The 144,179-nt window shown below is 41.9% G+C and overlaps 1 long non-coding RNA gene across 2 annotated transcripts; it reads right to left on the reverse strand.

Moving 5' to 3' along the window:
• Positions 1–9,304: 9,304 nt before the first annotated feature.
• On the reverse strand, positions 9,305–109,965 carry LOC140705465 (uncharacterized). 2 transcript variants are annotated; one of them, XR_013543772.1, is made up of 2 exons: positions 109,737–109,965; positions 9,305–9,443 (listed from the first exon to the last, which is right to left on the reverse strand). It is a non-coding gene; the product is annotated as an uncharacterized LOC140705465 (long non-coding RNA). The 2 variants fall into 2 exon arrangements; XR_013543771.1 differs by lacking the exon at positions 9,305–9,443 and adding an exon at positions 22,049–22,521.
• Between the last annotated feature and the right edge of the window lie 34,214 nt (positions 109,966–144,179).

The raw sequence follows: 144,179 nt of genomic DNA on the forward strand, positions 1-144,179 counted from the left end.
AATGATTAATGAACCAGAGAAGGTTAATCATCCAGAGTAAAGTGTTTTCAGAACTGTAATTGCAAGAACTAAAAAAGGTGGCAAAAGAAAAATCAACACAGAACAATGATCATAGTATGAAAGACAAATGGAGGGTAGACGTAGAGGCAAGAGGGGAAGAAAATGTATCAATAGAGGAACACCTTATGGAACAACCCAGAATTTGTGAGTTGACAGAATGGCAGACATCACTGATGGAAAAAATAGCAACCCATATTAACCTAAACACAGAAGGACAAAGGCTCCCCATTTTGCACCAATTACAAAATAAACCAGTAAATGATCTACTGACAAATATAAATGTAGTAATCAGAACAATCCCAAGCAAAACACTAAAGGAAATAAACCAGCTCATGTATAGCACATTATCGTTTAGTCATGTCCGATTCTTTGTTACCCCATGGACCAGAGCATGCCAGGCCTACCTATCTTCCACTGCCTCCCGGAGTTGTGTCAAATTCATGTTGGTTGCTTTGATGACACTGTCCAACCATCTCACCCTCTGTCGTCTCCTTCTCCTCTTGCCTTCACACTTTCCTAACATCAAGGTCTTTTCCAAGGAGTCTTCTCTTCTCATGAGATAGCCAAAATATTGGAGCCTCAGATTCAGGATCTATCCTTCCACTGAGCACTCAGGGTTGATTTCTTTTAGAATTGATAGGTTTGTTCTCCTTGCAGTCCAGGGGACTCTCAAAATCCTCCTCCAGAACCACAATTCAAAAGTATCAGTTCTTTGGCGGTCAGCTTTCTTTATGGTCCAGCTCTCACTTCCATACATCACAACAGGGAAAACCATAGCTTTGACTATACGGACTTTTGTTGGCAAGGTGATGGCTCTGCTTTTTAAGATGCTGTCAAGGTTTGTCATTGCTTTCCTCCCAAGAAGCAGGCATCTTTTAATTTCATGGCTGCTGTCTCCATCTGCAGTGATCATGGAGGCCAAGAAAGTAAAATCTGTCACTGCCTTCATATCTTCCCCTTCTATTTCCCAGGACATGATGGGACCAGTGGCGATGGTCTTAGGTTTTTGATGTTCAGCTTCAGGCCGTTTTTTGCACTCTCCTCTTTCACCCTCATTACAAGGTTCCTTAATTCCTCCTCACTTTCTGCCATCAGAGTGGTATCATCTGCATATCGGAGGTTGTTGATATTTCTTCCAGCAATCTTAATTCCGGTTTGGGATTCCTCCAGTCCAGCCTTTCGCATGATGTATTCTGCATATAAGTTGAATAAGCAGGGGGACAATATACAGCCTTATCATACTCCTTTCCCAGTTTTGAACCAATCAGTTGTTCCATATCCAGTTCTAACTGTTGCTTCCTGTCCCACATATAGGTTTCTCAGGAGATAGATAAGGTGGTCAGGCATTCCCATTTCTTTAAGGACTTGTCATAGTTTGCTGTGATCCACACAGTCAAAGGCTTTTGCATAGTCAATGAAGCAGAAATAGATGTTTTTCTGGAACTCTCTGGCTTTCTCTATAATCCAGCACATGTTAGCAATTTGGTCTCTAGTTCCTCTGTCACTTCGGAATCCAGCTTGTACTTCTGGGTGTTCTCAGTCCACATACTGCTGAAGCCTACCTAGTAGGATTTTGAGCATAACCTTGAGGCATGTGAAATGAGTGCAATTGTACGATAGTTGGAGCATTCTTTGGCACTGCCCTTCTTTGGGATTGGGATGTAGACTGATCTTTTCCAGTCCTCTGGCCACCATTGAGTTTTCCAAACTTGCTGGCATATTGAATGTAGCACCTTAACAGTGTCATCTTTTAAGATTTTAAATAGTTCAACTGGAATGCCATCATCTCCACTGGCCTTGTTGTTAGACAAGCTTTCTAAGGCCCACTTGACTTCACTATCCAGGATGTCTGGCTCAAGGTCAGCAACCACATTATCTGGGTTGTCTGGGATATCCAAATCTTTCTGGTATAATTCCTCTGTGTATTCTTGCCATCTCTTCTTATGTCTTCTGCTTCTTTTAGGTCCTTCCCATTTTTGTCCTTTATCATGTCCATCTTTGCACAAAATGTTCCTCTAATATCTCCAATTTTCTTGAACAGATCTCTGGTTTTCTCTTTTCTATTCTCTTTTCTATGCACTGTTCATTTAAGAAGGCCCTCTTGTCTCTCCTTGCTATTCTTTGGAAGTCTGCATTCAATTTTCTGTAACTTTCCCTATCTCCCTTGCATTTTGTTTACCTTCTCTTCTCTGCTATTTCTAAGGCCTCGTTGGACAGCCACTTTGCTTTCTTGCATTTCCTTTTCTTTGGAATGGTTTTTGTTGCTGCCTTCTGTACAAGGTTATGAACCTTCATCCATAGTTCTTCAGGCACTCTGTCCACCAAATCTAGTTCCTTAAATCTGTTCTTCACTTCCACTGTATATTCATAAGGGATTTGGTTTAGATTATACCCGACTAGCCCAGTGGTTTTTCCTACTTTCTTCAGTTTAAGCTTGAATTTTCCTATAAGAAGGTGATGATCAGAGCCACAATCAGCTCCAGGTCTTGTTTTTTTCAGTCTGTATAGAGCTTCTCCATCATTGGCTGCAGAGAATATAATCAATCTGATTACGGTATTGCCCATCTGGTAATTTCCATGTGTAGAGTTGCCTCTTGTGTTGTTGGAAAAGAGTGTTTGTGATGACCAGCTTGTTCTCTTGACAAAACTCTATTTGCCCTGCTTTGTTTTGAACTCCAAGGCCAAACTTATCTGTTCTTCCTTTTATCTCTTGACTCCCTACTTTAGTATTCCAATCTGCTATAATGAGGAGAACATTTTTCTTTGGTGTCAGTTCTAGAAGGTGTTGTAAATCTTAAAATTGGTCAGTTTCAGTTTCCTCAGCATTGGTGGTTGATGCATAAACTTGGATTATTGTGATGCTGAAAGGTCTGCCTTGGATTTGTATTGAAATCATTCTATCATTTTTGAGATTGTATCCCCGTTACAAATTTTCCCACTTTTTTGTTCACCATGAGAGCTACTCCATTTCTTCTATGGGATTCTTGCCCACAATCATCATAGGCATCCTTCAGTCTCGAGAGACTATGGTAACATGCTCTGAATCGAGGAGTGTCCTCTCCAGAGCATGAAGCCCGGGTAAGGTAATATGGAGGATAGGCTGTTACCCAAGCAGCAGATCCCCCCTCTCCACATTGCTGAAATGGTCCAATGGAAAGGCAAGAGCCAATACGACTGGTTCCAGCAACGTCGCAGGAGTTGGCAGAACGACACGAGCTGCCTTCGGGACTCCAGCTCCGGATTTTGCCTCGAGGTTAACTCCTGAAGCCTTTTCCATTGGTGGATATAGCCACAAGGCAGTGGAGGTTTGAAATCGGAGTTTTCCTTCTCCTAGATGGGCTGCCTTCCATGGCTGACGAGCCCCACTTACCCGGCCTGCTCTTTAATAGTGCAAAAGTATGATCTGATCCTTAAAACTTTCCTAACTCCCCGGCTTATGCAAATCTAATTGGCTTTCCTATTTACCATATTAATGGGATTCTTGCCCACAATAGTAGATATGATAATTATCTGAATTCAATTCGCCCATTCCTGTCCATCTTAGTTCACTGACGCCCAGAATGACGATATTTATTCCTTCCATCTCCTGTTTGACCACATCCAGTTTACCAGGGTTCATAGATCTTACATTCCAGGTTCCTAAGCAGTATTTTTCTTTGCTGCATCAGACTTTCCTTTCACTTCCTGGCATGTCTGCAGCTGAGCATCCTTTTGGCTTGGAAAACATTCCTTCATAGCTTATGCTTTCTTTTAAAAATTGTATATAATGAATGATATACTTCTGACATGCCATTTTATTAACAGCTGTGTTCCAAAACAAGCTGGTTGTTTTGGAAAGCAGTGAATTGCTTTGAAAACAATGAATTCAAGCCACGCTTTTACCTTACTTTCACTTTTAAGTACTTAAGTACTGTCCTGTTTTGGTGCAGAAGGGTTGATTTTCCATATCTGTATTGATCTGCTGCCCCCTCTTTACTGATGGAAGACCTCACTGGCAGATTGTCAGGGCTTCAATTTCTATTAAGTGCCAGTGACATGGTACCTCAGGCAGCAAATTGTTGATCCTGTGAATGAACTGCACACTGTTATGTTCTGACTTTGTTATTATTGTATGCATACTACCATGGAGTGGAATTCTTTAACTGAAATGCAGGTACAAAACCTACTCTATGTAAAGCTGATGATGTCATGAGCCATGAGATTTATCTGGAAACTATAAATTTCAGATTCCACCCCCAAAGGTTCTGAAGCTCCCTTGAGATACATTCCATTGCAGGGAAACCACTGGGAGCCATGAGATGGAGGGAAGTCTTTTATTTCTCAAAATCCCTGTCACTCGGATAACTTTACTAGCAGTAGTGATTTTTCAAAATTAAAGAAAATCAAATTCCCCCTCACCTTGCATCATTCAATGTCTTCCCCATGACAAAAAGAATTCCAAGTGAACCTGGAGACTTTAGTGGAGATTGGAAATTTTTAATTTCTGACAAACTGCTGTGACTGATGATGTCATTAGCCTTATACAGCATAAGTCACACTGCTGGATTCAGCCTCTTTCTCATATGCAATAATACCTTAACTTGTCTTAGGAATCATGCACTTTGATTTAGGTGGTAGAAGGATGCATTTTCTTCTCTGCTTTAAGTAGCAAAATTATTCAATCTCTTCCTGTCTTCATTTTTAGAGCTATGTTACAGCTTACATGATATCTGTCATGAGATTGAAGGAGAGTGGGACTTGTAGTCAATGAGCATGAAAGAAAATGGAGTCTGTTAGGTTTTAAAAGTGAAAGGAGTTGAAGACATAGGAATGTGAGAAAGGCAGAGAGGCTGTTTTTCTGAATTTACAGCCAGGCTGGTACAGCGTGAAACCTGATAAGGATGCAAGGACAAAGAGGCCCCAGCATGAAGATCCAACAAATTCCTTTCTAATTGGAATGGAGATAAACCACCTGCATCTCCATGAGAATTGGGGGTGGAGTGGACAGTTGTGCCTCTTTGAGTTAATTGGTTTACAGTCATGAAGAAGTAGGTCCAAGGAATGTAGAAAAATGGAAGATGGGTTATGTTGGAGAGAGTCCATTTTGTGGAAGAGAACTTTTGCCTGAGATAAGTTCTTGATGGTGGGTGTTACGTAGCTTGAAGGGAAAGAATGTAGGTAAGCAAGAAGGAGGTGGGGCTAGCCCACTTTAGCCCAGCTTTTAGTGTTTATTATTTTAATTGGAATTATTTGTTGTATTTAATTATAGTAATCCTTTGAACATGTCTTTATGCTAATGCTTGAGCAAAAACAAACTGTTTCTATGAAACTATATTTTCTTAATAAAAAATAATTATAAAAATCCTTACTGGGGATCAGCAGGGTTTGGCTAAATCCAGAGGAGTAGTAAAGGCCATTGACTAGCTGCCATAGAGAAGTCCTATTTAACTGAGCTGTTGTGAGTTCTAAGGCATCACAAAGCCCATGTTGCAGTACTTGTAAAGTGCTGAGTAAAAGTAAAGTGTTATTTAAAGTTCTGCTGGAGGTTGACGACTTGCCCCAGCATAAAGTGGTAGATTTGTGGCCTACAGAACTCCCTGCCCGAACGCCATATGCTCCTTAGGGAGATTTGGTCATCACAACCTCCACATTGGGGCTGAATCAGATGGTCAGTTGAAGATGCTCATTTTCCTTGTCCTTGTATATGACTAGGAGGAATCACAAGATTATTATCCTTGCCCTACAAGGGGGTGAGGCATTTTCTGGCACTTTCAGCAAGAAAGGAGAAAATAAGCTTTAACACAAATTATGCACAGTTACAACAGCTACGGATTCCTTGCATCAGAGGCTTGTTTGCATCTTTGTTTTAACAATCAGCCACTGGCTGTCTGCTTGCTTGTGCATGTGCTTTGTTTCTTGAAGGGAAGGGACATTAGTTTATGTCAGTTATGGATACTTTGCTAGAAAAAAAAATACCTGGCCTCACTCTCACCTGGAGGCGTTTATTCTTGCAGGAATTAAACATTTTTATTGAGATGTCCTGTTGTGTCAAGACAGCCTAATGGGCAAGAACAATTAATTTATTAACATTTTTTAAAATATCCTTAAAACAGATTTTGGGAATAAATTATCTGTAGTGGCTTGCATAGGGTTAAATAGTGCAGACCTGTTTTTTGAGGGCATATCAGAATTATTTTTTCACTTTTAAAAAGTTGAAATATTAAAGCAACGATGTTCTGAGAGTAAAAGATACAAAATATGAACAACTCTGCCAATAGAAATGTATTGATTTTCCTTTACTCACAGTTACTTCTAACATCCATTCTCACCTCAAGAAGACAAAATATATATTTCACTATCTATTTTCAGTGCTTGATCTGCCATAGTGAACTGTCCTCTCTCAGTTTCATTTTCATCACCACAGTAGCCTTTTTGCTCCTGGACAAGTCACTGTGCATGGCAGGTCATTAACACACTCAGCTTAATCTACACAAGGCCATAGCTGGCCTTATTTACACAAACAAATTGATTAGTTGCAGATGATGGCTGATGGCAATCAGTCAAACCAAATTAGTGCTGGAAAACAGCTTAACACCTGTTGGGGATATGATGGCCAAAAAGGGAAGCAAAAAAAAGGTGGGAGAGCTGATTTCAGCATCAGTAAAAAGTGTTTTTCAAAGAAGCTCATGCTGTTTGTGTATCTTTGGAAAATTACCTTCACTGAAAATAACTCAGAGAAAAAAAGAACCCCCAAACAGGTGCTGGAACAGGACAAAAGCCCCTATGTGCAACTTTAATGACTGTTTTCTTGAAATAGGCTTCTATCAGATTTCAAAGATGCTTTCAGCCCTCTGGTGTGGACAATGTGTTCAGAAACCTATGAAACTGGCTGACTGTGATGAAATCCAATGCATTTCAGAAATGCCTTCAGACTATTACAGTCCCCCACTTCTTCTTCTTCTTCTTCTTCTTCTTCTTCTTCTTCTTCTTCTTCTTCTTCTTCTTCTTCTTCTTCTTCTTCTTCTTCTTCTTCTTCTTCTTCTTCTTCAGAACAGCTACAGCTCAGTCTCTGCTTACGGTTCTGAAACATAGTTCATCTTTGGTAATCTGAGCTGCTATCATATCTGGCTTAAATCAGATCTGCACAACAGTGGTCCACTAACCTGACAGACTAAGGGGCTGTATTAAACTTAGAAGGTCTCTAGTTGCTCATAACTAGTTAGAAGAATGTTTGTGGCATGGCTTTAAACTCTGCTCCAAATATGCCAAAGGTTTAGGAGAAACTGCAAAATGTTTTAGAAATATTAACATAGCTTACCTCTTGACAAAAATGTCATACATTAGTTATATCCATCAAAAGTATTCTGATCCTGAATTTGAAAAGGTCTAGTTTACTCTATTAGTTTGATATATTATTATGTGGAAGGATTTGGAATTTTACAAACATCCTAAAGCTACAGATGGCATCATTTACAGATGATAAATGACAGGTGTTCCAATAGATTCCAGATTTCTTCTTCATGGTGAACCAATATAGCTCTGCAACAGCTACTGATGTGCTATGAATTCAACAGTTATTCAGAAAAGGAAGCAAAGTAAGGGTATCTGTCTGTTTCTAAGCCAATTTCAAGCAAAGCAAATGGCACAGAAGTGGCAATCAAATCAGATTAGGAGCTCTCCAAACTGGCAAACTTCACTTCACTGCTTCGGAGTTTTAAAATACTGAAAACTGGGGGAGCCGGAAGGGGAACCACTTGGTACCAGCATGTCTGTCTCAGAAAACAATAGTAATACAATGACACAACAAGGAAACCCAAAGCACAGGCAGATTGACTGCTCAAGCACTAAGGAAAGACCAAAATTTCCCTGGAAGCCCAAATCATGGACCACTGGGAGGGCTTAGATCAGTGATGGTGAACCTAAGGCACACATGCCACAGTTGGCACACAGAGCCCTCTCTGTTGGCACATGAGCCATAACTCGCCATAGAGAAATACTTACCTGCCCTCTGATCCCGGATTTTGGCACTCCCCTCTGCTGGTGCAGTGGTCCAGCAGAGGGGTGCAATGGTGACCATTATTATTTATTTATTTTATTTATTTATTGGACTTATATACCGCCCCATAGCGCTACAAGCACTCTCTGGGCGGTTTACAATTTTTAATTATACAGGCTACACATTGCCCCCCCAGCAAACTGGGTACTCATTTTACCGACCTCGGAAGGATGGAAGGCTGAGTCAACCTTGAGCCGGCTACCTGGGATTTGAACCCCAGGTCGTGAGCACAGTTTTAGCTTGCAGTACAGCGTTTTAACCACTGCGCCATTACCGCTCTAGCTCAATGGGAGATTGGAGAATCAGTAAGTATTTATTTGTTAATACCCCCATGGGGGGGGGGGGAAACAAACATTTAACCTTTGCAGTACGGGAGCAGTTGTTTTTTCTAAACTAAAACTTCAGCATTCAGGTTTTAATTGTATTGTCACTTTGAAATAAATAAGTTGATTTTGTGTTGCAGTTTGGGCACTTGGGCTCAAAAAAGGTTCACCATCACTGCACTAGGCACTCAGAGGCAGCCACTGCCCTCAAGCAGCAGATTTTGCAGTACCAGTGTAGTTTTGCCATCTATCCATGGCATGGATCCACATGAATTTTAATGTACACTCATCTCCAAATCATTGCCCATCTCCATTCCCTCGGTTGTGGCACTGGTGGTGAGAGGTTGGACTGGAAGCTTCTTTGAAGTGGCATATTTTCTCCCCACCTGTACTCTGCAAGGAGCTGTCAATGGAGTGCTCATGGTGTTGATGATGAAGATGAGGCTTGCCAGGTCTCAGAGAATGAGCTGCTGTACCAGGAAATGGCTCGGCTCCCCTGAATCTCCAGGCCAGGCAAACAAATGTGAGGAGCAGTGGTGGAAGGGAAGGAGTGAGTCTCGTTTATTGTTACGGGGTGGCCATAGTGTTTGGGTACCCAACTCAAACCCTCTCCGAATGGCACCAGGGCTCACTGGCTTCCTGTGTCTGTCCAACATGACACATAATATACTTGCTTAGGAGCTCAGACAGGGAACCCATGATGCCTAGCTCACTCCCTCACATATGCATGAAGAAATATTTTGTTCCCAATTCCTGTGACATCACAAGGCCCCACACCATGACTTCACAAAGACCCACCCCAGGCATTGGGCCCCAGATATAATGAGGGGATGGGGAAGATGCTCCCATGAAAGCCCCTGACAAACAAGACAACACTTCAAAACCATTCCGGAAAATTCTTTTATTGGTTTTGGAAAAGAGGCTAAACAGGTATCCTCAGCAGAGACAATGGCCTGGTTCAGCTCCAGCAGGACACCAGCCTTCTGATCCCTCACATCCCCCTGGGGAAGAGGACATTTCGGGCCCTATGAGAGAAAAAAAATAATAATGGGTGAGCTCGTCCACTGCCATCAACCAGCTTCAACCCAGGCGTATCCACCAACCAATGTTCTGGCAACTTCATCCCAAAGTTCTGCCTGCCAACATCCACTGGCTTCCACCAGGAATATCCACCCATTCATCTCTTCCACTCCGCTTCTGAAGCCAGCCTCTGCCAGCTCCCAAATGCTTGGGTCACACACACTCCCTGGTGACATCCCCATGGAATGCCAGCCAGCTCATTCACACACACATTCACACACACGCACACACACACCAGCCACCCCCCGACACACACACCGTCACTCCACCAGCCATTCACACATACGCCCGGGCTTCCATCCACTGATATCCACCAAGCTTCTGCCAGCTGGTTTCAGGAGGCTAACGTCCCCCGGCTTCATCCACCAACCTCTGCTTGCCTCCGCCTTTTGGCCTCAGCCAGCTTCCGCAGGGAGATTCCACCAGCTTCTGTCTGACAACATCCACTGACTTCCTCCGGTCCATTACCGACATGAGTCATCTTCAAGCCATGGAACTCTCCCAGCCTCGAGCTGTTAACTCACAAGCCCACTTAGCAAGTTCATCTGAGAACTTGCCTTGGGCAGAAGGGCTGGGTCCCCTGCAGCCACTGCTGCTCTCTCTGCTCGACTGCCCTCTGGCCACTGGCCTCCCTTCTGGTCTCCTGCCCTGCCCAACAAGCCCCTTTTATCTGCCAGCAGAGAGGTGGGGCTCTGTGAGGTCACAAAGACCCAGGAGAGTGGGGTTGGGTTCCCAAGGCAGCAGCAGCACCCTTGGGATTGGCTGAGTCCTGAAGATGATATCAACAGTCCCTCTGAACATGTGATCACCCACAAACACTTGCATTTTGCATGATTTTTTTAAATTTGTGGCCTATTAATGTATCCCCTATCACCAATCCTTCTGATTTTTAAATCTCCCCATATTGACCTTCTGACAGGATTCTAGGCTGATGCTCCAAAAAGTTATTTTCCAGCATTTGCACCAAAAGGAACTTTTCTAAGCCCTGAGCTAGGGGGAAAAAAATGAAAGTAATAAATTAATAAGGATGGGCGCAGTCACACAGTGAAACCTTTGACCCTTTTTTTGGCCTCTTTTTGGACATTTTTTTCTTGCCCTTGCCATGAAAAAGATATTATAAGGAGCCTGTTAAGAAAACAACCTAAGTGTTTGAAGCATATGAGTATTTTAACACCATCCCTGCACTATCAAAGATGCAGCTGTGTTTGAAAGACTCTCCCAGCCTTTGGAACTCCCTCCTACTGGAAGGCAGATTTGTCCCACCAGTAGGTATATAAACAAGCATTATAAATAAACAAGCATTTAACCCTTGCAGTGCAGGAGCAGTTGTTTTTTCTAAACTAAAACCTCAGCATTCAGGTTTTAATTGCAGTATTGGCACTTTGAAATAAATAAATTGATTTTGTGTTGCAGTTTGGGCACTTGGGCTCAAAAAGGTTCACCATCACTGGCTTAGATCAACAAAATAAATTCTCATGTCCTCATGATCATCAGCTAGTTCACTTCTTGGCAGGATGAGAGAAAATATTAGACTTTCACTTTCACTATGGTGATAGTATGTTGGGATTTCCCCTCCTTCTTTTAGTTGATCTCATTTTGCATTACCTTTCAGAATCATAGGACTTTTATATTTTACTATTTTTTAAATGTCTACTGCTGGCTTTATTTTTTGTAACAATTTCCTTTTTTTCCTTTTCTTTATCCATTATGCATTCTGGTATCTTAGACAGAATAGATAGTGAACATGACACACAGAGAAGCAAACTGCTATTTCTAAGACAAATAATTTAGATCAAATCAAAGTGGATGGTATTCATGGTATTCATCAACCCTTGGCTAAATCATTTGGTAACAGCAAAAGCACCTCTGTGAAAATATTGTCCTCACTCTCAGTTTGCTCAATTCCAATAAATATTAGTCAACATATTTTGGGTAAGTGCTAGCCTACAGTAAGGATGTGCACTTTTTATGCTGAAACACTAACCAAACCATGCCAATTTGTGGTGACTACAAGGCAGATGAAAGAGGACTGGAACACTCAGGATGGTGGAGCACTCTTCTATATCCCTTGTGTTAAATCTGGCATTTGTGGGCTAAAACTGCTAAAAGAAAAAAGGGTGAAAGGAAATCAAATATACCAATACCATATAAGGAAGACACAGCCAGCACTAAAGAAGTGAACAGCTTCATTCCCCACTGAAGCTCCAGTCATTAAGATACTAGGGAAGATCTTTGAGTAAAGTCACCAGATGTAGCAGCTGCACTTGGCAATTTTTGTAGGTTCATGGTAAAGTTTTTTAGGAGTCAAGTTCTTTCTACTCCCCACAACACTGATTTATTTTCTTGTTGGAAGGTTCATATCATTGCCAATATTCATGATAGCCATTTCTCTTTTTCTTGTATTCTGGGCTGGAGGTGGCAGAAAATTCTGCCAGAAATATATCTAATGGCTCTGGGTAGCCTTTCACATGAGGCCCAAGTCATAGTCATTTTCATTTCCCCATTCATGGGAATATGAATTTTCATGAAGATGCAGAAAGATATAGATTTTGGCACAGACAAAGGTTGGATTAAAGTATCTCTAAAAGGGCAGAAGGTAGATGAGGCCATGATTTGGGGTCTCTATTCTTTTTGGTTTTCCTCTTCCAGACCTACCGTATTTTTCGCTCCATAAGACGCACCTTTCCATAAGACGCACCAATTTTTTAGGAGAAGAAAACAGGAAAATATAATCTGTTTTCTTCGCTCCATAAGACGCACAGACTTTCCACCCCCCCGTTTTGTGGGAAAAAAGTGCGTCTTATGGTGCGAAAAATACGGTATTTTGTGTGGCAATTAAAATGGTGATAAAAGGCATTTATTTTTCAGTAACCACCATAAAACCTTTGAGTAACTATGCATAGTGATCAGGCTCCTGAGTTTGTGACTGAATATATGAAAGCAATGTGGGGGGGGGGGAAGGGCAGTGTAGAATACTTTTATCCCACCACAATATAGAATGTCATTTAGCCAATTGATCAGTTACAGATTTTTCCCTCTCCCAACCCAAAGTGCTTCTGGGACTTAATCTTGGAAATCAGTAGAAAATCCTAGACACAGTTAAGCCTCAGTTGCTCAAATATTTGGACATTTAATAGCAAAAAAAATAAAATAAATAAGTGCACATTTAGCCAGTGTGAAAATGCTAGGATGGAAGAAGCTCTGCCAGCTGAACTTCTGATTGTTAAATAGTTGCTATATTCATAGAAGAGTGAAAGGAGGGTGACAGGGCACAAGAGCAGTTCTGTCACTCAGAACCAGGGCATGTGTGGGAATGGCAGAACAGTGATAATGATGAACCACCACTTTTACAATGCAAATGTCAAAAAGCAGGAAGTTATTAAGAAAGTACAAAAGAGTCACCAGCTGTTCAAGAGGAACACATGTCACAAGATTCTTTTTACTGACACAGATTAACATGATTACCCCTCTGGAAATCTCTCCAAGAGATAATCTTCAAGCAGCAGACAAGACCAATAGACCAGGCAGCATGTATTTCATTTGAGACATTTCTTTATTTATACTTTTTGTTGTTGTTACAGAATGAATTAACACACTGAATTTCTCCATTACCAGAAAATAAAGCTTCTTTCTTCCACCACCACCCAATTTATTGATGTAGGTTTTTTAAATGTGTGACAGGCACACACAAAGGCTTCCAAATATGCAAAAGTTTCAGAGGCTGGAACTAGCAATGGAGGTTGTGAGAGATGGTGAGGGACTTTGCCAACCCAGCCACCATGCTGATGCCATCTGGACAGCCAATGAAATATTTTTGACACTGAGAAAGGGTAATTTTATTATGACATGCATTTAAATAAATTACTGTAGTCAAATAAGATAATACCAATTCCACAGAGAGAGGTGGTAATTCTGTCACCATCATCTTTCCTCATTTTAGACTGTTGCTCATGTGGAGATGATATGGGAATGATTAGGTAATGCATAGAGTCAATTGCCACAGGGCTTCAATTGACATTTTAAAGTCTGTGTATTGCCAGCATGCATGAAGAAAACATATTCTAACCAATCTTTTTGTGGAACTGTGAATGGTCAGAGTTATTTGCACTTTAACACATTTATTTTCTTCAACAACTTCTAACATAGTTCAGGTTGAATGAATTGTCTTGCCATCTTGCTTGCTTTGGGGGACAGGTGTGCTACGGAACACTCTACCTGATCTGAAGAATTAAGTAAATTTTGTGGAGTAATTTCAGTAATGCCTACAAAGACTTGTGTTTTAAGGAACCAAGGGGATACACATGCTGAGGAATTTATGAGAAAGAACACTTTGATGAAGCAACATGCTTTATGACCATATATAAGTACATCTAATTTGAAAATCAAATCCCCAGTATCTTGTGAATTGCCAATATCTTAACATATAAAAGTATAACAAGCTACTGATTGCATGAAGCAAAGTGCCTAGGATTGTTCTGACAATGATAATCACCCATACAGTAAAGGATATGTATAGTCAACATGAGTGGTAGAAGTTAGATGAAAAGTGTTGTAGCAATAAGACTTGCCCACTTTTCTCAGCCATGGCACTCAGCCATTCAGATCTCCACCATGCCTCCCATATAAACTCATACATGTGCTCACTTAAAATACAGAGGCAATGATGGGACTTCACTGGCTGTTTTTTACAAAGCATGAATATGCAAATGTGGCAACCAGTATTATGTGGTTCTTATGTGTGCAGCATGAATGGATTAATAATGGGTCAGCTGGAATGTAACCTTTCTCTACCTGTCCAAAATTCTTGTGCCTGTCCAAAACAAAGAGAGTCTGGTTAGGAGAATCAACTGGAAATCAATTATCTTCATTGAGTTATGCAAGTATTACTAGTTTGGGAAATATTTTTTTTATCAATGAGCCATATTAATTAGATTTCCGTGTATATCTGATTCTTAGTATTCATTTTCTGTTTGGTAATTTGCACTTAATTTCTAAACTCCACAACAACATGTTGAAATTAATATGGATGTATCACTGAAGCAGTGGCTGCTGAATAAAAATTACCAACCTCTGGAGTACTCAGCAACCATGCGGGCCATGTAATACATACACTTGTATGTGAATTTGATAGAAAACAAATTGGTGGTGTATTTTATTTAAATGTATTTTCTCTCTCTTTAACTCTGAGGGATAGAATTACTCAGGTGTACTTTGCATATATTTCTCTTTTGTTTTTTTAAAAAGGAATGTAATAAAATGGTCTGCAAATTTTTAGGAAAAATTTTTAAAAATACATTCTCTTGATATAATTTCATTTCATTACAAGGAGAAATGCAGAAGATCTGGCACTGCAAGGACACCATTATCCAAGATGAAAGATAAATAAGCAAGGCCTTACAAATTTCTGAGCTAATCCCAGTCACTTTGCAAGATGGAATGATGTAGAAATTCTGTCAGCAACCCATTCAAAACAGCTTACTAATTTGTTTCTGAGGACGTCTCTGAAAATGTCCTTCCTGTGGTAAATTAATGCTACCTCAGCCATAAAATGTAGAAGTACCTTCCACACAGAAATGGGAACCCAGCCTTACCTAGGCACTCCCATTGCTAGTGGTGTGACAGATCATGCTTAATGGAGTGAGGGGGAAGGAATGGTGGTGCTCACGTGGTACAGCTGGTAGCCTGGAGCACCCAGAAGATGTTCAAGGGATTCCCCACTCCACTGGCTCCTCATTGACCAGTGGGAAGCATGTGTCTCTTTGTTGACCAGCAAGGAATTCAAATGTAGAAGTCCTAGAGCTGGAAGACCAAGAGTGGGCAGTTTCCACCATGGTCCACCTACCCAGCATATATACAGGGCAATGGGTTTCTGATTGCCCAATTTGAAGTTGGCCACTATGAGAGTGACAACAGGGATCCTTGGTCATTTGGAATGGCAAAAGAATCCTACTGTATGGTCAGGTAGAGGGGCAGAGCCATAGTCTGAACCAGATAGAGGGTCCTTGGCTCAGCCCCACACTCAGACTTAGGAGAATTCTGGAGTGGCATATGCCCATGTGGTTTCCAGAGAAGTTTGCTATAATTGGGCTGAGGGGGCTCCCCATGGCCACTCCATCTGTCTGTTCATAGAATTCATTGCAAACTTCTACATGGAGCATTTTGAAAAACTGGCCCTGACTTCAGCACCCTTCGTACCCACAGTCTGGTTCTGATATGTAGATGACAACTTTGCAATTTGGAGCCACGGTGAAGAAAAATTGGAAGAATCTCTGAACTATCTCAACAGCATCCACCCAAATATATAATTCACCATGGAAAAAGAAATAGAGGGCCAATACCCGTTATTAGATGTCATGGTCATACGCAAAACTGACCTATTGGGACACAAAGTCTACAGAAACCCCACCCACACAGACTAGTACCTACACAAAAACTCCAACCACCACCCACAGCAAAAAAGAGGCATAATCAAAACACTGACAGACCGTGCAAATTGGAACTGTGAAGCTCAGTTTCTCAGCACCGAACTCAACCATCTGAATTGGGCCCTACAGGCAAATGGTTACTCCAGAAATGAAATCACAAGAGCCATCAAACCAAGAAAACAACAAAAAAACTGATGAAGAAAAACAGCCACCCACAAATAAAGTATTTCTGCCATACACCAAAGGGGTCACAGACTGCATGGGGAAACTTTTGAAAAAACACAACCTACAAACAGTATTCAAGCCCACCACAAAAATACAACAAAAATTTTACGGTCAGCAAAGGACAGAGGGGACCCCCTCACCACTACAGGAGTATACCGGATACTTTGCAGTTGTGGCCAGGTATATATTGGAATCACAACAAAGAATCCACACCAGAATCAAAGAACATGAGAGACACTGCAGACTAAAACAACCAGAAAAATCGGCAGTAGCTGAACATGCCCTAAAACAAGGTGGACATGAAATTCTATTTCAAAATACTGAAATACTGGACAATACCAGCAATCATTACGTCAGACTGCACAGGGAAGCCATTGAAATCCACAAACACCAACAGAACTTCAACAAAAAAGAGGAAAGTTTGTAACTCAACAAACCATGGCTCCCAGCTCTCAAAAATACAGCATGCAAAAGGTCAATGAACTCTACCCAGCCACAAGGACCAGGGATCACTACACACAAAGACCAGCTAAGGACACCATCAATCACAATGACAGATAATCTCTTCTCCTTATCACAACAATACACCCACAACAAAACACACTAATCACCCATCTCCTGAAAAGGACAAAAGCTGAACTCACAGCCATAAATACTCAACTCCCAAACAAACTGCACCAGAGCACAGAGTGCTGTCCTCTGAAAATGCCAGCCACAGAGACTGGCGAAATGTTAGGAAGAACAACCCCCAGAACATGGTCAAAGAGCCCAAAAAAACCCACAACAACCATTAGATCCCAGCCGTGAAAGCCTTCGCAAATACAATATCAAAGTTTGTTCAGATTCAATGTAGTTTTACTATTTATGTCGCAAGACACACTCTCCACCCTATCCTATGTACCTTATACAGTGGTGCCTCACTTGACGACGTTAATCCGTTCCAGCGAAATCGCTGTAGAATGAAATTGTCATCAAGCGAAAGTCAAAAGCCCATTGAAACGCATTGAAACCTGCTCAACGTGTTCCAATGGGTGAAATACCTCAGCATCCAGCGAAGATCCTCCATAGGGCGGCCATTTTCGGGTACCTGTAATGTGAGGAATCTGTCCTAAGCATAGCAGGGAGCCATTCTGAACAGCAGGTGGCCATTTTGAAACTCGACAATCAGCTGTTTTCTGATCATCGTAAAGCGAAAAATTGGTTCCCGAAGTAGGGAACCGATCAATGTGAAACGAAAATGCCCATTCAATTATCGTTTTGCGATCGCAATAGCGATAGCAAAAAAAACATCATGAAGCGATTTCATTGTTAAACAGGGTAATCGTTAAGCGGGGCACCACTTGTAATAATAATAATTAAAAATTTTGTTGTCGTAATTAGCCCAGTGATTACATCAGAGGATCCATAAACCTGACTCAAGGAGAGAGTGCTGGTTCAAACTGTGCTATTTTTGGCATATTCACTATGTGTGCTAAGATGCCCTGGATCCATTTCAGTCAGGCTTCAGGCCGCGCCACGGGACAGAAACGGCATTGGTCGCCCTGTGTGATGACCTACTGAGGGAGGCCGACAGGGGCAAAGTGTCTCTGCTGGTCCTCCTCGACACCTCAGCGGCCTTTGATACCATTGACCATGGTATCCTCCTGGGGAGGCTCTCCAAGTTGGGAATAGGTGGCTTGGCATTGGCCTGGCTCTGTTTCTTCTTGGGGGACCGCCCCCAGAGAGTACAGCTTGAGGAGAGGGTCTCGGCCCTGTGGTGCCTCAATTGCGGGATTCCACAGGGGTCGATTATCTACCCAATGCTGTTTAACATCTATATGAGGCCGCTAGGTGGGGTCATCAGGGGGTGTGGAGCCCGGTGTCACCAGTATGCTGATGACACTCAGCTCTACATCTCTTTTCCACCTACTGCAGGAGATGCCGTCCTGTCCCTTCAGCGCTGCCTGGGGACTGTACTGCAATGGATGCAGGAGAACGGGCTGAGGCTGAACCCGGACAAGACAGAGGTACTGAGGGTGGGCGCCCCCACAGTTGGGGGTTTGGGAAACCCCCTCACTTTTGGGGGGGTGACTCTTCCCGCCAAGGATGGGGTCCGCAGCTTGGGGATCCATCTGGACCCGGCGCTCACTATGGAATCCCAGGTGACGTCGGTGGTCCACACTGCCTTTTTTCATCTTAGGCGGATAGCCCAGCTGCAGTCCTACCTTGATGTGGGGGCGCTCACCACCGTGGTGCATGCGCTCGTAATCTCGAGATTAGACCACTGCAATGCACTCTACGTGGGGCTCCCTTTGAGGCTGCTGTGGAAATTACAGGTGGTGCAGAATGCGGCGGCCAGATTACTTAGTGGTGTGAAAAAATACCAACATATTTCACCCACTCTGGCCACATTGCATTGGCTGCCCATCCGATTCCTCATCGACTTCAAAGTGTTGACGCTTACCTATAAAGCCCTAAACGGTTTAGGGCCTCGATACTTGGCGGAACGCCTACTCCCACCAAGATCTACCCGTGTCACTCATGCGAGCCAGGAGGTGAGGCTGAGGAGCCTAACACCGAGGGAGGCCCGGAAGGAAAAGACAAGAAATCGGGCCTTCTCGGCGGTGGCTCCTCACCTCTGGAACAACCTACCTCCTGAGATTCGCGGGGCTCCCTCGCTGGGTACCTTTAAGAACCAATTAAAAACTTGGATGTTTCGGCAGGCCTTCCCATCACATAACTCATGACCTCTGTCTTTCTCCTTTACTGTGTTATGTTTTGTGTTTCTGCACTGTATTGTAGTGTTTTATGATTTAGAACTGTTATTTGCATTTTTATTGTACTATTTTAAGACTGTTAGCCGCCTAGAGTGGTCCTCGTTTGACCAGACAGGTGGGATATAACATAAATAAATAAATAAATAAATAAATAAATAAATAAATAAATAAATAAATAAATAAATAAATAAATAAATAAATAAATAAATAAGAAGCATGCTACTTTCTCCACCCCGTCTTCCACCCTGTCATTTAACAGAAAATGCGTTCTGTCTATATCTGACCACGCTTTTACCTTAAGCAATATTGGGACCAGATATTGAGTGTGGGGTTCAGAATAGTGAGGGCAATATAAACACATGTGTGCCAGTGACTCGATTCCTCCCAGTTCACAATAGCAGTTCCTCTTATTGTAAGGAACACCCTAAAAACTGTCAGATAATATTGCTGGAGGCATTACATTAAATCTGGCCAGGGAATAGGCTCTGTGTTTTTGAGGCTATTGTGATAGATGATCGTATAGGGCCCTCTGGCCCTGCCTAGCAGGAATCAGGTGGCTTTGGGGGAGAAGAGGTCTTATTGGCTGCACTTAGGAGATCTTGGAATTCGATATCTAACATCCTGCATTTAATCAGCTGAAATACTTCCTTGTGGGGCAGGGGGCCAAGTGATTCCACTGAAAGGCCTATTAGCGAGACTTTCTTTTCAATATAGGCAAGCTCTCTAGCGATGGTTGGTTCTCGGAAAATGTGGAGTAAAAAAGCTGCCCTCTTTGAAGTTACAATGGATCTTCAACCAATATTTGATTGATGTCAGCCAAGCCTGATTTGCTACCTTATTTTGGCCCGTCTCTAAACAGAGAGCTGCATATGACACAGAAGTTGGTACTTCCAGGATTTTCCACATGAACATAGATTGGATTTGCTCTAGGGAATGATCCCAGGCCTTTATCTATAAAGGTATGCTGTACAGCAACTGTGGAATAATCTTTGCATTAAACACTTTCAATGCAGGTGGTACATATCTTTTTTCTATATTATAAAAGAATCTATGGATTGACTGGGTGGTACCCTTGGCCTATTGTATTGTGGCTTTACAGTGTAGGACCCAGGTATATTTGAAATGAAATATAATGCCCAGATACCTAAGGTGTTTAACCTGCTCAATCTTTCTTCCCTCAAAAATCTACTTGTGCAATTTCCATGATTTGGTGAATACCATGATTTTAAACTTATCATAATTGAGTTACAAGTTACTCTTGACTCAAAACTCGAGGCATTTGAACATCAGACATTTTAAACCAAGTTCGGTATGAGATGAGATAACTGCATCATCTGCATACAAAAATAAAGGGATCTGCGTAGAGCCGATTTTAGGAGGGTGGCCCTCAGTTTCCAATAGGAAAGGGGCTAAGTCATGCAAAAACAAGTTGAACAGTGAAGGGGCTAATAAACAGCCCTGTTTGACCCCTCTGTTGGTGGATATCCAGTCAGTTAAGATCCCTGAGTTTGAACATTTGATTTGGCAGGAGGTTGTAGAATATAGTCTCTTAATAAGAAATATCAGCCTTCTGTCAATTGTGAGAAATGAGTAAGGATGGCAGCTGTCTTGCAATAGAGCTAGGGTTAAAAAGAAATTTGAACAAAAACATTCTAATATAAATGGTGAAGCCATCCCACTAGCCTTTTAGATAATTGTGTCCCACTCTCTACCTTTCTCAGGGTTGCTTGAAATTGAATTTCACTTCTCCAAGTTTCAACTAGAAACTAGTTCAGCAAAGACTTCCAGTTGATCTGTATTTGCAACCTACTAATATGACAATTGTTTGGAAGTTAACGCTTTGGCAGCAGTTGCTGCTATTTTCTATTTCATTGGCAAAAAAATAACTTGACCTCTGGGAAAGCGTTTTCACTATTCTTTCACAGATTTTAATTGAAAGGAAACAAGGGTTCTCATCCCATCTGTCATATTGTGGAATTCCTGATTTTCAACTCTCCTTTCATGGGGATCTGCCCAATATCACTGACCTGCCAAGCACTGTATCCTTGTTACTTTTCTTTCTATATCAGCAGTGTTTTTTTTCTTTCTCTTTTTCTATTTTCCCCCTTCCTGGTCGTGTCTCTGATTAAATTGACATCATTTTGGCTTTTGTGATTCCTGTATCATTTTCTGTTGACAGCATCAGGTAATGGTAACGAACCTGTGTCCTTGTGAAGGGGGCAGCCACCATTGATTGGCTGGCTGTATTAATGCAGGCCCTTTAAATGTCATGCAAGTATGGCTTTGTGCTAAGTGGCAGCTGAATGGGTGCCAGTAGGAACTGTTATAAATCACAGATAACAGGCAGAGAGCACCCTTTGTGTGCTGTCAATGTCACACTGCTCCATCTGGGGAACACTAAGAATCTGCTCAAGCCATTCACTTCCACCATTTCACAGAGGACGTTTGTTTAACACATACAGCAACTGATTGTATTACCTCAGTGCACATTACCTGATGGTGCCAAAGGGCCACACAGCTTCAAACTGAAACCTTTTTCTTTAATCTTACACAATGTTTCTAGTGTCTCAGAGGGACAATCACAGAGATTTTCTGGTGACATGCACAGTTAAATTATATTTATCATCCACATGAGCTTTATATTTTCCCTCTCCTAAAGAAAACAGATGATTAAAAATGGCCATAACAAGCACTGGGATTTACAACTCCAATATCTGTCACTCTGAAAAGAAAAGGCATATATTAAGTCTACAGCAACACAAACTGCAGTGGCAAATGCTGACACATCCCACAGGGAAAGTTTTAAGGTCACAGCAGCACTTGATGACAAATGCTACGAGGAAGTTGCGAATTAGGCTTGGTAAGCTTCTGCAACCATCATTTATTGATCAGCAGAGGAACTGGTGGTGATGTAAAACCCTAATGTCAGAACAGCCAAAATGAAAGACAGTGAAATGCAAAGGACATGGGGGGGGGGGGTTCAAAGACTCAGTCCAGGCAGTTAAATTCACAAGGTATGAGTATCAGGATAACATATTCAAGACAACTTTGTCCTCAGTATATATCTCTCAAAATATTTACTAAAATGTTATGAGAGTGAGTGGGGGAGAGAGAAGGAGGGTCAGAGAGAGAAGAGGCAAAGTATTGTGGCATTATAAAGACTAACAGATTTATTTCAGTGTCAGGTTTTGTGGATTTTGATACAAGTTGCATCTTTGGATATTCCTTATAGTGATTCTCAGACTTTTCCTTCTGCATTGGAAAATGGCTAGCAGTATACACACACATCCAGTTCTCAGATCTTTGCTTAATGGCTAAGTCCATCAGTTGACAGTTTAGCTGATTAAAATGTGACTTCATTTCTATTACAACATGATAATGAAAATTAATTCATCCTCCTTCTCACCCATCCTCCTTCATTATCTCACCTTTTTGTTGTTTAGTCGTTTAGTCGTGTCCGACTCTTCGTGACCCCATGGACCAGAGCACGCCAGGCCCTCCTGTCTTCCACTGCCTCCTGGAGTTGGGTTAAATTCATGTTGTTCGCTTCGATGACAGTGTCCGACCATCTCATCCTCTGTCGTCCCCTTCTCCTTCTCACTTTTATCTCACTTTTTCTAGACAACACAGAGGTTACAAATGGATCATATCCACTTAGCGACACATTATCTCCACTTCAGTTATGGAACTATGTCAGATCTCTAGGTCAATCCTATCTATTTTGCCAGAATTTAGCTCTTCTATATACCATGACTTGCAAAGAACTGGAGTTGTACTTTGGATCAAAGCTGAGTTCATTGGATCAAAGCTGAGTTCATTGTCATTAGATCCCTCTAAAATCACCAGAATTTACAGTAGAAAATGTGCAATTTTTCAAATTGTTTTTCATGGAATGAAAAAAATTGGGTTGATTATCTTAACCCACATATATCCCTAATGAATGTTTCTCAGATCTGCATTTTATTTATCTTTGTACCTTAAAGACACTGTCTTCAAGGTACAAAGTGGTACATGCTTGATTATTAACTCCTGTCTTGTGAAATAATTTGTCCACTGGCAAGCCATGCTCCCTGCAATGGCAGTAAATGAGTTCATGACAAAACATCCATCCACAGAGACAGGAAGAATTAGGAGTGCCAGATACCAGTAAAATTTGGAAGGAAAAACAAGCTACTACTCGGCAACCTTATGGTGTAACCAGAAGCTCAAGTGGAAAACCTCATTACCATACCTTCCCATTAAAATTTCCACGACTTACTCCCACACCTTCCATTTAAGAGGAATGATGTATTTTCCCCTTTCTTCAGTCCTGAATGGCTGGGGGATAAATCAGTCAGAAATGTCATCAAAATGTTAATGGCTTGTAGAGAAATATATTATTTTGGAGAGCTGTATCCAGCATCACTCAACTGTCATTAATGACCTCATGTGGCAAAGTAGAAACTACTCTTTATTATCAGATACATCCACCAAACACAGCATGACCTGAGTTTACCAAACAGTGCCAGTGCATGTCAACATCCACTGTGTGTATGGAATTATCTTGCAGAAAAAAGCAGCATGCATTAAGACAATACAACCACACCTACAGTCTAGCTGAGTACACTGACTGTATACAGGAGGATCAAATGTTCATATTGGTTGCATGTGTGTTAGAGAGATCATCTACTTCCTGGCTTCCTAGATTTCTTTCCATCTGCTTCTTGTAGTAGTTGATAATCTAGCACAGTGCAGAGTGCTGGAAGGAGGGGAGCTCACTAAGATGGGGAGAGGGTTTTTCCTAGGTACCAAGAACTATGGTGAGGAAAAATATGCTGAGATGGTTGTTGTAGGTGTTTTTGGGCTGTGTGGCCATGTTCTGGAGGTTTTTCTTCCTAATGTTTCACCAGTCTCTGGGGTCAGCATCTTCAGAGGACTGGTGAAACGTTAGGAAGAAAAATCTCCAGAACACGCCCAAAAAACCTACAACAACATTTGGATCCTGGCTGTGAAAGACTTCGAGAATACAAATATGATGAGGGTTTTTGTAGGTGCCTCCATATGGGCATATGTGTGTATATATCTGTGTTCAGTGCCCCCCCAACACCAAGTCCTTCAAGTCAAAAATATTCTGCAACTCCCCTCCCACACATGTTCATGGACTTTCCCAAAGGACAGAGACGATGTAATTAAATCTGAAGAAAGTAGACTTTTTCAGAACACAACAGGCCCATTCTCCTTCTTTCCACATTCATGGACCCAGTTAAAATGTGCTTGCATTCCTCAGGCATTTTAAACACAGTCTAACATTGCTAGAAGAAAGTTTGACTATCAGGTAACAGCAGCCTTCTTCTAGTACTCACCATTTCAATTGCTACTGATATTTTTGTTGATGTGTTCTCAACTGTTAGAAAAACAATGTTGTCTGTGTGGTGGTACCTAGGGTGCATTTTGATGCTATGAGTAAATTTCCAAATAATCTGCATTTAATTTCATTTTAAAAAAAAATATTATACAATGTTGGCCTCATTTTTGCCTTTTGGAGGAGGGAAGTTTTATGAAACTGGGAAAGCAAAGCAATCCAGAAATATTGTTTACCATACCAAAAAGCAGGGATGTGGCTCTTGGTGCTGAATGTTACACTCTTTTTAATGTCGTCAGACCTGTGCTGTGACCCACCTGCTACTTGTTAAGTGCAAGTAAGAAGCTGATTGTATTCAAATAGCATTTGTTATTATGGTTGCTGGATCTCCTCCACTGTTGTGGGCAGTAGAGGAATTCAGTGCCTTATCTGGTATCCATAGCAACCATCCTACAGGATGTATAAAGTCCTGATTTTCAGTTCTAAGCAACAGGGGTGCTGCTCATAGACCATAGGGTTAAGAGAAGGGCCTGTCCCCCCACCTTCCCCCTCTTGACTTCCCTTCTTTTCTTGTTCTCCTTTGCTCTACTGGAGCTTTGGCTTTGGCATGAAAGGACTCTGTAGGCAACATGCCTTTAGCATGTTTAGGCAGAAAAATAGGATCAATAATAGATCATAGTCTTAGATCATGCAGTGTCTTCGACAGTCAGGTGGTGGTGCTTCTTTGTAACAACAGCAACAGTTTTTGTGTAGAAAAGCTTCCTAATGAGTTAGATTTGATGAGCAAATAAGAAATAATGAACTTTAGTTCATTAGAGTTTTAACTTCTTGATAACCTTGTCCCAACCATAACACACCTCATTAAGGGTGGGCACCAGACCTATGTTCAGCTCCTCAAATGTATCCCACTTCAATAGAGAGTCCAATCAGACAGCCATTTGTCTTGCTTTTTAGTCTAGTTTGGGACAGGCTGGGTTTGCTTCTTTTCCTGGCAACCACATGATTTATGTGCCGTTGAAAACCAACCCACCTCTAAGCCTATCTGTATTTTGGGGGGACCCATTAAGGACTACTGTTTTAGGTGCTGGTAGGATCACTCTGGGAGGAAAGTGATGATAAACTTAGACAGCATCTGAAAAGGCAGAGACATCACCTTGCTGACAAAGCTCCACATAGTCAAAGCTATGGTTTTTCCAGTAGTAATATATGGAAGTGAGAGCTGGCCCATAAAGAAAACTCTTGAGAGTCCCCTGGACTGCAAGGAGAACAAATCTATCCATTCTAAAGGAAATCAACCCTGAGTGCTCACTGGAAGGACAGATCCTGAAGCTGAGGCTCCGATACTTTGGCCATCTCATGAGAAGAGAAGACTCCTTGGAAAAGACCCTGATGTTAGGAAAGTGTGAAGGCAAGAGGAGAAGGGGATGACAGGGGATGAGATGGTTGGACAGTGTCATTGAAGCTACCAACATGAATTTGACCCAACTCCGGGAGGCAGTGGGCCTGGCATGTCCATTGGGTCACGAAGAGTCGGACACGACTTAGCGACTAAATAACCACAATGATCACTCCATTTTGGTTTGGTTCCCTCATGTCTGGCTGGATGGCTGTCCCTTTGCAGAAACCACTTAAAAATCTTGAGAAAGGGAAACTGAGTTGGGATTTGCTCCCCAACTGCAGACAGAGGCTTCTCCCTTGACCAGGCCTAGAAAAAAAAGGTGAGCATTTGCCTGTTTTTTTTTTCCTTTTTCTCATTTTTTCTTCAATTCCAGTGTGTCTGTTTGAGGTGGTGAAGTCACACAAGAGCTACAATCTGATTTCAACATGCCTAAAAGTAGATGTTCGGCGAGTGTAAAAGTACAACATTTTGTTCAAGAGTTTGGGGAGTGGATTTTTCAGTAGAGATGGCGATGTTTTGTTTTGTAAATTGTATAAGTTAAGGTGGCAGCCCAAAATTATTTGAATATTCATACAATATTTTGATACCATGAAACATAAGAGTTGTTTAGCAGTATTTACCCTCACTGAGAACAAGCATTGTCTACTTCTTGAGAAAACATATTCAATTGCAGGTTCATCAAGTCCCCAATCAGAATTTTGTAATTCTACAATGATGGTTACTTCAAATATTCTGTTAAAGAAATTAGCTAGTGGTAGCTTCAGACATTTCTTGGAGAAGAGCACCAGTCACCCAATTCCAAATGAATCAACTCTAAAGAAAGACTACATCTCTGCCTGATGTATTTGTAAAAATAAGATCTGTTTTTGACAACAATAAGATACGGGTTTGGATAGTTTAAACAAATTATGTAAATAGAAGTTATGTACCTAATGTTATTATTAACATCCTGAAATGTGACAATCTTGGTGAAGTATTTTTTCTAGCATGTGAAACTCTACAAAAAGTAAACAGTTCCACTATTGCTATGCTCTTTGACAATCTTATGAAACTACTCTGGATGGATGGTATAAAAAGGGAAAATGCCCTCCTCTTTGTAACAGATACTACTCTATATAAGTTTAAAGCAGCCAAGGGGCTTAAACTCCTTTATCCTAAAATGATCCATATCACATGCCTTCCACATAGTTTACACAGATTGGCATAAGAGATCCAAAACAGCTATCCTGATGAAGATAACCTAATTTCAGATGGGGAAAAATGTCTATTAAAGCTCCACTTCAAGTACAAAACTTCAAAGAAGTTGCTCCTACCTTGACTCTCCCTCTCAGACGTGTTGTGATGCATTGGGGGACTTGGCTGGATGTGGTTATGTATTACTCCACAAATTATGATTCCTTTCAGTGGATAGTTAAAAAATTTGACTGTTGTGAATCTTCCTCCATCAAGATTGTGCAAGATTTCTTTTCTGAAACCTTGGCTGGAAACTTGGCATATAAAAAATCTAACTTCAGTGGACTATCAATAGCAATAATTTGCCTTGAAACTATAGGAACTTAGTGATGCACTGAAAATTCTGAAGCAAACTGAGGGTGATTTAAAGTGCACAAAGGGGAAAGTGGATGAAAAAATAGTGATAAACTGCAAAGGGTACTAAAATTTAATATGGATTATTCAACATTCTAACTGGACTTAGAGCAAAATTTCATGATGTATGTAAAGTAAGAATTTTCTCCAGATGAGTAAGCTTTTTTCACATTTGTTTCTATAACTTCTTGTGATGTAGAATCTAGTTTGTCCAGATACAAGAACATACTGCGCAACAACAGGAATTAGACTTTGATAACCTCAAGATGCAGGTAATTATCCAATGCAGTTCTGCTGATGATGAAAACTAATCCAGGTATGACTATTTCATTCTCAGGTTGTTCATTTGATTCCTTTAATACTAGCAATTCTGCACTGGAAGTGAAGTACAAAAAACACTTTTAATTTTTACATGTGTGTATGAGCACAAATTTTTAAAACTTGGGTGCTAATTTCAGAAAATTATAAGCTCATTTTTTGTTATTTAATGGGTTATGTTTAAACATTTTTAAGGTCATAAATGCATATTTCTGACATGTTAGGTCATAGAAATCCTCCCCGTAGAGATAAACTACTTGGTGGATCTGCATATTCATAATATAAGTCCACCAAATAATTTTCCTTGCTCTACTTAATCTTCTTCTCTTAACATTCTGATTCTCCCCCCTACCCCGCCTCATCAAAACTCAGTAGTAGAATTGCATGATATTTTACACTTTCCACCTACTTCATATTAAGGTCAATATTCATTCAGAAGTAGCATTCTTCAATATTTTAAAGAAGGAGATGAAGTGGAAGGAATGTTTGGGAGCACCAGCTATCTAATGGCTGTGCTTAGGGATTCACTGAGCCACATCACAGTCTGTGGAGATATAAGATGGCAACTTGAGAAATTACACTAAGGCAACAGTGCAGGTGTTTAGAACAGAGCTAAGTACACACAAATCTCTGTGCTGCGTATTCATTAACAATCACCAAAGTTATATGCAGGTTTCAGATATTCCAAGGGAAAATGTTAATATATATAGAGGGAGGGCATGCATGTGAAGGGCACACTTACAAAAATTGCTGCATGAAATATAGATGAGAGAAATATCATGATATATAGATGTTCCAGCAAAAGACAAGGTGAAGGTCCCGGGGTGATGCATTGCTGCAGCCAAATGTGAGACTGCATCCCAGATGTTTGGGCTGAGGTGTTAAAAAATAGGAAGAAAGAAAATTTAAGAACAGAAGTTATGTAAAGGAGATATTCAATCCCTGTGGACTGTTCAGATGTGAAAACCTGTGCCACAGCCTATATGCAATGGCTCTTATTCAAGGTTTCAGTCAATCAACCATATCGTTCTCCAGGATACTATTGTCTGCAGAGTTCAAGCAGGTCAGTTTGTCCTTCCACCTTTCCTACATCTCTGTTCCATGTTTCTTTGTCTCTGATACATTTCATAGTTCCTGGTGAACACTGTGACACTTACCCCGTGGCCCCTGCTTGTTTCAACAAACCCAAAGCTCATGAAGGTATCCCAACATGCCCTTTAACACGCTGCCACCAGTTGATCTCTTTATTAACCTATATTTCTTATGAGAGACTGAGGTCCATTCAGTACTGAACTTTTAAACAGAAACAAGTTTATTGATTACAAGTTGTTTTAGAACTAGTTCTTAAGCACATTCCTAAAGTTACACAAAGCTTCAGTATCTTACTTTAACCTCTTCTATCTTAATTAGTCCTTCACAGATTGCTGCCTTGTCATGGCAAAGGGGCTTGAGTAATTCAGAGAAGCTATGGGCTATGCTGTGCAGGGACACCCAAGATGGATAGGTCATAGTGGAGAGTTTTGATTAAACACGATCCCCCTGGAGCAGGAACTGGCAAGCCACTCCAGTATCTTTGCCAAAAAAACCCAAAAAAAAAACAAACAAACCATGGACAGAAAAAAAAGATATGACACTGGAAGATGAGCCCCTCAGGTCAGAAGGCATCTAAAATGCTACTGAGGTAGAGCGGAGGACAAGTATAAGTAGCTCCAGAGCTAATGAAGTGGTTGGGCCAAAGCTGAAAGGACGCTCAGTTGCAGACGCGCCTGGAAGTGAAAAGAAACTCTGATGCTGCAAAGAAAAACACTGTATAAGAACCTGGAATGTAAAATATATGAACCTTGGTAAGATAGATGTGGTCAAACAGGAGATGGCAAAAATAAACTTTGACATCCTGGTCGTCAGTGAACTAAAATGGATGGGAATGGGTGAATTCAATTCAGACAATTACCATATCTACTATTGTGGGCTAGAATCCCATAGAAGAAATGGAGTAGCCCTCATGGTGAACAAAAGAGAGGGAAAAGCTGTACTGGGATGCAATCTCAAAACTGACAGAATGATTTCAATACGAATCCAAGGCAGACCTTTCAACATCACAATAATCCAACTTTATGCACCAACCACTGATGCTGAAGAGGCTGAAATTGACCAACCGTATGAAGACTTACAGCACCTTCTAAAACTGACACCAAAGAAAGATGTTCTTCTCCTTAAAGGAGACTGGAATGCTAAAGTAGGGAGTCAAGAGATAAAAGGAACAAGAGGAAAGTTTGGCCTTGGAGTTCAGAACGAAGCAGGGCAAAGGCTAATAAAGTTTTGTCAAGAGAACAAGCGGGTCATCACAAACACTCTTTTCCAACAACACAAGAGGCGACTCTACACATGGAAATCACCAGATGGGCAATACCGAAATCAAATTGATTATATTCTCTGCAGTGAAAGATGGAGAAGCTCTATACAGTCAGCAAAAACAAGACCTGGAGCTGATTGTATGTCTGAACATCAGCTTCTTATAGGAAAATTCAAGCTTAAACTGAAGAAAGTAGGAAGAACCACTGGGCTAGTCAGGTATAATCTAAACCAAATCCCTTATGAATACACAGTGGAAGTGAAGAACAGTTTTACGGAACTAGATTTGGTGGACAGAGTGCCTGAAGAACTTTGGATGGAGGCCTGTAATATTGTACAGGAGGCAGAAACAAAAAACATCCCAAAGAAAAGGGAACGCAAGAAAGCAAAGTGGCTGTCCAACGAGGCTTTTCTAATAGCAGAGAAGAGAAGGGAAACAAAATGCAAGGGAGATAGGAAAAGTTACAGAAAATTGAATGCAGACTTCCAAAGAATAGCAAGGAGAGACAAGAGGGCCTTCTTAAATGAACAGTGCAAAGAAATAGAGGAAAAGAATAGAAAGGGAAAAACCAGAGATCTGTTCAAGAAAATTGGAGATATTAAAGGAACATTTTGTGGAAAGATGGACATGGTAAAGTACAAAAATGGTAGCGACCTAACAGAAGCAGAAGACATAAAGAAGAGGTGGCAAGAATACACAGGGGAATTATACCAGAAAGATTTGGATAGTATGGTTGCTGACCTTGAGCCAGACATCCTGGAGAGTGAAGTCAAGTGGGCCTTAGAAAGCTTAACTAACAAGGCCAGTGGAGGTAATGGCTTTCCAGCTGAATTATTTAAAATCCTAAAAGATGACGCTGTTAAGGTGCTACACTCAATATGCCAACAAATTTTGAAAACTCAGCAGTGGCCAGAGGATTGGAAAAGATCAGTCTACATCCCAATCCCAAAGAAGGGCAGTGCCAAAGAATGCTCCAACTATCGTACAATTGCACTTATTTCACACACTATCAAGGTTATGCTCACAATCCTACAAGGTAGGCTTCAGCAGTAGGTGGACCAAGGACTCAGAAGTACAAACTGGATTTTGAAGGGGCAGAGGAACTAGAGACCAAATTGCTAACATGTGCTGGATTATGGAGAAAACCAGAGAGTTCCAGAAAAACATCTGCTTCTGTTTCATTGACTATGCAGAAGCCTTTGACTGTGTGAACCACAACAAACTATAGCACGTTCTTAAAGAAATGGGAGTGCCTGATCACCTTATCTGTCTCCTGAGAAATCTATATGTGGGACAGGAAGCAACAGTTAGAACTGTATATGGAACAAGTGATTAGTTCAAAATTGGGAAAGGAGTACGACAAGGCTGTATATTGTCTCCTTGCTTATTTAACATATGCAGAATACATCATGCGAAAGGCAGGACTGGAGGAGTCCCAAACCAGAATTAAGATTGCTGGAAGAAATAGCAACAACCTCTAATATATAGATGATACCACTCTGATGGCAGAAAGTGAGGAGCAGTTAAAGGACCTCTTAATGAGAGTGAAATAGGAGAGTGGAAAAAATGGTCTGAAGCTCAACATCCAAAAAACTAAGATCATGGCCACTGGTCCTGTCATCTCCTGGCAAATAGAAGGGGAAGATATTCAGTGACAGATTTTACTTTCTTGGGCTCCATGATCACTGCAGATGGGGACAGCAGACATGAAATTAAAAGACACCTGTTTCTTGGGAGCAAAGCGATGACAAACCTAGACAGTATTTTAATCAGAGACATCACCTTGCCAACAAAGGTCTGCATAGTCAAAACTATGGTTTTTCCAGTAGTAATATATGGAAGTGAGAGCTGGACCATAAAGAAGGCTGACCATTGAAGAATTGATGCTTTTGGATTGTGGTGCTGGAGGAGACACTTGAGACCCCCCGGACTGCAAAGAGAACAAACTTATTCATTTTGAAGGAAATCAACTAAGAGTGCTCACTGGAAGGACAGATCCTGAAGTTGAGGCTCCAATACTTTGGCCATCTCATGAGAAGAGAAGACTCCCTAGATGTTAGGAAAGTGTGAAAGCAAGAGGAGAAGGGGACAACAGAAGACAAGATGGCTGGACAGAGTCACTGAAGCTACCAACATGAATTTGACCAAACTCCAGGAGGCAGTGGAAGACAGGAGGGCCTGGCATGCTCTGGTCCATGGGGTCATGAAGAGTTGGTCACGACTTAACAGCTAAACAACAACAAATCTTAATTAATACAGTCACACTCTGACTAATCACTCCTTACACACACTCTCTGCCTCAAACCCCCAAACTCTTTCTCTCCTCTCTGTCTCTGACTGGACTCTCACTCACTCCTTGCTTCTAATTTCTCTGGCTCCGCCTTCCAACAGCTCTCACTGGTACATTCCAATAATTTTCTACCTGAGCCAAAGCAGGGTGATCACTAGAAATACTGATTGTCCTTAGTTCTCAGTAGGCTATTTTAATACATGGTTGGGTCACTAGATCTTTTCTAAACTGTTTCTCTTCTGTAAAACATAATGTTTACTTAAACATGCTGATACCATTTTATTTCTTTGCATTCCTTTGGACTTGTTCCACCTGTATTATCATGAGGCTACTGAGTTTACTATTAGATAAGTGCTTTGGTCCAGAAGTTTTCAAGCAGTAATATATGAACCACTGGTGATAAACAAAAGTAGTCGAAGCTAAGTATATAGTTTTCATAACAGATGCTAAGACTCATTTTCTCACATTCCCAATGTCTTCCCACAAGTGTGATGTGCTGTCTCCTACTGAACTATCTGCACAAGTTATCTATTTGTAACTTTTTGATATACAAATATAACGCACAAGATTAGACATGCAGGATTTCTTTTAATCCCTACCGATCATTCTGTTGCCCATCGAATAATTAATTGCTGCACAATATTGAGCCTATCTTGCTACCAGGAAAAATGATGACAAGCTTTGTATAGCAAAGGGCAGCCTGGATGTTGACAACATCAGTGGCAACAATCATGATGGTCTACAGGACTCCCTCTTCTGTTCACTACCGTTCACAAACTGACACTACACAAGGGAAAATCCCAAAAGGTTACTCCTTTTTTTCCCATCAGGTAACCACTTCTCAGCCAAACACAAAACTATTGTCAGGGCTGTTTTTCAACAAGTGTGAATCGAAGTGAGCACAAGAGGGTAGAGAAGGACAATATTCCACATACATAAACCAGAGGAGCTTTTTTTAAGGAAAATTGGAATTTCCTAGCTTTTTCCTGGGAGTTTAAATATATATATACTACACACAAATCCCAACAGAACCTTCCCTCAGATGGGATTACCCAGTGCTAGAGGATCCCAGATGAGCATATGATCTGTACAATGGCTTCTGGGAGAGAACAGAAAAAAGTTAAATGGATTTAAATGGATTTCTGTTCTGGGTTGGTTGTGGATGCTATGTTTGTGTTTCCAGAATGGCAAAGCTGCATATTTATGTACATATAAAGGCAAGCCAGCAACATTTTTATTTAACACGGATGTTTCAGCTCTGTACCAAACAGTAATGCATGAATTTGTTGCCCCCAATGTGCCAAGGAACACACTGATGCATTTGCAGCCTATATTGGTGTATTCCCTCCATTCCTTTGTGCCTGTCCAATATATTCCATGTTTTGCTGTGGAAATGGGTAGCTGAAAACCAAAGGAACAGATGGTGATGATGGCAGGATGACAAGGATGCCTTCACATCTGCTTCTCATGCTGTTCTTCCAACCTGAACTATCAACATTCAAGTATATCTAGCAAGTCTATGTTTTATAACTGGCAGATGGCAGTTCCAGACATGTTTATTTGTGTTTGACCCAGTCCCCCAAATTGTATTTTCCCCCCAAAAGTGGATATCATATTTCCCTTAATTGTTATAAAAACACAGGGCATGGAGCAACTGAGCAGCTAATTTTAATCTCCAAAGGAATGCAAGAATTCACTGGAGTGGTAGCTAGAACTAGAATTTCTTCAATATTATTTTTATGTCATCCATCTCTGTCTGTCACAGAGGATTCTATCTCTGTTCCTGTGGTGAGGGAATAAGGGAGATACTGCGATTCCTGGAGAAGCACCATTGGGGGGTTTACTGCACACAGCTCCTTTGCCTGCATACAGTTTGTACATGCTGGGAATTGCTCCAGCCTCACAGCTTGTACACCTGGGTAGTCTGTCTCCAGAGTGTACATGGAGCTCTTGCTTCTCAGAGAGGCATAAATAGGCTATATTTAGTAACATTACATCTAGTTGGGCTTCTCCCCCACATCATACCTACATATTCTCACTTTTTCTACCAACTTTGTGACCTTTGCTAAGAAAAACCCAACCTTGCATCAGTCATGCTATGTGGAAACTTGGTGGGCCAACAGCTCAATTGTATGGCATGAGGCTTGTAGACAAATAACATCAGATTTAATTCTTACCTATTCAGTTAAGAAAGAGAGCCACTTGCATATGCTAACAAAGCCCTTACCATGGACCTAGAAGAACTGCTACCAATTAGTATGAATGGTACAGGGCTTAGTGAAAACATGCTCTGAAACCATTTTCTGTGCAGGGCAACAAAGTAATTCTTCTGAAATTCTTTACTGGTACCATAGCTGATCTGTTAGGGGATGAGTAGTTTTTAAAAACCCAGTTTTCACACAATTTGTTTTACAAAAGATCATCAGAATAGGAGCCAATTTTTAAATCTGCTGAAATGAGTGGCACAGCATTTCCTGAACAACACAATTGCAGTCTGTGTTTGAGGATGTGCCAGTCTGAAATAACTTCTGTCGAAATAATGCCCTTCAGCTGGGTAAGTAGTATGTCAAAGAAAAATGTTTGTTTTCTATGTGCAGTAATCATTTTCCTTCCTGCAGGAGCAAATGCAAATCCCATCTGATCCTAAAGATGCTTTCTTGCACCATAATTTTGCTAATCTCTTGACAGACATAATGACTTAGGAATTGTTATGTGCTGTCCTGTTACTTCAAATCTATAGCAATCCCATGAGTTAATGACTTCCAAAAAGTCTTATCATAAACAGCCTTGCTCAGTTCTTGCAAAGTGATGGCTTTGTCTTTCCTTACTGCTTTTAATTTTTCCAGACATTATTGTCTTTCCCAGTGTTATTGTCTCCCGATATGTCCCAAGTACGGAAGTCTCCATTTAGTCATTGCATTTTCTAGGGAGAGTGCAGGCTTAATTTGATTCAGAAACCATTTATGGCAGTAAGAGTCTTGGCCATTGTACATCATTAGGCTTAAGCATCTTTTCTGGTTTCCATGACCCTCCCAGTTGTCTTGTGATTTCTTGATTACAGTCTCCATTTTGATTGGTGTTTGAACCAGAGTTTAGAAGAACGTTAGCCATTTTGATTTTTCATTGCCCATGTTAAAGTTATGGAATTCTTCTTTAGCCATGATTTTATCGGCTTTACTGGTTGGCTTTAATCTCAGGTTGCAATTTTTTTTATCTTGAACAGGAGGTGTTTCAAGTCACTGTTGTTTTCTGTCAGTAAAATGGTGTTGCCTGTATAACTTCAATTATTATTGCTTCTTCAGCCTATTTTCACCTTCTATTTGAATCTAATCCAGGTTTTTTTTTTTTTTGCAAGATATATTCTGCACACAAATGGAACAGATGGGGAGATAAAATTCACAGCTTTGCCAATAGGAGAGCATTCCTTCTCTCTATACTCTGCCCTAACAGCAGCCTCTTAACCAGAACCTAGATTACATATCAGGACAAGTAAATTTTTTTAATGGTTCATGGTCTACACAATAAAAACCTTTGCTGAAATCTGTAAAGCACAAACTGATTTTCTTCTGAAATTCTTCAGGACATTCCAGCAGTCAATGTATTTATGCAATATAATAACTAGTGCTCTTCCTGTTATGAATCTGTTATCCTTGCAACTCTTCTATGTAAGTTTTCAAAACACTGGCTGAAATCCTACTGCTTAGCATAGTAAATTGCTCTAGAGTAGGCTCACTGACTCAGTGGTGATTTGATGAGTCAGCTCCTTCCTAAGTTCAATTGATTCAAATAGGCCTACTCTAGTTGCAACTTATGACAGCCATTGTTTCCATCTTTTTATTTTGTATTAATCATACACCACCTCCTTCTCTAGATCTTTCAGTTTCCTTAGTCCTGTATTTTCCCTTTGTTTAATAAATGTTAAAAAACATATATTTTGTTTTTAGTTTTTTGTTGTTGTTTTTCTTTGCAATGATTATTATAATACTTCTCTTTATCCTTATAAGTAAGTTGCTGAAAAGTTTCATTTAGAATTCTGGCCCTGTTTCTGTCATCTTTCACTTTTGCTTCTTATCTGTCATTACTTATTTCCAATTTATTACTCATCATCTGAGACTGCTTTTCTTTTGGCTACAGGAAGTCTTTTCACATGTTTTGCTTATCATATCTCTGATTTGAATTCACAATACTTTTGATTCACAGTCAGTTGTCAATTGAGTGTAGTAATGTAAATCTGTTCTTCATATGATCTTTAAATTCTTCAAGAATGTTATTCAAATTACATTTTGGCACCATAATTGTTTTTTCTTTTTCAACTTTACTCCAGTTTTTTTAGATTAATGGCCAGGCTCCACTTGGTACAAGTTAGACCATGCAGCTCTGATGATGTCATCAGCAGTGGACAGGTTGTAGCCATTTTGTGAAAATTAAAAGCTTCCTATTTCCTCCTCTCCCATGTTATGGGGATCCCTAGGGTTAAGGAACAATTTTAAACCAGAAAATATAGGACCAGGACCAGCAGCAATTATTTTCTGACTTTAAATAATTTTCTACTCCATTCCACATTTCTCAAAGGCTTCTGAGGATAAAGGGTACCCCTATGAATCCCTAGAATCTTGTGACGGGAAGCTTATAATTTCCTCAAAATGGTAATAGCATGACCCTCATTGATGTCAGAGTTGCACAACATAACCTACACAACATGATTTCAGGCATTATTTCAGGGTCTGTATCATGCCTGCTTCTATTATTGTTCACACATGAAGAATATAGTTTTTCAGTCTTCTACTTCCAATAGTGTAAATGGGTACAATAATCTCCTATATATCTAATAGAGGCAATGGTGAAACCTTTGTTTAAAAAGGTATGGGAGGCCTAAAGGAGGCAGTGGTGAGACCTTCCATGAACTACACAGTATTGGAATATTTTCAGCTAGTATCCCCTATTCTTAACACCAGAGCTTCCTCAATAAAGTGGATTATCTAGGTACATTCAATCAATCAATCTTTATTTGCAGTCTCCAACCCATTAAAATACATACATATAAAGTTTACCATAAGAGGAAGCAATTAAAACATTTCAAGACAGTTAAAACAGTATAAAGTAATAAGGTAAATTACCCATGCATAGTTTTTTAATATTAATATTATTTACAATCAGTCAATCTTAATTTTGCGGTCTCCAACCCATTAAAATACATACATGTAATATTTAAAATAGATGGAAGCAATTAAAACATTTCAAAACAGCTAAAACAATAAAATTGATAAAATAGATTACCCATATATTGGTTTTTTATTTTTGTTTCTATTTTTGTTTTTATAATAGGGTTACGCAGTGGTCAAGATTGTTTTTCGCATTCTTTGAGCAGAGAGAAGGAATTTGGCCATTGATTCGGTGGTTATCTTATTTGTGTCGCTTAATAAATATTTTGTATACCAAATCAGAGTCCTACCTAGGAGGGCATTCAATATGGTCTTGAGGAATTTGATACGCTCATTTCTGTAAAAATTAGACTCCAAAAGGATGTGCTTCAAAGTTTCAATTTCTCTATCCTTACAAGGGCACAATCCTTTTTCATAAGGGGTGCCAGAATATCGCCCATCTAGAATTGTGGATTGGAGACAGTTAAATCGGGCTCTTGAGAAGACATGCTTGTATTTTGGGATAATCAAATTCTCTAAATACCTAGCACTTTGGTACGAATTATAGTTCAGGCCAAGGTGCAAGATAGAGCACATTTTGCGGGCCATTTAAGTGGAATACTGGAAGTCAATGTCTCTGATCCGCTTTTGTAAGATAGAGTTGGCTGCCTTGGGTTCCTGGGCATAGAGAAAGTCCAAAGAGAGCCCTAATAGATGCAGTTTGGCTGGAAAAACTTTAAGCCATGAGCTGTTATGGACATCTTTCTGTAGAAGATCAAGATATCCCATAGATGGATCAGCATATATTACCTTGTTCCAAAATCTAAAAGCAGAGAACCACGCACTGCATTCTAGTGATATTAGGCCAGTCTCTAATTGTAAGGCAGCTGCAGAATGGATTGGCATTCCCGGAATGGATCTTAGAAAATTTGAAAGAATACTCTCTATACTTGTGTGAAATCCTAGGATCCAAGTTGGTATACCATATAACAGTCAGGGCAGAATCTTGAGCTTAAACACTTGGATAACAGCTGGTATAAATTGTCCCCCCCCCCCCTTAGTAAAGAAAAAAACACAGGATAGCTTTCTGCATATTCTGGGCTGCTTGGATTATGGTCCATCTATGGGCAGCCCAAGAAAGTTTATGGTGGAATGTAATACCTAGATACTTTGGCTACTTTACTTGCTGAATGCATGAACCGTTAATTGTCCGTTTTCTAGGTGTTACAGAATGAGTGAAAACCATAATCTTGGTTTTAACAAAATTTATAACCAATTGGTTGTTCTCACAGTAAGTCATAAATGTGTGGATCAGTCGTTTAAGTCCAATTTTCAATAGGGACAGAAGGACTGCATCATCTGTGTAAAGCAGTAGGGGGCATTTGGTTTCTGCTAATCTAGGAGGATGGAAGTCTGTTCTAAGACACCACCCAAGCAGATCATTTAAATACAGGTTTAATAGTGTGGGGACTAATATACAGCCCTGTTGAACCCCTTTATTAGCCTGAATAGGTTTTGTCAGGATTCCTTCTGTTCCACATCTAACATGGAGTGTGGTGCCCTGATAAAGACATTTAATAAAATACAGGAGTCTCTCATCTATAGAGGTTTTGTATAATTTTGACCCCAGAATGTCTCTTAGGACAGAATCAAAGGCTGATTTTAAGTCTATGAATGCAGTATAGAGCCCATTTCTGTGAGAGGACAAATATTTCTCCACAAGATGGCTCCAAATCATACAGTGATTGATTGCTGATTTACCCTTTCTAAATCTTGCCTGTTCCTCCTCTATCCACGTGAGTAGTCTTTGATTTAAGTGATTAGAGTACAATTTACCCAGCACAGAAAGTAGACTAATTGGTCTGTAGTTGGTTGGGTCTCCTCTTTCTCCTTTCTTAAAGATAGGTATTATTATGGCTTCGGACCAAGCAATGGGAAATTTACCTGAGTTGTTGATATAGGTAAACAAGTTTTCCAACAAAGGTGCCCACCAATCCATGGTAGCCTTTAGCATTTCAGGGAGAATGGCATCTGTTTCCGGGGCCTTGCCTGATTTCATACTTCTAATCAGAGTTATTGTTTCAGTCACCGTGACCGGCCTCCATGGAGGAGTGTCATTTAAATTTATAGGTGGAGAGAAATCTGTAGAATTCTCTTTGATGTCCCCAAATAGAGTAGAGAAAGGCTGTTCCCAGATATCTGCTGGGAAGTTACAGCTGAGCTGGTTCAAGGACGAGCTCAGGGCATCAGTGACAAGAGCCCAAAAGAGTTTAGATTTTTTTATTTAAAGTGCATTCTATTAATGCATTCCATCCCTTTTGAATTGCTTGTCTCTTTTTACATGCTATTAACTGTTTATATTTCTTTTTTCTATCATAATATTCTGAGGTAATACGTTTAGGTTTTCCTTTCTATAGTTGTTATATACCTCTCTCAGTTGTTTTTTAACTACATGACATTCCCTGTCAAACCACTGGGGGCCGCTTTTCTTTAATGAGGCTTGTGGAAGGGGTTGTTTGGAGGTCAGGGCCATATTCATCACATTGATTAGGGTTGAATATTTATTTATGGCAGTAGTGGCATTTGTGGCTCTTATGATTGAATTTTTTAGGGGCTCCCCCTCAGCGGAGCCAAATAAGCCTTCTAGCTTATTGTGAGTTTCCTCAGTCCAGTGTATTCTCTTTTGTTTGTTTGAAGCTTAGGAATTTATCTTGGAGATGAGGTTTTGCACTCAGATGGATAGATTATGAAAGTAGGAGGGCGGTATCACATTCCTTAATAGTTGGGCAGGGAGTGTCATTGATTATATATTTTGCTCCCCTAGGTTGGTGCTCCAGGAGACAAAATATAATATAATAGACCGACCTGAAAGCGACCACCTACCCATCTGTCTCTCCATTCCCCTGATGACTGCACAGTTGCCCTCACCACCAGCTGATTGGGCAGAGAGAACTACAGTTGTAGGGAAACGCTTAAAATGGTCCCCCCTTGTCGACCAAACAATTCGTAAACAGTTAAACAACCCACATCTGCTGAGTGTACATAGGGATATTGCAATTGGACATAGGGATCCAATAGAGGGCATCAACTATATCAATTCTAACTTAAGACCCCTATTAAACAAAAAGCCACAGGAGTCTTCCCCGGCCCCTCATAGAGGGGGATGGTATGACCAAGAATGTAGACTAGCTAAAAAGCATCTAGCTCATGTAACAAGGAAGACGAGGAAGATGCATTCAAAGTCGAACCTGGAGGCGCTGGCTTGCTACCGCTCAAAATATAAGGAACTTTTAAAACAAAAGAAATGGGCATTTATGTCAGCTCAATGGAAGGAACTAGGGCAGGCTGTACTGGAAAAGAAAGAGCGAAAATTCTGGAGCATGGTCTCAGCTGTGGATATAGGACCCAATCCCACACCAAACGCCTGCATCACGGCAAGTGCCTGGTGCCATTACTTTCAGACTATCTTCAACAGTGATGCAGACATTGGGCCACAAAAAGCGAAAAACTCTCAAACCCTATTAATTTCCATACCTGAATGGCCCCCAGTATCAGAACAGGAAGTGCATAAACTTATCAATGCCTTAGCAATAGACAAAGCACCTGGCGAGGACATGATCCTGCCAGAGGTGTATAAGAACAACCTGGAATGGTGGGCCCCGATCCTAGCACAGCTCTTCTCCTACATTAATGCTACAGGAATCTTTCCCGAGGGGTGGAGGCAAAGTATAATTTTCCCAATTTATAAAAAAGGTGATAAATCCATCCCCCAGAACTACCGCCCAATCAGCTTATTGGATATCAGCCCCAAGCTCTATACCCGACTTCTTCATCAGAAGCTGGCTAAATGGATGGAGGAAAATAATACCCTTCACCAGGAACAAGCAGGTTTTAGGAAGGGCCATAGCACAGTAGATCAAATCTACGTGCTACATCATCTAGTAAGCAAATACACCACCAGGCCATTCAAATGGCTGTTCACAGCTTTTATTGACTTCTCCTCTGCATTTGACACAATCACCAGAAACCACCTGTGGGACAAGCTCACAGAAACCAACATCGATAAGAGACTCCTAACCCTAATACAAGAACTATACTCCAGCACAACGTTGAGGGTAAGGATTAGCACAGATGGAAGGCTGACAGAGGAAATTCATACTAACAAAGGGGTAAAACAAGGGTGCTTACTTGCACCCCTACTTTTTAACTTTTATATTAACAACATTGTACCAGCTTTAAACCATCCAGATCACTTCCCCCCCTCAACTGGGAATTATAAGATTGCAAGCTTTATATATGCTGATGACATTGTATTATTATCTATGAACAAAAAGGGACTGAAGAGAAGCTTAAATAAGCTCCAAGAGTTCAGCCACCTCGAGCAACTAAAAATAAATTACACAAAATCTAAAGTGATGATTTTTGGAAAGCACCCCCCCCCCCAAATTTAGCTGGACTATAGGTGAAAACAAAATAGAACAAGTCCAGACCTTTAAGTACCTAGGAGTGCATTTCGATGAGAAAAACTGCTGGAAATCCCAGATACAGAGCACGAAAATATCGGCTCAGAAATTTAGCCATGCTCTGGTCAAATTTTTCCATCTCAAAGGTGATAAACTTGTAACACCAGCTTTAAAAGTTTTTTCAGGGAGGGTCATCTCTCAAATGCTCTATGGAATTGAGATCTGGGGTGTAAATCAGAACAACCTACACCATCTTGAAGTAGGACAGAACAAATTTCTGAGACACATCCTCGCGGTACCCCAGGGGACCCCAGCAGCTTTTCTCAGAACAGAGACAGGTATGGTGTCCATTAAAGCTAGGGCAACGCTAGCTATACTCTGTTATTATAAGAGGGTGATGGATATGCCTGACCACCGTCTACCTAAACGTTGCATGGTAGAGTAATGGAAGAGTGGCGGCTGGGCAACCTCAGTTCAAGCCCTACTAAAATCTATATCCCTCTCTACAGACATTTTTGTTTTTTCTGGTGTTAAAAGAATGTTGAGGGACTGGCTCTACAAATTGGATAACGACCAGGGCTTATCCTCAATCCACTCTTCAAATTTCTCTCAGTGGTACCATCTGCTGAAAACAAACCACTCAAGGGCGCAATATTTACAAACACTTACTTTTCCATCCTTGAGAACCGCATTCACAGAACTCCGTTATCAAACCATGCCAACTGCTGTCTTAGACGGCAGGTACATGAATGTACCTAAGCATCTGAGGCTGTGTATTTGTGGAGCAGGTGAGGTAGAGGATGTTGTCCACTATTTACTTAATTGCCAGCTCTATCAAAACCCCAGAAAAAAATTCCTGGGTAACATTTTGGCTGCTCTACAGGACGAAAGCCCCCAGACAAAGGTGGTCAGGTTGCTTTTGGATTGTGACCCATATATCACTTACAGAACAGCACTGTTAGCAAAAGCAGCCAGAAACATTCGCTCTAATTCCCTGAGAGCCATTGCAATCAATTGTGCTGGAGACTCCCAGATATGAACAGTCTCTTATTATTTTATATCTCTGTGTTTTTATTCTGATTTTATTCGATTATATTTGTATTTTAAACAATTGTGACGGCTTTTAGCTAATACAATAAACTTAAACTTGGAATATAGATGATCAAAACCTGCAGCACCCTGCAGTTGAGGAGCCACAGGGCCAATACACTCTCTCTAAGCTAGACTCTCTGGGAACAGTCCCCCAAGAAGGACCAGAGCCAGGCAAGAGCCAGGCCACCAATCCCCAACTCAGAAAGCTGTCCTAGGAGTATACCATGCTTGGCGGTATTAAATGCAGCTGAGATATCAAGGAAAACCAACAAGGATATTTTGCCCAATCAGCCTCCGTCTTCAAGCAGAGTGACCAATGCCATTTCCATGCTGTGACGCGACCTGAAGCCTGACTGGAATGGATCCAGGGCATTGGTTTCATCCAAGAGAGTCTGAACCTGATTGGCCATCACCCTCTCTACAACCTTGCTAGGGAAGGAAACATTGGCAACGGGCCTCTAATTGCCAATGTTGTCTGCCACCAAGCTCAGTTTCTTCCTACTTGTTTCTCTTCCTTCCTTCCTTCCTTCCTTCCTTCCTTCCTTCCTTCCTTCCTTCCTTCCTTCCTTCCTTCCTTCCTTCCTTCCTTCCTTCCTTCCTTCCTTCCTTTTTCTTTTAAAAGCTTGCTGTCTTAGTACTGGAACAGCTAGGTGATCAAAGAGAGAGGAAAGGCAAGGAACTGGCAGAGAAGCAAGATATAGTTTTCAATTCAGCCTTCTTTTCAGTTCAGCCTTCTAATAAGGTATGCTCTGGCCATCTCAATTTGTTGGAGACACAGTTAGAACTGAGTGACCTTAAAACTTCTTCCTCTCTCCCTGATGATTGCTCATTCTCCCCACCCCCGCCCCTTGGCTGCTTAGTTTTTGGGTACTGTAATAGCAAGCCTTTAAAAGGAAGGAAGAGAAGATCAAAGCAGACCCCAGCTCTAGGTGTGGAGAGGAAATGATTCAAATGGCAACCAGTTTCCCTACAACCTTGACTCTCTCATTGCTGCTGGACCTGACAGGAATTGCTTTAAATACAATGGCTACAAACCTCTCCACATCAGCTCAAGTGATCACACTGTCTGAATTGATGTGAAAGAATTTGATTCTAAAAAAGTAGAAGCCCCAGTGGCAGAGGGGGCAAAAAAAAAAAACACATGGATGGGGGGATATTCCAGCCTCATTCACATTGATTTTTGCATTATATAATCAATAGAAAATAATGCAAATAAGGCCATTCCAATCCTGGAGCATTTGCTGCATTATTTGTCAATGCAGCCATACCCTTAGACAGAGGGAGTAAATGGCCCAAGGTCCTAGGTCTTCAGTGGTTTTAACCCACATTGTCCATCATCTGTGTCCTTAAGGCAGTTTCTTTCCTTCCAGTTTACCCTATATCCTCTCTAGTTTTATTGTATTTTTTTAATTATAGAAAACAAACAGAATTAGGTGAGTAATTCAAGGATCTATGGCACTGCCATGTGAAGCATTGTAAACAACCTAATTTTTAGCAATTTGCCATGTACAGTTTGTTTTATTTATTTATTTAAAATATTTTATCCTGCCTTTCTCCTTAAAAGGACCCAAGGTGGCTTACATCATTAACAGACAATATTAAAGCTTGTTGTTGTTTAGTCGTTTAGTCGTGTCAGACTCTTCGTGACCCCATGAACTAGAGCACGCCAGGCCCTCCTGTCTTCCACTGCCTCCCGGAGCTGGGCCAAATTCATGTTGTTCGCTTCGATGACACTGTCCAACCATCTCATCCTCTGTCGTCCCCTTCTCCTCTTGCCTTCACACTTTCCCAACATCAGGGTCTTTTCCAGGGAGTCTTCTCTTCTCATGAGATGGCCAAAGTACTGGAGCCTCAGCTTCAGGATCTGTCCTTCCAGTGAGCACTCAGGCTTGATTTCCTTTAAAATTGATAGGTTTGTTCTCCTTGCAGTCCAGGGGACTCTCAAGAGCCTCCTCCAGCACCACAATTCAAAAGCATCAATTCTTTGGTGGTCAGCCTTCCTTATGGTCCAGCTCTCACTTCCGTACATCACTACAGGAAAAACCACAGCTTTGACTATTCGGACTTTTGTCGACAAGGTGTTGTCTCTGCTTTTTAAGATGCTGTCAAGGTTTGTCATTGCTTTTCTCCCAAGAAGGAAAGCTAACAAATGGTAAAAAGGTTCAAACAAATGCCATACTGAAAAAAAATAGAAACCACACCAAAATACATTCAAACAGCAAGATATAACTTTCCATTTAAAAAGCCCACTCAGATAACCATTCACGCAGGGAAAGCTTGCCTGAAGGGAAAGGTCTTCTTCTGCTTGTGAAAGAACAGCAAAGTCAGGCCAGCCTAGCCTCCTGTGGGAGAGAATTCCAAAGTCTGGGAATCAGCAACAAAGAAGGCCCTTTCCCATGATCCAACCAAATGTCCCTGTGAAGGTGGTAGGATTGAGAGAAAGGCCTCTTTGGATGATCTTAACACTCATGGATGATCATAAAGGGAGACATGGTCCTTGAGATGGCTTGGGCCCAAGCCCTTTTGGGCTTTATAGGTTAGAACCAGCACCTTGAATTCACCCCATAAATAGATTGGCAGCCAGTGGAGCTGCTGTTAGGGAGGTTATGTAATCCCTGTAACCAGCCCCAGTCAGCAATCTGGCTGCTGTATTTTGGACTTGCTGAAGTTTCCTGACACTTTCCATAGTCAGCCCCACATAAAATGCATTACAGTAATCCAGCCTGGATTCTGGGTCTTTAAAAGAAAAGAAAAAATGGCTTGACAAATTGCACCAATAAGTCTCTAGGATTTGATGGTACTTATTTTGTCCCAGCCAATCTAATATATTGGACCCTCTCTCCCCTACAAAATGGCCCATTTTGTTTTTAGAAAACTATGATGTTGAGAACTGAGTGACATGCTCTGGTTGTCAGTAGACTGGCTCCATTCAGAGTGGAGGCAATTCACCATGATTTCAGGAAATAGTAACAAATCCTACTGCTATTCCTCAGTCTATTGTGATTCCCATGGAGTCAAAAATGTTTCCAGATTCACTAAATGGAAGTGGGGTTTGTTTTTATGCTGGTACACAAAAATTATTTTTCTTAACTGCATAAATTATTAAATATTATATTGCCTTACCTCATGAGTAACATTTAACTTATAACAGCTAAAATCCTATTGGTATTTATGTAAGGTTCACATAACTTGCCACAATTCGTTGTTGTTAATTGATGAAATGGCAGGATACATTTCAGATGTGTGTATGATCTTGTGCTGAATTGTGGAGATGAGATTTATCCCAGCACCTAGTCAATTCGTTGCAGTTAAGCACAACAATTTGCACAAGTGTTATGTGAACAACAATAGGACTCCAGCCAGTACATTTCCTCCCATGTTGGTACCACTATGTGCTTCACAGTTCCCCAAGTACATTCAGTCACTCTTACCTATTGAACTCAGTACTGGCATCTACAAAACTGTCATGGGTTTTCTACAAAGAATTCTGATTTGTTAAGAGTTGTGAGAATCTTCCATTAAGGACTGCAGAGTTAGTTCTTAGGAATCTGATTGAGTCATTATGCCTCTGGAAGGTTAAATAGATGATGCTGATTAAGGTATGGATGTGAGCCTCACCCCATGTCTCAGACTATCATGTAATTAGTGAAAAGCCCCTAAGCAAAAGGCCTGCCTTATCAGAGTTCCAGTCACAAGAGCATTGTAAACATATTGGATTGAATGAGGTTACAGTCTTCTTTGTAGACCTTTGCCCATAGATGGCTTGTGACTGGGAGAAGGGGCATCCTGATAAAATTGGGAGGGGGTTAGGCACATCCATCCCATCCCAGTCTATGAGCTGTCCCTATCTTTGCATCAAATATACAATCTTGCTGAAGTACGGATGAGGTAAGGGTATATGGGATGGGAACTAATGTGATTCCACATGGACCCCCCCCAACATCCTGCACCCCCTCCCCCAATTTTGCAGTCTATGGTTTCAAACATTATACCCAAGGAAGGACAGGATCTTCTGAGGGGTAAACATGAATGCAAATTAAATTTCAGTCTCTATTACAGACATACCATAAAATGTGAAACTTTTTTGAACTAAGCATGCCCTCATCCTAAAACAGTTCTCGTCTCATTTACTTCTGCATTAAGCCAAATATTACACTTGTGTGTCTTTTCTCATATTGCATTCTTCTTGTGGGATTCTCTACTCAGTCACCATCTTTCCACTTCCCTTCACTCATAAATCCATATGACCACAGAGATCATCTGGGTGCGTCGAGAAGTCTGATAGCACATAAATTGGTTTAGTCTGTTTTACCTAGGGTGTTATAAAATTGATGTGAAGCCTGCTGAAGTCTATCATGAGATAATTCCTGGCAGTTTCAATATCCTGAGCTTGCAATCAGTTAGCCAGTTTAAAGACTGCTGTTAAAAAGATTCGTAGGATTCATTTTTAAAGAAACTGATAGCTTCATTCATATGTGTTCACATTTCAAGCTTGTCAGTAGATTCTGGTGAAATATGGTGGTTTGAAATGGCTAGCCTGCAGCCAGATATCAAATTATTACTCTCAAATCAAAAGCACAAGATGACATTTTTCATAGATAAGCATGGCTGGGCCGATATCCAGGCTTCAGCTTGGCAACATATAAGGATTAAAATATCTGCTAAGAGGGACACAGTCAGAGTTCACACTGTCACTTTAAGACAGAAATTCCCAAATCTCTGAGCTAAACTGATCTCTGCCAACCATTAGATTTTGCCTAGACAACCACCTGTTCCTTGCCACCAGTTTTCAATGTCCCAGTTGGTAGATATTGTAAAACAACAGAGGCAATCTGCCCCTCTATTTGTTATCCATGAATGCCAACCAAATTATACAGATGCATTCCCTTGGGGTCCCCTTTTTTTTTTTTTTGACAGCTTTGCTGAGGAGACGATGCATTTTATGTGAATGGATGCGGCTCCTGTTGAAATATTTCTGTGCTTATGAGGTAAGACTGAAACTGGGGGCAACATGAAAATGCACATATATACATTTCTGCACTTCAGTGGTGCCTCATATAGCCAGCCTCACCTTACTTAATTTGGCACTGCCTTGCCTGGCACAAATACGCCCTGCACAAACAGAGGTCCCTGTGCAGATGTGCACATGCACATGAACAGCCCTCATGTGTCATCATTTAGCCAGCTTTCATTCTGACTTCTGCAAGACAGAATTGTTTCTGCAAATGTATAATAAAAGGCTATTTGAATCCCAGCATATGTAACAGTATGTGTTCAGATACTTACTTAGACATTGCTCTGCCTAACCTTTCGAAAATTCTCCATATTATTCATGAATTGGAACTGTATTGTTGCTGTTTTTGTTTTGCTTTTGTTTCATTTTTTAAATGATGTTTTTGCTTCAGAGAATGTTCTGTTTCCATTTCTGGGCACAGTTCAAAGCGCTGGCTTTATCTTGGAATGCCCTAAACATCCTGAGTCCTAGTTATCTCAAAGACCACATCTCCATTTATGACCCTGGACAGGTTTTAAGATAACCAGGGAGGCCTTTCTCTCTGTCTCGCCATCTTCACAGGTGCATTTGGTGGGGATACAAGAGAGGGCCTTCTCTGTTTATGCTCCCAGGCTTTGAAAGGCCCTCCAGTGCGAGGCCAGGATAGCACCATCTTCACTGCCCTTTCACAAGCAGGCAAAGAACTTTCTCTTCAGGCAGACTTTCCCCTAGACTGGCTGTCTAAGAAAGTTATTGTTGTTTTTAAAGTAGGCTGTTAGTGCCTTGTTGCTTTTGAATGTGTTGTTTTAAAATATATTTTAGTACTGTTTTTCTTTAAAATATAAAATTTCTTTTAAAATAATTGCAATAATTTATATTTTCTAGCTTTTGATATTGTTTCTTTGGAATTATGTAAGCCATCTTGAGCCATTATAGGAGAAAGGTGGAATATGAACATTTTAAATTAAAAATAAATAAATAAAATAGAAAAGTAGGATTATCCTTACCCCCAGTCTTTTGTCCTTCTAAAGAGCCTGTTCAAAGCAAGGGGAAGTGAAAACAACCTGGAGGATATATCAGGGCTCTCCTACCAATTCTCAGACTGAAGAAGCTGCTTGGATGAGTAGTGAAACATTTCAACCTAATAAGAAAGAAGTCCACTTGCCATGACTCAACTTCCAGATTCTGGTCAGAAAGGAAACCAGAAGTACTCTCAAACTATACACCTTCAGGGGGATTATAATCCTATCCAGCACACACTGAATCTCCAATTCCTTACTCTGCATTGTGAGTTCCTCTATCTTGCCTGCCTTCAGTCTGTTTACCTTCATGGAGTCCATTACTGACTCTACACTCTGGTTTAAAATTGAGACAGATTTCTTGGAATTATGTGGAAAGGAGAGAGAGAGACAGAGTATGGTGTTATAGGCATATTGGTGACACCAAACCCCCAAATATGGACAACCTTTCCCAGAGGTTTCATGAAGATGTTAAATAGCATAGGGGACAAAAGAGAACCATGAGGGACCCCACAGACCAACAGCCAGCATGTCAAACACCACCTTCTGATTTCTCCCCTCCAGAAAAGACAGGAGCCACTGTAAAAAAGTGCTTCCAAGTCCCCTCCCAAAGAGATGGCCCTGAAGGATACTATGGCTGATGGATACAAAACCTGATTGAAATGGATCTAGATAAGATGTCTCATTAAGGTATCCCTGGAGCTGAGAAGCCACCAGCTGCTCTAGAATCTTACCTAATAATGGAATATTGTAGCTGTCCAGTATAGCGGTGTCCAATACTGTGTGGATCGAAGCAAGGGGGGGATCTAAACTAAACACTGTTTCCACTGATAGCTTGAGGTTGTGATGAGATGGGTTTTTGAGTTAAAATCTTTTAAGGCATATGGGTTTTCTAATTAAGAGATGAGCCAGAGAGGTTCCATCTTGTTTCTTTGTATAAAGTATCTGTGCTATGCTGGCAAGTTGTTTTCTAGGTGAGCAGAGAGAATGTTATTCTGAAAGTCTGAGAAAGGACTCGGTGTGATTAGATAGATGGGAATTGTTGTGACTCTTTGATAAACCACAGAAAACCCAAATAACATCTGGTGCGTATGGGAAGGAAGTCATGTGATGTAACAGGACTGTTTGCCTAGTAACGAACTCTGATTGGATGACATCGTGGGAAGGTGCGATGAGCCCTTGCCAGTTACTCTTGAAAAAGGAACTTTTTCTCTATGGACTTTGTCTTTCCAAGACCGACCTTTCAGTGATTCGTGACCTACTCTTCAGCCATTTGGGACTCACCCTAATGTCTTTCGAGACAGACTGGTGGCCTACCTACATGGACTGGTTCCTATGCTTTGCTGGATTACTTTTGGACTTATGGGATTTTTTCTAAGGACTGTGCATGGACTATTTTCTATGGACTGTTCTATGGAATATTCTTTATGGACTTCTTTTCTTGGAATACTCCATATGGACTATGCTCTTGTAATTTTGTAAGGACTATGGTATATTTACTGGATTTTTCTTTTCTAAGGACTATGGGACATATAAGGGATTTTTACTTTTGTTTAGGGGTTTTTATTCTATAGGATCACTGAGGACTATAGCCTTTTTATAACCTATTTGGATTATTTTGTTTTTACTGATGAATTACTGGAGAGGAACTGTTTTTATTCTTTTTAATGGCTTTTTGTATTTTGTAAGGTTTTTGAACTCTTTTATATTTTTCATGTTTTCTTTGCCTCACTACATCTGTGTAACTAAACAGCACAATGCTAGTTTATTTGTTTTGGTTTAATTTGGCTTTGATACTTAGTAACATGCTTTTTCTTTAATAAAATAAAGATTATAAAACTCAATTGGTTTCCTGAACAGTACACTTGCCATAGAGTCATCTGAGAGTGCTGCCTCGGCCTAGCTTACTTAGAGTCCTGTCAGTGGTGCAAGTTAAGTCTAAGGACTACAAAGCCCACTTGACCTTTTCACAATAATATCTGAGAGTACCAGGGTGTTCTTATGTGGGCAGACCTGCGAGAAGGAGTGTTGTATCAAGGCTAGCTGAGATTGGACTCATTCAGCCCATTTTAGCATGTGCAAACTCCTGATTGCTCTCTGTCCAAGCTTACACGTGTGTTTTCGAACCCGTGTTTGCGACAGAGGTAGTTTGCCTCTTCGTAAAGAAAAATGAAATGAAACTGAGTCCTGCATCATTACAGTTGGGCAGCAGAAGATCCTCTTGGCTGAGTGACTGTCAGTAAGCTTTTAAATACATATTTAACCTTTTGAGCACAATTTTATAAGAGATCTGATAAAGTTGTTTAGCATCCAATTCCTTTTGTCATAGTATCAATTGATTACCTTCCAGTAAATCAACTACTAGGAGTATATGCTCCAACTACCGTGAGAATGCTTCAACTACCGTACAATTGCACTCATTTCACACGCTAGCAAGGTTATGCTCAAAATCCTCCAAGGTAAACTTCAGTAGTATGTGGACCAAGAACTCACAGAAGTACAAGCTGGATTTTGAAGGGGCAGAGGAACTAGAGACCAAACTGTTAGCATGTGCTGGATTATGGAGAAAGCCAGAGAGTTCCAGAAAAATATCTACTTCTGCTTCATGGACTACGCAAAAGCCTTTGACTGTGTGGACCACAGCAAACTATGGCAAGTCCTTAAAGAAATGGGAGTGCCTGACCACCTTATCTATCTCCTGAGAAATCTATATGTGGGACAGGAAGTAACAGTTAGTACTGCGTATGGAACAACTGATTGGTTCAAATCTGGGAAAGGAGTACGACAAGGCTGTATATTGTCTCCCTGCTTATTTAACTTATATGCAGTATGCATCATGCGAAAGGCTGGACTAGAGAAATCCCAAACCACAATTAAGATTGCCGGAATAAAGATCAACAACCTCCGATATGCAGATGATACCACTCTGATGGCAGAAAGTGAGGAGGAATTAAAGAACCTCGTAATGAGGGTGAAACAGGAGAGCACAAAAAATGATCTGAAGCTCGACATCCAAAAAACTAAGATCATGGCCACTGGTCCCATCACCTCCTGGCAAATAGAAGGGGAAGATATTTAGTGACAGATTTTACTTTCTTGGGCTCCATGATCACTGCAGATGGTGACAGCAGCCACAAAATTAAAAAACACCTGCTTCTTGGGAGGAAAGCAATGACAAACCTAGACAACATCTTAAGCAGAGACATCACTTTGTTGACAAAGCTCTGCATAGTCAAAGCTATGGTTTTCCAAGTAGTGATATACAGTGGTACCCCGCATGACGGCGACCCCGCTAAATGACGAATGTGCAGGACAATGACTTTAGCAGTTGCAAAACAATGTTTCCTATGGGGGATTTTTGTTTGACGACAATTAGGTCCGTGCTTCATGAACCGTTTGTTCGCAAGATGATGATTTTTCCAGCTGATCATTGGGTTCCTAAAATGGCTGCCCTGTGTTTTCCGGACCCATGCTTCGCAAGGCAGCCATTTTAACAGCTGATCAGCGCTCAGAAAATGGCTTCCCTATGGGCAAACTTTGCTGGACAATGAGGTAATTTCACCATTGGAATGCATTAAATGGGTTTCAGTGCATTCCAATGGGGAAACTGTTTTGGCTGGACAATGTTTTCGCTTAACAGCGATTTCAGGGGAATGAATTATCTTTGTGGTGTGGGGCACCACTGTATGGAAGTGAGAGCTAGACCATAAAAAAGGCTGACCATCAAAGAATTGATGATTTTGAATTGTGTTGCTGGAGGAGACTCTTGAGGGTCCCCTGGACTGCAAGGAGAACAAACCTATCCATTCTAAAGGAAATCAACCCTGAGTGCTCACTGGAAGGACAGATCCTGAAGCTGAGGCTCCAGTACTTTGGCCATCTAATGAGAAGAGAAGATTCTGTAGTCAAACCCCCTGACCTAATTGTCTGCCAATAGATATTTTCTGTACCATTATTTCCTTGTGGTTAGAAGTTTTAAAAGCTCCTTGCATTGTTTGATCAGGGTCCCTCACCTTGAGAGACCCGGGTGATATCACTCGAAATAAACAGCGCTTTTGTTTTTGATCTGCTGAGTTTGTGTGTAGTCAATCTCAACTGCTCGTCTAGTACAAGAGAGTCTCTGACACTCCCAGATCTTATATCTGGCTCACATAACACAGAGAGATTTGAAACAATTGAGGAAAACACAAACATTTTTGAAAAACTATAACTTTATTAGTGATTGCTAATGAATGCAGAAGCTTTGCAAAGAGAAGCTCATGCATTTTCTCTGCCATATGAGCCCCCAGATATTACAACAAGGGGACATATTACAAGGATGTAATGAATGTTTGCAGATGTTCTCATCTACAATGAAAACAGGAGTTTTGATGCATCAAGACTTCTTGTCAACAAGAAAGAAAGAAAAATCGCAGTAATGAGTTTCTACATTGTTGCACAAGAAATGAAAAGCCAGCACATTTTATTTTACCACCACCAAATGAGCATCCAGACAAAAATAACCAGACAACCAGCTTGTGAAGCTGCACACAAAAAACTTGTATTTTTCATTTAAAACCTTTTATTGAACTTTTTCATGTATAATGCATAGTTTTGTTTAAAAATATTTTTTCTAAAAAGAAACATTAATATCTGCAAAAAATGTACAAAAGCACTCAAAATTGCACCCAGCCCCTTCCCCATTTTTTCTTCTAATTTTCTGTTCTCACATGTGAGAACAAAAAAAGCAAAGATTTATACCCCTTGCTGTTCAGGTCTCTTGTTCAAAGAATGGTGCATGAAATGCTAAACTGAAAGCAAAAGCAAAACTGGAAGCCTACAGATCTAATATTTCTCTCCCTCCTTCCAAATGTTTTCAGAAACAAAATGGACTATAGCAGTAATGTAAAAATGCTTATATCTGTTGCACATTAGGAACTACAAGGTATAACGGTTTACCACAGCTAGCAGCTTGGCTACTTACCTCTATCCTGCGGGAAATAAATGTATAAATCTTGCTTACACAGGGCATGGTGTGACATAATCAGTTGGCAATTTCTGCTGCCTATGTAATTATCACAATTCATCTCCTTTCAGATAAAGCTTTCCTCTCTTTAAATTTCTCTGTTACCCCACCTTGGCCTTTCTCAGGGAGAAAAGAGAGGGGAAAGTGTTAGGTTGTACAAATTGTACTGTAACCATGCAGAATTTGATGAACTTCGCTTTGTTGCTAGAATGAGGGTCTGCAAAAACAGGAACATCTGAGCATTTTGAGTTGCCACATATTTGGGCCTGGGTGTGGTCTTAAATATCAAATGAGTGGCTGAGAGTTGTAGGCTCTCAACCTACATAGAAACACATGGGCCAAGCCTCTTTGGCCAGACTGTGTGAAAATCTTGGATAGTCACCTTCCAAATTGCCATCATTTGTGGTATAGGTCAGGAGCACATGATCTCAACAAAAGGCTGAGGGCCATTTTTCAGATTTGCCAACAGCCCAAGAGCTGCACTTCCAAGGGTACTGGACTAAGAGGAAGGGATGTGGCAAAGTATTCTTATTGCACTTCACCTACTGAAAAATGGAAGCCAGCAAAAATAAAAGCATACTTGTCCTGAAGTGACCAGTTAAGCATATATTAATAAAGGGAGGGTAGGTAACTTGCAGAATTCTGAAAAGTAGTAAGAGGCATGATGTGGAAGACATGTATCTGCACTACCAATGCTTCCATCCAATATGCAGATTTTAATAGTGTACCAGCATGGCTAATTCTCTGCATCAATAATCTGCACTTTGTTCTGCAAAAGACTAGGATTCAGTCATCCTTGCCATGAAGAGTATGCACTATGGATATGCACGACTTGAACCCACAAACATTTTTGTATCATGCCTCCTTTTGATTTAGGGACACTTTCAAGAAAGCCTAATGCCTTCTTAACTTTCATTTACTATCCCTTTAAAGAAAAAAAAATCATCAGTCAAAATTCTGTTGGGTGAACTCTGCTGTTCACATGCTTTCTTTTTCAGTATCAGTGTGCATATAACTTCATCTAAGTGCACATGAGCTGCACATACCCTGAAATTAAAAAAAACAAAACAAAACAAAACAGCCCAAGGCTTTAATCAGTCACAATCAGCAGATGATGATGACATTATTCCCATTGCACCAATGGGAACATGATTTAGCCAATTTTTAAAAGTTTCATTGCCTTCTTCAATGTTATTCTGCTTCTCTACTGACTGAAGTGCTATCCTTTTTCCAGTTCACTTGCCTGAAGTCCTGTTTTCACATTTTTCTTACCAGCCAATGCAAAGCTGGCAGGGCAAAACTCTCCCTCACCAGCTAGTGGAATCACCCAGTGGACACTTGCCAGCATCCCAAGCACTCAGGAGGGTTCATGTGGGAACCACCATGACAGCTCTACCCCCTCCATTACTTGCTAGCCCTCCAGGATCACCACTCCAGCCACAAAGGGGTGATCCCAGGTCAGTCTGGCTCCCTGCATCATGGAAATGGCAAGAACCGTGGAGGGTGTCTCACATGGAAATACCATCCAGGTGCAGCAACCTCTCCCTCCCATATGTCATATTTCAGAGTAGACTATGTCTAGATGGGCGGCAAATAAATAAATAAATAAATAAATAAATAAATAAATAAATAAATAAATAAATAAATAAATAAATAAATAAATAAATAAATAAATAAATAAATAAATAAATAAATAAATAAATAAAATGTTCCATGTTCAGTGTTGCACTGGAGATGGGTAAGATGGTTTATCCCAATTTATCACATTTTCTCCTGGACCCTGCCATGATTCTTGCCCACCATTTTCTTCTCCTTCTTGAATCCCTAGCCTTCTGTTTCACAATAGCATCAGAACTTTTATCTTTATTATTTTTGATCAGCATAAATGGTCACATCATATTGGATTCAAAAGCAGACAAACAATGCCTAACTCCTACAGCATATATATATATAAATATATGAAAACAAAATAAACTTGCACTGCTTTGGCTAGTTCTGAAAGACGGTGTCCCTTGATCAGTGACTCACCTGGATCATCTCACAAATGACTGAAAAAATACATCAGTGCAAATTGGCTTTCTTTTATGGATACTAGTGCTCAGGATTATAGTTAAGCTTGCCTTTATTAGAAACAAACTAGAAAATAGGCAGGGGGACCTAAGTGTTCCATATCAAGAGAAATGTTGAGGGGTGCGATTGTGGGCTATTTCAAATAATATGATTTTAGAATTCCAACTTCTATTTGCAGACAATCATTTGTAATGAATAGAGGATTTCAACAGCTTCTAGAAATAAGCAGCTGTCACTAGGAGAAAAAGACTTCTGACAGCCACATAAGCTGCCAGACGTTGAAGGGAGATAGAGATATTCCAATCTATATGAGGATCTAGACAAACATAATACCAAAGATCAAGCAGACAATATAATATTATCTGTTTCATCCTCACCGTCAAGTTCAGGCACAGACCAACAGGTGTCAGAACTTTATATCTTTAATGGTATTGTTTAAAGGAAAGTTATGCCAAGTGGGGATGTGGTGGTGCTGCAGGTTAAACCGCAGAAGCCTCTGTGCTGCAGGCTCAGAAGACCAGCAGTCGTAAGATCAAATCCACATGATGGAGTGAGCTCCCATCGCTTGTCCCAGCTCCTGCCAACCTAGCAGTTTGAAAGCATGAAAAATGCAAGTAGATAAATAGGTACCACCTCAGTGGGAAGGTAACGGCATTCCGTGTGCAGTCGCACTGGCCACGTGACTATGGAAACTGTCTTTGAACAAATGCTGGCTCTATGGCTTGGAGTCAGGGATGAGCACAGTGCCCTAGAGTCGGACACAACTGGACTAAATATCAAGGGGAACCTTTACCTTTGTCAACTGTACCACTGTAGAGAAAGGACCAAATTAATAGGTCAGTTTACACCTTCATTGTAAGTGCAACTTGAACTGCTCTACTCACTTTCTTGCCATCTCAAAGCATAAGAGTTGCTTTGCTAGATAAGATAAAGGCAAGAAGCACTCTGAAAAATGGTAGTCTAAGCTATTAATATTTGACATTAATATCTGATTTAACAATCATGTCTAATAATCAATGGTAGATAAAAAAGCAGGAGCCATCATTTATTTATTTATTTATTTATTTATTTATTTATTTATTTATTTATTTATTTATTTATTTATTTATTTATTTATTCATTCATTCATTCATTCATTCATTCATTCATTTATTTATTTATTTATTTATTTATTTATTTATTTATTTATTTATTTATTTAGTAAGTAAGTAAGTAAGTAAGTAAGTAAGTAAGTAAGTAAGTAAGTAAGTAAGTAAGTAAGTAAGTAAGTAAGTATCCTGCCCCCATTAGTGTCACAGGACGACTCTAGGTGGGTTACAGCTGGTAAAAAAGAAAACAAAAATAAAAATAGAAATATTGAAACCGGTAGCACTAACCCTAAACTTATGCCAATGATTTCTGAAATGAGCCTTTGAACACAATTTTTTTTAAAAATTGGAGGCATAAATTGATGGGCTTCATTTTTAATTTGGGAATGAATGTCAATATGGGAAGGCAAGGCAGGGCATGACAACCTTGGTATGAAACACAGTTGCTAGTAGTAGAAATACATCAAAATTGAGAGTGAGAGGTACTAACCTTCTCCATCGGACTTCCTAGGTCTCCACAACAGCCTAAATTTTGTTTCTTCGATACATAACAGTGTGAAAGAATGTTGGGAACTCACCTTTTCATAAAGAGACATTTTAAAAGTGCATTTCAACTTCAGTTCACTTTCAGCATGTCTTCTTACTTAAAGAAATGTGTTCTAATGAAAATACAGACTGCCTATGGTAAGCAAAATTATCAGCCCATTTTCACTGTTGCCAAAAATTATATTGGGCCTGGCTCATCATTTGTGAACCCCCAGGGTTTGGATGTGTTGTTGCTTCTCGCTTCCAAAATACAAGAGTTTGTTCTGATTTTTGTCCCTAATTTGTTTCATCCAGTCTGTCCACCCATCTGTTTACCCAGTTATCTGTCTGAATTCATAGGCTGTGCACTTTCTGTCCATCTATTTCAAAGTGTAATGAGCCAAATGTTTTTTGCTCATGAAAAAGTAACTAATATTTTATTGTGAATGAAGATCAGCACTGATGAGTTAGTGTAGATTTACCTGGAATGCAAGGCTACTAATGATCTTGCCCGTCCTTTTGCCTTGGAGTCTTCAGCACTTTTTAGCCAATAAGACTGAAAGCAAGTAGGAAGCATGTAATCAGGAAGGGTGATGTGGGACTGCATGTAAGCCCTTCCCATTCCCCAATCACAGAGGAAAGAGGGCAGCAGAAATGGAAACTACCCATGTCTTCGCAGGTTCTGAATTGCAGCTGTAACATAGTCAGAAGAAGGAGGAGTTGCAGCACAATGTTGCAACCCAGCTGCTTTTCAAAATGCTCTTATTTAAAGGTTTGTGCAAGGTGGAAAGTTTTGAAGTATTTGCGTTTTGAAAGCAGGTATTTTATGGGGCTGCTGTTTTTTTCCTCAGGCACTGCCATTCATATGAAACTGCATCATTAAACAGCAGCACCTCAAGAAAGTTGCAGCCCCTACGAAGCAGCATGTTGGTTTTAAAGTTATTGAAATTGCCCTCAGTTCACCCCCTAATTTTTTATTTAAAAAAAAGATTTAGTAATCACTACAAACTCTACAGTGGCCAGAGGACTGGAAAAGATCAGTCTACATCCCAGTACCAAAGAAGGGCAGTGCCAAAGAATGCTCCAACTACCGTACAATTGCACTCATTTCACACACTAGCAAGGTTATGCTCAAAATCCTACAAGGTAGGCTTCAGCAGTATGTGGACCGAGAACTCCCAGAAGTACAATCTGGATTCCGAAGGGGCAGAGGAACTAGAGACCAAATTGCTAACATACGCTGGATTATGGAGAAAGCCAGAGAGTTTCAGAAAAATATCTTCTTCTGGTTCATTGACTATGCAAAAGCCTTTGACTGTGTGGACCACAACAAACTATGGCAAGTCCTTAAAGAAATGGGAGTGCCTGATCACCCTATCTATCTCCTGAGAAACCTATATGTGGGACAGGAAGCAACAGTTAGAACTGGATATGGAATAACTGATTGGTTCAAAATTGGGAAAGGAGTACGATAAGGCTGTATATTGTCCCCCGGCTTCTTTAACTTATATGCAGAATAGATCATGCGGAAGGCTGGACTGGAGGAATCCCAAACCGGAATTAAGATTGCCGGAAGAAATATCAACAACCTCCGATATGCAGATGATAGCACTCTGATGGCAGAAAGTGAGGAGGAACTAAAGAACCTTGTAATGAGGGTGAAAGAGGAGAGTGCAAAAAATGGTCTGAAACTCATCATCAAAAAAACTATGATCATGGCCACTGGTCCCATCACCTCCTGGGAAATAGAAGGGGAAGATATGGAGACAGTGACAGATTTTACTTTCTTGGGCTCCATGATCACTGCAGATGGTGGCAGCAGCCATGAAATTAAAATACGCCTGCTTCTTGGGAGGAAAGTGATGACAAACCTTGACAGCATCTTAAAAAGCAGAGACATCACTTTGTTGACAAAGCTCTGCATAGTCAAAGCTATGTTTTTTCCTGTAGTGATGTATGGAAGTGAGAGCTGGACCATAAAGAAAGCTGATCGCCGAAGAACTGATGCTTTTGAATTGTGATTCTGGAGGAGGATTTTGAGAGTCCCCTGGACTGCAAGGAGAACAAGCCTATCCATTCTAAAGGAAATCAACCCTGAGTGCTCACTGGAAGGACAGATCCTGAAGCTGAGGCTCCAGTACTTTGGCCATCTCATGAGAAGACTCATTGGAAAAGACCTTGATGTTGGGAAAGTGTGAATGCAAGAGGAGAAGGGGACAACAGAGGATGAGATGGTTGGACAGTGTCATCGAGGCAACCAACATGAACTTGACACAACTACGGGAGGAAGTGGAAGATAGGAGGTCCTAGCGTGCTCTGGTCCATTGGGTCATGAAGAGTCGGACACGACTGAACGACTAAACGATGACAAAGTCTATGCCAGACTTTCCACACAGTTACACTGCCCAGTTATCATAATCCACTCTCTTCCAGACACATACCCTTCCAGTGTATAACATGGGTCAATCAGATTTGGAGGTGGCCTGACCTGATTTGCTCTTTGTCTTCTATATATATTCATAGTTATATGTAGATTTTTGCACTGGAAAAAAATACAACTTAGATGTGAAAAATACAAGTCTGTGATCTGGGATTGTAGAGACACCATCAAATTTGGAAATGTGGACATTTATTTTGTATGCAAAGTTCTTGTCAGCTTCATTTGTTTCTTCTATGTGCCTAGGAGTCATGCTTTTAGGGTTGAAATGACAATTACTGCAGCATAGAACCCCATCCAAAATCACTTGAAGGCCACATGCTGATAAAACACCAACCAACCTCAAGCTATCTTTCGCTGATGACTGTTGGTCCAGAAGTGGCCCAGCGCATCCTCCTGCCACAAACACTGTTGTCAGGATATAGAATTTTATAGGCCTGAACCCATATATGTTTCATTAACGAGCTGCCATTATGTGCAGATGAGAGAAAAGCTGAATCATCCTAAGCTGATGCAATGAGGTGAAACCAGAAAGAGCCCAGGTGCAGAGATGAGGTCACCTGGAACCCGATTGGACTGGACAGAGACAAGATTATGTATAAATATGGACTGTGTCTGTGAAATGTTCTCTCCTTCTGATGTGATTTTCTGCCACGCATGCTGTCGGACTGTGTGAAGACTTCTAGATGTGCTGTTGAGACCTGCCTGTATATAAGTGTACATATATGTAAATATAACCGTCAAAGAAGAACTGGTAAAGTGTCTTCATTTACTCTGCGCCAGAAGCGTAACAGAGGTCATGGGCCCAGAAACGTGCGCTGCGCAAGACAGACGGTGGTGAGTAAACGTGGGTGAAGTAAATAAATGAAGGAAGAGAGCAAAAGTGACAGTGGCAGTGAAGTAGAAGACTTGGGAGAAGACAGTTCGTCTGTTAGCCCAGGAGGGGAAAGGAAACAGAGAACTGCTAGAGAAGGCAGGATGGCATACAGCACGGGAGGCGTAGGAGGCTTGGCCATAAATAGACTGAATGATAAAAATTACAGGACATGGGCAGTCAAAGCAGAAATGTTATTACGAAGAGAGAGACTGTGGTCTTATGTGAGTCATCCTCCAGCCCAGTTAACAGAAGAGCAAGAGGAAGAGCATGAGAGAGCTCTGAGTACTATTATTTTGTCCCCAGAAGATGAAGAATTAGTACATATACAAGGACTGAACACAGCCAAGGCAGTCTGGGACAGACTGAGAGGCATCTATCTGAGAGAAACAGCAGGCACAAAAATTTCCCTAACCAGGAGGCTTTATAAATGTCAAATGAGGTCTGGGGAAAGTGCCTCAAAGCACTTACAAACCATGAAGGGACTGTTCAATGAACTGCAGTTAATGAACGTTGTTTTCCCTGAGGAGCAGAAGGTTTACCTGATTTTGAGTAGTTTAAGTTCAGAATTTAACATGCTTATTACAAGTTTAGAAAGCCTTTCTGATACACAACTAACTCTTGAATATGTAACAAGCAGAATCTTGCAGGAGGAGGAACACTGGAAAGAGAGATTCCAAGCTGCAGAGGAAAGCCACGTGGGAGCTGACCAGGAGAGATGAAGACGGAGTCCAGACAGCAGCGTGTCCCAAAGACGAAAGCCAGAGACAAACAGAGAGCAGCAGTGTGGGCATGCCATGATGATCAAAGCCTGCTACCAGTGTAGGTCCAGAAATCATTTGCAAAAGGATTGTTTGACAGGAGAGACGTTTCCAAACAGAAAGGATTCTGAGGCAGCGGTTTGCAGACGCTCTGCAGAGAGCAGCAGCAAGAGATCGGTCTCTCTTGTCAGCAGAAAAATAAGAGATAACTTCAAGGACACCCACGCAGCTGAATGGCTAATTGACTCGGGGGCCGTAAATCATTTGACTAACAATGTAGAGATGTTTTGTTTTCTAGGAAAGACGGAGCTGAAGAATGTGACGCTGGCAAATGGACAAAAAGCAGACGTAACAGGAGAAGGGAGAATGTTTGTTCCCAGTCTGAAGTTGGAGATAAGTAACGTGTTACTTACACCCACAATTGATTATAATATTCTAAGTGTGTCAGCACTCGATAAACAGGGGTTTTGTGTAATGTTTGAAAAAGGAGAATGTATAATTAAGAAAAATAACAAAATAGTGGCCAGAGCAAAGCAAGAGGGCAATTTATACATATTAAAAGGCCAAACACACAGAGACACACACATGGTACACAGAAATGAACCCCAACATGACAATTGTATACATTTACTACATAGAAGACTAGGTCATGTAAACTTTAAGACAGTGCAAAAAATGGAAAATATGGCTAGAGATGTGAACATAAGAGACTGTAAGAATTACCTGGACTGTCAAATTTGTAAGCAAAGCAAAACACATGTTGCCCCAAAAGGGAGACAGAGTACCAGAGAGACAAACAGGCCATTTGAATTGGTACATGCTGATCTAATAGGGCCATTTCCACCTTCATTAGGAAAAGCAAAATTTGCATTGGTAATTGTGGATGATTATACACGATTTTCGTTTTGTTTCACACTGAAATCCAAATCAGAAGTTTTTCAAACATTTAAGAATTGGCTTAGATCTATTGAGCGGCGCTTTGGCCACCAGGTGGCGCAATTGCAGACTGACCGAGGTACAGAGTTTACAAATACACAATTCCAGAGGTGGTTAGAATCCACAGGAATCAGACATAGAAAAACAAGCCCTTATAGTCCATTTCAGAATAGAGTGGCGGAGCGAAGAAATGGGGTGCTCCAGAACATGAAAGATGCACTGCTGGCTGACGCAGGGTTGCATCATGCGCTGTGGGCAGAAGCTTTGAAAACTGCAAATTTTTTAATTAACAGAATTTGGTCATCCTCGATAGATCAAACCCCATATTATTTACTGTTTGGTAAGAAACCTTGTTTGAAGTATTTAAGAGTGTTTGGATGTACCGCTTGGGTACATGTGCCAAAGCAACTCAGGAGAAAAGGTCAAGCGAAAACAAAGAAAATGAGATTCCTGGGTTATGAGCCTAGCTCAAAGGCGTATAGATTTCTAGATGGTGATAGAAGCGTTGTAATTTCTAGGTCTGCCAGTTTCAATGAGGGGGAGAACTGGGACAAAGTACACGCAAATTCACAATTATACATTCCACTGAGTGAAAGAAGAAGAGGTCAGTTTAGACAGAAAGAAACACATGAGCAAGACACGAGGTCCTCTGCTGATGAAGATGGAGAAGATGAAGATGGAGAAGATATTGAAGAACACGAAGAACACGAAGAAACACACGCTAGCGAGGTTAGTGAGACAGAGGCACAGACAGAAACACAAGGTCCCAGAAGGTCCCAAAGGACAAACAAGGGTATACCACCCAAGAGGTTTGGAATGGGTGGTGTGAGAGTGTGTCATGTTTATATAGAACCAAAAAATTACAAAGAAGTTTTAGAACTTCCTGCTTTTAAAAAGGAAAATGGTTAGAGGTCACAGATGAGAAAATGGAATACATGAAGAAATGTAAGGTGTTCACAGATGCAAAGGTGCATACAGAACACACAGAGGTTACATGTAACGAGTATGTGTTAAAATTTAAAGTTAAAAAATAATGTATAAATGTGTTGGGATTATGATGTGTTCAGGCATAAAAAATTAGGAGGGGTGTCAGGGTATAGAATTTTATAGGCCTGAACCCATATATGTTTCACTAACGAGCTGCCATTATGTGCAGATGAGAGAAAAGCTGAATCATCCTAAGCTGATGCAATGAGGTGAAACCAGAATGCTGTAGAGACCTGCCTGTATATAAGTGTACATATAGTATGTAAATATAACCGTCAAAGAAGAACTGGTAAAGTGTCTTCATTTACTCTGCGCCAGAAGCGTAACAACTGTAATCGCACGATACGCAGTGTCTGGAGGTCGGATGCGCTGTTGGCTTAACAGAGATTACAATTGGGACACACGGAAAATACCTGTTATTTCCCCACTACCCATCACAGCATAGGGACTAGCCATGCTAAGTCCCATGCCCGCCACAGAGCCTCTCGAACGCGACAAGCAGCCCCCCTGTGATGTCTTCTAAGAATATGTCCAAACCTACATTTGACAGGTGGACACCATTGCTCCTGAACATTTCAGGTTTTGCAACATGGATCCTGTGGTGACATACCACCAATCTGAGGCTACAGCTGCAGACGACTCCACATATTTCACTGTTCAGCAACAGTCCTCACACAGCCTTGCTAGGCTAACCAAGATGGCTCTCCCCCCTCGCAGGGAGCTGGGACCTATTGTTATGGTCCGCCCTCGAAGGCTACTGGATCCGATTGGATACCAGGATGCCATGAGAGGGGTTACGGCTGACCTGGCTGGCTCTCCTGTCGAGGCTCTGGCTGACGCCTGGTTCACAGCCGCGGCTAGTGCCGTAGACACGATCGCACCTAAACGCCCTCTCCGCCGCAGAGACTGCCAGGCGCCCTGGTTCATCCAGGATCTCCCCCTAGTTTTACACCGGGCCAATTTGCAGCATTTTTTAAATCTAAAGTGGAGGCCATCCGCCGGGACCTCTCCCCTTTTTTGAACACAGTGAGTCGAGCTGAGATGTCCAGCGCTCCGTCTTGTCCGGTGACTTTTGACTCTTTTCAGCCCGTTTCGCCCGACACTGTGGCCAGGATGCTTGACCGCTGTCGTGCCACCACCTCCTCTTTGGACCCTTGCCCGGCCTGGCTAATCAAGGCAGCCAGGCCTTCAACAACGGAATGGGCTACTGTAATAATTAATGGGTCTTTCCTTGAGGGCAGATTTCCCTCTGCCCTCAAGGACACACTCATTAGGCCCATAAGAAAGAAACCAAGCTTGGCGGCGGACGAAATTGGCAATTATAGGCCCATCGCCAATGTTTCTTTCTTAAGCAAGGTAGTCGAGAGGGTGGTGGCCGATCAGCTTCAGGCATTCCTGGATGAAACAGATGCCCTGGATCCATTCCAGTTGGGATTCAGGCCGCGCCATGGAACAGAAACGGCATTGGTCGCCCTGTGTGATGATCTATTGAGGGAGGCCGACAGGGGCAAAACGTCTCTGCTGGTCCTCCTCGACATCTCAGCGGCCTTCGATACCATTGACCACGGTATCCTCCTGGGGAGGCTCTCTGAGTTGGGTATAGGCGGCCGGCTATTTGCCTGGCTCCGCTCCTTCCTGGGGGACCGTCCCCAGAGAGTACAGCTTGGGGAGAATGTCTCGGCCCGGTGGAGCCTCAATTGTGGGGTCCCACAGGGGTCGATCATCTCCCCAATGCTGTTTAACATCTATATGAGGCCGCTGGGGAGGGTCATCAGGGGGTGTGGAGCTCTGTGCCATCAATATGCTGATGACACGCAGCTCTACATCTCCTTTTCTCCAACTGCAGGAGATGCCGTTCTGTCCCTTCAGCGTTGCCTGGAGACCGTACGGGAATGGATGCAGGAGAACGGGCTGAGGCTGAACCCGGACAAGACGGAGGTACTGAGGGTGGGCGCTCCCACAGCTGGGGATTTGGGAAATTCCCTCATTTTTGGGGGTGTGACCCTGCCTGCCAGCGATGGGGTTCGCAGCTTGGGTATCCATCTGGACCCGGCGCTCACTATGGAAAACCAGGTGGCGTCTGTGGTCCGTACCGCATTTTTCCATCTTAGGCAGATAGCCCAGCTGCAACCCTACCTTGACATGGGGGCCCTCACTACTTTGGTGCATGTGCTTGTAATCTCAAGATTAGACCACTGTAATGCGCTCTACGTGGGGCTACCTTTGAGGCTGCTGCGGAAACTTCAGGTGGTGCAGAATGCTGCGGCCAGACTACTTAGTGGAGTGAGAAGATACCAACATATCTCCCCCACTCTGGCTGCATTGCATTGGCTGCCCATCTGATTCCGCATCGACTTCAGAGTATTGATGCTTACTTATAAAGCCCTAAATGGTTTAGGACCTCAATATCTGGTGGAACGCCTTCTCCCACCAAGATCTACCCGTGTCACTCGTGCGAGCCAGGAGGTGAGGCTGAGGAGCCTGACGCCGAGAGAGGCCTGGAAGGAAAAGACCAGAAATCGGGCCTTCTCGGCGGTGGCTCCTCGCCTATGGAACACCTTACCTCCTGAGATTCGTGCGGCCCCCTCGCTGGGCACTTTTAAGAAACAATTAAAAACACTCATGTATAAGCAGGCCTTCCCAACAGTTAATCCCTGATGATCCTTTCTTTCTATACTCTTATGATCTTTATTTTCGTTTACTTGTAATGTTTCAATATTTATTGTTGGCTGATTGTAAGCCGCCTAGAGTGGTCGAATCTGACCAGATAGGAGGGATAGAAATGAAATAAATAAAATTAAAAAAATAAATAAAATAACCAAAGAATAATTGTGGACCACATGTATCCGAGGATGCAGCCGCCGACGCCTCTGCGCACTTTTAGTTAAAGCTCGCACAAGCCTTGTTAAACAACAACAGTCCTTACACAGCCTTGCCAAGCTAACCAAGGAATAATAGTTGACCATAAGATCATAGGATACCTGGCAGTCAACCACTTAAGGTTGTGCAGAATGTCCGTGATCAAAGCCTTACCTGAAATCCTAGGCAAATCATTGCCTCGAGGGTGAACAACAAGTACATCTGGTGGTGACTGGCCAAATGCCATCATCCCGAAGAGCTGGATCCACTGCATACCTCTTGGCCTTTTCCAGGTTATATGTAACTGGGCTCCAAGCCCAAATCCTTCCCCATGGAGATGTGGCAGCATAGTGCTTTGCCTAAGAAATATAACTATCTCTGACGATCACTAATTGCCATTGCCTTCCGGACCCAAGGGGATGTGCAAAGACAGAAACCATGCCCCTACCTACATGTTAGGTAAGGTCCTGGTGTACATTTTATAACTTGCTGGTGATCACTGGCCTAAGTGTTTGATCTCCTCTGGGCTGCTGCAGTGGATGTCGCACCTATCCTGCATAAATGAGTATCGAACTGTAGGCCTGAGATTCCAACCCTAGTTAAGACTAAGTCCATCAATTTCCAAAACCGATGCTTAGATCAGTGTGTTGAAAGAAATATCTTACCCCTTGCCTAGCAACACATGCTTTTGCAGCATGAACTGGGCATATGCCAGTGATGCTGCATAGTCCCAAAAGTAATTTCCTTCCTTTACCCATTAGATTGGCCTCGGATCTTCTAATTGAAATCTCTACTCTATTGTCTAAGACTCTAACGTCCTGCCACTATATAGCCGACAGCCTTACCCCCATCAAACAGATCATTATTCTTAAAGGCACCGAAAATGCCATTAGGGAAGTTACATTAACAAAGCCTTTTCATATTCATTTCTGCACAGGAGCACCCACTACTCACATGTGCATTCTAAACAAAAAGGAGCGATGGGGACTCGGGCATCCCCTGCTCAGCCCTTCTCATTAGACCATTCTTCCAGCATTCTCCTAATTCTAAAATCTTTGGAAAAGTCCTCATGCCAATTTGTTTTGCATAGAAGGCAAGGCCGATAGCCTACCTTGAATGTTACCCGGAGCCAGCCCCTTCCTATGAGGAAAAAACTCCTGTCAATTCCTTGGCTTCTGATGCTAGCTCCCTGAACAGTTCCATCTGTTTGCACCATAACGCATCCGTTATTCTGTTGTCAATGCCTGGAACATAGCTGGCCTGCACCAATATTAAATTGCAAAGCCTGCAATGTAAAGGCCCTAATCAATCTCATCACCCGCTCTGATTGCGATGTAAGGTTGCTCACAATATAAACAACCGCCTAGGTATCACACCAGAAATGGACGACTGGATTTAACCATTAATCAACTCAAAGCCGGAAGTCCCCAACAAATGGAAAATCCCACAAAGTTATAACTCCCGTGTTGCCGTCCCAATGCCATGCATCAGGCCAGGTGCCCGAGCGCCACCTACATCTAACTTCCTGAAAATCTTTGAGTGATGTTGTCTTTTAAGCATCAGCCCATCTACTCTGGATATAAGGTCACCCCATTTATTCTATGGTAGCCTTGATCTTTGTTGTACTGTGTCAAGTTCTATACCAAGTTAGAGATGCTGCTGGCACCTCCATTTTTTTCTTCAGCTGGGGCAGCCCCAGTTCGCCTGCCAGCATTTGAATACATTTAGTATGAATCAACAATTACCCAAGATCCTTTCCCATGGAAAAGGAAATCAACAAGTAATGGGCCATGAAATTACTATGCACCCTTTGCCTAATCTTCCTTTCAATAAAAGTACTGATTTCCCAAAAGTGGCTCAAGCCACCGAGAAGCTCATGGTACATTCCCTAAGCCTTCTTAGGAACTATGCCCAATGGAGAGATATGTAGGTTCTCAATGGGCGGTGTCGAGAAAGGATCTAGGACCTGACCCTCCGTTACTTCTTTGTCAATTTTCTTTTGAACTGTGGATATCATACCTTCCACTAATTTATGGTTATGCACAATGAACGCTCTCCGTTCACCCATGGCTGGGATCTTAAATCCATACTTTAAGCCTTCCAATAAATAAGAGGCATCATCCCTATGAGGGTAATAACAGCAGGTGGTCATAGAAAGCCTTTCTAACATATGCAACCCTTCCATTCCAATGAATGAATTAATGTTTTAACCTATATGGGATTCTTGTTTTCCAATTAATGGATGTTCAATGTATTCTTATGCCATGCTAGAATGTACTCTGTATCAAAGAATGTACCCTGTATCAACCATATTACATTGTAGAATGTATCCTGTATCAAACATATTGTAGCCTGTTAATCTTTAAGAGTTACATTTTGCTATTCTTCTGACTTTACTCCAACACTGATAAAATACACCCCTCTCTTGGACCTCAAACAGATCATCCTAACCTTTAGCTAACAAAAACAACAGCAAGGCCTTTGCCTTCGGGCCTTCACACCCTTCCGCAACAGCAATGGCAGAGCAATAGCTTTACATTTCAAAGGGACAAATACTCCCCTCTCGTCCTGAATGGGAGAGATATCACAGACCACAAAAGGGAAACATTGAGAGTAATATTTCCTGATGGGAAGACAATTTAACCATTTCACTCTAGTGAGCCGACATTTATGGAGATGAATGCACCCAGATGGATGACCATACTATGCGTAGGAAGGAAGCCAAACATCTACATTTTTTACACCATTGAAACAATTAACATACTTGAAGGCCATGGGGCCAGACCTCAAAAGACACAAAGGATATAACATAAACACACTAAGAAAGATAAGGAAATTCAGATACATTTTCTGCAGACATCCTGGCTCTTCCTGGGGTACATCTTGACCCTAGGTCAACTGGACACAAGGGCATAGTATGGACCTTGTAGTACAGCCAATTAGGAAGACCCCAGAACACTTTCAGCCAATAATTGGGAAGATCCAAACTTTGAGGTCCAAGAGCCAATCAGGTCAGCCTCCCCCGCTCAACCCCTTTATGATTCTTTGTGTTGAACCTTATAAATCGATATGTAATCTTTACTCGGGGCTCTTCTCTGACTTTAAGAGAGTGGGCCCTAGCTGTGTATTTCAATAAATTGGGTTAATAGACAGCTGGTCTCATGCATGTTAGTCTGTGATCTTCGCCGGAGAATTAGAATCCAGATTTGGAGGTTAACAGTAAGGCCTAAGCCAGTCCTTCAAAAAACCCAAACTTTAATTGGGCTGGGTCCCTTTCCCAGGGTTACCACCACCTCTGTTGAGTTTCTTGGAACCCCCACTGTATTGTTGTGATGATGAATGCCGGACTTAAACAGTGTAAATTTGGATGCACCCCCAGTAAAGCACTCATGACTAAACCTACACAACTTCTTTGTGCATACAGTGGGGTCTCGAGTTACAAACGACCCTACTTGCGAACAATTCAACTTATGAACCCGCCCTATAGGGGAAATAAGGACTCAACATACGTACTTCCCTCGAGTTACGAACAGGAAAAAAAAAGTCCCCCCTCCCTTCCCTTTGAGGCTTCTGGAGGGGAAAAAAGGGTCAGAAACCTAAAAATAAATAAAAGAAAGTCACTTACCAGGCCTTGGTAGCCCCCAAACAGCAGGAAAAAGAGCAGGAAACAGCTAAAAGTCGACACCAAGAAGGGAGCCTGGCAGCCATTTTGTGTTTTCCCCCCGCTCCTGCACCCTCCTCTCCCCGCTATCAGCTGATGGGCTGGCTCTGAAGAGGCTTGGGGAGGCTTGCTCAGCACCTAAAAAGGCTGCCTGTGTGTCTTTGTGCTGAAAAAATCAGCACAACATGCTTTAAAACATGATTTAAAATTGACTTCTTTGAAAAAAAAAGATTTCTAAAGTGCTTTGCAAACTGTTCCCTGCCTTCCTCCTCCTTTCCTGAACCTAAGAGAAAAAAAAAGAAAAATTATTCCCCTCTAGTGGCGGAAGGAGGAATAGCAGCTTTCCATTAGTTTCTATGGACAGAAAAGAGCAGATACAGATTAAATGGTTTTCAATGCATTCCTATGGGAAATCCAGATTCGACCTACGAACTTTTCAACCTAAGAATCACCTTCCAATATGGATTAAGTTTGTAAGTCGAGACCCCACTGTAATCTCTTGATGTTATATTGAAAGCAAAACAGACAGGACTGAACTGCCTGCCCCGCACCAGGGCAGGGAACTAGACTGGTGGCCTTCTTCCTATTTAGGTGTCCACTATCAAACCTTCCCGCCGTGTTTGGCCAACAGGGTCATTTGAAGGCACCACCGACCTGGCTGCAGTTCGTCTAATTATAGATTTGGCTGAATGGCGTGCCTCATGTGGAAAGCCTGATCATGCCTGGTCAGCAAAATCCATGTATGCCCTATAGATAATATTGAGGTATTGAAAAAGGGGTTAAGCCCTCCATGAATTGGGCCTTGTGACGGACAGTCAGTAACCACTCCTGTCCATCACAATGGAACCCTGATTCAGGAGCCAATGGTTGTACAGAAAAGGTGGAACTAAGGATACATCAGGGAAATGGAAGACAGTAAAAGATCAGTTAGAGTTAGGTAGCAGTTAGAGAAGAGTTAGGGATGAATTAGGGACTGGAGTTAGAGAAAAGCAGTTTAGGCAGTTAGGACCAGCCTTGTGTTAGAGAAGCGTAATAGAGAGATAGGGAATAAGAAAAGAAATTAATAAATACCTTGATTAAAATGATTCTACCTAAGCAAATATGAATGTTACCAAAGCACAATTTCTTGAATGAATAAAATAAGACCATCCATGATTCACTTTACATGATTTACTGATAAACACTTAAATAAACATTGTTTTATTGAATAACACTGGTTGAAGAGTCATATTTAATAGAGTGGGGAATATATCCTCTGGTGGCAGCGGAAAAGGGTTGAAAATTAAATGTCACACCTGAAAGTGAACCTGGGTTGTGTGGAAGAACACAGGGGAACTGGGTGTGTGTGACAGGCCTTAACTACTACACCCATGTAAATGAGGAAACCAGGAAGCCAATTGGCTAGTCATATCTGGCTTCTTTCTTCTGTGCTTCTCTTTCTCCTTCTCGTCCTCCCTGTCCGGGTCTTTATTATCTACCTCCCTATTCAGTAAGTGCACTGGCTGGGTTCTCTTCTTGATCTTGTGGGGTGGCTAGCAAATAGGGCAAGCCCTAGGTACTCAGTTGTGGCTGTCGTTGTTCCCTACATTTCTCCTGCAACTGTCTGAGGGAAAATGCCATGTCAGTGGTGGATTTATTAGCTCGAAATCCACACTGTGATTCTGTACAGACTCCACCTGCAAGCATCTGGAGCCTCTTCAGCACATCATGGGCAAGCAGCTTCCCTACAACACTGCAAAGAGAGATGTCATGGTATCGATAACAATGCTGAGAAGAGAGATGCCACAGATCGATAATCATCTGCCATGGTAATCTAACATATCATTTGCATTTAGCAATAGCTATACCTCTGAATGCAACTTATTATGCACAAACAAGGGAGGGTAGGTAGCTTCCAGATGGATCCAAAATAGCCATTAATAGACTCGAACCAATGAAATCAATGTCTTGGCATAGGGCCAAGACATGTTAGACAACCCCCATGTTTATAGATGTGTGGGGTGTGTTTGCGGTGAATTGTGATGTGGAGCTACTAGTTGAAGGCCATGCAGGTAAAGATGTCTATGTGCCTGGTGTAATGGTGGACTCACTTGAAGATGTCATGGCCCTACTGGTATCTTCACAAAGCTGTGGGGTGTTGAAGCCGACCTCCTCATGACCTTCTTGATATAGGAATGCTGGCTCAGATGCTACAGATGTAGATGAGCATTGTTTCTCCATAATATGAGCCCTTGGAGCTGCAGATGCCATAGTCTCCGAAACCTGGGCAGGCTCAAGAGCAATAAATCTATCCATTAATTGCTGTGCTAATGATTGAAATCTGGCCTTCTTGATGCTTTTAGTTCCCCTAGCTGATCTACGTGGCATGGCCTCACTCGACCGTGGGGACTATCTGCAACTCCTGCCCTAGAACATAGCGAGAACATAGGGCCAACTTTAGGAAGGCTGTTTAAGGCACCCTAAATCAACTGTTCCACTTTACTCGATATTCATTAATTAAATCCTGTGGTTAAATGCTGCTCTCTATGTATCTATATACTAATTGATAGTTGAGAGTAAATGCTATTATAATACATTTAATTCCGAGGTCATATCTGGTACTAGTGACAACAATGGCAAGAAAAGTCACCACAAAACCCAATTACTTATCAGGGTCACAATTCCAGGCCTGAATGCATGGCCACAGATGTAAACTATTCAACAGGCAGCCCCAGCTGCAGCATGCAAATCTACACCTTCCAGGTGTTAATAAACCACTAGCAAAACAAACAGATGATCCTAATATAAACAAAGCACTTTTGGTAACTTTAAATAATGTTAAATATAATCAATTTACTATCCACTAATTGCTGTTAAATTTCAATTTTAAAACCAGTGAACTTTTATATATGCTCAAGAAATTGGCTATTTAGTTGTAGCAGTAATTCACACTCATCTACTAGATAATAATGAAACAAGAATTATGTAATTATTGATTAGTCAAAATCAATTTAGCCTAAAGTAATATTCTTATTATTTCTATTAATGTTTTAATATATATCTGTGTGTGTTTAGTCGTTTAGTCGTGTCCGACTCTTCGTGACCCCATGGACCAGAGCACGCCAGGCCCTCCTGTCTTCTACTGCCTCCCGGAGTTGTGTTAGGTTCATGTTGGTTGCTTCGCAGACACTGTCCAGCCATCTCATCCTCTGCCGTCCCCTTCTCCTCTTGCCATCACACTTTCCCAACATCAGGGTCTTTTCCAGGGAGTCTTTTCTTCTCATGAGATGGCCAAAGTACTGGAGCCTCAGCTTCAGGATCTGTCCTTCCAGTGAGCACTCAGGGTTGATTTCCTTTAGAACTGATAGGTTTGTTCTCCTTGCAGTCCAGGGGATTCTCAAGAGCCTCCTCCAGCACCACAATTCAAAGGCATCAATTCTTTGGCGGTCTGCTTTCTTTATGGTCCAGCTCTCACTTCCATACATCACGACAGGAAAAACCATAGCTTTGACTATTCGGACTTTTGTTGGCAAGGTGATGTCTCTGCTTTTCAAGATGCTGTCCAGATTTGTCATCGCTTTCCTCCCAAGAAGAAGGCGCCTTTTAATTTCAGGGCTGCTGTCTCCATCTGCAGTGATCATGGAGCCCAGGAAGATAAAATTTGACACTGCCTCCATATCTTCCCCTTCTATTTCCCAGGAGGTGATGGGACCAGTGGCCATGATCTTAGTTTTTTTGATGTTGAGTTTCAGACCGTTTTTTGCACTCTCCTCTTTCACTCTCATTACAAGGTTCTTTAATTCCTCCTCACTTTCTGCCATCAGAGTGGTATCATCTGCATATCGGAGGTTGTTGATATTTCTTCCGGCAATCTTAATTCCGGCTTGGGTTTCTTCCAGTCCAGCCTTCCGCATGATGTATTCTGCATATAAGTTAAATAAGCTGGGGGACAATATACAATATACAATATATATCTAATTAGGAGTTATTTATTCTTTATTATTTATTTATTATTGTTACTATTATTATTTTGACTTACTTATTTGGTACTTCTTAATTTCTGTTACTTCTCCTACTCAACACTTGTAATCAATTCTAATCAGATCAGATTGTCCTTCCAATATTATTATTATTGTTATTGTTGTTATTGTTGTTGTTGTTGTTGTTGTTGTTGTTGTTGTTGTTGTTGTTGTTGTTGTTGTTGTTATTGTTGTTGTTGTTGTTGTTGTTGTTGTTGTTATTATTATTATTATTATTATTATTATTATTATTATTATTATTATTATTATTATTATTATTATAGAAGCACTTTAAACAGTAGGCAAACCTTGCCTACCAATGCAAGAGGCTTGCACCCGTTAAATTTACACACAAAATATTGAACTCACAATGGCGCCCTCACATAACGAGGGGCCTCGCCCTATCCCAGGTGGATAGCAAGGGTCGATTGCACTGGCTAAAGGGGATGCCTTGCCAGCGATCTCAGCATTGTATGCAAATTCCCTGAGGATCCTGTTTGAGATTTTTACAGCTTCACAAGCTGCCTCTAGCGTGTTTGACTAAGAGGCTAGAATAGCTGTCAATCTGTCTAAAATTATCCTGTCATTCTTTCCTGGCACTGAATGCAAAGAGACCCTCCTCTTTGCTGAGATTTTTTTTTCCTCAGAGATTCTGTTAATGTCTTTTCAGTCAGTTTCTATGGCATTTCATTGCCCTGCAACTCTCCAGATATGTCCCTCTCCCACTTGCCAATGAAAATACGTCTCATTTTTTAAATGTCCTGCAGGAAAGCCCTGTTATAAGACTGCACATGTTCAGTCTTACAACAAAGTGAATGCCTTTCCCTTTTGAAAGGCCTTTTTGTGGATCAACATTTTAGTCCCTGCAGCCTGGATTCTTTCCAAACAGTAAAAGCAGGTGGGGATAGCATTTTCTTTCATGATAAGCAAGGTTGGTCTTTTCAGTTTATGGGATCTGTTTAAATCTGGGCTTGTTTGAGATCACCTATTTTTGAATCCCCATATCCGGCACAGAAAAGGAAGAGGCTGCCTGCTAAACCTGTTCTAAATTTGGTTCTGTTCCAAAGTCCATTTTAAAAGTTATAATTTGGGGGGGGGGGCTTACCCCATGTTTAGAATTACCTTGTAGAATGTTGATTTGCCATGCTGCATGTACACAGCTGTACAACAGTGCAGCTATAATGAAAATCAGGAAAATCACCATTAAATGCAAGGGCATACAAGGATATTTCATAAACAGAGGTAGGGAAATTGTTAAAGACAAAAAGTCAAATTTCAGAAATGATAGTCTTGTTGATATAAGAACAAAAGAAAAAAGGGGAAAAAAGAACAAAATTTTATTCTCCTTGAAAGACAGTCAATAAGGAATGACAATAAAAGTATCAAGACCGGCAATAGTGAAATAATAAACATAGAAAAGATGGAAAACCAGCTAAAGTTGTGGTTGGGAAGTAGAAAGATGAATTAAAGGTGTGCTATAAGAGGATAAGGAGATTACAGAGTAGCAGCATGCACCATTTTCATTTCTTTTACTGCTGAAAGGATATAGGGTAGACATTGATGCTTAAGAAAACATTTCTAGAAAATTGGCAAATCACTGAGTCCAGAAACATGCACCTGAATGTTATTAAAGTACTAAAATGTGAAACTGTTGGCTTGGTACTATATATGACTTATTCCTCACTTTCTATATCTGTTGGCTGGAAAGTGATCAGTATTTGTTTGAAAAATAATAGGAACCTGGAGGAATCCTGGACATTAGGGATATGCCTTTCATTTGTCAAAGAAAGACCAAAAACAGGAAAGAATCTCTATTTAATGTAATGCATGTTCTTTCAGCGATTGTCAGAAGAGGGTGTCATGAACACAAATAATTCTTATTTATGAAAGAGGTGAATATAAACATTTTACGTATCTTTAATGTTTACTTTTTGTTATAACTTTTTGGTGCCTTTTCACTCTTTGTTTGTCAAATCACCTGATTTTTTTTAAAAAAATCCAGTAATGATACAAAAGATGATAGCAGTTAGTTAATCAGAACACCTTGGGAGAAGTGGAATTTTTTATCTGTAAAGTGGCTTACAACTCAATGAGAAATACTTTTTCTTTGAGTCATTCCTTGTGGACTTACTGTATGCAGAATTCCTGATACCCTTCACCTTAAATTACTGCCTGCCTGATGAATCTTGTTCATGGATATTTTCCTTTTCTTATTTTGATATTTTTGGAAACTTTCCCTCCAACTTCATTTTATGTATTTTTTTGCTGTTACCACAAGCAGCCTGCCTGTGCCATCATGCCTCCTTGGGATTATCTGTCTATCTATCTACGTCCGTTCCTTTCTTGTATTATTTTTGCTGCTCCCTGGCTCAGAGAAGAAAAGTTATCAAGTGGGAAAGAAATTTCCCCATGTGCTAGCAATTTTGGTTGGAAGAGATATCTGATTAATTTTTTTTCTTGGTTTCTTGGTTTTTGGAGGAGGCTTTGTGCATTTTTAATTGGTATTTTTCTCCTCTCTCCCTCTCCCTTTGTGCTTTTCCTGTTTGATTGATATTTAAAAAATTGTTATATGATTAATTTACTCTGGATTTATTCTGTTAAAGGGGAACAGGGGTAAATTATCCCATTTAGGGTAAAAATGAAAATCCTGGGGGTAATGAGCAGGCTGCTACCCCCTCCCTCCCTCCCACCTCCACTCTCTGGAGCCAAAGCTTTAATTGTAAACCACCTCGTCCTGTTACTTCCTTCGTTGCAGCAGGGCACTCCTAAATGCTCCGTTCTGTTAGAGAGATCGGAGAGATAAACCTAATTGGTTACAGGTGGGGATTAGCCCAGGCAATCAGCAATCCAGGGCTTCTGAATGACTGCTTCCTCCGGAAATGACTGCAAACAAGCAGCAGGAGGGAAAGGAGCAAGCAAGGGAAGGAGGGAAGAAAGAAAGGTGCGAGAGACTGAGGACTTCATCAGGCTTATTTAAATGTATGGAGGGAGTGCGTGTGTGTGTGTGAGAGAGAGACAGACTGACTAAAAACTGAAAATGAACAGGCAGTCAAGCAAAAGAGAAACTGAATTAAGGTGGGGGGGAAGGGTGGTTTTTTAAGGTGCTGTCTAGGTTTATCATTACTTTCCTTCCAAGAAGCAGGCATCTTTTAATTTTGTGGCTGCTTTCACCATTTGCAGTGATCATGGAGCCCAAGAAAGTAAAATCTCTCACTGCCTCCATTTCTTCCCCTTCTATTTCCCAGGAGGTGATGGGACCAGTAGCCATGATCTTAGTTTTTTTGATGTTGAGCTCCAGGCTGTTTTTTGCACTCTCCTCTTTCACCCTCATTACAAGGTTCTTTAATTCCTCCTCACTTTCTGCCATCAGAGTGGTATCATCTGCATATCGGAGGTTGTTGATATTTTTTCTGGCAATCTTAATTGCAGCTTGGGCTTCCTCTAGTCTAGCCTTTCGCATGATGTATTCTGCATTTAAATTAAATAAGCAGGGGGACAATATACAGCCTTGTCATACTCCTTTCCCAATTTTGAACCAATCAGTTGTTCCATATTGAGTTCTAACTGTTGCTTCCTGTCCCATGTATAGGTTTCTCAGGAGACAGATAAGGTGGTCAGGCACTCCCATTTCTTTAAGGACTTGCCATAGTTTGCTGTGGTCCACACAGTCAAAAGCGTTTGTGTAGTCAATGAAGCAGAAGTAGATGTTTTTTTGGAACTCTCCGGCTTTCTCCATAATCCAGCGCATGTTAGCAATTTGGTCTCGAGTTCCTCTGCCCCTTCAAAATCCAGCTTGTATTTCTGACAGTTCTTGGTCCACGTACTGCTGAAGCCTACCTTGTAGGATTTTGAGCATAACCTTGCTAGCATGTGAAATGAGTGCAATTGTATGGTAGTTGGAGCATTCTTTGGCAATGCCCTTCTTTGGGACTGGGATGTAGGCTGATCTTTTCCAATCCTCTGGCCACTGCTGAGTTTTCCATTGATGATGATAAAAAAAAGCACACTGGTCCTTTGATATTGGGCTGTGGCACCAGGGTGGGTGACATGACCTTTAGCCTGGTTTGTTCTTTTTTGCGCATCACACATAGAATGATTAAAGTGGTAGGGAAACCCCCCCCCCCCAATTCTGCATTGCCTGTCTCTAGCAAGCATGTCATTGCTAGAACCACTCTGGCAGCCACCTCTGCGAGCTAGCAAAAATGTAATGCAAATTGCTAAGCACGTTGGACACCTTACTACTCCCTATACAACACCATGGCTGAAGTGCAATGTGTTCCAGCAAAAATAGTGCACATCTTTATCAAATTTGGTGCATCCTGCTAGTTCGGTACACAGCCTTTGTAGATTCAATAATATTTTTAATTCAAATAATGTATGATTTCCTTCCTTTCAAATCAAGGGGGTAATGTCAGCATATATAAATTTTTTGCAGGGTAAAAGGTAAAAAAGTTCCCTGACCCCTGTGTTAAAGGTTATCGTGGTGGAATATTTAGAGACTTTTCTTTGCTTCTGGGGAAGTATGTTTGCTTGTGTGGGGGTCAAGAGATGGACTTTAGTGTGCCACTGCACTGTGTGGGTGGTGGTGGTTGATTGAATACAACTTACAGAAATTCTCTCCTGTTGCTCTTTGAGTTGTATTGTTGCTTTTTCTCTATTTTTTACCTATAATTTCTGTGCTGATCATGAATGATCTGGACTTATGGGTAAGGATGAAAAGTATATTTATTGGATTTAACAGTCTGAAATTCCACATAGTTTCCACACCTCCAGAGGATCACTGGTAAAGCAAACACAATTCACCTAAAAATGTGCACACTTGCAAGTTCTATGAGGAATATCTGAGAAACAGAGGACTTCGCTGCACAATTTATTTGGAATAGTCTGGTGCAGACTAAATGGGGCCATCTAAAATCATTTAAGAGATCCTGTATGGCATGTGATGCAATATCTGTATCCACATGGTAAAGCCCTCCTATTTTATCACTCCTTTAAGAAAAGAGTGGTTAAGAAAAGTTTTGTTGTTAGGAACAGAAAAGTTGTTGTTGTTGTTTTTAAAAAAAGGCAGTGCTGATGCATTGCAACTTTTTAAAAAAATAAAATAGCTTTTTCCAAGAAGTGAAAGAAAGTAAAAAGAGGCTAGGAGGGTTTTTATTATTATTAATAATAATAATTTATTCAAAATCCAGAAAGCTAATGTGTTCACTAGGGACAGGGGCATCTTCAGAAATGGAACTTCCGGGCCTGTTTGGGAAAGTGTCAAGCTGGCAAGGAGTGATGGAACATTTAAGATTATGGGGAGGGCAGGAGTAGAAGACAAAAGGGTAACTACATAGGCATCCTTTAAGATAAGGTTTTAAGAACAGAAAAATCATAATGAAAAGGGAAAAAAATCCCCTCCCTGTGTCCTCCAACTTCCAGGAAGAAGCCTTCAATTTTCTTTTAATTTCTCTAAAAGGTACAGTGCAAGAGCACTGTCCTAATTGGATTTTGAAAAGTTTTTGCTTCTTCCTTCTGCATCACAGAGCAGAGGAAGTAAATCTTTAATTTTCTATTTACCTCTTAGAATTAAGTAGTTGAGCTATCTGTTTAAACTACTAATTATATGGGAGAAATGAAACTAGCTGGCAAACAGAAGCAGGAAGCTTCCATTTGTCAGCTCACTTTGGTTCAATCGCAACAATCACATGTGCTTGAAATGAACCAGAGCAGAGTGATCCTCCCCACTTCTAAAAACCAGAAAGTCCTGATGTGTTGTAGAAGTTAGCAACAGTTGCAACTAAAGGGAGAACTTCCTCTTCCTTCCCCTCTTAAACCAAGTGGCAATGAAGCTTCCTATTTCTCAAGATCTTTAAGCTGCTTAGGGAAATCACAGAGGCAGAGAAAGGAGGCACGATTTATAGTATGCCAAACAGGATCACTTGAGGTGTGGGGTGGTTGATTCTTGTGCATGGATGCAAGGTCTGCCCCCAATGACATACCACAGCTCAAAGCAACCCTGTTTAGCACTATCTAGACCACTGGTTCTTAACCTTGGGTTACTCAGGAGTTTTGGACTTCAGCTCCCAGAAGCCTTCACCACCAACTGTGCTGGATGGGGTTTCTGGGAGTTGCAGTTCAAAAACATCCGAGTAACAAAGGTTAAGAACCACTGATCTAGACCAAGCTGGCAGGGACAATTGGGCCTTCTAGTTACATCCTAAGATGTCTTTTAAAGTGGATTTTGCAAAGTGAATGGACACTTTCCATTCCAGCAATCTGTAATGGCTATAAAGTATGTGATCTTCAAGGAATATCCAGTCAATACCAGTGCCAGGGGAACAAAAGCAGGTGGAGGTTACTGCACTCATGTTCTGTTCATGAGCTTTCCATAGGCATCATGTTGGCAACTATAGGAAACATCAGAATAGATTATGTAAGCCTATAATTGGATCCACAGAAAAGAATGTGCAGTTCACTGCCAATTAAGCATATAAAATATCAAAACCTTGCAAAACTGCACATTTCATTTGAAAGTAACTGCCCTGAACATTGGGTGCAAATTTAGGAACACTGGAATATCAGCCAGGAGGATGAGGATGAAGAAAGAAGGTTCTGCATATCCTTGATTGTACCTTGCACAAAGTATAAATAGTGGCAAATTCAATTCACATATAATGTGTCCATCCATCACTTCACTCAAAAGAAAATATCTTTATCTCAGTTTCAATATGTCAGGAATCATATTGCCAATCTACTTTGACAGATAGCAGATTATTTTTTCAGGAAACTTTTGGCTCATGCCATCACTAGTGCAGATAGAAGATTCCACAGACAAACCCTCCTGATGGTGCAAATTAAAACATAAACCTGCAAAATATCAATAAAACTGTCAAAAATGTATATTTCTCCCAGCATGTATATGTTTAAAAGAACAACACACACCCCAAAAGCATAGCTTTGGGCAATAGCTTTTGCCAATAGACTCACTGATATTACCAAGATTCATTATAGCTACTATTATTTTTACTCTACACTTACTGACAGAGGATCTCTGGGTTATTACAGTCATTTCAACATGAGCCTTTAAGGTGGCTCACATATCAACTGGTGCAGATGGTGCTGCTTGTAGAATCCCAACACAAAATAGTGGCAGCACCTTTTTGTTCTGGTTTTGCTCCTCCTCACACTGGACACTTTTAGTATCAAACCCACTGCCTCAACAAAGCCAAAGAGAATGCTAATTAAAAGGGCAGGATGTGTTCCAGTTGTTCTAATCAAAGGGATTGTAATCCCTCCATAAGCTGTTTGTCTTTGTTGGATGAAAGTCTGAACAACCTTGATACTTTTGATAACTGTAAGCCACTGACTCATAGCCCCCTGACAACTAGCTGAGCATGTAATAACATTCCTCTGTATTTGCGGACTGGCTTAGCTGGCTTTATAACAGATTATTGAAGATGTTAAAGTAAAATGGTAGTCTTTCCTTAAAGACCTGTATTTTTGCTAGTAATTAAGGGGTGTGAGTGTGCACACAGAGATCTATCTATCTACCTATCTATCTATCTATCTATCTATCTATCTATCTATCTATCTATCTATCTATCTATCTATCTATCTATCTATCTATCTATCTATCTATCTATCTATCTATCTATCTATCTATCTATCTATCTATCTGTCTATCTATCATCTGTCCGTCTGTCTGTCATCAGAAGGAATGAAAACACCCAACTTGTCCAGTCTCAGTTGGTGACCTTGAATGTCAAGGTCACCCAACTGAAATGTGAAAGACTTCAGCTTCTGCAAATGAAACATTAGCTGTGGGCTCATCTTGCAATGTTAATGAGAAGAAAAGGAACCTTCCATTATGAGTGCATCATGATTTCACTGAACATTAATTTTTGAAGAACAAACAAGCACCTATCTTATTACAGTAGTTATTAAATAAAAGTAAATGTCATTATGAGAGTGGGGAATAATTGAAAAAAAAAAACATTGCATTTAAGACCACATCATTGGTCTTAAATGCAATGAATACAGCAGGTCTAAATATGTGGCCAGGATGCTTTCATCTAGCTGTAGTAAACACTGATCAGCCTACATTACATTACATTAGGCATCCTTCAGTCTCAAGAGACTATGGTAACATGCGCTGAATAGATGACTTGGAAAAGCGTCTAGTGTGGCTGAGGAGGCCAATTCAAGAGTGACAATCCCTTCCACATTGAAGACAAATGCAATCTGTCCCCTGTCCAGCTCTCTGATTTTGCTGGTTTCGGGACTGTCTCTTTGCCTTGGCCTGATGGATGACTGTCTCTTCAAAATGGGAGAGGCCTGCCTCCAGGCTGAACGCTCAGATGTCAGGGTTTCCCATCTGTTGAGGTCCATTCCTAAGACCTTCAGATCGCGTTTGCAGATATCCTTTTATTGCAGCTGTGGTCTCGCTCTGGAGCAGTTTCTCTGAACTAATTCTCCATACAGGAGATCTTTTGGAATCCGACCATCAGCCATTCTGACAACATGCCCAAGCCAACATAGATGTCGCTGTTTCAGTAATGTATACATACTAAAAATTTCAGCTCTTTCTAGGACTACTATATTTGGAACTTTGTCCTGCCAGGTGATACCAAAAATGTGTCAGAGACAATGCACATGGAATGTGTTCAGCTTCTTCTCCAGCTGTGCAGATAGGGTCCAGGACTCACTGCAGTACAGGAGTGTGCTCAGGACACAGGCTCTATAGGCCTGGATCTTGGTATATGCCGTCAGATTCATATTAAGCCATGCTCTCTTTGTGAGTCTAGAGAACATGGTAGCTGCTTTGCGAATGCGTTTATCCAGCTCGACATCTAGGGAGAAAGTGTCGGAGATTGTTGAGCTAAGGTACACAAAGTCATGAACAACCTCCAATTCTTTTCTGGAGATGGTAATAGAGGGAAGTGTCCATGCCCCGGCCCATGCCTTGTGTTTTCTTCAGGCTGATTGTTAATCCAAAGTCTTGGCAGGCCTTGCTAAAACGATTCATGAGTTGTTGGAGGTCTTCAGCAGAGTGGACAACAATAGCTGCATCATCGATGAAGTCCCACATGCTTTTCAGAATGACTTTGGCCTTTGCGCTCAATCTAGAGAGATTATAGAGCTTTCCATAGTCCGGAGATAGACACCTTCTGTTGCTGTTCCAAAGGCGTGTTTCAGCATGACAGCAAAAAAGATCCCAGACAGATTTCGCACGAGGACACAGGCCTTTTTCACTCCACTTCAGATGTCCAAGGGATCTGATGTTGAGCCATCAAAAATTACAGTGCCCTTCATTTCCTCATGAAAGGACCTGATGGTTAAGGAATCGAGGTGGACATCCAGTCTTCGGAAGTATTTTAAAAAGCTGTCCCTGCAAACCAAATCAAAGGCCTTTGTAAGATCTATGAAGGCCACAAAAAGTGGCTGTTGTTTTTTCCCTACATTTCTCCTGCAACTGTCTGAGGGAAAATACCATGTCAATGGTGGATCTATTAGCTCGAAATCCACACAATCATTCTGGATAGACTCTGTCTGCAAGCACACTGAGTCTCTTCAGCATAACATGGGCAAGCAGCTTCCCTACAATGCTGAGAAGAGTGATGTCACAGTAGTTATTACAGTCACCCCGTCTGTTCTTATACAGTGTGACAATGTTTGCATCCTTCATGTCCTGTGGTACCCCATCTTCCCTCCAGCAAAGACAAAAGATTTCATACAGTTTGTTAGTGATGATCTCTTTACAGCACTTCAGCACTTCAACAGGGATGTTATCCTTCCCAGGTGCCTTGCTAGAGGTGAGGGAATCCAAGGCTGCTTTTATTTGTTCTAAAGTTGGTTCAGTATCCAACTTTCCCAAGACAGGCAGGCACTCAATGTTATTTAATGCCTCTTTGGTTACTACATTCTATCTGGAATATAGCTCAGAGTAGTTCCATCTCTGTTCTTGGTCCTGGATGATCACACCTTTAGCAAACTTCAAAGGAGAAGATTTCTTCTGTATTGGACCTAAAGCCTGCTTGATACTGTCAAACATTCCCTTGATGTTACCTGTGTCCTCTGCTACCTGTAACTGAGAGCAGAGCTGAAGCCAATAATCATTGGAACATCTCCTGGCAGCCTGCTGGACTTTGCTACGAGCAACTCGGAAGAGCCTGCAAGTTGTACTCACTAGGACAGGCTTTGTATGTTTTGTATGAGGTTAACAGCCCGTGGAGAGGCAGCACTTTACTGCTTGTGGGCTGCCCAGCTTAAGGCAGGTGGTAGCTACCTAGTGAGGTACAATGCCCTCTCCCCACCATCAGAAGTAGCCCCTGGTGTCATGCTCTATGTCAATCGAGCAAAGACTTATAACTGGTAACTGCTACTTCCCGTGTTATTTCAACGCTGTATGGAAAGCTGGAGTGTCCTCACCAGAGCACAAAGCCTCGGTAAAATAATATGGAGGATAGGCTGTTACCCAAGTGTGACGGACAGGCCAGAAAACCATACCTGTCCATCACAATGGAACACTGATTTAGCAACCAGTGGTTGAACAAAAGGGGCAGAACCAAGGAAATATAAGAGGAGAATGGAGGACAGTTAAATTTCAGTTGAGGTTTCAGTTAAGATTTAGGGATTTCAGTTAGGGATGAGTTAGAGTTAGAGTTAGGATTTCAGTTAGCCAGGAGTTAGGGGCTTCGGTTACTGATGAGATAGGACAGTTAGTCAGGAGTTAGAGAAAGAGCTGATAGTCAAAGTTAGAAGTGAAAATAGTAACAAGTAAATACACAAGTTGGTTAAATGGTGAATAAGTAAACAAAAGAGGATATTTCAATGGTTGTGATTCTGAGTAAATAAATAAAGAACATCTGTCACTTTAATAAAAAGTTTCAATGGTTAGCAGCCAGTGTTTGAGTGAAATAATTTACATTGTGGATAAAAGAAATCCACTGGTGGCAGCAAAAAAGAGTGAAAATTAAATGTCATGCCCGAAAGGGAACCTGGGTGTGTAGAAGAACAAACAGGGGAATGGGGTGTGTGACACTGTCACATACAGCACTGATGGTACCTGTCTGTCATGGGTTTGGAGGGAAAGTTCCATCCTATGGGGAGTGGAAGGCGGGACATCAGGGGGGAGGAGCTGTACTGTATATATTTGGGGGAAGTCCTTCGTAAGGGGGCTGACGTGGAGAAGTGGAGTTGGAGTCTGTGGGTCAGACTGGGTACAACTGTTCGTCAGATAGTACATACCTGATAGGTTCAGGTTTCTATCTAGGTAGCCAGAACGGATAGGTTCAGGGTCTGTGCGTTACCTTAAAGTGTTCCGTGGGAACCAATCTGTTGTATGTGTATGATTGGGACTATACCAAGTTCCAGTATCCTATTTACCTGATCCTTTTATTTACCCTGTTTGTTTTTTCAATAAACCTTGTTCTCTTGTTTATTAAAATCCATTCCTGGTCTGGGTGACTTGGTAGAGCGAATGGTTGGTGGCAGCATAACTACAGGGTGGGATACTCCAGTAGGTCTGGGGTTGCTACATTTATTGGTGTCCAGCGGGTGGGATCCGACTGGTCCAGTTGCCCAGTGGTCCAGCAAAGCCTTGGCTAGTGTGCCCAGAGCAAGGGGGGTCTAGTCAGGGAAAATCTGAGGGCGCGTAGGTAATCTTCTAGGCTTACCTCACGGGGAGGTAGGCTAGTGGAAGAACGTGCAAACTCAGATTGGGGGACTAGATTAGGGAGCTCTGAGGCAACCCGTTTTGGCGGGAAAGGGCTGAGGCAAAGCTGCGTGAAGTAACAGTGATCTAGCCTGTCTGCTGAGAGGCCTAGCAGAGGGGGTGAATTCTGTCTGGCAACAGTTGCAAGTGGGTGCTGGAGGGACAGCAGCAGTCTATAGAAGGCTGTTTCTGAGGCAAAAGGAAAAAAGTCGTCGTTTTATTTTGAGGCGTGACTTTTGAAGGCAGCCTGGTCTGGGGGGATTATACCCTTGACTCGAAGCCAAATGGCAGAAATGGGGGAAGTGAGAGAACCACAGGGAGACCAAGGTTCTGAGGAGGAATTTGGCTCAGTGCAGGATGAGAGCACGGGAGAACTGACCTCAGAACTCAGAAAAATGCTCCTAGCCCAACAGCATGAACTGAGGGTGAGGGAAATGGAGGAAAGGGAAAGGGAGAAACAAAGACAATTTGAAATGGAAAGGGAAGAGAAACAGAGACAGTTGGAGTTAGAAAGAATGGCGTTTGAGCTGAAGAAGCTGGAAATAATGAGTAGAAATAGGAATAACAATAATAATGAGGGGAACCCAGGGAATGGGGAAGGCAGCCTGTCTAAAACTGACTTGAAGAAATTCCCTGTGTACAACAAGGGAGATTGCCCTGAGGTGTTCTTTTCCCTCGTGGAAAGAGCGTTTGTGGACTTCTCAGTAAGGGAAACTGAGAAGATGACCATTATGCGATCTTTAATCAGTGGCAGCCTGGCAGAAGTCTATGCAGAGATGCCAGTGGAACTGCTGAAAGACTTCGCTGAGTTTAAAAAACTGGTGTTTGCCCGGCATGGGATAAATGCTGAACAGCTGAGGCAAAAATTCAGGTCACTCACAAAAAAACCAGAGCAGACTTTTACCCAAGTGGGGGCCCAACTGGTGAGGTTGCTAGAGAAATGGCTGTCTCAGGAGGGGACAGAGACCTTCCAGCAGCTCAAAGACCTGATAGCGCTGGAGCAATTTTATTCAGTCCTGCATGGGGAACTAAAGTTCCATGTGAGAGAGAGGAAACCGAAAACTGTGACAGAAGCGGCGGAGATCGCAGATTTTATTTCCCAAATAAGGAAGCCCTTAGGTGCTGAGGGGAAAACTGTGGGTAAGCCCAAAGAAACCTACAGCAGGTACTCTCAGGGACCAGGGAAAAACCAGCAAGGGGGAGGGGCCCATGTTGAAGGGAAGCCCTCTGACATGAAACCACCAAGACCTCAGATTTTGGAAGGAAAACCAAAAACAGATGAGAAAGACTCCAAGTACAGCAGAAAATGTTATTTCTGTCAAGGAAAGGGCCATCTAATCTCAGAGTGTGAGAAATTAAAGCAGCTAAAGGGAAATTTGCCTCATGATTTGAGTGGAACCAAGCCAAAAGCTGTGTTCTGTGTCCAGACAGAGCAAAGCTCCTTGCCACTGAGGGAGCCTGTTGCCATGGCGACTCACTCTGGACCAGTTACATCTGCTGATCAGGCTGGGGAAAATGGTCCTCTTGTGGAGGTCAAGCGCTGCTTACTTGTTAGGACAGATTCGCAATTGTTTGAGACCGCTGGGGTGGACGTAGGAATACTTGACCATCAGTATAGGGGGCTAAGGGATACTTGTTCCCAGGTGACCCTGTGCCATCCAGACATTATTCCTAGGAAGCATATAATCCCAAATGAGAGCCTGAAGGTGGCAGGGATTGAGGGGCAAGTGATCTCACTGCCAGTAGCTAAGGTACCTGTGAGCTTTCAAGGCTGGAGGGGAGTTTGGCGTCTAGCGATTTCATCGACTCTGCCAGCAGCCGTGCTCGTGGGAAATGACCTGGCTGAACATGTGAAATGGGTGCTAGTGATTACACGCTCACAAGCTACCACGGGGACAGTTCAGGGGGGTACTGAAGAGCCCAAGGCTGAAGCAGATGAGGGTAGTCCCAAAGCTGTGGCAGAAACCTTAACCACAGACAGCAAATTTGGCCAAGAGCAAAAGGCAGATGCCACTCTCCGAAAGTGTTTTGAAAAGGTGACAGACACCCAGCTAACACCTGAAACCCCAGCGAGATTTCACGAGAAAAAGGGTATTTTATATAGAGAGACCCTGATGAATGTCTCAAAAGGGGGAGATGGGATCAGAAGTCAGCTAGTGGTACCTGAAAAGTATCGCCCCATGATCTTACAAAGGGGGCACTCTGACGTGTTTGCCGCGCACTTGGGGGTGAACAAAACACAGCAGAGAATCACACAAAATTTTTACTGGCCTGAAATAGGGAAGCAGATCAAGGAGTTCTGTAAACAATGTGATGTGTGTCAGAGGCAGGGGAATAACCGTGACAGGACCAAAGCGAAGTTGTGCCCTTTGCCTGTGATTGACACCCCGTTCAAATGTATAGGAGTGGATATTGTGGGACCCTTGCCCAAGGCCACAAAGAGGGGGAACCGGTTCATTCTCACCATTGTGGACCATGCCACGAGGTACCCCGAAGCCATTCCCTTGACTAACATCGAAACTAACACAGTGGCAGATGCCTTGGTGGGGTATATGTCCAGGATGGGATTTGCCTCAGAAATAATCACAGATTTGGGCACATCGTTTACATCAAAGCTCATGAAACGGTTATGGCAAATCTGTGGAATTAAACACAAGGAAACCACTGCCTATCACCCCGAAAGTAATGGGTTAGCGGAGAAGTTCAATGGGACTCTGATGCGCATGATTAGGGCTTACTTGGCAGAGAATCCAAACAATTGGGATCAGAAGCTGCAATCCCTTTTGTTTGCTTACCGATCAGTGCCCCAAGCCAGTACCGGGTTCAGTCTGTTTGAACTTTTGTTTGGGAGAAAAGTAAAAGGTCCACTTGATTTAATCAAACAGAATTGGGAGCAGATCACCCAGGGTGACCCACAAGATGTTGTGACGTATATAGACACTTTAATGAATGACCTGAAGAGAAACCTAGAGCTAGCAGCAGAAAACCTGCAAGCTCAGAAGGTCAGACAGAAAACCTGGTATGACCAGAAAGCCAGGGAGAGGCACTTTAACCCAGGGGAGGAAGTGCTTTGGCTTAGGCCCTGCAAAGAGAACAAACTGCAGCTCAAATGGGCAGGACCATACAGGGTCATTTCCAAGATGTCGGACCTGAACTACCTTATAGAACAGGAGGAACACCAAGCACGGAGGGTGGTACATGTGAATGCCCTGAAACCCTACTACAGAGGGGAACAGAGGGTTTTATTTGCCATAAAAGCAGCTGAGAGTGAGGAAGCTGAATTGCCCTTCTGGGAGGGTAGAGGGGAAGTGAAATACAACCCATATGAGGTGAAGATCAGTCCTGCACTCACCCAAGACCAGCAGCAAGAACTAAAAGTGCTGCTCACTAAATATCATAAGGTTTTTTCAAATAAGCCGGGGATAGTGAAGGGAGTGATGCATCGGATCCACACAGGGGATGCACCCCCGCAAGCAGTATCCCCGTACCGAGTGACGGGACCCTATAGGGACAAGGTGCGGAAGGAGCTGGACGAGATGCTTAGGGAGAACATAATCGTCCCCTCTTCTAGTCCTTGGTCCTCTCCGATAGTCCTGGTGGACAAGCCTGATGGGAGCATTAGGTTTTGTGTAGATTACAGGAAATTAAACTGCGTAACCACTCCTGATGCCTACCCAATGCCCAGGCTAGACAACCTGATTGAAACCATAGGGGGTTGTCGGTTCATTTCATCGTTGGACCTAGTAAAGGGTTACTGGCAATTAAGGATTGATCCCAGGGATCAGGAAAAGACCGCATTTTGCAGCCCTTTCGGTCTATATGAGTTTAGAGTCCTTAGTTTTGGTCTCAGAAATGCACCAGCCACATTCCAAAGGCTGATGGACCAGACCTTAGCAGGGCTCAGTGACTTTACTGTGGCCTACATTGACGATATAGGGATCTTCAGCAATACCTGGGAAGATCACCTGAAACACCTGGAGATAGTGCTGCAGAGGTTAAGTGCAGCAGGGCTAACAGTAAAGGCAAGCAAGTGTCAGCTGGGTAGCCCAGAAATAAAATACTTGGGTCACATAGTAGGGGGAGGAGTGATCAAACCCCTAGAGGCCAAGATAGAAGCCGTTCGTGATTGGCCCAGACCCAACACCAAGAAAAAAGTCAAATCATTTCTTGGGTTGGTGGGCTACTACAGAAAGTTCATCCCGAGGTTTAGCGAGATGGCGACTCCGCTGACCGATCTGACGAGGAAGAAGACTGATGACCGCATCCCGTGGACCAGCGACTGTGAGGAGGCGTTCCAGAGGTTGAAGGAGGCGCTCATCCATTATCCAGTGCTGCGTGCTCCCGACTTCGACCGGGAGTTCATCATCTACACCGATGCGTCTAACAGCGGGGTAGGAGCAGTTCTTTGCCAGGAGGATGAAAATGGTGACCAGCATCCAGTGTCCTACCTGAGTAGGAAACTCCGGAAAGGTGAGAGACATTTGGCAACCATGGAAAAGGAGTGCCTGGCCATAGTATACGCGATTCAGAAGGCCAAACCTTACATCTGGGGAAGACATTTTGTTCTGTGCACTGACCACTCACCACTGCAGTGGTTAAAGACAATGAAAACACATAATAGTAAACTTATGAGGTGGGCTTTAAACCTGCAAGATTTTGATTTTGAAGTGAAGGTGGTCAGAGGGACAATGAACTGTGTTGCTGACGCCTTGTCAAGAAGACCCGACGAGTGAAGACGGCGAAGAAACCATGGACTGTGTATATTGGTGACCAAAAGTTAAATGTACCTGTTTATTGAACAGGCGTGGTTTGTATTAATAAAGGTAACTTAATGTATTGCAAATATTAATGTATAAATGCATAAGTGATATGTTTGACCTAGAGTGAGTAAGTATGGGTTATGGGATTGTATTATAATGTATAACTGTTTATGTGTTTTGATCCTGGTTGTTTTTTTTGGAGAAAAGCACTTTAGCTTTTCCCCCGCAAAACAACTTATAAAGGGGGGAGGTGTCACATACAGCACTGATGGTACCTGTCTGTCATGGGTTTGGAGGGAAAGTTCCATCCTATGGGGAGTGGAAGGCGGGACATCAGGGGGGAGGAGCTGTACTGTATATATTTGGGGGAAGTCCTTCGTAAGGGGGCTGACGTGGAGAAGTGGAGTTGGAGTCTGTGGGTCAGACTGGGTCCAACTGTTCGTCAGACAGTACATACCTGATAGGTTCAGGTTTCTATCTAGGTAGCCAGAACGGATAGGTTCAGGGTCTGTGCGTTACCTTAAAGTGTTCCGTGGGAACCAATCTGTTGTATGTGTATGATTGGGACTATACCAAGTTCCAGTATCCTATTTACCTGATCCTTTTATTTACCCTGTTTGTTTTTTCAATAAACCTTGTTCTCTTGTTTATTAAAATCCATTCCTGGTCTGGGTGACTTGGTAGAGCGAATGGTTGGTGGCAGCATAACTACAGGGTGGGATACTCCAGTAGGTCTGGGGTTGCTACAGACACCAAGCAGGATAGGCTGTTACCCAAGCCTGATCATTCAGGTCCTGGCAATATTATACAGTAGCTGCACAGCAATACAGCTATGTTATAGTACAGCAGAGCAAATCAACATTCCACAAAGCAATTCTAAAAATGGGAGCAGCTCAAACAACAGCAACAAGACCTTTGAAAATGGACTTTGCAGCAGAGTAATTTTTTGCACACATGTAGCAGACAGTGAGTTCTTGCCCTGAGCCATATTTGGGGAGATTTGGGCAAAAGATTTCCAGGTTACAACTTTTTAAAATTAACACTGATTTACCTCCTCCCCAGGCAGAAACAGATGATTTTAAACATCTCCAGATTTAAAATAGCTCATACAAATTTAATACAAATTTAAAAGACCAGTCTTATCTTGAAAGAGAATGGTTTATCCCACCCACTTTTTATATTTGAAAAGAATCCAGGCTGTAGGAACTGAAAGACTGATGTTTGCCAAACTTTACATAGCAAAGGGGAGTCTGGATAATGATAGAACCAATGGCAGCAGTCAAGATGGCCTACAGGATACCCTCTTGAGCTCACTAACCATTCATACTTGTAAAAAAAAAAAAAAACCAGCCCTGACAATTGCTTTGTGTTTGGGTGAGAAATGGTTCTGGGATTTTCCCTTGTGTGCTGTCACTTTATAAACATCCTTTTTTCCTGCTGGCAATGCAGACACAATATAATGCAGCTATTTCTTGGTGGATACAAAATGATATCCCACATTTATAAACCAGAGGTTTTTTTTTTTTTGAAGAATTCCATCTACTTAAGAACTACCAATACATAGTTAATTTGTTTTTAATTTGGTTTTGCAACAAGACATGTTTGACTAGATTGCATTACAACTGAAATGTAATTAGGGATAGCCATACTTATTGTGCATTGTATATTCAAAGTAACAACTTCATAACCATTTTGTACATTTCTTTGTGTCATATTAAAAATGGGTTGAAAATTTAAAATAATATTGAATTGAGTGAATAAAAAATAATGAACTCAGTGGTTGGTGTTCTGTTAGCGTTTGTGCACAGTTCATGTACCTTGCTATGACTATTTGTGGTCAATTCATGAAGAATGGGGATGCATCTCAAATTCACACTTGTAAATTAGCTGCAGTTAGCCACAGGAAGTCATGCAAGCCACAGACAAGCACTAATATGATTCTTCCCAGTATAACTGACATGTGCTTCATTTGGGCTGTATCATATCTGCAGTTTAGTTTAAGTGAATTCTACCCAAGCAGAGGATTAACTACAAATTTCTGATTCCCCAAATCTAGGGAAGATAGCTATAGGTTGTACTGGAAATCATGGAAGATTATGTATAATTTCCATGTGCATAAAGGGTTGAATCTAGTACCTCTGAGAATTCTGACATTTACACTTAACAGTTTCAATGGTCAGTTAATCCTAATAAATACAAAAATAGTTTAAAAATTGTGACATTAGCCAATAAATGTTACAAACTAATTACTGCCACAATACATACAGTATGTGAAATAACTGGTCCTGACTGCAGTTTTTAAAGCCTTTTTTTCTTTGCAATTTGCTATGGAAATTCCACTCCAGTGGAAATGTAAAGAAAATGTGGGCAGCTGACATTCTGAGTCACAACATTTTAGGAAACTCAAGGTAAGTTAAAAACCCTTCAACAGAACTTGCACTGTTTCTCAGGTGACACCACACACCCCTAGATTTTGACAGCTAAACAATTTTGAAAAAAAGCTGAAAAGTTTTGAATAGAATTAAGAAACTTACTTAGGGGGATCTCACCCAGGAAAAAATAGTGGATTTTTTAATATCACAAAGTAAGAAAATGTAGTATTCATTGCCACTGTTTCATCTCTCTTTTAAGGGGGGAAAACCCTCTCAAGAACTATTTCCTTTGCTAATATACATCAGTACTGGTCCTCTGAAATTATTCATACTAAGTAGCTATGTCAAATTATGCTAAAATCTGTTTGTAATAGATTGCAGAATTTTTAGCTTTTTTTTATTCCATTTGAAATGAAAGCATTAAATCAGATTTACTAATAAAACACATTTGTTGAGATAATGTAATGTTCACTCTAAGGAGTTGATGGAGAATTAAATGAACCACTCTCAGCTAATACTTCCCTGTGAAAACCTATATCTTACATTTAAGATGGAAAGATTCTTATTAGCTGGCTAATAATGACTTTTCCAGCCACAGAAATTTTACCAGTAAAGTGTTCAGGGAAACATGGAAAGAGCACTGAAAAGAGGTGGATTTTAGTAATTCTGAAGGGTAAAATAGCAAGTCAGGTAAATTATGAATCACAGAATATCTACAGAGTGCTTCCCTTGAAAGATTAAAAGAAAGAAAAAAGAAAGGAAGAAAGGGGAAAAAACAAAGATCTCTTCACAAGTTTTGGTTCTACCTGAAAATGCCTCAAAAGAGAAGTAACTTCAACTGACTTTGAATGAACTACACAGAGCTGATACAGTCTTTCATTTGATTTATATAGTGCCCCATTAGAACAAGCACCACTCTGGGTGGTTTACAAGATTAAATATTAGAACTTCCAAAAAATCTGCAATTAAAAAAAAATTCAAACACAATATAGTGATACACAGAGAGTAAATACATCATAAATATAAATAGCCCTACAAAATCTAGAACTAGTAAAAAAGAAAAAATAATGGCATCAAGGAGATTCACAGATGATGAATGGAAGGTGAAGAAAATAAGCTTTTTATTGTTTTAAGTAATTACAAAAGACCTTCTGACTCTTCATTAGGGTGGGTGAATCTGGGGTCTTGTTTTTCTATTATATCTCAGAGTCGTACAAGATTGATTCTTCACTTCCAGAATTTTGTATGTGTTTTGTGTACATTATTCAAGTTTATGCATATTTGCACACATACATATACCAGTCAACTAAAAGCTGTTTCAGTTTTAGAAATTTATATCTTTTACTTTGTACTCTTTTCCGATATGTGTCAAGGACATATTTTCTTATATGAAATACACCAAAGTCTTAGAAATGTACATTGCCCTCCCACTCCGGAATAATGAGGCGAGACACTGGTGATGTGTATAAATAGGGCCACACTTTATTAAATCAACATGCCATAACTTATGGTTCAGAAACCAGGGGCCTGCAGTAGTGTGGTATCAGGTTGGGTGTCAAAGGTCTTCCGGGACCTCCACACCAACCTATACAGTCAAGCCCCATGCCCTGTTGTCATGCTGTTCCTAAGACAGCAGGAACCCAGGTGGCGAAATATCAAGCCCCCTGAGCATGCAAGTCTCCAGCCTTTGGCGGCCCTCAGCCCGAGGAAGGCCCCAGTAGGTCTTTCCTCCCAGCACTGTAACCTCATGATCCTCAGCACCAAAAGTTCAGATGCGCTATGCACTGCTTGAATGCCATGGGCACTCACCGATTCAATTTCCTTCCACATTACCCACCACGGAATGGACAGGTTTGCTACGCTATATTCCCCCCATCCAGCCAAAAATTTCAGCACACAGGCCCCTACTAAGATCCCTCAAGACAACCTCTAAACCAGCCAATGAAACCCATCACCTCTATACAGCTCCAGTCAGTCCAAACAGATCTCCGGGTGTCCTACTACTGAATCTAAGCCATTAACCATTGCTCTGCAAACTTCCTTATTAACTTTCCTACGTGCAGTCGGCTCTCCAACTATGCCGAGGAATAATTGTGGACCAAACTATTATTGAAAATGGGAACTTTGCCTTTCAGCTCCTGAAATCAGCCAGAATGCCCAGCACAAGGGACTTGCCACTTCTCTTAGCCAAGCCATTACCCCCCAGATGGACCAACAACACATCTGGGGGTACACCAGCTGCCGCTGTGTCTGCCATGATGGAAATATTGGCTGAAAGCATGCCCCTCCAGCCAAGTCATTTCAAGCTCACTGCTGGTTGCAGTCCTAAATCTCAGCCCCATGCCATCCTGGCAACATAATCTGCTGCCCAGTGAATGAAACTGTGACCCAGCAACAGAATCCTCAATTGCTGTTTGGGTCGCCCGGCATCTGAAAGTAAGAGACAAAGAGCCTGGCAGCAGCCTACAGCTGTGGCAAGTCCTGCAAGTAAAGTTTCTATCTATGGGAGGACTATCTCCACATTTTCTTGGTCTCCTCTGGGCCATACCCTGACATGGCAACAGTAGACGCTGCCCCGATGCAAAATGAGTGGGTTCCAAGGTGCCATCCAGTCAAACCCACTTGTTCCAATGCAGCTCCAGTTACCTTCCAAAATTGGTATTTTGTCAGTGGGAAGCCATCACTATGACAAAATAAGTAGCCCTGATCTTCCCTCCTTTTCTTAAGGTAATCCTCTAGTGCCCTTGTGATAACATTGGATATGGAAACTAGAAAGTAATTTTCAGATGGGATTTGTAGTCATGAAATTAGCCAGAGAGAATCCATCTAGAAGTCTATATGCCTGTATTGGAAATTTCCAGATGCTGTTTTCTTTACAGTTGCAAGCATCCTTATCTGGTCTCCCTGGAGACAGAGGCCTAGTGGGGAGACTAAACATTCCAACACAAGAAAACAGGTGTTGGTATCCCATGGGAAAGGAAGGCGGGAAGAGACTGTCTTTTGCTTACTCTTGATTGGTTGACATCGGGGAAGAAGAAGGAGGGTTTTTTTCCAGCGTGGAGAGAAAATGGAGAATGGCTGACTGAGAGAAGACTTTTTCGCATAATGGATTCCTACTAGGAACTTTACATCAAGGACTAATGCCCTTTGGATTTCCAGAAAGTTTGGTATGGCTTTGAATGGACTATGAATGCTTAATTGGACTATGGACTATGGAGTTCACGAAATTCTTTTAAGATGTAGTTTTTATAATTAGAGGAGAAGCATGTCTTTTCTATTTTCATGTAGTTAGTAAGTCTGTTGTTTTATTTTTATAGCAGGAACTAGTTACTTTTCTAACTGGTTAGTTATGGAAATGTTTCTATGTGCTTTGCTTTTGCATAAACTGAATTCTTTCAAAACTTAATTTTTCTAATAAAACAAAATATACTAAATATCTGGAGTTTGACCTCTTGAACAGAATAACTGCTACAATTACTCAATTGAATTACTTAATTGTTTTTTCTTTTAAGGCCACGGAATATGCTACCTTGAGTCCAGTATTTTCCTGAGTACTAGGAGATTTTAATAGTCCTGGAACTCACGATTATACAGTGGTGCCTCGCTTAACAATGTTAATTGGTTCCAAAAAAACCATCGCTATAGGAAAACATTGTTAAGCGAAACACCATTTCCCATAGGAATGCATTGAAAACCAGTTAATCCGTTCCAATGGGAACGGATTACCGTCCTTAAGCGAAAATCCCCATAGGAAACATCGCTAAGCGATACAATGTTTCCCCCATTGAAAATCATTGAAGCCGACTCAATGATTTTCAATGGCTTTCCAATGTCTGTTTTCGCTCATTTAAAAGTGTCTTAAAATGTTTGAAACCTGTTTCAAATGCTTGGAATCGTTAGTCCACCTTGTGAAACCTATGCAAACTTAATTTGGCTTTGTTCTGAGTCTTCATTAATTTTTGGTGAATTCCCCCCCCCCATTGAAAAGCATTGAACAGACAGTTCTATGCTTTTCAATGAGGGAAAAAAATTCACCAAAAATTAACGAAGACTCAGAACAAAGCCAAATTAAGTTTGCTTAGGTTTCACAAGGTGGAATAACGATTCCAAGCATTTAAAACAGGTTTCAAACATTTAAGACACTTTTAAATGAGCAAAAACGGACATCGTTAAGTGAAAATCCCCCATAGAGAACATCGTTAAACAATGCGGAAAATTCCTCAAAGAAACCCATTGCAAAGCGAGGGATCACTGTATTTTGGTTCTCAAACTCTATAAATCGGGTCAGACTTGGTGAAAGGGTGGAGTGGTGTTACCTTAGGAGAAACAAGGACTCATTTTGCCTAATTTAGGAGCACACTAATCCTGAATCCTCTCTGTCCCGTGCAAACCATTCCCTTAGGAGAAGGGGCTTTGCTCACAGCCCTAACTGGGCATATTTCTAAAATGGAGCAAGTCCCTAGTGAGATAAAGGCTCCTTTCCCTAATTGATCTGTTTTAGATCTCTGGATATGCAACTGTACCCTGTCTTTGCCCAATGTGACATCTGCAAGCTGTAACGCCATTCGACCATGTCCTGCCTGCCTGCTACCACAACTTCACCAATACAAAAAGCTCCAAAAATGTCAAAAGTGTTGCTGCCTGAAAAAGGGAAGCCTCATACCTGTCACTAGAAAGGCTGCCCCATTATTCAGTAAACCTAATCAGTGTGTCTGGAGAAAAAGGGGACCTGTCATTGAGTGTTCTAATTCTTTCTTTATTCTATCCTTCGATCATCTTATGTATTCTGAAGTCCCCTGTGGAATCAGCTACTCCAAGGGCCTTAGCCTGAAAAGCCAAGGTTGACACTTTGCCCTGAATAGAGCTAGGTGCTATGCCCTTTCGAAAAAGAAAAACACCAAATTGCTGTAAGTGATCTACTGGTATGGGCCACACCTGATCCAACTGTTCTTGAACTCTAAGTTGTCTAAACTCTTCACAAACTGCAAAGTAGCCCCAATGCATACTTGGGGCAAGAGCCAGCCCTATGGCTCAGAGTGCTTCCCACCTCCAATCTGCAATCTCCAATATTATATCAAATTGTAAGGTGTGTAATACCAGCTCCCTCTCAAGACTCATGACCCGTTCAGATCTGGATGATATGTTATTAATGACATGCACTACTGCCATATTATCGCACCAGAATCTGACTACTGAATTGACCCATTCCTCGGCCCATTACCAAGTGGCTCCTAGAATGGGAAAAAAACTCCAGGAATGTCAAGTCCTTGGTCAAGTCCTTCTGCCACTCCTCCAGCCAAGTCCCTGCATACCAGCAACCCTGGAAACAGATGCCAAAACCTAATGACCCTGCCGCATTTGTCTGAACTTGGAATTCATTCTTGAGATGTACTTCCGCTTTCCAGAATGAAACTCCATTAAAATTGTCCAAAACTGGTTGCAATGTTTTCAGATCTTGTCTCATGCCTGTTGTGATCCTAGTTCTATGGGAGTGTTTGCAAAGACCCTTCATGGCAGAACAGAGTCTGTGCAAAAAGGCCCTACCTGGGGACACTAGCCCACAAGCAAAATTCAAATGGCCCACTGCTTCCTGTAACTCTCTTAGGGTGGCCTTCTGCCTCACTAGATGCCCCAATCTGGCCCTCAAGTCGACCAACTTTTTTTTCAGCTTGCAGTATTGGTGATAGGTGTCCAGCTCAATACTCAAAAATGTGAGGTTAGGCATTGGCCCCTCCAATTTCTCTGCTGCCAAAAGAAGCCCAATCTCCTGAGCCAATTCCTTGAAAGTCTCCATCAAATGCCTACAATTCTCAAAATCCTTTGCATTACAAAAAAACAAAACAAAAAAAACCAAAATCATCTAAATAATGGGTTGTACTATGCAGCCCCACCCTATGTCTCAGTTCCCATTCTAAAATGGAGTTAATGTGCTCAAATGCTGCACAGGATACTGAGCAACCCTTGGGTAATGCTCTATCCATGTAAAAGCACCCTCAAAGGAAAAGCCTAAAAACTCAAAATTCCCTGGGTGAACTGGCAGCAGACGAAAAGCTGATTTTACATCAGCCTTGGCCATCTCTGCCCCTAGGCCACATACCCTAATCATGCGTACTGCCTCGTCAAATGACATATAACACACAGTGCAAAGCTCCTGTGGTATGCTGTCATTAACAGAGTCACATTCTCGGTAAGAGAGGTGAAGTATGAGCCTGAATTCACCTGGAGCCGTTTTAGGTACAATCCCCAAAGGAGACACCCGGAGATGCAGGACCAGTGGCAGAATGAACGGTAATGGCCTGTTCCCACTGCCAGAATAAACTGGCAGAGGGATCAGGTTTTTATATTATTATTATTCAGGCTAAAATCATGTGAATTTTATTCTTAATCAAAAACTTCTGTGCTGATGTGTGTGTCCTCACCACTTCCACTTGCTGCCTCTGGCTCCCTGCTGCCACCACTACCACCAGTACCATCTCCACCATCTTTAAGTGTGTCTGCTTGGTGGGGATGGGGTGACAGGGGGGAGAATGGAAATGGAAAGGCAGGAGGATAAGAGGGAAGGGGTGAGGGATGAGGGTGGGGAGGGTGCAGATGCAGGTGACTATGATGTGGACAGGTGGGCAAGCAATTAGGACAGTGATGGGACAATAGAGCAAGTGGGCGGGTGGGTGAGTGATCAAGGGGAGGTGACCAGGAAGGCAAAGGGCTGATAGGGCAAGCAAGCAGGGGGGGGGGTGGAAGAGCAATTGGGGGGACAGGCAAGTAAACAAGTTGCTTTTTAAAATTCTTTCTACCTACTAAAGCAATGTGTAGCAGGATTTTTTTAAAGAAAGCAAATGGGATATTCACATATGTGGATTGATTCCAAGAAATCGATTCCACATCCACTCCAAAATAAATGGACCTCTGGCAAAGGAGCGGAAAATCATACTCTGGCAAATGAGCAGAAAAACAGTACTTTGTGTGTGCATGTACCTCATGTATACACTAAAATTTAAATTGTGTAGGTATTTTAGCAGAATCCAGTACAACAGCGGGTTTTATTGTCAGTGAAATCAAGCCCTAAGACTTAGAATAATGGGCACAATCTGAAATTACACAAGCTGTGTCTGATAGTTGGCTCCTAGCCAATGAGAGTAAAACCTATATTCTCGTAGTCCATGCTTTTGAGGGCCATACTATGGTTAATGTGGAAGATCCATTGCCAAATATTCCACCGTGATCCATTTTTGTTCTCCTTGAGGCTGTGTTGTTGATAGTGAGGGTTGGGTTTAATATCCCAGAAGCTACTGGAAATTCTGTAAGCATCATTAGGAATCTGCGTAACCAAATATTGCCAGTCAATTCTCTACAATTGTACTGAGGTGAAATTATTTGGAATTCTGAGGAAAGGGGGAGAAATAAAGAAGGTTGCTCTGCCCACAAACTGAAAAATGTCAGAAATTGTTTTGAACAAGGAGTATCAAAATATGCTACAGGCTGTCGGCCTCCTGGCTCAGAAAATTATAAATGGTTGTAAGAGGGATAACCGCAGAAGCCTGTGCTGCAGGGTCAGAAGACCAAGCAGTCGTAAGATTGAATCCACGCGACGGAATGAGCACCCGTCGCCTGTCCCAGCTCCTGCCAACCTAGCGGTTCGAAAGCATGCAAATGCGAGTAGATAAATAGGTACCATCTCGGTGGGAAGGTAAACAGCGTTCCGTGTCTAAATCACACTGGCCATGTGACCACGGAAAGATTGTCTTCAGACAAAAAGCTGGCTCTGTGGCTTGAAGAGCGGGATGAGCGCCGCCCCCTAAAGTCGGACACGACTGGACAAAAATTGTCAAGGGGAACCTTTACCTTTTACCTAAGAGGGAAATGCTTTCCAGGTCATCAGAGGAATTCCTGGATGGCACTGACTCAATATTTGGACCTTCCTGCTTAAACAAAGCATATAATGAATTTTTAGTGAGCCTAGTGAATTGTCTCAAATGTGGTTCACATACCCCTGGTGTTACTGAATTAAGTCTAAAATCAAATGTTGAGGCAAACTGCAGAGTCCATGATCAAGAAAGCTGAAGGAAAACCAAGATATTTGATTATATTGCAAGGGGAGCACCCTGAACATCCATGCTTAGTAGGTTTCCATCAATATATCCTAACTTGCCACTATAGTATGTCAGTTCTTTAGAAAAAAACAAAAAAGAAAAAGCGAGGGTGTTTTTGCTAGCTCTGATTTCGTTTCCCAATAATATGATTGAGAAGAATGTCATTATTAACATAAAATGGGAATGAAGCTCTTGAGATGAGAGGGGCAATCAGTAACAAAGAGCAGTAATAAGATAACAATCATGTTATCATCAGATGATGACTCCTTGATTGTGATAGATTAAACAATTGCAACATTATATTACTTGTCTCCACTTTCCTCCTGCAGAAATAGCACAGCGGCAATCATGTCAATTTCTCCCCATATAAATTTAGCTTCTGCTGATAGAATAGCATTTATATAATGTTGTTATACCAGCATCTTAATGCAGGTGCTCCATTCTTATTAACATACTTAATGGCCACAAAAGGAAAATAGTGCTGGATCAATTAAGAAAGGAGGTTAGCCCACTCACATCTTGTACACATATGTGGCCCACCACTAATGAAATGAAGGTCTCCTGGGCTCTTGTTCTGGAGATCAGATATGCCAGACAGTTAATCAATTGAGATAGATACCAATTGGAGCTTCCTCTCAGCTGATTTTCACTGCATCACCCTGAGAAAAGACAGAGAAAAGGGGAAAACATCCAGGTGGAGGAAGTGTGAAAGAACCAATCATCTGTACAATATAGATTATTTATTATTACTTATAGTTTGCTAAATTCAACAAATACGGCGAAAAGGATGGAAGGAAGGAAGATTTTTTTTTTCTCATTTTGAAGCTTACTGCTGTGACAGGATCACAGAGCAGGAAGAGTTTGGATCATGTACTACTGACTCATCTAAACAAGCAAGAAAATAAAACAAAGTCTGTTTCATGTGCCTTCAGTAGAACTGTTGAGTCAGGCTGTATGGCTCCACATAAGTAAGGCATTGAGGGCAGATGGAACTTATTGTTCTCATTCAAACATATTACCTTCATCTTCCTCTACAGACTAAGCTCTGTTTTTCACATGTACCATGTAGACATTAACGCCTGCTTGTTTGTACATTGCCTGTTGCCCATAATGACTGTTCACTGTTCACCAATCTCTGTACAGTCCAAATCTCAGAAGTTTTCCTCAGTCTGAGCTTTTATCTAGTGTGAGGAGGTATCTAGACTTCTGGTTGTCTTTTCCTGACTTGCTGTTGAGCCCCCTCAACTTATTTTCAAAAATACCTGTGAACAAGATACAGAGTAATGCTGTACATGTGTGGAGCCAACATGCAACGTGTGGAGCATACTAATCCTGCCACTGCTGACTTCACCTTCAGTACATAAATGCAATATTCTGAAGAATGAAAGGCTGATCTATGTAATCTTCAAATTGCTTCAGAAGAGAAGAAGAGGTCCCAGTTTCTTGAAGAAGCTGCAAAATCCAGCAAATGGATGTTGGCCGAAATCTTCAAGGTTACTGACTAGGAACGTTCCAGGCCCCAAAAGAACACATGAGTCTAGGAAAGAGACTTCCCTTGTTATCTCGCAGATAGTGAGAAGCAAATGTTATTTATTCATTTTCTTTAAAAGCAAACAACTATTTATGGACTTCTCTTTTCTTGTTCCTGCAATAAATTCTTTAAGATGGAAATTGGAATTCATTTGCTTATCTTGCCTAGTCTGAAGGGTGACTTCAGTGCTCTGCTGGCTCCTCTAACTCAGTGGTTCTTAACCTTTGTTACCCGGATGTTTTTGAACTGCAACTCCCAGAAACCCCAGCCAGCACAGTTGGTGGTGAAGGCTTCTGGGAGTTGCAGCCCAAAACTCCTGAGTAACCCAAGGTTAAGAACCAGTGCTCTAACTGAACTTTAAAGTAGCTAAAGGGAGTTCTGGAAATGGAGCCTGTTCCTCCCTATGTGTGCAAACCTGGATTCCTACATACTAAGACATAGGAGCCATAAAAGCAGGAGTGATGGTTGCATATCTCAAAGAAACAGCCAGAAGTTGTTTTTCAGCTTGCTCTGTTTTGCAGAGTTGTAAGTGCAGTCACATCATCAAATTATGAAAGCTACCCTGCATGACTTGGACCAACTCTTCAGATTTTCTGTCACAGTCATGGTTATTGGCTTCTGCTTGTTTTTCACTACTTTGAGTCTTTTTGTGTCCTTTCTTTTAAAAAAATTGTCCTGGAAGGCAACCTTCTGGCCCTCATGGATCACCTGCCAACTCTTCCCTACCAACTCCTAGAATTCAGGCTTGAGTCTGGTCCGTGTAGAAGCCTTGACAGAGAAATGGAAGGACAACCAAGTCAGAAGGATGAAACAAATGCTGACATTGTGAAACTCTTCATGGTACATGAAGACAAACTGGAGCAGGATGAGGAAATGGGTGTTCAAAAAGGGCACAGAAAATATTCCTTAGATTTGCTGAAGTTGAAATAAAGCATCTCCATGACATACTTAAAGGAAACAGAGTACATAAAGGAGACATAAAACTCTCACAGCCCTTAACTGCTTACCTGTTCACCATTCACAGATTTCTACATACACAATGATGTTAGTGGAGTCAGCAATGCTGCAGGAGAGCAAATCAACATTCTATTTTGTTGTTTAGTCGTTGTGTCCGACTCTATGTGACCCCATGGACCAGAGCATGCCAGGCCCTCCTGTCTTCCACTTCAACATTCTATAGGGCAATTCAAAAATAGGACTCCAAACAAAAACTTAAGAGCCTTGAAACGTATAGCCTCATCACCAAATTTGGCACACAAGTAGCAGACAGTATCCTCTTGCTCTTGCCAAAATTTGGCCAAGTTTGGGCAAAAAAAATCAAGTTATGATTTTTTCAAAGTAAAACAAGTGACATTTATAAATCAAACTTCATTATTGTGAAATATTATGATTAGTCCCAGCTGCTTTTTTTTTTTCATTTGGAAGGAATCCAGACTGGGAGGGGGAAGATAAAATACTGAAGCTAGAAAAGGGCTTTCAATCATGAAAAAACAGTGACAGTTTTAATTGTGGAATAGGCCTGTCCCTTGGTTGTTTCACCAAGCAAAGGCACAAGCTACGTGTCGTTCAGCTGCCACCAGTTGATTACATCAACTTTATTCATTAGTAATGACAGAGGTCCAGGCAACGTATCATTTAAGAACCAGGTAGAAAGGATGGGACACAGACTTACCCGTCCCATGTTGAAGCCAGAGCGGTGACTGGGATTCCACCGAAGGTGTCGGGAGAAAGATGATGGAGGCCACCACATGGTGAGTGGCAAAGAGGGGTCTGGGAAAGCCAGCTCCAGGGCCAGCAGCACAACCCCCTTCCAGGATTGGCTGGGCAGGGCAATGGGCGTGGAGCTGCCTGCTGGTGGACCTGAAGGACAGGTTTTTCAGTCTGGTCTGCTGGCATGTTTTAAAGGTAGGCAAACTGAGGCACGGAGCCTAAGTTGGTTGAAATTCAAGTTCCTGACAGTGCCCACAATCAGCTCCAGCAACAACTCTACCGACGGCAGCAGCAACAACAAATCAAAAAACAAAGGAAAAAAGAAACAAAAGGATGGCGGCATGAGAAACAGTGCCTAACGCCTCAACACAATTTGGCTGATGGCAGAAAAAAGGGGGGAATTGCCCACACAAGCAGCACCGGGACGAAAAGAGCAGTCAGCAGTTGCAGCTGCAGCAGCAGTGTGCCCAGCACTGGAAACAGCAGAGGAGGAAGGAAGACGGTGGTATGGAAAAGAGGCTTTGATGCTGCAGCAGCAGCAGCACACAGTCACCTTACATGGACACACATGCACAAAGGTGCTGCAGGGTAGAGATAGGCAAAGAGCAGCCTGCCCTACACCTCAAAAAAAAAAGAGCTAAAATCAATTGCAGGGGGAAGGAGAGAGACTTCATCTAGGAAAGCACAACCCCTCCTCCCCACCCCCACCCCACATACGGCCCTAGGACCACACCATGCCACCCAAGAAGCGAACAGGGGACACCCAGCCACCTCCTGACCAGCCATCAGGCCCATATAACACGCACACTCAGGCAGGCTGCCCAAGGCGCCCATGGGCTCCCATGCGCAAGGAGGCTGCCACTGCCATGCAGCACCCACAAAACAAGGGGGCCTCAAGTAGGCCACACAAGACACCATCAGGACCGCAGGCTCAGCAGTGCCCCCGGCAGAGGCAAGGTATTATCAAAAATATTTTGCAGGTCCTGGCAGAAATAACACAGCAGCTGGGGAGCATTGCAGAGGACCAGGCCAGTAGAGATGAGAGCTTTGAACCAGGACCATCCAGCCTTCGCTAAGAGGAGCAAGCACCGCGTCAGGCCCCCAGCAGCCCAGCCCTGAAAAGAGAAACAAGTGGCCACAAAATAAAGAAGAGACGTGGGTCAAAAAGGAGGGAACGGCACGCCACCCAAGACTCTTCAGAGTCATCATCAGGTGAGTCCTCCTTTGATGAGGAGATGCATGCGGGAGGTCAGTACTGGAAAGAGGCAGCCCACATCCAAGGAATCCCTGGTTGGGCTGCACGTAAGTGATTGCCAACATGCAACATGGTGCAGGAGGCACGGGGGGGTACTGCTTACTCTGGGGACCCCACCCCGTCTTCATGGACAACGAGGACCCTCCTGGGATACATCTACCCAGAAAAGTTAGGAGAGATATACTAGAAGGCCATTATGTTGATGTTTTTTTTCCTTCCTCAAGCCAGAAGGGGAGGAGGGTCATACAAGGAACAGGGATAGAAACAAAAAAAAGATTGAGGAGGGATGGGGTGGAGCGCACATTTGACAGCTGGATATTCAGAGTTTGTGGTAATAGTCCAAATGGTTTACCCAGAGAGAGGGTGGCATCTAAACGATCACTACAAAAAAGGAAGCTGACTGGGGATGAGGTTGCTATAGCAAACAATATTGCCGTTAGGAAGAGAGCATCCCAGACTGCTACTGCCAGATGGGGCCTCATCAACCAGGCACTATGGCTAGTGGAGGTGGGCCCGCATATGAAAGGGAAGGCAGATGGAACCAGGTCCTCGCACTGGGGGCAAAAAGACAATGTAAAATGTATGTGTTGGGATTACAATGCTGGGAAGTGTGTGCAGAAATGCTGTAAATTTGATCATGATTGTGATCAGTGCTTCAGCCCACACCTGAGGGTGGCATGCACCAGACAAAAAAGTGGGCAGGCCTCCTTTTGAGGCACAAGGCCCCCCTCCAAACCCAACATCCAAAAGGACAGTGAAAGTGGAGGAACAGGGACAGCCATGCTTAGAAATGCCTGCAAATGACCTCCTCACCCTAGCCTCAACCCCCATCAGGCTCCCCATTTTAAGCACTTTTCTTATGGCATACCCAAACTGTAAGGCTGCCTTTTCATAGTGCTAAGGTTTCACCAGGGGATTCCAGATCCCATACAAGGGTCCAAGAATAGCTATGGATGCGACCAATTTAAAATCTGCAAGGGATCTTCCCCAAGTTGTGGAACAAAAAATTAAGAAAGTGGTCCATGCGGGCAGGCTGGCGAGCCCATTCCCCCAGCCTCCATTCCTGAATCTAAGAGTATCCCCACTAGGAGTGGTATCCAAAAAGACACCAGGGAAATACCACTTAATACATCATCTATCCCAGTGGTTCTTAACGTGGGCGATAATGCCCCCCAGGGGGCGATTTCATTTTTCAGGGGGGCGGTAGAACGAAAAGGGGTGGTGTGGGGGCGCTGGAGCAGAAGGGGGGTGGTAGGGGGGCACTGGAGCAAGCCAAACCTGTGAAGATGGCTGCAGCCTTTTTACAATGTGCATGAATATATATTTTCCTCCAATCTTAATTTAGTTTCAGAGTTTTCGTTTTGAAATTTTTAGTTCCTGCATTGCAGTTTGTTTTTATGCCCTTTTTATATTTCTTTTTGTGTCTTAAAATTCGCTTGCAACTAAATCATTAAATGTTACTTTTGGGGGGCATTTCATTTTCTTGGAATTCAATTTTGTTTTCTGGGGTCATTGGATTTAAGTGTCTTTAAATAAATAAATAAATAAATAAATAAATAAATAAATAAATAAATAAATAAATAAATAAATAAATAAATAAATAAATAAATAAATAAAATAGATAAATAAAATAGATAAATTAAATAAAATAAATAAATAAATAAGATATCACCGCGGGGAGGTGGGCGATGATAACTTCCTCAATGGCTCAAGGGGGCGTTGCTTTCAAAAAGGTTAAGAACCACTGATCTATCCTATCCCCCTGGACCCTCGGTGTATGATTTTATCCCCCAACATTGCTGTACAGTGTGCTACGTGTCATTTGATCATGCAGTATCATTGGTATGGGCCCACAGCCCAGGTGCCCTCCTTGCAAAACCCGACATACAATTGGCATTTAGACTGCTTCTGCTGCACCCAGGTGATTTCAATCTGCTAGGATTAAAATTTGGGAATCACTGGTACTGTGATAAGGCCATGCCTATGGGTTGCCCTGTATCATGTGCAGCATTCGAAACCTTCAGCACTTTCGTTGAATGGGCAGTGCAATACGTCTCAGGGTCCAATATAGTAACACATTATTTAGATGACTTCCTTTTCATAGGGAGGGTGGGAACAGATGACTGTGCTAACATTTTGAGGCTCTTCCAGAGATTGGCAGCTCATCTGGGGATCCCACTGGCAGAAGAAAAGACCGAAGGACCAGCAATGGCATTGATTTACTTGGGCATAGAACTAGATACTGTTGCAGGCTCATCACGTCTCTCGAGGGATAAGATACAGGGACTCACAGATACCATGGAGACCCTACTCTCTTTCAAAAAAAGTACTCTGCGGGAGGTGCAGGCACTGCTGGGGCACCTTAATTTTGCCTGCAGGGTAGTAACCCCCGGACATGCCTTTTGTGCCAGTCTGGCAAGAGCAACAGTCAGGGTTACAAGGCCTCACCAGCACATTAGAATTACAGAAGGGATGAAGGAGGATCTAAGGATATGGTTAACCTTTTTGCAAACATTAATGGAGTAGTGTTATGGCAAACACCAGAGGAGGTGGGAACCACCCTGCAAGTGCAATCAGATGCAGCAGGAAGCCTAGGCTTCGGTATCTATTTTAACATAAGATGGTGCACCCAAAGATGGCCAGCAGAGTGGAGGGAGACAGAGATCTTGCGCAATCTCACTTTCCTAGAACCGTTTCTTATAGTGGTTGCAGTGACCATTTGGTGGCATGAGTTCCAAAATAGCTGGGTAAGATTTTGGTGCGATAACCAGGCAGTGGTGGTGATCATCAGCCTCCAGTCATCAAAATCTGACAGGGTCATGCAGCTCGTCAAGAGATTGGAGCTTCTATGTCTCTCTGCTAATGTCGGTTTCACAGCCAGTTATGTTCCTGGGCTCAATAACAAAATCACAGATGCCTTATCTCATTTCCAGCAGAACAGGTTCCGCCAGCTGGCTCCTGGGGCAAACAACAATCCAGACCCATTCCTGGAGGAGATGTGGACCCTTGGAAACAGGGCATGATAAATGTCATCTTTAATTCCATTCCTCTGGCTACATTGAGAGCTTACAGCTCAGCCATGGATTCGTTTTGGGTCTTTTTGACGCAAGCCGGGCACTCCCCCTTCCCCCTGCTTCACAACCTGACATTTTAAAGTACGTCTCCTTCCTTCACTCCAAGGAAAAGAGAACCAGAACACTGCATATTCACGTGGCTGCAATTTCCTTTTTCAGCCAGGTGCAGGGCTTCAGGGATCCATGCAAGATGTTTCTAATCAGAAGAGCTTTGAGGGCCTGGGATAAGGCACAACCCAGAAAACCAGACTATAGGAGACTGTAGCATTTGCCCCTTGTGCCCCCTTGCTTGACCATCAAGACTCAGAGCACTCAAAGGCAAACAATCCCCTCTTTTACACTGCTGCCACCAGGTGATCACTAAATCACCATTATTTCAGGAAGATGAAGATTCAGTTCAACACTTCAAAGTCTTTTAAATATAACTGTTGTTTATTGACTACAGAATTTAATGATTCATGAATATCTTCTATAGGTAAATTTATTATTAACAACAATCTTCTATTTGATAATACACTCCTAACTCTAATCACCTCTCAGATTTCCCCCAAACTCCACACTCTATCTCCTTCTCCACTCTCTCACTCTGCTCAAATGCTCTCCGACTGACTCTCACTCTCAGGCTCCGCCTCTTATCACATCTCTCTCGGCTCCGCCTCTCAGCAACATGAATATGCATGAACAATCTGTAAGCAATCCCCCATCTCCAAGGAGATTAAGGGGAAGCTGGAGAAGGAGAGATTTCAGAAAATTAGTCAGTCCTTATGAGCTAAGACGAGCCCTGGATCTCAGCCAGGCCCTGCACTAATTTTCCTTCCTCAAGTCCATCCCCTTGGTTAAGAAAAAGCAACAAACACAGACAGTCCATGAGTTTACACTCAGGCTAATCTGGGCTCCATATGTCATAGCAAATACACATGGCCAATTAGATAGGTTAGTCTGTTCAAGAAACCAATGCATGCAATTCCAAAACATTACTGCTTTATTAAGAAATATGGTTCAGAAAAGAATTCAGATTATAGTAAATCATTTCAGTTAGAAACATTTTCATATCAAGGCTGACAGATCACCCCCACTACTCCAGCTATAAAAATAAAACAAGAAACACATTCTAAACTAGAATAATGCCTAAGCGTAGTCATTCTTACGTTCCTATGATTCCATAGTCCATGATCCACCAGGAAAGGTTAGATTCCAGTTGTAATCCAAAAGTTATAATCCATTTTGGGAAAAAGCATGTGTCTGTCCTTTCTCAGTCAGACTCCAAATTCTCCTCAACCCCTACCAACTTCCTTCTTCTCTTTCCCAGGATGCCTCATAAGGTACACTCCCTCCTGGGTCTTGTTGTCCCGCCTAACTTTCTCATGGGAGTTTGAGTCGTTATCATGTTTTGTGGCAGAATTATTATGACTACCAGGAATGCAACACTCTGGCTCTTCTTAGCAACTAGATAACCAGAGAACAAAGCTTCTCTGAAACAGCATGTAAAATTTTCCTACCACAGACATAGACATTAAATCAAGATGGATGCTATTGGCACAATCTTAGGACTACATATCCCATTCTAATACACATAAAAACACAAATCATCACATGCCACCCCTGATAATCGTTAAAATTCAGAGCAGTTAATCTGATCTAATTTTAAGAAATCAAGCAAAAGTAACTAAAAAGTAATTCAAAGTAATTAACTGGTTATATCTCAAAATTCAACTACAAATTAACTATAACAATACTGAAACATAGCACACTGTTGAATTCATTGTTTCAACGTTCAGGTTCATAAGAATTTTCACAGTACATTCTAGAAAGACCGTCTGCCACAACATTCAATTTTCCAGGAATGTGTTGAACTTCAAAATCAAAATCTTGCAATGCTAGACTCCATCTCAACAATTTTTGGTTGTGAGATTTCATCTTCTACAACCAAACTAACGCTCTGTGATCTGTTTGGAGGGTAAACTTATGCCCCCATAAGTAAGGTCTAAGTAAATTTAATGACCAAAATATAGAAAGAGCCTCTTTTTCAGGTACTGCATAACTTCTCTCTCTTTCTAAGAGTTTTGTGGCAGAATTATTATGACTACCAGGAATGCAACACTCTGGCTCTTCTTAGCAACTAGGTAACCAGAGAACGAAGCTTCTCTGAAACAGCATGTAAAATTTTCCTATCACAGACACAGACATTAAATCAAGATGGATGCCATTGGGACAATCTTAGGACTACATATCCCATTCTAATACACATAAAAACACAAATCATCACACAATCAACATAACAGCTCTACATCTCCTTTTTACCAACTGCAGGTGATGCTGCCCTGTCCCTTCAGCGCTGCCTGGAGGCTGTACTGAAATGGATGCAGGAGAACGGGCTGAGGCTGAACCCGGATAAGACGGAAGTTCTGAGGGTGGGTGCCCCCACGGTAGGTGGCTTGGGTGACTTTCTCACATTTGGGGGGGTCACCTTGGCCGCGAAGAGTGGGGTTCGTAGCTTGGGCATACACTTGGACCTGACGCTCACCATGGAATCCCAGGTGGCGTCGGTAGTCCGCACTGCCTTCTTCCATCTCTGGCAGATTGCCCGGCTGCAACCCTACCTTGACTCGGGGGTGCTCACCACCTTGGTGCATGCGCTCGTAATCTCAAGATTAGACCACTGTAACGCGCTCTACGTGGGGCTGCCTTTGAGGCTGATGCGGAAACTTCAGGTGGTGCAGAATGCTGCAGCCAGACTCCTTACTGGAGTGAGAAAACACCATCATATTTCTCCTACGCTGGCCACATTGCATTGGCTGCCCATCTGTTTCCACGTCAACTTCAAAGTTCTAATGCTTACTTATAAGGCCCTAAACGGTTTAGGACCTCGATACTTGGCGGAACGCCTACTTCCACCAAGGTCTACCCAGATCACCCACGTGAGTCAGGAGGTGAGGCTGAGGAGCCTGACGCTGAGAGAGGCCCGGAAGGAGAAGACACGAAACCGGGCCTTCTCGGCGGTGGCTCCTCGGCTTTGGAACAATCTCCCTCCAGGAATTCGCACGGCCCCTACATTGGGCATCTTCAAAACCCAATTTAAAACATGGTTATTTATTCAGGCCTTCCCTCCAGCCAATTCTTGATTTTCTTCTTCTTATTTTCCTATTTTTTTAGTTTATTCTAGTTGTTTTGTATTAGCCATGTATCTGTTGTATTTTATTGTTTAATTTTATATTGGAAGCCTCCTAGAGTGGTCCATTGGTCCAGATAGGCGGGGTATAAATCAAATAAATAAATAAAATAAATAAATAAACAAACATGAACCATTGACATAAAGGGGAACACTACAGAGACCAGTTACTTTCAATATCCTCTTGGCTATGTTATAACAACTATGGGAGGTTTGCTGGTCAAAATATGAGAGCTTTATTTAGGGCAGCATATACACTGGCAGTTTTTGGAGCTTTCTGGGTTGGTGAACTGGTTCCCAGCTCTCAAAGTGCACAAAATTACAGAGCAATCCAGAGGCATGTTGCAGCAATACAGAGCAAATCCCTGTGTTTATTTCTTGAGGGATGTGGACCCTACTAAGCCCCCAGCAGGGGGAAGGCCCCTGCCTGGTAAGAGTTGTGGAGCATTTTCTACAACACCACCCAGCTGTCGAGGGGCCACTTTTCATTCATGAGGACAGCAGCCCCCTCACCTGCTATCGATTTGCAGGGGTCATGCGCAAGGCCTTGAAAAACGCAGGCCTCCCGGCCAAGGAATTTGGATCACACTCTTTCAGAATAGGGGATGCGACACAAGCAGCCTCCATGGGTTTACCCACTGAGCAGATCCAGAGGATAGGGAGATGGAAGTCGGATGCCTACAAAACATATATTTTCATACCCCAGTCTACACACTAACATTAAGACCTTCTACTCTTCCCACAGGTTTCTGCAGGATCATCTGGTTGGTGGGACACAGCATCAACTATTGGGCAGGGCGGTATGCAGCCACCTCCCACTGGGGACATCAGTTGGGTTTCCATGAGACCCTGCAAGTTAAGTGGCTTGGGCAGACGGGCATGCTCTGGGACATCCTCATCCCTGCATTATGGCAACGGATCAAAGCAAGCGGCCCACCAGATGTGCTGCTGCTCCAGCTGTGGGAGAATGACCTCACAACATGGAAGAGTTTTAACCTTCTTCTCTCTATAAAAGTGAGTCTACAGTTTATCCACGATTGCTTCCCAAATATTCACATTGTGTGGTCAGATTTACTGGAAAGGCAGATCTGGCATAGAGCACGCAATCCCAGGCGGTTGGATACTGCCCGACAAGAAATGACCAGGGTGGTTGGTCTTTTGGTAACAACTTGGGGAGGGACATGGATCAGACATTCGACCATTTCACTTAAGGTACAAGCCTTGTACAGACTGGATGGAGTGCATTTTTCAGACATGGGGTATGAGAGGTGGCTGAGGGATGTGTCAGGGGCCATCAGAAATTGGTTGCAGCTGCAGTTGTCTGGTGGGAGCTGATTGGGGAATCAGCTCTGGTAGCATTTTCAGGCATTGCGAAGGATCCATCCATGGGTTGGACAGCAGGTGGTGACTTGCAGGTCTGGTTGGGAGAGAAATCTCCACACAGTTACCTGGGGCGGGCTGGGATCTGCCCCAGCTCAGGGAGGGGGAGATTTGCCCCTGCCCCAGGAGGCAGGGGAGCCAGGGAGTGGCTTACGCCTGCATGGCCTCCTGAGGAAACTGCCATCTCAGAGGTCTCTTGAAGAGACAGTGGTCTGCATCAGGTGGGCATGCGGGGCCCCCAATGAGGTGGATTCAACACAATGCCTGGCCAGGACAACTGCTGCTGTGATCAATGAAAGTTGTGGCCTTTTTCTTCCAATTAATTTGTGTGTGTTGTGTATCTGTTAATTCAGGCCCAGTCAGCTCAGCAGTAGGCCATCAATTGTTTATTGTTACTGGTGATAACTGTCCAGTCAAAGTAATTAAATTTCAACTAAACAACCTTCTTTCTTCACTCTCAACCGCCCACTCCACTCTCCCCCCTTTTCTTCACCCCACTTAACTCCGCCCCTCACAAACTCCTATTGGTGCATGCAAATCTCAACATAAATATTAATTAGCAAGGTGAACACTATATTTGGTCTCTATATCTAATTCTTCACCCACCACCACCCAATTCTCCCATCAATACTGCCTTTTCTGTTCTGTTCTGTATTTCCATTATATGTGGATGGTAAGATAGGCTCAATTTACTCATTTTTTGTCTGGTGAGATTTCAGATTTGACTTGATTGAGCACCCACTTTTCTGCATTTCTGGCTGTCTGTAGTATTTGTAAGGGTTTCTTCCAACACTACATTTCAGATTAATTGATTTTTGTCCCTTTCTTTTTACCTTGGTCTCCAGAAGCAATCTTTGCTAACTCTCAGCCCTCCCTTTATCTATTTTCAAAAGGTAAGGGGACATATTCTGAAAAACATTCACATACGTGTGTGTGCACGCACGTGTGCACACATATGTGTGTATGATATCACATTTTGGTCTGATTCAACATTTCTTGCTCAGATTGCTGACCCCAAGTAAAGAGTTTGAAAATTTGAACATAGCTTTCTAATCTGCATTCTGTGGAGCAGTCATGGCAACATTAGTTTACCTGAGAGGTTAAAGGGTGTGTATATTTCTTCATTGTTAAGTGTTGCACTTACTCACACCTTTGCTTCACCATTTCATTAGGTCCAGAGCAGTCCTTCAAAATATTTTGGAACAGAGGGAGTGCAGCCACATCCCAGCTGACCTTGCTTCTGCCTTCTCCCAGCAACCCGAGTACAGGTCAGGTGTTCATCTTTTGGAATCCTCTGGCACTGGGTAATTCTACATCTTGGAAGTTTATGTTGGAAAATGTGTTCAGTATACATCAACTTCCATTTTAAAAAACCAAGAAATTCAATTCATTGGTTTACAGCAGTCATTATCGATCTCTTTTTGGCACAGCCAAAAACACTATATGAAAGAGAGGCCACTATATGAAAGAGAGGATTGTATAGGTCACATAACAAATCTTGCAAGGTGGTATGTAAACAACTGTTTCCAATCTGTGATTCCCTTCAAGTGTGCCAGGTGCCCCCCAAGGGCCATATGCCCCCCTGTTGAGAATGGCTGGCCTACAGGATACCCTCTTATCCTTACTACCAATCACAAAGTGACACCGAACAAGGGAAAATCCCAGAAACATACTCCTTTTTCCTTCAGTTAACCAATTCTCACTGAAACAAGTAAATTTCCTAAGGAAAGGCAATTTACCAAAAATGTGTCACATTTACAATAAAATACCCTTTCTAATGGCTCTGTTGTTTGTACAAGTTATGGGTTGTATAAGTCAATTCAAAGGTTCTTGCACTAAAGAGTATCCTGTAGACTGTATTGACTTCTGCCATTGGGGTTATCAACATTCAGGCTGCCCTTTGCTATGTAAAGCTTGGCATCTTTTTTTCCTCCTGGCAATTTGGGCATGATATTGTGCAGCAAAGTTGGGGCATTTTCTGACGGATAGAGAAGAACAATATCCCACATTCATAAACTGGAAGATTTTTTAAAGAATTGAATATGCTGCTAAGAGTACCAGATATCATCCTGGTCAATGTATCAAGTATGAGAAAATGTCCTTGCGCATCTTCCTGGTCAGGTGAGGAATCCTATCATTCTTCCTCTTTGTGCCTGATGCCAAAGGATAAGCAAGGATTTTTGTGTCATGCTAACATACTGGTAGTTTGTATCTTATATTACACTAGTTTGAGGGATTTTTCTTATTATATTGCTGTCTGTGGTGCTGTAAAATATGCAATTTTTACTCACTCTGAAGACAAGGGTGGGTAATACCTTCATTAGACCACTAAACTATTCATAAGCAGAAGCTAGAAATTCAAATTCCACAAACCTCTTAATCCAAGAAGAAGAACCATTAACATCAACATTAACATTAATCCAAGAAGAAGAAACATTAACATTCTAGAAATCATAGGTTGATATACAGGACTGACTCTGCAGCCCAAATTTTGGTACTTAATTTACTAACGTAGGATTCCGGAATATTTAAGTTTCTTCTGCATCACCGCAACTCTGAAATGTCCATCTGAATGAAGTAATCTGTAGGAAGGAGTTGAAAAGCAGCTTCCAATTGTGATATTTTGCTGGTGTAATAAAGCTATCATCCATTCTTGTCTTCTGCTTATTTATAAACTGTCTTTCAGCAAAACCTCACAAGGCATTATGCATAATAATGAAACTATTTAAATACCCCTCAACTCAATTTTATAATGATCACAAATGTAAATAAAAACAGTAAAATTTGTTATGGAATTGGAAGCAAGCCATCAATTTTCAAATGTAGTATTTAGGCTTTGGTGGAGGCAATATGGGACCATTTCTTATGACATGTGGCTGAGGAATCAATATCTGCCCATGGCCCTTTGACTTTCACTTACATTCACATGAAAGATCAATTCAGTAATGTGTGTGCAACCTATGTAATATCTTTTTGCCCCATTAAACTGTTAACTCGGATACCACTTACAAAAATTAGAGAGGAGCTAATTGTAGATAGTACTGATATGCATACCATATGTTTCCAGTTCCTCATGGGTTCATGTCCTGACAATGTGGCACCAATGTAGATGACAGGCAGGAGAGGGCAAATCTAAGAGAACAAAGGGAGAGGTTTCGCAGACATGCCTACTGGCCTGAAGATTAAACATTGTTTACTTTGAAAGTTTTTCATTTGACTTTTCCATGGAAAGTCATCCTCTTGCATTCTGAGCACGTTCCTCCTTCACGCTCTTTCTTTGTATTGGCTTAACCTAATTAGCGTTCACAGTTAATGCAATAGCCATTGGTGGTGATGGGCTGCAAGCCCCCTAGAAAAAGCTCCTGCCGTCTAATCTCATCAATGTCCGCTATCAATCCAGCTGTGTATGGCAATCATTGCTGAAAGGTCATAGAAGCCCTTCACTGCAGTTTGCCCATATTGCAAGGAACTTCTTTTCTAATCGCTGTCTCCGACTAGCATCTTCCGGAATCTAAACCTGCCTGCAGAGCATGAGAGGCTGATAGGAACCAGAGGCAGTTTATTTTTAAAACAGTATTATTGCATGACGATGGGAGTAAATCATCTGATAAGAGTTACAAACACTCTGCCAACACAATTTCTTTCCTGCTCTTCTAACCTAAGGTTGAAAACAGGAGCCTGATGTATACAAACAGTCATTGCAGAAGCAGAAATAGTTGTTCTTCCTCTCTCTTTTTCTCTTTTATTTTTTCCAGGACATTTGAAGGTCAGAGAGAAGATAATGAAGAAAAGATGCCTAACAGGTGCTGACTAGAGAACAATGATTAAGAAAGGACAATGTCTCCAAATGATAGTCATGAGATGGAAAAGACTTCTCCCTCAAGCATTGGGAAGGGTAAGAAAAATACCATTAAATACTTTAAATAAGCAAAAATAACTTTGCGGCTGACTATTACTCCATGTCTGATCCCTCTTCCCATATAGAACTCATGTTTATACATCTGCAGAAGGGCAGGCCAGCTTCTCTGAAAGATGGTTAGGAAGGCAAGTAAATTTCCCAAGGAAAAGCAATTTAACATGAAAGTGTGTCACATTTTAAAAACATACTATCTAATGGCTCTGTTGTTTGTATGAGAAAGTTATGGCTTGTGTAAGTCAATTCAAAAGTTCTTGATGGTTGAAAAGGTAAGTAAAGCATTAGGAAACAGACTGAAGAAAGGAAGAAGACCCCAATTGTTGACTCAAACTTATTTGAACAGAGCCACTGAATGAATTGGTTATGTTATTTCAAAACTCATATAAGCCTCAGGGAGTCGGTCAGTGGGTTTATTTTAGTTGGGAATGAATAATTGGATTTAGCCCCATTCACAAAGATGAATGTTTATTCATCTGCTGTTATATGATGAACATGGTTGGCTGTGTGAAAGGGAAGGTACATTTCTGAAAAAATATATCAGAAAATGCAGTATGTGAATTGAGCAACTGGTACATTGCATCTTCTGTGAGCTTTCCGTCAGTGAGGGTCAGATCTTGCTCCCTGACATATAATTAATTCTATAAATCAAAGCCTCCCATAATTCATTACCATTGCAATCTTTTGTTTGGCTCATAGAAGTAATCTTGTCCTTACTCATCTTTGTTGTTGTTTTTTTAAAAAAATCTAAGAAGGAAAGTACTTCAATAATTGTGAAGAACAGCACCAAAAAAAACCCTATCCTCCTCAAGCGTTCCACTGCAAAAATGAAGAATATTTCTGCACATTGTTCTGTGACCAAGAAAGCATTCCCCAAAGGCAGTGCCCACACCAATTCCCCAACAAGCTTGCTTCTTCTATATCATTCCTGTATATAGTTTCATTCAGAACTCATGGTTAATCAAGTTAATACTTGATTAACAAAATGCTGGAAAGGGCTTTCATCATTATCAATATCAGCAAATTTAAGTGATGATTACTAGTTAACTTAGATTACCCTGAGAAACAAGAGAGAAGTTATCACAAGGCTCAAGGGCATCATGAGGTTTACTAAAGTCCCAAAGGAAAAAAGGTTTTAAAAATTAATATATTCATTCAAAAATTAAACCAATGAGAATGAACCATGTTAATTAGAAAAGAAAATGGAGAACTGGCTGAGAAGATAATCTTCTACACTGTTTGAGAGCCTCAAAGACAGACTGCCTGTCAGTTTGGAACCATAAAGAAAGCTGAACTCCTGTTAGGAGCTAAAGACTCACGAAAACCTAGAAAAGTTACTTTTTAATGACAACTCCCAATTTTCCCCAGTAAATTGGGCCATTGGCTTTGCTGGCTTAGATCAATAGATTTGGGGAGATATAATCCAGAAGTAACATTTCTGAATTCTAAGCCAGGCTGCAGCTGATTGCTATAGGTCTCAATAACAGAGAGAAAACCCAAATTCATCTTATACAAGTCTTCAGTCATCTGTACATTAGTAACAAAATCCTAGTTCAAACATAAAATATCACTTTGTTTCTTGAAAATGCTCAAACACAGGCTTCAATGATCTTGTATTTGAGTGTCATGTCTTTGCATTTTGTATTAAAGGAAAGGCAACAGATACAATAGCCAATATTTTGCTTAGAAGGTGATACAACACGAAAACAAAGCAACTAAAACCAAGCTTTTTGCTGTTATTATGTTGCAAATTTTTTAAACTGTAACAAAGCCCACCACCATTATTTAATCATATCAATTTCATTTACCTCTGGTTATTCCCAGAGATGTCATACCATCATTATATCTCATTGCTAATGTCATCTTGAATGATGTCATTGTCTTGAAGGTGGTATTGTGACACAACTGCATTCAGTACATCACCAGATGGTATCACCCAAGTCATTGATTCAGGAATGGGGCTGCAAGAGTCAGAAAACAATAGCAAAGAAGCAAGGGGGAAATGGCAATGAAGAGAAAAGAAAGGAGTCAAGTATTTGTATAAGCTAAGTGTGTTTCTCTTTCAGAGAAATAACAATACTTCATGTTCACCACAAACTATTCCCTTTGAATATCCACAAAGACTGGTGAATACTTCTTGTGTCTGCACTTCCCCAAATAAAAAAGAATTCAAAGCCATGGGTATGCATAAATGCAGGGGTTTTAAACTCAATTTACCTGGGGGCCGCTAGACACAGAATCTGGGTGAGAATGGGCCGCATCAGATTTTCCGCCAAGCAGAGCAAGAGCCCGAGGAAGCCACCCAGGAGTTTCCTTAGCCGACAGACAGGTGGGCTGGCTGGCAGGCTGCAGTTCTGGATGGGAGAGAGCCGACGAGCGAGGCAAGGCTTTTTTTCACTCTTTGACAGCAGAGGATGTGTGAGCGCTTTGGGGGGGCAGGCAAGGCGAGGGCCAGAAACTATCATCTGGGGAGCCGCAAATGGCCCCTGGGCCGCATGTTTGAGACCCCTGCATAAATGGCTTTTCAAAATTTTCCACCTTGTTTGGTGAAGGAGAAATTGCTAGAGAAATGTCACTGGATTTCTCTTTCTAGGGAAAGGAGAAATTTTTCAACAAGTTCTATTTGTTCCCCCAAGAATGGTTGTTTCTGAAGTGCTGTGGCAACTGTGCTATCAAAACAATTGTGGAGAAATGGGAAAAGTTCTACAATCTGGTCTTAAATTTTGAAGGTATCAAGAAAAAAAATCTCACAATGTTTCAGCAGGGAGATGCCTTCTCAGAAATTTGGATGCGCACTTGCTTTTCCTCAGGGTCCAACACCTCCCTCAGGCTTTTGAAATGCTATATTTTTGAGAGACAACTGTATTTTCTTTCTTCACTGAAAATGCCTATGAAATCCCTATGTACGCTGTGTAGTCAGTGTGAGGGAAAATAATGTTGTGTCTGGCTCCAGGAAAAGTGAAGTTAGTCCTGCAATATAATTCCTTCTTCAATGGCTGAAATTCTCTTCCTTAGGTTACCACTTACAAAAGGGTAATGATGTCACTGGCAGAAAAAGGTTTTCATTAATGAAAAAAATCCTCCCTTTACTCCCTATTAAGCAATCCCATGTTGTGGGAGCTGCAGGATGGAAGGAAGAAGTCTTTGATTACTAAAACTTTCCCTCTGGCAGTAACGTCTTCTGGTGATTTTAAGTAATTAAAAAACTTCTTACTTCTTCCCCACTAACTCTCACAGCTTCCATGTGATGAACCAGAGTACTCTGGAGTGGAACAATCAATGGGAGAAAAGAATGAAGTATTTCATTACTGAAAATCTCCACCTGAAAGTGACATCATTACCCTTCCGCAGGCTTAATGTATACAAGAAGAGGACTCAGTTTTTCTGCCTATCTCCCAGAGTTTTAGAATTTGTTTTGGTTTTATCTCTGGGCTTGCCATAACACTGAAGGGTGCTTCATTTTCACACTCACTCTTCCTATTTCACACCTTATCATCTCTCTGCAGTTTCCCTGGCCAGTATCGCCACCTGATGTTTAGAAAGTGCTCTGGAAAGTGCTACCTTCTGACATATTCCCATGAGCATTAACTAAAGTGTAGGAAGCTAGTATTGGTGGGGAAACTGCTAGACTTCCTGTCGGCTTCTGCATGGAAAGAAACTGACATTTCTAAACACACATGACAAATGAGCACCTGGCCAATGAAAAAGGCTCTTTATTGTTTCTAATGATCTCCCCCCCCAAAAAATTTTTTTGCTTACTTATACTACAGGGTGTACCAACTCAGCAGCACCCCATTCCCTTAAATTTAGGGCCAATACCTGAAACCAGGGTACATTAAGAGAAGCCCTATTCTGTCCCAAGGACCCATTTTCAGGTATACACACTCAAACCCAGCAAACAGTGGAACAAGGCACCTGATGAGGAGTACAGAACCACAATAGACAACAGCAACTCCATCTCCCCACACCCCAGGCCTGGCACAGAGAACCCAGATGAGCAGAGCTGGGAAAGACTAACTCCTCTACGTAGTGTCTCTGTAATAAAGGCCAGGTCAGCATTTACATCCAGGATCTAGTCCTGGACCGTTGATGTCTTTCCTTTCACTGACCTTTGCAGCAGCACTTCTAACCCAAGGGGACTGTTATCACAGTTGCCCAAGATGTCTAAATTGGGAGATTGTTTGAGGGTCTTCAGGACACTGGTCTCAGATGACTTAAAATGCATCTCAGGATACATACGTTATTTTTCAGGTGGAAGGGCCAATATATTTATAAGTTCTTCTGTTTTGAAGAATTCCCAAATTGTCTCTCAACCTGAAATTTATTTACTTATTTATTTATTTGGTTGCACCATTGCGCTATCCAAAAATGTTTTCTAAAACTTGAGTCCTGATGAATGAATGAAGATACAAATGCCCAAAGCTGAAGCCACAATTTATGCTGTTTGTTTGTTTGTTCGTTCGTTCATTTGTTCATTTGCTCGTTCGCTTGCTCGCTCGCTTGCTTGCTTGTTTTCTATCCAACCATGTAGACTGCTATACATCCCAGGAATGCCAGACCTAAATCTCATGAACTTGCATAGACTGCAGGAGATGTTCTTATTCTTTCAGCTTAAAATTGTTGTGCCTGATCCACCCAAACTGAAGTGGTTTTACATTGCACTGATTTTAAAAGGAGAGTTAACTGGTAGTGGGACTTAAATGTGCTTCAGTAGCATTAGTTTGTTCCCTTTCAATATACTGAGCACCATGTATCAGATTTTATAATGCTGCTGCGTGGTGCTGTAAATTACAACATTCAACCTGTCACATGAAATCCTATTCAAGTCATCAGATTACTTCTCTGTGTGCGTATGCACAGCTATAATCAACTCAAATTAAAATGTGACAAATCTGCAAAATGTCTAAAGTCATTTTTGGAACTCACGCCTCATTTCACAGAAACACTTGATGGATTGCACAACAAAACAAGAGAAATGTCCATATAATACACGACAAAGGAGCTGAATTTTACCTGATGGCTTCTAATATTCTCCAGCAGAGATAAATATGAAGCATATTATCTTGTTCCAGACTTACACAACAGTTTTTCCTGTTTATGTAAGTTCTAAAGTGTAAGGCAGATGATGTCATCAGCAAGTGCAATGTTTCTGGAAGTTAAACATTTCTTCCTCTTCTCACAAATCACTTTCATTGCTGGGAAACTATGCAGGCCATGGGATGGGAGGAGGAAGTCTTTATTTACCAAGGCTCAGGTAAAGTTTTCCTAGCAGTGGTGATTTTCAGAAATTAAAACTTCTCGCTTTCAGCTCTTATAGGTTCCTGACAATTAAAGGGGTGATTCAGGACTGGTAGGGGCTTTTTGATGGGAAGGGGGAATGCCCTGGCTGATGCCATCATCAATCTTACACAGTGGAATTTACATAAACAGGACAGCAGCCATTTCAAAGTAAAGTGTGAAGCAGAACTCTGTTCTTCATTCGATTTCATATTCCAAGAACATTTAAGTGAATTTTGTAAGTACAAATCAAATTAATATCGGTTGTTGTGGGTTTTTCGGGCTCTTTGGCCATGTTCTGAAGGTTGTTCTTCCTAATGTTTCGCCAGTCTTCAGAGGACAGCACTATGTGGTCTGGTATAGTTGGCTTGGCAGTGAAGTATTTATGGCTGTGAGATAGGGTTTTGTCTTTTTCTGTAAATGGGTGATTAGTGTGTCTTGTTGTGGGTGTATTGTTGTGATAAGGAGGAGAGATTATCTGTCACTGTGACTGATGGGTGTTATTACCTGGTCTTTTGTGTGTAGTGATCCCCGGTCCTTGTGCAAAAGGTCAACGAACTCTACCCAGCCACAAGGACCAGAGATCACTACACACAAATTAACAGCTAATGACACCCATCAGTCACAGTGACAGATAATCTCTCCTCCCGAAAAATCCACAACAACCATTAGATCCAGGCCATGAAAGCCTTCGCAAATACACAAAATAAATACCCCAAATACAGGTGTATTGTGGGAGAAATGATATTTTGAAATGCTGTTACAATCATAATTGTAAAAATGATATAAATAGAACTAACCTAATTGGTACATCTCTAGATATGGCACATAGCATGTTGTGGCCTTTGGCTTATTGGATCACAAATTGTGCAAAGGAAAGAAGGAAGAGGGGCTGTCAAAATAATGTATTTGTATTCCAGGAAACGAGGGGATGAAATGTGGAAGTGAAAGAGCTACTGATCGAGATGAAAAGCAAAGCCACTGTTCTTGCCATAACTAATGGCTGCCAGATCTAGTGATGATATGTCAAAGTTAAAATGCCAATAGAGTTAAAATATCACTGGTCAAGTTTTCACATAAAATAGATAACTTTTCAGTGAAAGCATTTGCCTTTTATGTCATGAACTGTTGGATAATCAACTGGTTCTCTCACCAGTTCTGTATGCCAGCCTTCTTTAGCATGATGCACTTTACATTTTTGGATTTCACATCAGTTTCATCCAAAATGAGCAAAGGTCATGTATGATGGGAGTTGTAATCCAAAAAACCCCAGAGATCCATATATAGATGAAGAATGCTGTTCACAGAATTCTGTAAAGGATCATGATAATGGATTCCCGGAAGATTTATTGTGACCTTGAATAGTTTAGAGGGAAATTATCTGTTCTCATTATGTTTACTTGCTTGTTCACTTATTTACATCAACAGTCTACATGTAGACCACTCCTGAGTTCAAGCCTCCCAGAACACCATAATGTTTAAAATAAAAACAAACACATTAAAAACTACATAAAACATTAAAAGCACAGTTGACAGCAGCCATAAAGTCAATAAAACCCATTAAAACTATACTGAGGACATTAGTAAAATGAGATATAAAACATACTAGGATGCCTCAGCAAAGAAAAACAACGGTGCTGGGTATAAGTAGCTATCAAAGTTGATGTCAGTCAATTAGAGACCCACCAACTGCTGTTCTTAAGAATTTTGCTTCATTATGAAATTAGTATCACCCATTCAAATAAGGTATTAAAAAAGGCAGCCTGGTTCAAATTCTGTTCCCATAACTTAATGCCACCATGTAAGGCTGATGACAGAATCAACATTGGCTTTGTTTCAGAATTTAAATATTTCCTACTTTTCTCCCAAAGCTCTTGAAGCTCTTGTGTAATCCCTTTCATTATCAAGGAGCCATGGAAGCCATGAGAGAGGAGGAGGAAGTATTTAATTACTGAAAATAGCCCCCATCAGGACGATTTTACTGATGATGGTGGCTTCTCTCTTCCATCCCACACTCCACAGCTCCCACAGCTCTGGGTGGCAGGGAGACATGGAGTGGTCTATGCCTGTGGGTCTCCACTTGCTGCCAGTCCTGTGTTATCACCCAGTGGGAACTGGGGAGGTACAGGATACATCAGGAGGCATTCAGGTCACCAGATAGGACTGGAGCCAACATCAGTGCTCAAGCCAGGGGAATTACAGGCTGTGGCCTATTTTTACTCAGTTATGTGTCAACGTGTCTTATTCACCGGCAGGGAGAATGGGCTCACCTGGCAATAGGTTCACAATTCCGAATTCTCATCAAAATATGTCAAACAATACTTCTCACGAAGCACAGGAATGTGTTCAGTTTTCTCCTCATATACCATGAAGATAACCTCATTTACTATGAAGATAACCTTCAATCATCTATGAATTGACTCCTAGAAATAAAAGAGTTCAGTCGTAAAATATGAAACTGCACAGCACCAGAGTAGGGGAAGATCCTAGAATCACATTCTATGCCATTGTACTGATAGGGACCAAATTGGTTCATTTTTAACACAATTCTTTGTGTTAAAAATTTATCACAATTCTTTATGTCTTTTTGTATGTCTATAAACAGCTGCAAGAACAGAAGTTAAATATTGTCACAATCCTTTGCTTCTCAGAAAGTAGAAAAGATGAACAATGAAAGCTTTTCTCCATGAAAATATTCACTGCCATTAAAAAAAAAACAATGCTGGTAAATATTGAATCAATGGGGGGAGTCAGAAGTTATAAGAATTGTGCACATATGAGATGTATTTTCTCCATCTATTGGCTGATAGCCAATGTCATGCTGTAAAATTTAGAACAGGTGTGCTGGAAGTAAATATTTTTAGGAGACAGGAAAAAAACCAGAATGCATTAGAGGGAGCTGATCTAACCTGACAGTCCAAAAGAAATAATCATTCTGGCTTGTCAAAAATGGTAAATATGATGATTGCTTGGTTTTTCAAAGTGACAACAACTAAGAAAGGTAAAGGTATTTTATATTTATACAGCTGCAAAATGAAAAAAGTTAAAAGGGGAGACTCAAAATTAAATTTAAAATATAATCCAAAAAACAAATACAAAGAATCATCATTTGACATGTATTGGTGAAACTGATATGGCAGCAAGGAATATCCTGAATCATTCTATTTGGTCATAGAATCAAGAATGAAATTGGGAGGGGCCCATAAGGCCATAGAGTCCAACCCCTGGCTCAATGAAGGAATACAAATCAAAAGATATGTTCCAGATGGATGTCTAAATTTCTCTTGAATGTCTCCAGTGTTGGAGCACCATCTCTTGAGGTAACTGGTGTGACAAACCCAGACCTACTGGGATCTGCCACACAGTTACACTAAGCTGCCACCAACCATTCCCTTTAAGAAGTCACACAGACCAGGGATGGATTTTTAAACAATAAAAAGAATAAGGTTTATTTTAAATACACACAGGGAAAAATAAACAATCAGGTGAATAGGATAAAGTAACGTGGCTTATTCTCACTCATACAAGCATACAGTTTGGTTCACCCAGAACCCTTAACTTGAAGCACAGACCCTGAACCTATCAGTTCTGGCTAACCAACAGACACCTGAACCTATCAGGTTGGTACTCTGACACACAGAAGTACCCTGTCTGACACACAGACTCCCACAACAGCTTCTTCTTCCCAGCTGCTGCTTCGTCACAACCCAGTGTCTCTTAGCATCATCTAAACTCTCCACACACGCTTCACATATTTATACAGTACAGCCCCTCCTCCTGATGTCCCGCCTTCCACTCCCCATAGGATGGAACTTTCCCTCCAAACCCATGACAGACAGGTAACATCAGTGCTGTATGTAACACCTCCCCTCTTTATAAGTTGTTTTGTAGGGGGAAAGCTAACGTGCTTTTCACCAAAAAACAACCTGAATAAAACACAAAACAACAGTTATACATACCATATTATACTTACTCATACTTACATTCTAAGTTATCCATAGCAATTATGCATTTAAACATTTACCATATACATTACATCAATTTACCTTTATTCATACAAACCAAGTTCAACAAATAGGTACATTTAACTTTTGTGTCATCATTATATACACATATAGTCCATGTTTCTTTCGCCGTCTTCATTCTTCAGGTCTTCTTGATAAGGCGTCAGCAACACAGTTCACTGACCCTCTGACCACCTTTACTTCAAAGTCATAGTCCTGTAGGTTTAAAGCCCACCTCATAAGTTTACTATTGTGGGTTTTCATTGTCTTTAACCATTGCAATGGTGAATGGTCAGTACACAGAATAAAATGTCTTCCCCAGATGTAAGGCTTGGCCTTCTGGATCGCGTAGACTATGGCCAAACACTCCTTCTCCACGGTTGCCAAATGTCTCTCACCTTTTTGAAGTTTCCTACTCAGGTAGGACACTGGATGCTGGTCACCATTCTCATCCTCCTGGCACAGAACTGCTCCTACCCCGCTGTTAGACGCATCTGTGTAGATTATGAACTCCCGGTCGAAGTCTGGAGCTCGCAGGACTGGATAGTTGATTAACGCCTCCTTCAACCTCTGGAACGCCGCCTCACAGTCACTGGTCCAAGGGATGCGGTCATCAGCCTTCTTCCTCGTCAGATCGGTCATCGGAGCCGCAATCTCGCTAAACCTCGGGATGAACTTTCTGTAGTAGCCCACCAACCCAAGAAATGATTTGACTTTTTTCTTGGTGTTGGGTCTAGGCCAATCACGAACAGCTTCTATTTTGGCCTCCAGGGGTTTTATCACTCCTCCCCCTACCATGTGACCCAAGTATTTTATTTCTGGGCTACCCAGCTGACACTTGCTGGCCTTTACTGTTAGCCCTGCTGCACTTAACCTCTGCAGCACTAACTCCAGGTGTAACAGGTGATCTTCCCAGGTATTACTGAAGATCCCTATGTCGTCAATGTAGGCCACTGTAAAGTCACCGAGCCCTGCCAAGGTCTGGTCCATCAGCCTTTGGAATGTGGCTGGTGCATTTCTGAGACCAAAGCTCAGGACTCGAAACTCATAGAGACCAAAAGGGCTGCAAAAGGCAGTCTTTTCTTGATCCCTGGGATCAATTCTTAATTGCCAATATCCCTTTACCAGGTCCAATGATGAGATGAACCGACAACCCCCTATGGTTTCAATCAGGTTGTCTAGCCTGGGCATTGGGTAGGCATCAGGAGTGGTTACACGGTTTAATTTCCTGTAATCGACACAAAACCTAATGCTCCCATCAGGCTTGTCTACAAGGACTATCGGAGAGGACCAAGGACTAGAAGAGGGGACGATTATGTTCTCCCTCAGCATCTCGTCCAGCTCCTTCCGCACCTTGTCCCTATAGGGTCCCGTTACTCGGTATGGGGATACTGCCTGCGGGGGTGCATCCCCTGTGTGGATCCGATGCATCACTCCCTTCACTATCCCCGGCTTGTTGGAAAACACCTGTTGATATTTACTAAGCAGCATTTTTAGTTCTTGCTGCTGGTCTTGGGTGAGTGCAGGACTGATCTTTACCTCCTCTGGGTTGTATTTTACTTCCCCTCTACCCTCCCAGAAGGGTAATTCAGCTTCCTCACTCTCAGCTGCTTTTATCGCGAATAAAACCCTCTGTTCCCCTCTGTAGTAGGGTTTTAGGGCATTCACATGAACCACCCTCCTTGCTTGGTTCTCCTCCTGCTCTATTAGGTAGTTCAGGTCTGACATCTTGGAAATGACCCTATATGGTCCTGCCCATTTGAGCTGCAGCTTATTCTCTCTGCAGGGCCTAAGCCAAAGCACTTCCTCCCCTGGGTCAAAGTGCCTCTCTCTAGCTTTGTGGTCATACCATGTTTTCTGTCTGACCTTCTGAGCTTGCAGGTTTTCTGCTGCCAGCTCTAGATTTCTCTTTAGGTCATTCATCAAGGTGTCTATGTATGTCACAACGTCTTGTGGGTCATCCTGGGTGATCTGCTCCCAATTTTGTTTGATCAAATCAAGGGGCCCTTTCACCCCTAAGTGTGCAGCAAACATGTCAGAGTGCCCCCTTTGTAAGATCATGGGGCGATACTTTTCAGGTACCACCAGCTGACTTCTGATCCCATCTCCCCCTTTTGAGGTATTCCTCAGGGTTTCTCTATATAAAATCCCCTTTTTCTCCAGAAATCTCACTGGGGTTTCAGGTGTTAGCTGGGCGTCAGTCACCTGTTCAAAACACTTTTGGAGAGTGGCGTCTGCCTTTTGCTCCTGTCCAAATCTGCTGTCTGTGGTTAAGGTTTCCACCACAGCTTCTGAACTCCCCTCTGCTTCCGTCTCTGGCTCATCATTACCCCCCTGAACTGTCTCTGTGGTGGCTTGTGAGCGTGTAATCACTAGCACCCGTTTCACATGTTCAGCCAGGTCATTTCCCACGAGCACGGCTGCTGGCAGAGTCGATGAAATCGCTAGCCGCCAAGCTCCCCTCCAGCCTTGAAAGTTGACAGGTACCTCTGCTACTGGCAGAGAGATTACCTGCCCCTCAATCCCTGCCACCTTCATGCTCTCATTTGGGATTATAAACTCCCTAGGGATGATATCTGGATGGCACAGGGTTACCTGGGAACAAGTGTCCCGCAGCCCCCTATACTGACGGTCAAGTATTCCTACGTCCACCCCCGCTGTCTCAAACAACTGAGAATCTGTTTTTATCAGCAAGCAGCGCTTTACCTCCACAAGAGGACCATTTTCCTCAGCCTGATCAGCCAAGGTAGCTGTTCCAGACTGAGTAGCCATGGCAACAGGCTCCCTCAGTGACACTGAGCCTTGCTCTTTCTGGACACAGAACACAGCTTTTGGCTTGGTCCCACTAGCATTCTGAGGCACCATTCCTTTTAGCTGCTTTAATTTCTCACACTCTGAGATTAGATGACCCTTTCCCTGACAGAAATAACATTTTCTGGTGTATTTTGATTCTCTCTCATCTTGTTTTGGTTTTCCCTCCAAAATCTGAGGTCTTGGTTTCATGTCTGAGGGCTTCCCTTCACCATGGGCCCCTCCCCCTTGCTGGCTTTTCCCTGGTCCCTGAGAGTACTTGCTGTAGGTTTCTTTGGGTTTACCTACAGATTTCCCCTCACCCAAGGGCTTTCTTATTTGGGAAATAAAATCTGCGATCTCTGCGGCTGCTGCCACAGATTTCGGTTTCCTTTCCCTCACCTGGAATTTCAATTCCCCATGCAGGACTGAATAGAACTGTTCCAGTGCTATCAAATCTTTAAGCTGCTCATAGGTCTCTGTCCCTTCCTGCGATAGCCATTTCTCGAGCAGCCTCACCAATTGGGCCCCCACTTGGGTAAAAGTCTGTTCTGGCTTTTTGGTGAGGGACCTGAATCTTTGTCTCAGCTGCTCTGCATTTATCCCATGTCTGGCAAACACCAGTTTCTTAAACTCTGCAAAATCTTTCATCAGTTCCTCAGGCATCTCGGCATAGACCTCAGCCAGGCTACCACTGATTAAAGATCGCATGATGGTCATCTTCTCAGTTTCCCTCACTGAGAAGTCCACAAACGCTCTTTCCACTAGGGAAAAGAACACCTCAGGACAATCTCCCTTGTGGTACACAGGGAATTTCTTCAGGTCGGCCTTAGACAATTGGCCTCCCTCAGAATCCCTATTGTTATTATTGTTCTGGTTCATCAGTTCCAGTTTTCTTAATTCAAACGCCATTTTCTCTCTCTCCAATCTTTCTTCTCTTTCCAATCTCTCTATCTCAAATTGCCTTTGTTTCTCCCTTTCCCTTTGCTCCATTTCAAATTGCCTTTCCCTTTCCTCCCTTCTTTCTCTCTCTAATCTTTCCTCCATTTCCCTCACCCTCAGTTCATGCTGTTGGGCTAGGAGTATTTTTCTGAGTTCTGGGTCCTGCTCTCCTGTGCTGTCACCTTGCACTGAGCCAAATTCATCCTCAGAACCTTGGTCAATCTGGGGGTCTTTCACTTCACTCATTTCTGCTACTTGGCTTCGAGTCAAGGGCATAACCCCCCCTCAGAACAGGCTGCTTTAAAAAGTCAAGCCTCAGAATAAAACAACCACTTTTTTCCTTCTTGCCTCAGAACCAGCTCTCCCTAGAGATTGCTGCTGTTCTTCAGCACTAACTTGCAACAGTATCGAGTCAGAGCCTACCCCCCTCTGCTGGGCCTCTCAGCTGGCAAGCTAGCTCACTGTTACTACGCAGTTTTGCCTCAGCTTTTTCCCGCCAAAACTAGGCTGCCTCAGAGCACCTTAATCTAAGTCTCCCCAGTTGGCACGTTCTTCTACTAGCGCACCTCCCCGTGAGGTACACCTAGAAGATTACCTACGCGCCTCAGACTGTCCCTGACTAGACCCCCCTTGCTCTGGGCACACCTGCCAAGGCTTTGCTGGACCGCTGGACAACTGGACCAGTCGTATCCCACCGCTGCCACCAATCAATGTGACAAACCCAGACCTACTGGGATCTGCCACACAGTTACACTAAGCTGCCACCAACCATTCCCTTTAAGAAGTCACACAGACCAGGGATGGATTTTTAAACAATAAAAAGAATAAGGTTTATTTTAAATACACACAGGGAAAAATAAACAATCAGGTGAATAGGATAAAGTAACGTGGCTTATTCTCACTCATACAAGCATACAGTTTGGTTCACCCAGAACCCTTAACTTGAAGCACAGACCCTGAACCTATCAGTTCTGGCTAACCAACAGACACCTGAACCTATCAGGTTGGTACTCTGACACACAGAAGTACCCTGTCTGACACACAGACTCCCACAACAGCTTCTTCTTCCCAGCTGCTGCTTCGTCACAACCCAGTGTCTCTTAGCATCATCTAAACTCTCCACACACGCTTCACATATTTATACAGTACAGCCCCTCCTCCTGATGTCCCGCCTTCCACTCCCCATAGGATGGAACTTTCCCTCCAAACCCATGACAGACAGGTAACATCAGTGCTGTATGTAACAACTGGTTCCATTGCTGTACTGCTCTAACAGTTAGGAAGGTTATCCTGATAGTCGACCAAAATCTGGTTTCCTGTTACTTGTCCATTGTTGTGTGTTTTGCACTCTGGGAGGATCAAGAATAGACCCTGCCTCTCCTCTGACAGGCTTTCAGTTATTTGAAAAGTGCTATCATATCTCCCCTCGAGTCTTCTTTTCTCAAGGCTAAACATGCTGAGTTCTTTCAGTCAATGTTTTTATAATTTTGATTGACTATGCCTCGTATTTTTGAATAATAATAATCTGAGCCTCTAGAAACCCATGGGAAAATCAGACAGAGAAAGTGTCAGAAAATGATAAGTCAAGATCTTGTGGGATTTCTGGATCCAAAGCGAAAGACACTTTGAACATAACACAGCAGACATAGTAGTAATAGAATGAAGAAATGTCTGGATCATTGACATTGCAATCCCAGGAGATTCTAGACCTGGGGGGGGGGAGAGAATTGGAAACACTAACAAAATAGAGATCTGACAATTGAAACATCTTGCTTGTGGATGAAACGCACTTCAGTGGTCCCCATAGTCATCAATATTAATATTAATACTAATATTAATACTAATACTCATATTCATATTCATATTCATATTCATATTCATATTCTTATTCTTATTATTATTATTATTATTATTATTATTATTATTATTATTATTATTATTATTATTATTATTATTATTATTATTATTATTATTATTATTAAAAAATATCAGGTACATTCAATCAAAATTATAAAAAGCATCAACTGGTATTACGTAATAGATAAAAGTTTTAACCAAAAACCTAAATATCTGTTAAATATGTTATATATGCTGTTCCCTAATATTGCCATTTGTTGTAGCTTTTGTAGCTCTGTTGATGTTATTTCTGGAATTTTCAATTGAATTCTGACTCTACATGTTTCAAATGATTTCTATATTTTTAAGATAAACAATGCAGAGAATTATTTTTCACAGAAGTAAGTCATTATGAAAGGCATCAATACTTTCATTGCCATCTTCAATAGTTCCGGAAAATCTGCTTGTAAGTAAACCTGGAAATTTGGAAGGGACTATTCCTTGAACTACAATTTCTGAGCACCCTCTGTGGATATTTCTATGAGCTTGTCTTCCTCTGCTGCTGTGGGGCCCTCTAGTTTATACACATTAATTGAAATTAACTGAAAATGGATTTCTATTCCAGTTTTTGCTTGCTACAGGAACTGAAAAATATTCACAGAAACTATGCTGCAAATCTTCCCAATGTTCTGTGGTAACTGTTGTGTCCTCCTTCATCTGTGGAACCAAGAAAATTTGCGAAATTTGGAAATGTCTTGGTTTAATTGGTGATGATGCCACAATGCCGACTTTTTAAAATCATTGCTTTGACCTTCTCTTCAGTTTGAAAAAGTGTAACCTTTTCTCCTTGAAGATTTAAGTTGAGCATATTTAATTGGGTGAAGATATCTGAGAGATATGCTAATTTGACTAACCAGGAAAAATCTGTCAAAGAATCGCTAAGGTGAAATTGCTTCTCCATGAGGAATAATCTTATCTTGTCTCTGAATTTCCAAAAATGAGACAAAACTTTACCTAGTGATAGCCAACAAACTTCACAGTGTGGCAAAAGCTGGTAGTGTCCTCTGCCCATATCTTTGCAAAGCTGTTCAGAAAGTCTTGAAGTCAGTTTTTTTAAAAAATATAAAATTGACAATATTGGCTGATTCTTTTAAGGCCCTTGTTATGAACAGCAGTTGTGCTGCAGATGATCAGTGTGTTGGCTGCAAATCTAATTTCCATCACAGTTCAGAACTTGTTCTTGATTGTGCCCATTTCCCACAACTATGTTTTTATTTCTTTGCTCTCGTGCACATCAAGAATTTGCATGGGAAAATAACTTAAATTAATCATTTTCTAAAAATCAATCTCCTCAACTCACATACATGCACAGATTCACAACCCCTTTTTATGACATGAAGCATTAGAGGATAGCAATATGTGGACATAATACAAAGTGCCTTTGCTGTAATTTACCATCACATTGCCTCCAAATTATGATGACCCTAAGAGAATTTTCAAGGTGTGTGAGATGTTCAAGGAGTAGGTTATCATTATCCCCATAGTAAGTTTTCATGATTTGAATTCAAGTCTCCTGAGTCCTAATCCAGCACTCTGTCTACTACATCACAGTGGCTCTCACAAAGTGGTTGGAAGCAATAAATTAGCCTGTGGTTAGTTAATTGGCTTCCTGGAAAACTAGGAGACATTGTGCAGAGGTGGTTGACTATGTGGCTTTTAGAGTCCTGAGGAAGTTAACTATCTCTAAAGCCCATGTGAACTTGGGTAACAGAAAAAGGATGTTGGCCATGCCTCAGTATGGAAACTTCAGCCATTATGGTAGCCACCGCAACTAGCTATATGTAGCATAATGATGTGGAAGGCCACTCATAGCTTTCAAGCACTCTTATTATGGATGGACAGAAATATGAAAAACCCAAGACCCCAGCAGGTTTTAGATTACTGCAGGATCCACAGAATTTCTGAGTTAAGAAGGAACTTGGAATGTCATGAGAATTTATGTGGCAGGAAAATGTTCAATACAAGAAAAGAAATGAAAAGGATGAACATTTGCATCTTGAAATAAGTAGTTTGTTGATCAGGATTCAACCAAATACAGACAGTTATCAGGCACAACTGTATTTTATTTGGCTAGTAATAAAGGCCAGCACCATCTGAGAATCCACACTACTGTGTATTCTCAGTTCTACTGCATCTCATGGAACTGTAAGCCTTCCCATAGGCGAAGAAGAAGAAAAAGAAGAAGTGGAAGCATTTGAAGGGTGGCTATATTGCAAGATGGTAAGAATTTCTTGTAATGACAGTGTGACCAATGAAGAAGTAGTATACTAAATGAAAAAATGAGAAAAAACTAAACACATAATATGCAGAAGGCCAGAATTTCAGTTACACAATGAGAAATAAAAGAGTGGGTTGTTACAGATGATCATTCAAAGTAAAATAAACAGAGGAAGAAGAGCATGAAGGAGAAGAATGTAACTGCCAAAGGATCCAGGGAACGGGTTTGGATGCAATGTGACATCACGGTTTAGAACTCCCATCTCCAAAGCTAAAATAGTCATGATGGCATCAACTTCTGATAGGAGAGGCATAAGAAAAGGGGAATGTGATTGTGTAGAGCTGGAGTAGAATAATGTTCACCATTTCCAGGTCTAATGTCATGTGTTGATTGACAAGACCTGCATACATACGAAAATACTCTCTGAACAGCCTGTGAGCCTACATGTTGCTTCTATACTCTATTACAGTGGTACCTCACAAGACGAACATCTCGCACCATGAAAAACTCGCAAGATGAAAGCATCGTCTGATTTTTCCATGACTCGCAAGACAGCTTTTCCTATGGCCATGCTTCGCAAGATGATTTTTTTCATCTTGCAGTCATTTTCGCAAGAAAAAAATGTTAATCTTGCAAGGCATCTCATTGGAATGCATTGAAAGCCATTTCAATGCATTCCTATGGGAAACCACGCTTTGCAAGACAATCGTTTTTACGGTACCAAAGGACTCACGGAACGAATTGTTTTCATCATGCGAGGCACCACTGTATTCTGTTTCTATGCTCAGTGTGCCCTGATTCATTGAATACAGGTCTAGAGTAAAGCAGAAGGTGTATTCTTTTCCTCCACATGTGTTCATTGCATATCCTTTCCGAAAATGTGAAAAAGTACAGTATTACTTTTGACTGTAAGTGGTTCTCTTCCTAGGTTCTTTCTCGTTAGAAATTCCATTCAGATTAATGTGGGCTACAAAAGAAAAAATATTGTATTCCTCCTCCTCCTCCTCTCTCTCTCTCTCCATTCTAGTTAATATAAAAAGAAATGAGAATTTATTCCATGGCAAATGGCAGATCAAATATTTCAAGTAAATCTAAGGGTGCAGTTAAACTACTGAAATAAATTGGGTGATGGACTGGAGTTTTTGAATTTGATTTAAAGTCAAGCAGTAATCCTGTGTTTTTTGGTTGATGTGTGTTTCCTCTTGGGAAAACTTTTAATCCATTTTTAAACCATGTTGTATATCACTAGCCAGTCCGTTCCAGGTGCTTACCAGCCTTTGGAACTGACAGAGTCCCTTAGTAAAATTGATTTGCAGCAGGTTGAAAATATACAAAAGGGAAGTGCATCTCCTCCCAATTCATTTTTATCCAAAGGAAATCAATATACTGGATATGATAATGAGCACCAACTTAAAAGAAGGATTAAACATCATCATAGAAGGCAGGTCTTCCATATCATTAGGTATTAGAAATGGTTTTAAAATAGAACGTCTATATCAGATAAATTGGTACTGAAATACTAGATATGAACATGTAAGAAAAATTATAACTTTTATGTGTTGCTTCTGAAATTCCAGAAGCACCTAGTTGGCCAGAACTGAATACAGACAGCAGGACTATATTGTGTCCTCATACATAAAGACATGGAGGAAGTAGCATCTGAGCCAGCATAACTGCTCAGGTGCTCCTCCTTCTCAGTCATTCACATGAGCACCACAGTCATGCTAGTCTCTGCCTCAAATTGGCACCTGTCAATGCTGACCTGCTAGTGAGATTTTACTTCTTTCATCCTGTTTCTGTAGGCTGTGCTAAATGGACTTTCACAGAAAGAATAGGGAAAGGAAAACCCCTCAAGTTTTTTCTTTCTCATGTATGTGAAAATTTGCAAATGTTAGTGCATTTAGTACCATTTCTCAAACTCCAACAGCAGTGAAATTCAAAAGGTACAGCTGTTTCCAGCAAAAAGAAAGCCGTGTTGTATCTGCCTGCCAAAGGGATATTAGAAGTGGAGCCTCTCAGACAAAACCTAAACAGCAATCTTAATTCTGTACTGGTTTAGTTGGAACTATGTGATTCAAAAGCTGACTTTTCACCATTAACAACTCAAAGCCCTTTGACTGGATAGTTGAATCTGTCAGTTTAAGCTTTCTTCACAATCATTTTTAAATAAAAACCACCCTGAATACCATTTTGAATGAGAAGCAATGTGTGAATTTTGATAAACATATCTCAAAACTGAATTGAAACAAAATGTTCACCATGCCATTTTCCATAGAAAAAAAAGCAGGCAGGAACTTTCTAGGTCATCTTAGGACTTACCTACATTTACATTTGCATACCAATAAACTGTTCTAAATGGATTCAATTTAAAATCATGTGATTATTTGAAACACTATTTGAGTGTGGGAAATGGCTGACAACAGCAGTCTCTGTGTGGCATTGTGTGTCTGGGTCTCTTCCCATCACCCAAAAGCATAGAAAAAGGTCAATAATAAGTCCTCAAGTCAGCTTCCTCACCCTTCACTTCTAACTGCCTGCTGTTATGGTAGGGATGGGCTGAGTCCCAGTTTGCATTCTGGTTGGGATATGCTTCTTCCTCCACCTTTGTCTCCCTCTAGCCCTCCCATTCAGTATCTCTCTCACACACACATGCACACACACACACAGGGGCCTTAGGGCAGACATTTTTGGCAGCAGTGGTGGGCTTGAGGCTTACAAATAGCCCCATGCCATAGTGGGTAGTGCAAGGGCAAGAGTTTGGGTGAGTTCCAGGGGGGACATCCAATGTCGGTAAAACATCCCGTCTCCCAGTTTGGTGGAGCAAGTAGGGCCTGTGAAGTGGAGTGGGTTTTTAATGGGACCTCCTGTGCAGCAGTTCACCTAGGGTCAGGCGGTTTGTTGGGTTGAGGCAGTGGGGGATATCCCTATAATGGGGCGGCTGAAGATGTGATGTACAGAAGACAGCACAATTCAGAGATTTTAGCATGGTCCAGAGGCAAAGGGTACACCGGATTTGGATAAATCTCACACTACAGTTGCCCCCCTTGTGAAAGGGGAATTTAGATTTAATTAGTTAATAAAGTTGTGGTCCAGTTTTAACCCAACTACTGTGTTCTGCCTCTTTATTCTGGGCTGGGTGGGAAAAGAGAGATGTGTACACACACTTCCTTCCTGAGGAGCTTGGAGAAAGTGCTTTTCGCCCTCCTTTGCTCCAAGGGGTAGAGGATTCTTGGCAGCTAGAGCTTGGCAGCAAGGGAAGAGGTTTTATTTCCATCTTCTGTTTCCCTCTGCCTCCATGGCTACCAGGCTAAATCCCTTCCTATATGGACCCAGCATAAATGAAAAGCTGGTACAAACATTTCTGGGGCAGAAACACTCGAGGATGCAACAGCAGCAGCTTTATCACCCATCCTCACTGCCTGCTTATCGAGACCTCCCAGAGACCAGCAAAATCATTTTTAAACGGACAGATGCAGCCAAGCTTTTTAGAGACAACTTTGCAGGCACACCTTCCCTCCCTTCCTCCCGCCACCTCTCCCACCACCTCTGCTGGTTATTCCAAGGTGCAATTTGCAGTGACAGGTGTACATACGCAGAAAATAATAAAATAAATCAAATTTCACATGCATGCTATTTTAAACAACCCTCTAGCAGAAAAGTATTTTGGCTTGCATAATAATAATAATAATAATAATAATAATAATAATAATAATAATAATAATAATAATAATAATAATAATAATAATAATAATAATAATAATAATAATAATAATAATAATAATAATAATAATAATAATAATAATAATAAAAGTTCACATTAACATTAAATAAGATTATAATAACAACAGGAATAGTTGCATTGTAGCAACTACCAGTTGTTGGTTAACGACTCCTGAGAACTTGTATTTAAAAAATTATAATAATAAATTAATAGCTAAATAAATAGGCAAATAAGGGTGTAAAGTAGGGTGTTTTTTAAAAAATGGGAGAACGTTAGTAAGGGTTTGCTGCCTGACTAGCAGGCAGATTATTTGGAAAGAGCTTTTGTTAGCAGCCATGGCCCCCAAAAAGAGTCAGGGCAATAGCAAAGGCAAACAGCCTGCAAAGCACAGGGCTCCCAGGGCTCCCCTCCAGTTGTATCATCATCATCAGATGAGGAGGGGTGGCCTGTGTGGGAGGAAATACAAAGTAAAACAGCAGCATTGGAGCAGTGGAAGGCTAGCCAAGCAGATAAAGGGGCTAAGGACAATCAGCTTAGGCGCTCAGCAGGGGAGTCCAAGGCACACAAGCATGCTAAACTGAAAGCCCTTGCTGATAATCTTTTGTCCGGTTTTGCTGCTTTAGAGGCTGGTGTGCAAGGTGTGTCGGGAGTTGCAGATTTGTCAAGGGAATGCCAGCCAGCAGAATTGATTGGCCAAGTTAAGAGCAGAGCTGAAAGTGCATGTGCATGCCTGGGCAGTAAAGGGGTCCAGAGGCAGGAAGTGGTTGAGGGCAGCAGGTTGGATGGTGAAAGGCCTTCAACCAACTGGGATGCAGCTGCTACTCAAACGTCAGGTGAGCTCGCTGCTGAACTGGATATTCCTGGAGCCCTGCCGATGTGGCCATGGGGGTTGGGAACACAAGTGCAGGAGCAGTTGACCATAGGTGCGCAGGGCTGACCAGCAAGTCAGGTGCTTTTGGGTTCATCTGCTGGTGCCTGGTGGACTCCTTATCCCCCGACACATTTCTCCACCCCTACAGAGATATCGGTGGGAGTTGGGGTTTGGCCATATCCTTCTGTACATGACACTGGGTATAATTCTGTTCCCATTAGGGCTTTGCCTTTCAGGCACTATGGTCTCCCTATAGGTGAACACTTGACACCAGTTATGAAGGAACGTATATAGATAGGTGAACACGTATATAGACAGGTAAATATGTAGATCTAGTTGAATTACTAAATAAAAACATGCATGCTAACGAGTGGGAGAAGGATGAGGAAGAGGAAGAGAGGAGGTGGTGCAAAAAAACACAGTGCACCTGCGTCAATTGGTTGCCAGCATTTTTGATTTATGCAGGTATAATTGTGAAGGCACAACCTTGGTGTGCAGTGTCTTTATTTCAGTATCTGGATCTGATATACAGTGCCTACGTGGACTTCCCGGGTCATTCATGGATGATCTATGATCAAATTTCTGCACGAGAGTGTCAATACACATGAATGTGCGTTGGGGTGAACTTCACCTAGGCTTATGGCTTCAAACCACGATGTCTGCTCAGCCACTGCAGGGTGAGAGGTTCAACAGTGGACACCTAATCAGGAAGACAGGGCAGGTTAACAGTTCCCATGCTGGAGTGTGGGGCAGGTGGTTCAACCCTACCTGCTCTGCTGGAACTTCTATTCACCGGGTTCCTTTTCCAGGAAACCATGCCGATACACGCATGAGTGTGCCATCTGTGGTGGAGCCAACTTCAGTTTGAAATGTTTTCAAAGGAGGTCACCAAAAGCGGTCGGCAAAGAACAAGGCAGTAACAGGAAGCCTGATGGAGCAGCTGGTGTAACATAAGGGGCCCAGCCCTATTGAATTGGAGGTGTTTACAGTTGTGTTGTCTAACTTCTCTTTAAAGGAAGTGGCATTATATTTACTTGATGAGTTTCAGTTAAGTTTTCCTATCCCAGTTTTGGGGAGACAAAAGCCAACTTTTGCCAAAAAACTGAAGTCTGTTCAAGGAATGGAGGTAATAGACAAAAAATTGAGAAGGAAGTCCGAGAGGGCAGAGTGTTAGGTCTGTTAATTCAGCCACCACTCCCACATCTCCCGGTGTCTCCTTTGGGGATTGTACCTAGAAAGGCCTCAGGTGAATTCAGGATCATACTTCACCTCTCTTACCAAGAAGGTGACTCTGCCAATGACAGCATACCACAGGAGCTTTGCACTGAGTGTTATACATTGGTTGACAAGGCAGTGCACATGATTAGGGTATGTGGCATAGGGGCAGAGATGGCCAAGGCTGATGTAAAATCAGCTTGTCGTCTGCTGCCGGTTCACCCAGGGAATTTTGAGTTGTTAGGTTTTTCCTTTGAGGGTGTCTTTTACATGGATAGAGCATTACCCAAGGGTTGCTCAGTATCCTGTGCAGCATTTGAGTGCATTAGCTCCTTTTTAGAATGGGAACTGAGACATAGGGCGGGGCTGTGTAATATAGCCCATTATTTAGATAATTTTGTTTTTTGTGGTGCAAAGGATTCTGGGAATTGTAGACATTTGAGGGAGACTTTCGAGGAATTGGCTCAGGAGATTGGGCTTCCTTTGGCAGCAGAGAAATCGGAGGGGCCAATGCCTAACCTCACATTTTTGAGTATTGAGTTAGACACCTGCCACCAATACTGCAAGCTGAAAAAAAGTTGGTCGACTTGAGGGCCAGATTGGGGCATCTAGTGAGGCAGAAGAAGGCCACCTTAAGAGAGTTACAGGAGGCAATGGGCCATTTGAATTTTACTTGCAGGCTAGTGTCCCCAGGTAGGGCCTTTTTGCACAGACTCTGCTCTGCCATGAAGGGTCTTCGCAAACCTTTTCATAGAACTTGTGAAGGTAAATTTACAGGCCTGAGTAGAATAAAGTATATTAATGAGCAGCCATAATGAACAGATATGTAGAAACTGAGTCACAAGCAGATCTGTATATGTATATATATGTGAAACTGCACAGTGGATGTATCTTCCTGCTTTGTGATGAATGCTACCTATTATGCTGCCAGACTGAACTGCTGAAAATATCTTATAAATACACGTTGGTGGTGGAGAAGCTGCTGGTGTGTGTGTAAATTATTCTGGACTACCTGGACGATGACCTTTGCCAGGAGAGAGATAGAGGGAACGTGACTCTGTTGATACTCCTGGACCTCTCAGTGGCTTTTGACACCATCGACCATGGTGTCCTTCTGGATAGGCTGGCTGGGGTGGGAGTTGGGGGCACTGTCTTATGGTGGTTCCGCTCCTTCCTGGCTGACCGTGTCCAGAGGGTGATGCTGGGGGACAGTTGTTCTGCCCCTTGGCGTTAATGCCATGGGGTTCCTCAGGGCTCAGTACTGTCCCCCATGCTGTTCAACATCTACATGAAACCACTGGGAGAGGTCATCAGGAGGTTTGGGCTGAGGAGTCAGCAATATGCTGACGATACTCAGCTCTACCTCTCATTTTCCACCAATCCAGGTGAGGCAGTTTCTGTACCCGTGTCTGGAGCTGATAATGGACTGGATGAGGGTTAATAAATTGACAAGACAGAAGTGCTGTTAGTGGGTGCTTCACTGGACAGGCTGGAGGGCCATTTCCCTGTCCTGAATGGGGTTACACTCCCCCTAAGGGACAGAGTCCGCAACCTGGGAGTGCTCCTGGACCCCAGTCTAACACTGGAAGCCCAGGTGGACTCGGTGGCCATAGGCACCTTCCTTCAGCTGCGGAAATTATACCAGCTATGCCCCTACCTGGATGAGCGGAGTCTCATGACAGTTACACATGCACTGGTAACATCCTGCATAGATTACTGCAATGCGCTCTACGTGGGACTGCTTTTGAAGACGGTCCAGCGACTGCAACTGGTCCAGAATCGAGCTGCGAGACTGGTGAGTGGTGCAGCCGCTAGGGAACATATCAAGCTGATTCTGTTTAAGCCACATTGGCTACCAGTTGCTGCCCGGGCCCAATTCAAAGTGCTTGTTTTGACATATAAAGCCCTAAACGGCTTGGGCCCTGGATACCTGAAGGACCGCCTCCTTCCATATGAGCTTACTCGGCAGTTAAGATCTAGCCAGGGGGCCCTTTTGAAAGAACCATCCCCTAAGGAGGTAAGAGGGATGGCTTGTAGACAAAGGGCCTTTTCGGCAGCTGTCCCCAGACTATGGAATGCCCTCCCGACTGAGATTCGTCTGGCACCGACACTGATGACATTTCGGCGCCAGGTCAAAACCTTCCTGTTCCAGAAGGCTTTTAATTGAAATAATATTAGCTGTGGGTCCGATGGCAATTTTTATATATATTTTAATTGTATTTTAATTGTTTTGAATTTTTATTGTATTTTAAATGTTGTAAGCCGCCCAGAGACCTTTGGGTAGTGTGGGCGGCATATAAATAAAATAAATAAATAAAATAAATAAATAATCAATACTCTGCTAAATCTGCTGTTTTTCCGCGTTTTCGCGCTAACAGAACTAGGATCACAGCAGGCATGAGACAAGATCTGAAAACGTTGCAACAATTTTTGGACAATTTTAATGGAATTTCATTCTGGAGAGAGGAAGTACACCTCCAGAATGAGTTCCAAGTTCAAATAGATGCTGTATGGACATTAGGTTTTGGTATCTGTTTCCAGGGTCGCTGGTGTGCAGGGACTTGGCTGGAGGAGTGGCAGAAGTCCAGCCTGACCAAGGACTTGACATTTCTGGAGGGTTTTTTTCCCATTCTTGGTGTCATTTGGTTATGGGCTGAGGAATGGACCAATTCAGTAGTCAGATTCTGGTGCAATAATATGGCAGTGGTGCATGCCATTAATAACATGTCATCCAGATCTGAATGGGTCATGAGGCTTGTGAGGGCGCTTGTATTATGCACCATACAATTTAATATAGTTCTTCATGCAGGGCACATCCCCAGCATAGACAACAAAATGGCTGATGCCCTGTCCTGTCAACAGATGGAGGGCTTCAGGGTGTTGGCTCCAGGAGCTTGCAGATGGCCAGAAGTCCTCCCACAAGAGGTATGGCAGATTGGAGGTGGGAGGCACTACGAGCAATAGGGCTGGCTCTTGCCCAGAGTATTTAATGGGGTTACTCTGCAGTTTGAGAAAAGTTTCGACAATTTAGAGTTCTCAAGCAGTTGGAACAGGTGTGGCCCATACCAATTGATCACCTGTTTTTTTATTTTTCAAGACAGCAAGCTGTCGGAGTTGGCATTCCAGGTTAAGGCCCTTGGAGTAGCTGATTCCACAGGGGTCTTTAGAATAATTAAGATGACTGAAGGATGGAATAAGGAAAGAATTAGAACACCTGATGACATGTCCCCTTTTTCTCCAGACATACTGATTAGGTTTGGTGAATCATGGGACAACATTTGTAGTGATAGGTATGAGCCTTCCCTCTTTCAGGCAGCAACACTTTTGACATTTTTGCAGCATTTTGTATTAGTGAGGTTGTGGCAGCTGACAAGCATGATACATCACAAATGGTGTTACAGCTTGCAGATGTCACAATGGGCAAAGACAGGGTACAATTGCATATCCATAGATCTAAAACAAATCAATTAGGGAAAGGAGCTTTTATATCACTAGGGACTTGGTCCATTTCAGAAATATGCCCAGTTAGGGCACTAGAGGATTACCTTAAGAAAAGGAGGGAAGATCAGGGCTATTTATTTTGTCATAGTGATGGCTTCTCACTGGCAAAATACCAATTTTGGAAGGTAACTTGAGCTGCATTGGAACAAGTGGGTTTGGCTGGATGGCATCTTGGAACCCACTCATTTTGCATTGGGCCAGCGTTTATTGTTGCCATATCAAGGTATGATCCTAAGCCATTAACCATTGCTCTTACGTGTTCTCCAGAGGAGATTGGGAAGGTAGGGAGTTGGTCCTCCCATAGATAGAAACTTTACTTGCAGGACTTGCTGTAGGCTGCTGCCGGGCTCTTTGTCTCTTTCTTTCTGATGCCGGGCGACCCAAACAGCAATTGAGGATCCTGTTGCTGGGTCACAGTTTCATTCACTGGGTGGCAAATTATGCTGCCAGGATGGCATGGGGCTGAGATTTGGGACTGCAACCAGCAGTGAGCTTGAAATGGCTGGAGGGGCATGCTTTCAGCCAATTTTTCCATCATGGCAGATGGAGCGGCAGCTGGTGTACCCTCAGATGTGCTGTTGGTTCATCTGGGGGGTAATGGCTTGGCTAAGAGAAGTGGCAAGTCCCTTGTGCTGGACATTCTGGCTGATTTGAAGAGCTGAAAGGCAAAGTTCCCATTTTCAATAATAGTTTG

Source organism: Pogona vitticeps, chromosome 3 (genome assembly GCF_051106095.1).
Source record: "Pogona vitticeps strain Pit_001003342236 chromosome 3, PviZW2.1, whole genome shotgun sequence".
Taxonomy (NCBI): domain Eukaryota; kingdom Metazoa; phylum Chordata; class Lepidosauria; order Squamata; family Agamidae; genus Pogona; species Pogona vitticeps.